Source organism: Carassius gibelio, chromosome B14 (genome assembly GCF_023724105.1).
Source record: "Carassius gibelio isolate Cgi1373 ecotype wild population from Czech Republic chromosome B14, carGib1.2-hapl.c, whole genome shotgun sequence".
NCBI classification, from domain to species: Eukaryota; Metazoa; Chordata; class Actinopteri; order Cypriniformes; family Cyprinidae; genus Carassius; species Carassius gibelio.
In genome coordinates, this window is record NC_068409.1 from 20,249,848 (window position 1) to 20,394,026 (window position 144,179).

The 144,179-nt window shown below is 37.2% G+C and overlaps 8 protein-coding genes and 1 pseudogene across 13 annotated transcripts; 6 read left to right on the forward strand and 3 right to left on the reverse strand.

The window, feature by feature from the left end:
• Positions 1–703: 703 nt before the first annotated feature.
• On the reverse strand, positions 704–5,143 carry LOC127971288 (serine/threonine-protein kinase Nek1-like; annotated as a pseudogene).
• Positions 5,144–6,030: 887 nt separating this feature from the next.
• LOC127971400 (peptidyl-prolyl cis-trans isomerase NIMA-interacting 4-like) lies at positions 6,031–7,868 on the forward strand. Of its 2 annotated transcripts, none has more exons than XM_052574390.1 (4): positions 6,031–6,194; positions 6,590–6,659; positions 6,757–6,876; positions 7,573–7,868. In XM_052574390.1, the coding sequence occupies exons 3-4, from the start codon at positions 6,781–6,783 to the stop codon at positions 7,738–7,740; spliced, it is 264 nt and encodes an 87-aa protein (XP_052430350.1). In that variant the 5' UTR covers positions 6,031–6,194; positions 6,590–6,659; positions 6,757–6,780; the 3' UTR covers positions 7,741–7,868. The 2 variants fall into 2 exon arrangements, with proteins under 2 accessions (XP_052430350.1, XP_052430349.1); XM_052574389.1 differs by having other exon boundaries at positions 6,033–6,194; positions 6,590–6,646.
• A 416-nt stretch (positions 7,869–8,284) lies between these two features.
• On the forward strand, positions 8,285–20,547 carry LOC127971397 (long-chain-fatty-acid--CoA ligase 4). 3 transcript variants are annotated; one of them, XM_052574384.1, is made up of 15 exons: positions 8,285–8,449; positions 11,191–11,687; positions 12,132–12,309; positions 12,491–12,600; positions 13,703–13,841; positions 14,022–14,172; positions 16,100–16,223; positions 16,324–16,395; positions 16,471–16,610; positions 16,704–16,873; positions 17,018–17,092; positions 17,513–17,701; positions 17,810–17,924; positions 18,052–18,209; positions 18,962–20,547. In XM_052574384.1, exons 2-15 carry the CDS (start codon positions 11,349–11,351, stop codon positions 19,117–19,119), a joined length of 2,118 nt encoding a protein of 705 aa, XP_052430344.1. In that variant the 5' UTR covers positions 8,285–8,449; positions 11,191–11,348; the 3' UTR covers positions 19,120–20,547. The 3 variants fall into 3 exon arrangements, with proteins under 3 accessions (XP_052430344.1, XP_052430345.1, XP_052430346.1); XM_052574385.1 differs by having other exon boundaries at positions 8,285–8,431; XM_052574386.1 differs by lacking the exon at positions 8,285–8,449 and adding an exon at positions 9,351–9,619.
• Positions 20,548–20,577: 30 nt separating this feature from the next.
• nxt2 (nuclear transport factor 2-like export factor 2) lies at positions 20,578–21,720 on the reverse strand. Its single transcript, XM_052574388.1, has 5 exons — positions 21,630–21,720; positions 21,325–21,383; positions 21,160–21,246; positions 20,939–21,083; positions 20,578–20,855 (listed from the first exon to the last, which is right to left on the reverse strand). The coding sequence occupies exons 2-5, from the start codon at positions 21,337–21,339 to the stop codon at positions 20,671–20,673; spliced, it is 432 nt and encodes a 143-aa protein (XP_052430348.1). The 5' UTR covers positions 21,340–21,383; positions 21,630–21,720; the 3' UTR covers positions 20,578–20,670.
• A 2,744-nt stretch (positions 21,721–24,464) lies between these two features.
• On the forward strand, positions 24,465–28,382 carry LOC127971398 (26S proteasome non-ATPase regulatory subunit 10). The gene is made up of 5 exons (XM_052574387.1): positions 24,465–24,638; positions 24,765–24,863; positions 25,109–25,255; positions 27,562–27,728; positions 27,840–28,382. The coding sequence occupies exons 1-5, from the start codon at positions 24,525–24,527 to the stop codon at positions 27,991–27,993; spliced, it is 681 nt and encodes a 226-aa protein (XP_052430347.1). The 5' UTR covers positions 24,465–24,524; the 3' UTR covers positions 27,994–28,382.
• Positions 28,383–35,989: 7,607 nt separating this feature from the next.
• Positions 35,990–41,266, forward strand: LOC127971868 (E3 ubiquitin-protein ligase XIAP-like). The gene is made up of 6 exons (XM_052575134.1): positions 35,990–36,155; positions 38,567–39,337; positions 39,518–39,617; positions 39,904–39,988; positions 40,124–40,160; positions 40,461–41,266. Exons 1-6 carry the CDS (start codon positions 36,137–36,139, stop codon positions 40,649–40,651), a joined length of 1,203 nt encoding a protein of 400 aa, XP_052431094.1. The 5' UTR covers positions 35,990–36,136; the 3' UTR covers positions 40,652–41,266.
• An 807-nt stretch (positions 41,267–42,073) lies between these two features.
• On the forward strand, positions 42,074–69,530 carry stag2b (stromal antigen 2b). 2 transcript variants are annotated; one of them, XM_052574355.1, is made up of 34 exons: positions 42,074–42,320; positions 53,843–53,975; positions 54,079–54,157; positions 54,841–54,984; positions 55,153–55,249; positions 56,014–56,090; positions 56,211–56,415; positions 56,498–56,649; positions 58,822–58,895; positions 59,025–59,148; positions 59,273–59,371; positions 59,530–59,609; positions 60,568–60,675; positions 60,864–60,975; positions 61,325–61,442; positions 61,539–61,642; positions 61,749–61,841; positions 61,936–62,025; positions 62,128–62,331; positions 62,668–62,738; positions 62,833–62,920; positions 63,249–63,329; positions 63,422–63,514; positions 63,586–63,760; positions 64,133–64,272; positions 64,364–64,465; positions 64,554–64,702; positions 64,797–64,925; positions 65,030–65,235; positions 65,694–65,922; positions 66,085–66,198; positions 66,308–66,434; positions 67,159–67,236; positions 67,497–69,530. In XM_052574355.1, exons 2-34 carry the CDS (start codon positions 53,932–53,934, stop codon positions 67,518–67,520), a joined length of 3,810 nt encoding a protein of 1,269 aa, XP_052430315.1. In that variant the 5' UTR covers positions 42,074–42,320; positions 53,843–53,931; the 3' UTR covers positions 67,521–69,530. The 2 variants fall into 2 exon arrangements, with proteins under 2 accessions (XP_052430315.1, XP_052430314.1); XM_052574354.1 differs by lacking the exon at positions 67,497–69,530 and having other exon boundaries at positions 42,110–42,320; positions 67,159–67,480.
• A 461-nt stretch (positions 69,531–69,991) lies between these two features.
• On the forward strand, positions 69,992–80,194 carry LOC127971916 (hyaluronan mediated motility receptor). 2 transcript variants are annotated; one of them, XM_052575243.1, is made up of 20 exons: positions 69,992–70,170; positions 70,671–70,769; positions 70,883–70,959; positions 71,401–71,478; positions 71,596–71,784; positions 71,890–71,976; positions 72,056–72,167; positions 73,442–73,507; positions 73,596–73,669; positions 73,804–73,874; positions 73,959–74,305; positions 74,403–74,551; positions 75,450–75,664; positions 75,750–75,866; positions 76,011–76,169; positions 77,150–77,536; positions 77,666–77,738; positions 78,883–79,059; positions 79,142–79,292; positions 79,403–80,194. In XM_052575243.1, the coding sequence occupies exons 1-20, from the start codon at positions 70,125–70,127 to the stop codon at positions 79,420–79,422; spliced, it is 2,694 nt and encodes an 897-aa protein (XP_052431203.1). In that variant the 5' UTR covers positions 69,992–70,124; the 3' UTR covers positions 79,423–80,194. The 2 variants fall into 2 exon arrangements, with proteins under 2 accessions (XP_052431203.1, XP_052431204.1); XM_052575244.1 differs by having other exon boundaries at positions 70,886–70,959.
• Positions 80,195–80,464: 270 nt separating this feature from the next.
• insb (preproinsulin b) lies at positions 80,465–81,427 on the reverse strand. The gene is made up of 3 exons (XM_052575245.1): positions 81,064–81,427; positions 80,707–80,916; positions 80,465–80,624 (listed from the first exon to the last, which is right to left on the reverse strand). The coding sequence occupies exons 2-3, from the start codon at positions 80,885–80,887 to the stop codon at positions 80,482–80,484; spliced, it is 324 nt and encodes a 107-aa protein (XP_052431205.1). The 5' UTR covers positions 80,888–80,916; positions 81,064–81,427; the 3' UTR covers positions 80,465–80,481.
• Positions 81,428–144,179: the final 62,752 nt, after the last annotated feature.

Consider the following 144,179-nt stretch of genomic DNA (forward strand, 5'->3'; position numbering starts at 1 on the left):
CACAAGACAATTTCTCGATCACACTGACTAATCTCCTATTGGAATTATCTGGAAAAGTTTAAGGGAAAACGCCTTAAGTGGAAAACAACTGCAGCTGTGGCCCATAAATTTACATGTTCAGTAAACGTCTTCTGTTGAACATTGCAATAGTGCAGTGAAATCACAGCAGGAAATGTTCACATGATATTCTCCACTACTTTTTACATTTACAAGCTTTGTTTAACGAATATGTTAAGAAACCATTTCTCAGACCTGTGCCGAAGAATGGGTTAAATCACTTGAAAAAGTAGTCTACTGGGCGCCACCGATATAATGTATTTCTCTTTTCACTATATAGTGAATTTAAAATGCAGCAGTTTTATACTTCAGTCCCTGTGATGTGACTAATAGTGTCGAGATGAGAGAATATGCTCATTTTCTGGATTGGTTTTAAAGCAAGACTATACAATTCCTTACTATACATTGCCACCTACTGGTTATACAAGGTGACACTTTCAAAGTAGTAGGAAATTCTTAATGCAAACGTCCCATTTTCTTGATGTCAAATATCTACAAGACCTCACTATTACAAAATATTAATTATAATTCATGTATGATTACATATATTACAAAACACAAGCTAATACCAGCATTTGCTGAGGTTTAGGATTAGAGAATTAGAAAAGGCTGGAAAAGGACATTCTCTTAATTGAATAGACATGATTCAGCATGTGGTCTCTTGGTCAAGGTTGAAAATGAGGTAGCAGGTCTCCAGATGGTCTGTCCCGACCATGTGCTGGAATAGTGGCTGCAGGTCTTCTGGCGTGAGGCCATTTAGAAAGTGCCCACTGATTTCCTCATAGACCGAGGTGCCAACATCTTCTATAAATCCAGAAAGCAGAAAAGCAATTACTTGAGTATGCAGAGACACTACGAGAACCAGATGTGTTGGCAAACAGTACCCAGACTTATTCTAATATCTGCAGATCTACTAGATTTATATGACGCAAGACAAAGTCTATGTGACATAGATAACAGTAATAATTCATTACATGTACCACTGCAATCTTGATGTAATTATAAAAATCTCATTTGACTGTTCATTAAATTATCATAGAAGTGAAATACAATTAAGACACAAGATGGGAAATAAAACTAAACAAAATCAAGAGAATGAAGAAAAGAGAATCTAGTTAAAATGTAAAAAACGTGCATGTTAACCCATGCATTTCTCTTTTAACACTTTCATCGTCACAGAGAAACCGCCTGCTTCTTTGAGCTCCAGTGCCACATCAAACACATCATTCTCTGAAACACAGTTCATGGCATCTCTGGTGTAGCTGACCACCTCAGGCAGGTCATCATCATCATCAGCTTCTTCAAAGTCATCTGGATAGTCAGAGATGTCTTCATCTTCAGACACAACTGTCAAAAGTGAAGAAAAATACATGTAGAGAATTCTCAAAGGTGTTGGAAACGCCAGGGAAAATATGAAATCACTCTTGGATCACCCTCAGCCTACGCCTGTTGCCTTGGAGATATAACTCAAAATAATAATAAAACTATGGAAAATATTAATATGATTACATCACACCCTTACCACTAGATTCCTCAAACGCCTCTTCAGCCACAACGGCGTCTTCCCTCGAAACATCGTCTGAGGAGGCATAGCTATCATGTTTGTCAAAGTCCTCTGAATAATCAGACTCTGCTCCTTCAAGGACCACTTCATCCTCAGCACTGCATGATGTCTCTGCTTGCAGTGTCTTGTCATCTGTTCTGCTTTCCATCGATGCCATTTCTACATTAAAATCTTCTTTTGTTTGAGGTCTGGGTTCAGCATTCACCTTTTTAAGGTTTCCCAGACATTCTTGCATACAGGTCAGACGTATGCTGGTTGCACTCTGTCTATTCTCAGGAACCAAGGACAGCATTTTTTTGATGTTTGAATGTCTTCTGAATATCTCTGGGGGGTCTTGACGTAGTCTCCTTTTATGATCTTGTAAAACAGACTCAGGAGATTTTTAGCTTCAAAAGCTGGTTTGAGGGCACAGGGCTTATACAGCAGACAGCCAACAGCCCACATGTCAGATTTGGTGCTGTATGGGACATCCTGGCAGAGACTGGGAGATCCCACACAGGTGGAGGCCATATCTAGCGTGTGTCATAATCTTTGAAATCCCAATATCTCCCAGCTTTATCCTGTCTTGGTTAACAGCACATTGGAAGGCTTGATATCTCTGGAGGATCTTTTCAGGGTGTATAATATAACTGACAGCCATGATTACTTACACAAACCAGTCCATTATTTTGCATTCTGCAAAGTATTCCCCACTCTTGTGCTCTGTAATGTGGTCATCCAGTGTTCCACCATCACAATAATCCATAATGTAAATATGCTCATTAGTCCTGTCAATCCATGTTATAATCTGAGGATGCTTCAAGCTCCTGAGAATCAGGGGCGGATCTACCGGGGGGGCATAGGCAAAGGCCACCCTGAAAGAAAGCCTTGTTGGCAGCAACGTATTAAAGGTTTTGGCCAATTTGAAAATTTACGAGCGCGATCGTGATTCGTGATCCCGCTCCGAACTCCCGAAATGATTCAAATGATTTGCGATCCCCGAACTGACTCAAATGATTCGCGAACCCGCTACGAACTCCCGAACTGATTCAAATGATTTGCGATCCCGCTCCAAACTCCCGAACTGACTCAAATGATTCGCGAACCCGCTCCGATCTGCCAAACTGACTCAAATGATTCGCGATCCCGCTCCGAACTCCCAAACTAACTCAAATGATTCGCGATCCCCATAACTGACTCAAATGATTCGCGATCCCCCTACGAACTCCCGAACTGATTCAAATGATTCGCGATCCCCAAACTGACTCAAATGATTCGCGAACCCGCTTTGAACTCTCGAACTGACTCAAATGATTCGCGAACCCGCTCCGAACTCCCTAACTGATTCAAATGGTTTGCGATCCCCAAACTGACTCAAATGATTCGCGAACCTGCTTTGTACCCCCGAACTGACTCAAATGATTCGCGATCCCGCTCCGAACTCCCAAACTGACTCAAATGATTCGCGATCCACATAACTGACTCAAATGATTCGCGATCCAGCTACGAACTCCCGAACTGATTCAAATGATTCGCAATCCCCAAACTGACTCAAATGATTCGCAAATCCGCTTTGAAATCCGAACTCTAATAATTTACAAAGTATTAATATACTGTAATATTTTTTGTTGTTGGTGGTGTTGTTGTTGCTATAAAAACATACCTAAGCCATCAATAGCCTTTAAAATGGCTTAAAATGCATTATATAAAAAAATAATGAGGCAATAATGATTGGTTAATAATAACACTGTTAAAATACATAATGTAGGCAAATACAAAATAAACTACAAATGCCATGTGATTGCTGCTGTTACACTTACAGGACAATCAAATCCTTGTTTAGGCTACTAACCAAAAATTTAATTCAAATATTCACTTAATCTTTCACTTTTGGCCAACTTTTTGCTATAGATGACAAAGGCTTTATAATTTCTTCAACAAAAAAACGTGCATATCACAACCCTTACAAAAATAAACCATGGTTTTATTATTGTAAAACTGCTTAGTTTCCTTTTGTATGATTTCTGAATGCTTGAGACTATAAAATAAATTAGAGTCATAATAAAGTTATACCCACGGGTAAATGTCGAGAGCTACAATTGTGATTAGTAAATAATACAATTTAATCATCTTTTTTTAATTTTTTTATTAAAGTTATTTTTTCACCCCTATAGTAGGTGTTTTTTTCATCATCATATTTGAGGAAGGGGGGCACAACAATAAATCCTGCTTATGGGAACCCTTAAGGAGTTGTTATACACATCTCTTGGAATGCTCTACTACTACTACTACACACACACACACTGAAGCACGCGTGGTGTTTTCAGCTCTTTACTATATTGATGCATGATGTAGGCTGTGCACGTCAGCACGCTATGAGAGGATTTCACCATTTAATTTGATAAAACTATCGTCATTCATTCGTATCGTATACACAGACTGACAGAAACGGCAATGTCTTTACGACAACCTGTCAAAATAAAATTTTGGTATAACTTGAAGAAATTTAAACAGAAATATAGTACTATTGCACAGTAGAGTATGCTATACTTCAAGTATTAGCATACTTGATATGCTATACTTCCTATTAGCTAATAATAATAGTTAATTAAAAAACACAGAAACTCTGGTTACAACCCACCAAAATAAAAGTTTGGTCTAACTCAAAGAAATTATGTAAGAAATTGCTTATTAAAATATAATTAAAAAAGATATACTAAAACATTATTTTAAAGGAATATCACGCAAGGTTTCATAGAAGTTTTAATTTAAACTTGCCAAAACAATAACACCATATTTTTCAGAAACAATTTCTAAAAGTACATTTGTATTTGTGCCTATAATGTTTATTTATTTATTATTATTGTCAGCTAATAAAACCTATGCTTCAGAGACCATATTCATAAAACATCTAAGGCTAAATGTAGCTCTTAACTGGTTGAGTTAGATGGTGATAAACACTAAACAGTAAAAAATCAGTTGAGTCTCCCCAGCTGGAAATGTCATTGGCTGTTAAAATCTTGTGTTTCTTATAATAAATTGACATATTGATAACACTAAACCTTTTATAATGCTCTTAATTACATGTTGATGCATACTGTATGCATTAGTGAGTGTGGTGGTGCTTATGGGGTATGGTCACTTATTCCTTATATGTTAATGTTTGTTATAACTGTTTCAAATGCAAGACATTGATTGCATGAAATTAAGTTTGTAAATGATAGCCTGTGTCCTTTTGTAGTGTGTACATATATTTATCATCAATCAATCTGTGATAACTGTGACTAAATTCAGTACATATACGTCTGCCATATGTTGCCACCCCTCAAAATTCCTGCCCCCTTCTCGCCACCCCATCAATATATTTCTAGATCCGCCCCTGCTGAGAATATATGCCTCTTGAAACACAACATCTTTGCTCTTTGCATTTCGGTAACTATCCACGTGTATTCTCTTGACCGCACAACATTTCTTTGTATCAACATGTTTCATTAACATCACAACACCTGCTCCTCCTCTGCCAAGAGTCAGGACTTTTATCATATTTCTACATGGCACTATCAATTCACTAAACATCTTCTTTATTCACCGGCTCGTCGCAAGAACATTTCAATTGTCCGGCTGAGAGCTGGATACCCTTACGAAAGGAAAATATATTTACCAATATATTTCTTAAAATATATTGTGATATATTGTAATATATTATTTTCCCTTTTTATTTTCTAATATATTATATATTTGAATACATTGAATAATATATTGATGATACATATATTATTTAATATATTGCAAAATATACAAATGATTGCCGCTTTCAATATATTGCAATATATTGGAAAAAATAAATATTAAATACAATATATAAGAATATATGCCTAATATATTACATGATATTTTCCAATATACTGCAATATATTTTTGATTCATAAGGATTATGACCACTTATCTACAGGATAAGAAATGTTCTGTCTAAAGAAAACACCAGATAATGTAATGTTAGGCAAAGAGTTATTATATGAGCCTTCAGTAAATCAACTTGGAAAGTGTTTTTTTTTTTTTTTGGAAAACAAACGTCTTTCAAATCCGGATTACCCGAATCATCATGTCTTATGACAAAAAATGAATAGTCTAAGTTTTGTTTAAATTCTGCCTAAAGGCGAATTACGTGATTAATATGAGCGATGCATGTGTAATATAAAATACAAATGGTAAAAAAAAAAATATATATATATATATATATATATATATATATTAACCCATCAATAAAAAACCGTCTGTCACTAGAAAGAAAGTTAAAAAAAAAAAAAAAAAAGTTCCTGTCTCTTCAGCGTACTCAAGCGCGGCCTTTCCACGTTGCGCAAAGTTATTGACCGTTATTAACAGTAATAATATATTTTTTTTGCATTGACTCAAATGTTGCATTTGTATGTGAGGTTTACCACTCGAAACGGACTGAAATAAAGTATACCGTGTAACTGTAGGCTGAAAGAAGCTGCTATGTAATATTTAGTCTAACCACGTGGGAATCTGTGAGGGCTAGCGATGAGATGATAGAAAATGCCACCAAAAGGAAAGGGTGGCAAAGGTGCTAAAGGTAAACAACAAATATATGATGCTCCATGAACAAACTCTAACATATGTCACCATATCGAAATTTACAGCATATAAGTTTACTGTTACATTAATGCTTATGCTGATGTGCTAGCTATAGCTTGCAGCGTTTGTGGCTAACAGATTGTAAACATTGTTACACTGCTGTGTGTCTTCTGTCTCGTTGTTCACAAGACCAACTAGTGTTAATGAAACATTTCCGGATATTGTATCTTAACTAAATGTGTTTGAAATGCGTGAGGAGATATGTGGCCAAATGTGTAATTCGCCTAATATGGTTATTTCAAAATGCTTAATATATCTATACAGATGGATAGGTATTATCTTATTTGCATTGTTGTAGATGTAAGATGTTAAGATACACTTGTGTTTGGACAGGGGCAGCTGCTTCAGGCAGTGGAGACAGTGATAAGAAGGAAAAGGCCCAGAAAGGAGGTACAGCTGTAAAGTAAACATCTGTATACTGTATTTTGTATCTGCATAAGAAATTTTACTTTAAAATATTACAAAAATAATAATAATAACTGAGAACAATTTTCTGTTAGGTTCTGCGTATTCTGTGTAAAAGCATGGTTAGTGTATGGAAGCAATGGAGAAAAAACAAGCCTGGCATGCGCTTCGGTGAGGTGGCAGCACAGTACAGTGAGGACAAAGCCAGACAAGGAGTAAGACATTTGTCATGTATAAAAACAGTGAATCAGTAGCTGTAATGTGAATTGCATGAAGTGGAGTTTAAAAAAATCCTTTAGTTCCTGTGTGTACTATTTAGTTTTTTACCAGCAGATGGCATTCAATGCACTTTCGATGCTAGAAAACTCCTCAGTCTAATTTGCATAGAATACTGAACTCATGTTATTCGATGGATTTTCAGTAACACTTACATTTTCTGTATCATTTCAGTATCAGTCTGAAACAGTCTGTTTAAAATAAGTCATATAAAAGATTATATGTTCAATATATGCTATTGTCATAGTTTATCAGTAGTACTGTATCATAATTTAAATTGTACACCGAGATAGAAATGTACTTCTCCTGGGAAAAAACTGTAGCCTGGTACCTTCAGTGCTTTATATTAAATTAAATTAAATTTATGCATTTAGCAGGTGCTTTTATCCAAAGCGACTTACAATGCATTCAGGCTAACATTTTTTACCAAACATGTGTTCCCTGGGAATCGAACCCACAACCATTAGCGCTGCTAACACAATGCTCTATCACATATACCTTTAATTTGACAGTTTTGATCAAAGTATCTTTTAGTACTACTCATTCAGTAATTTGTTATTCAAAGAATGCTTTTGTAAGTATCAAGATAACCTCAACAACTGCTTGTATAGATTAAAGTTCTGGTTTGCATACAGGGTGACCTTGGCTGGATGAAAAGAGGATCAATGGTAGGACCATTTCAGGACGCAGCATTTGCACTGCCCATCAGCACTAGGGTCAAACCTTTATACACTGATCCTCCCGTGAAAACCAAGTTTGGTTATCACATTATCATGGTTGAAGGCAAAAAACAAATGCTCTGAACAGCTTGATGTCGCGGTAAAATTTCATTTTTCATTTACAGCTCAGTAACATTTTGCAGTCATGAAAGATATGGGTTTTTTTTATATATGTATATCACTATGTAAATAGCAACCAATAAAAACTGATCTTAAGGAGCAAATGGTTTTGATGAATTTGTCTCAGTGCTGGGTGTTTTTTTTTTTCTTTTTTTCCACAAATTTTGTTGTATCATATTATTCCAGTAAGACTTCCATAGCTTACACTACTGATGCTTTCAATAAGCTACATAAGCTTTTTTTATAATTTTTTTATTATTATTATTTTTACTACAGAACGAAAATATTGTTAATATTACATCCTGCATTATAAATACTTCAACCAATCTTTCTCTTCACTGCCTAGAGTCTAGAATATGACTGAGATTTTACAGTTAGCTTTTTACAATTCTTTTCTTATTTACTTATAAGAAATGTGAGTTAATTATCACTAATATTACTAATAATACTAATATTACCAATAGAAAAAGTGTAGCCGTGACCTGAAGTGCACTAGCAGAAACAGGAAGTCTTCCGCTTCCATGTCTAGACCTTATTGGTCGAAAAATATGGAGTCAGATGACGCAATATTTCCGGGTGTAACAGCACACGCCGGAGGTAACTGTCGGTCATTGTGCTTGGCATCGGAAGACTGAAACACAAACCGGTTCTGGAGGTAAGAGACTAAAAGCCGGTAAGATCATTTTCTAGCCACATACTCATGTAGTCGTAACACTTCAGTAATACTTGAGGGGATTGTTTTGTCGGTTTTTTCTTGTTTACTGCGACGATTTTATAGATGGCTAAAAGACATAAAGGAAACGCTAGCTTGCTAACCTTCAAATCTGAATATAACATGTCATTACTGGGTCTGAATGAAGATTAAATAGAGTTTTAATACATGATTGTTTAATATGAGGCTAGGTGATGGAAAAGTATGTCTTGGCATCCCTCACGATGATGATGTGATGATGCTGCGTTTGACGTTTCGACATCCGACAAAGAGCGTCATCATCACCGTCTTCATCACATTCAAAAGATCAGACTTGTCGGAGTTAAACCGCTTTAGCTGGTTCCATTAATCATAAATCAACAGTGTTCCATTTATTTAAACGAGCCGTTTCCACGGTGATTACCGGAACACGTGTGACGTTAGCTGCGTCTCAGGAGCGGCACGGCGTTTTGAACAGCACGTGATCGCGCCAAAAATGGATGCTAATATATTTTATGTATCTTAGAGGTGGAAACACTTTCTTATCGAAAGCTAGTAGATAAAACACCTTTTATTTATGTTTTATGATATTTCTGACGTTATTTGTGTGGTAAATCGTTTCAAACTGACGTTGGATATACAGAAAGTTAGATTTTCAAAAGTATTGTTGACACGACATCATCAATGAAGTATCCTTATATTTGTTTAATAGTTGTAATCACAGCCACTCAACGGCAGTACTGATGTGTACTTTTAAAGTGTACATTCAGGTCAAGTTATCATAAGGTGTCCTTCTTATAAACAAAGGTTGGGTTGTAAAAGATGATAACAGATAATGGGATCAGATCCAGGATCCAATCATTCTGTTCCAGTCCAGTGTGTCCACCTGCTGAAGATCTGCTATGTGAGTGGGGTGAGCCAGAGGGATGGATATCATTGGCTGTCTCTTCTCACTGACTGCTCTTACCAGGCTTTAGGGTTCACATTGAGTCTAACCTTTGTCCAGATTTCAGCTCATCAGGGCAGATTAAAAAATTGCACCAGTCAGCATCCACATTTGTTTCGTCGTAAGTTAATTTGTTATTGGGTAATGTCATTAACTTGGATGAGGAAGGGTGGAGGTTTAATTAATGCAGTATCTCCAATGTGAAGGTATGTGAATGTTTAAGTATTGGATATTTAATTGTAGACTAACTATTTTTCTTCCTGGTTTTACATTTTGATGAACTGTATTGTGAACAATAAATGATGGCAATGGTATTTTTTTTAATAACGCTGTTAAATGTAAATTTTTAGCAAATTAATATCCATATTTATATATATATGTATTTTATAATGGTGATGTCTAAATTCATTTACATAGTATTTAGTTTGAATATCAACAGCTTATTGCTTATTTGCCATAACATGCAAATAAATGTGGCTTATCATTATCTGCCAGATTGTTAATATTGGTGCATCCCTAATATACTATACTATATTGTTATCAGCACTGCCCAGTAAAGTTGGTGGTCTTTCTTAAACTTATAACTTAATAAAAAAAATTAGTTTAATATCAAGCAAATTAATTAGAAATTAATAGACCACATACTTCTACTTGAAACAACATAACTGTGATGTCTACATTCACTTCTAACATAAAAAAATAAAATAAAAAATTGGTTGTTTTTGGTATTTTTATTTAGACAAAAAAAGTTCAGAATTGAAATATCGACCAATATAAGCCACAAAAAAGACATTTATTTTGCCCAAGCTATGAATGGTATATGAGGCTGTGGATTGTGTCAACATCACATGCTATTTCAGCTGGGCTGATCACATCTTGATCTCTGAACCAAAATGTTGTCAGTCTAAACAAACAAGAAAGAGCTTATTAACTGTCATAGTAAGAGAGATTTGGTTGTCTGCTGTTATTGAGTGTCTAGCTGAGTCAGTGGAGTATGTCTTACATTAACCTTTTGCCATTAGCTCAGCCCTGCAGCTGGTCACACTTGTCTTTAGTGTCAATAAGGACTTGTGCTGTGAGGGATCTAATTTCATAGTAAATTCCCAGCTTGGCAGCACTGTAACAGGACAGTAACTTTGTGCACAGGTTGTAACAGTAGTGTTGAGGTGATGTTGTTTCTGTTCTATATATGAGAAACTCATTTCTACTTCCTTAATCTGACTCCGGTCATGTGATCAAGAGATGATTTTATCTTCCTGAGATTAAATTATCTTAAACCAGAGATTAAGTGTTTCTGCTCAACTCAATAAGTTAATTATTTTGGGTTTCATTGAAATCTAACCCATGGCCTTGGCATTTCTGCCATGCTGTACCAGCAACTGGAACACTAGATAAACCGAGTGTATCAGGTTTCATCTGTACAAACATTAATAGATGTCTGGTAACCTTGTGATTTAATATTATACGTCCGTCAGTCCACCCTGTCTTTAAACGAGGACAGGCTCTGCAGGGTTTGTGTGACTTCATATTACCGTAGTCATTAAATGAGAAACAGAGAGACACTTCACTGGGCTGGAATGTGTCTCTTTTGTGGTGTTTGTGACCACTCCTCTAATAAGCCTTGCTTGTCTCATTAAAGCAGCTGAATGAATAAAACTGTTACGCTTGAAGCCCCACACTCTTATTTTCTCATAGAAATGTCTCGTAAGGTTGTGTTTAAGTTGAGTACACTTGAATAAGATACATTTTCTTTATTTCTTACTGTCATTCTCATCAGGTTGCACATTTTGGAGCTACATATCGGACACTTCCCTAATCTTTCTGAACTTTGATCCGGGATCCTCCACAGGACAACAAACTCGCTCTATCTCAGGCTTGGCCTGATCCCTTCATCTTTCAGTCCCCTTCAGCTTCTCAGCAGACGTGCGTCTGAACATGGACCTGAGTACCATTCTCTTGTTCCCAGTACATGTAGTAGTGAGGCTCTACTCACTCTTGAGCTTTCTACCATGGTTCTTCCTGACTGGAGCTCAGAAAAAGAAAGCCCTAGCAAAGAGAGTCAAATCCAGGTCAACCACCGGTCAGGCTGAAGGGCCGTATCGTTCCGTGGATCGCTTCGACTCCCTGGTCACAGAGGACTTCCCTGGAAAAGACACCCTTGATAAGCTGTTTGACTATGCGGTGGAGCGTTTCGGTAAAGCGGACTGCCTGGGAACCAGAGAAGTTTTGAGCGAAGAAAATGAGACTCAGCCGAATGGAAAGGTCTTCAAGAAGGTACGTCCTCCTCTGACATATCCTGAACGGCTGTGATCACAAGTGTCTAATTCTAATTTTCTGCTCTAATCCAGTTTATTTAGTGAGGTTGTTCACATTACCTTTTTAATCATTGTAATTTGCTGCTTAAGAAATCTTTTGGAATAATGTAAAAAATATTGTGAAAGTCTTAAATTTTGAATACATTTTACTGACCCCAAAATGTTTGCAATGTAATGAATTTCCCTTTATACATAAACATCATATTTATAGATATCCATACAATTATAAATGTTAGTATGTCACATTCAGTATTCTTTTTGCCATTCACATTGTCATCTTACAATTGGATCACATTAAAATGCAATGTGAACACAATGTGAATTTGTTGAGAGAGGAAAAACAATTATATAGCCTATTTATATTTTTTGTGTATAAAGGTGTTTTATGGCTTTGTCTTGGCAGTTAATTCTGGGCAATTATAAGTGGTTATCCTATGAGGAGATGGACACTCAGGTCAGTCAGTTTGGGAGCGGACTGGCAGCACTAGGCCAACAGCCAAAAAGCACCATCGCGATTTTCTGTGAGACACGGGCAGAGTGGATGATCACAGCTCAGGCCTGCTTCAGACGCAATTTCCCATGTAAGGAAACAAATTATTTTTACACTCATTTTCTCTTTTTTTTCCCTAAGGAAAAAATGACTTCAAGTGAGTCATAGGTTTTATCCTTCATGCTTTAATGTGATGACGCATAGATGTGATGTGACTGTTTTGGGTTTGTCTTGATCTTCTTCTGTAAATTTGTTTCATGTGGTTTTTGTAGTGGTCACCTTTTATGCAACCCTAGGAGAAGAGGCAGTGGTTTTTGGATTGAATGAGTGTGGAGCTACACAGCTGGTCACCAGTGTGGAATTGCTGGAAACCAAACTGAAGGTAAGCTAAAGACAGCAATGAAACCATTTCAGTGGTTCCTGTACTACAGAGTCATAGCGAAACAATATATTACAAGAGCTAAGGTTACAGTAACAGGGTACAGTGAATCAGTTCCAACTTGGCACCCATTTCAGTTCCGTTCTTTTTGAAAACTGAACTCCTAAAACAAGTGAAGTACATATAACAAACAAACTAATTCCTAGTGCTTTTAAACAGCACTAGGAATTAGCACTAGGAATTTTACTAGGAATCACTGAATGAACTTGAATCAGTTAGAGCAGTTACCAAATTAACATCGACTCGCTGTTAAGACTGAATCACTTGTCTTTATGTTCAGTCATGTTTGTCTCCGTGAATATCTCACCCTGTTCTGTAGTTCAGTTTTTTTCCAGCGGGCCACCAATATCATAAGACATTGATATTTGGTTAAATGCATGCCTTTATGTCAGGTGACCGAAATTCAGTGTCATGACCTGTTCTAATGTCAATGTCAACTTGATATTTTGTTGGTTTTTAGTTGTGGTATTAAGTAACCAAAATTCATGCCAACAAAGTATTGACACCAAACTCAGACATTTAGCCGTGACATTTAGCAATGATGTTAACCAAAAACCAATGCCTGCCAAATAATGTTAACTTCCCCTCAGCTTTAATATATGTCATCATTTGATGTTGGTTTTAAGTCATCGTATTAAGTAACCAATATTAAACGTCCATCCAGTGTTGGGTTTTGATGTCAATCAGATTTTCAAACCAAAGTTTAACTTGACATCTGGTGCCCCCTGGGTTTTCCTGCCCTGCCGCCAGAAATATATATATATTTTTTCATTAAATATTTTGTTTCCATAACAGTTTCCATAACACAGAGCCGTTGTTAACTGAGAAGATGCGCCAAAAAACACTGAAAATGAAGTGGATTTGCACATCTTCTCTATTAACAACGGCTCTGTGTAGTAACAGCTGCTCTATGTGAAATCACGCACCTGATGGAATTAACCGCTGATTAGAGAACCGGCTTTACTGAGGAGATGCGCATAATGGTCGGCCGATCGTGATCGGAGCACCCCTAAATATCTGTTTCCATTTGTTTATTCCCCTACAGAATGTTCTTCCACAAATCCCCAGACTGAGGCAGATCATCTATGTGGACAGGAAGAGCATCAGCACAGTGGGATATCCACAGGGCGTCCAGATCCACAGCATGCACTCTGTGCAAGAGCTGGGAGCCAAGCCAGAAAACTGTAAGAAAGGGCACCAACTTTACGAATGACATTTCATTTATATGCTAATTAATCTTTTCAGTGATTGGCTGTAGTTTACCCACAGTTCACCCATACTATATTGATCCGAATAAAGATTTGCAATGTAATGGATTCATCTTTATCACCAGAGGAGATAACAGTGTGTGCTTTGTGTTGCAGTGAGCAGACCCATAGTGAAGCCCGTCCCATCAGACCTTGCTGTTATTATGTATACCAGCGGCTCCACCGGTAGACCTAAAGGGGTGACGATCATTCACAGTAACCTGATCGGGGGCATGGCAGGCCAGTGCGAGAGGATACCTGGTTTGGGGTGTGTATAAATATCAATAGGGTGCCACAATGGCCACCCATTTATTCAGCAAACTTGGTTCCAAAAGTTTTTTTTATTTTTTACCGTACAGATTTTTAAAAATATCTTAGTGTTATAAGCCAAAACCAAACCAACTAGCTATGAGGTGAAACACAATATTAAAAACTTTTTATACTATAATATGAAGCAAAACTGCATTTCAAAAACAAACAAAAAGACAAAGAGACTTTAATGAAAAGAACTACAATCCCACAAAGTATTGCTTATACAGTCAAAAGCAATTGAGAAATATGAAACCATTAATTTAAAGATGTTAGTTAATTATATATATATATATATAAGTTTTTAGTAGTGAATATTACTAATCAAAAATTTTGTTTTAATATATTTACAGTAGGAAATTTACAAAATATCTTCATGGAACATGATCTTTACTTAATATCCTAATGATTTTTGGCATAAAATCATAATCATAATCAATTTAATTTTAATGTATATTTGGATATTGCTACAAATATACCCTAGTGACTTGCTTATACTAAAGCCTTATATTACTATATATATATATATATATATATATATATATATATATACACATACACAGTGCCTTGAGAAAGTATTTATACGCTTTCATTTTTTTCATGTTTTGCTATGTTGATGCCTTATGTTAAACTGCTTTAAATTGCTTTTTTTCTTTTCTCTTTCACATACACCATAATGGTAAAGCAAAAGAGAGGTTTTTAACATCTTTGCTATTTTATTCAACTAAAAAACGTAAACGATTCTATTGCATAAGTATTCACACTCTTATCTGAATGGGTATGATTTGGAAAGGCACACATGCACGTCTTAAAAGGTCTAACGGCTGATAATGCATATCGGAGCAAAAACCAAGCCAAGAGGTCAAAAGAATTTCCTGTAGAGCTCAGAAAGAGGTTTGTGTGAAGCCACACACAAGGGTGAAGGGTCACAGAAGCATATAGTCTCTGTTACCCTTAATGGAAGAAGTTTAAAATAACCAGGACCATTATAAGAGCTAACCTCCAGGCCAAACTGAGTGATTGATGAAGGGCTTTTATTAGTGTGGTGACCAATCTAAAGAAGGACAAACATCACTGCAACACCACCGATCTGGGCTTTATGGTGGTTTGTCCAAACTCAATCCTCTCTTCAGTGAAGACACATGAAAACACTCTTGGAATTAGCAAAATTAAAGAGAGTCCTCAGACTGTGAGAAACAAGATTATCTGGTCTGATGATGCATCAAGTTTGAAGGAAACCAGGCATTGCTCATCACCTGCAGAGTACCATCCCAAAAGTAAAGTGTGCTTTACTACAGCAGCAGGAACTGAGGGACTCGTCAGAGTAGAAGAAAATGCTCAGTGCACAAAAATATAGAGATGGCCTTAATGGAAACCCAGTCCAGAGCATTCATAACCTCAGACTGGGCAGAAGGTTCGCCTTCCAACAGGACAGTGACCCTAAGCACACAGCAAGGGTGGCTTATAGACAACTCTGTAAAAGTCCTGGAGTGGCCCAGCCAGAGCCTGGGATTGAACCCAGTCAAATGTCTCTGGAGAAACCTGAAAATGTGCATCTAATTGCCAAATATGCTGATGTGCAAAGCTTGACGCATTAACCCAATAAGACTTGAGACTGTAGAGGCAACTAAATGTATGAAGTATAACAGTTTTTCCAATGATTATTAAAAACTAGTTGAAATAATATCTTCAACTAAAGCATATACCAACCTTGTAGCTCGCAGAACATCTGTCTTTAATGGTTTAAAAAATACTGCTTACAATCAGTTCACCAGTGGAAAATATAAATGGATTTTTTGCTTTTGGTTGTTGCTTTCCATTAATGCAATGGTGCCTGGCTGAAATGCATATTAGTTTTGCTTTAATATTCCTTTATGCCTCCACAGACCAAAGGATACCTATATTGCCTATCTTCCTCTTGCTCACGTGCTGGAAATGACAGCTGAGATCTCGTGTGTGACGTACGGCTGCAGGATCGGCTATTCCACACCACAAACACTGTCTGATCAGGTACTGCACCTCTCTTTATTACTGGATCAGATAAATCTAGTCACACACAGGGAAATGATGTTAATCTCAGATGATTGAATGACTTGTTTCTGCTTTGTAGTCAACCAAAATTAAGAAGGGAAGTAAAGGTGACTGCACCGTGCTGAAACCTTCTCTAATGGCCGCCGTACCTGTAAGTCTGACTCCTCCAAACATTTTCATCTTGTTTCCTTCACACCAGTCATGTTAAAATCTCCCACTCTGTCAGGAAATAATGGACCGGATCAATAAGAACGTCATGAGTAAAGTGCAGGAGATGAACTGCGTGCAGAGAACCCTATTCAAACTGGCCTACGACTACAAGCTCGAGCAGATCAAGAAGGGTTATGATGCGCCCCTGTGCAATATGTAAGAGGATATTAAAATAGGCCTTCAGTTAATCACATTTGCTCTTCTTAATGAGTCTGGAGTTTAATCGTCTTTGTTCCCTCATGTATTCAGTTTATTTAAGAAAGTCAGAGCTCTGCTGGGTGGAAATGTGCGGATGATGCTGTCCGGAGGAGCCCCTCTGTCTCCCGCCACTCAGCGCTTCATGAACATCTGCTTCTGCTGTCCTGTTGGTCAGGGTTACGGTCTTACTGAGACCTGTGGAGCAGGAACTATAACTGAGGGTGAGGAGTCCTGCTACATCTGGACATCTTTTCCAGTCTATCTTGCACTGTTTATTATTACTTGTAGAGTCTTGTTTAGAAAAATGGTCAGAGCTTTATCTCAATGTGCAGTAATGATCATATCATCTTATGTTGTGTGTGTAGTTGCTGACTATAGCACAGGACGAGTTGGAGCTCCTCTGATCTGCTGTGAGGTCAAACTCAAAGACTGGGCAGAAGGTTAGTAAATACTACCAGCTTTCCTTGTTGTAGATGCTTGTTCATATCTTAATGAAGTAATCCACCAAACAACTCCAAAAAGAATAAAAAAATAAACACTTAAGACGCATTCTATACCAAGTTTACTTGGGTAATGCGAAAACTTGCTTTGAGGAAGTGTCTTTCTTCACCTTTGCCAGTACTTCTAGTTAGATGTGGCTTAATGCTTAAAGAATCAGACTTGTAAAATATTAAAATCACACACATGAAGTGAAGTGCTGTACAATAATTTTTTTTTTAAATGCTTTTGTCTTCTCTGGGGAAAAAAAAGGTAAGAAACAAGATCAGGTCGAGTAAGAAATGTTGTTTTTGGTGTAACTATTCCTTTAACTTGAAACATTTAAAACCGTTACAGCTGTCGTGATTCTCCTTATACATCAGGTGGTTATACGAAGCATGACAAGCCTCATCCACGTGGTGAGATCCTCATCGGGGGTCCTAATGTGACCATGGGCTACTTCCGGAGTGAAGGCTGTAATAATGACTTCATTGTGGATGAGAACGGCCAGCGGTGGTTCTGCACTGGTGATATAGGAGAGATGCACCCTGACGGCTGTCTTCAGATTGTCGGTATGTTTGGATCCAGCATCATTAATGAAGTCGTCTTTCTTGTTTTAGTTCAAATCACGTATTTGTTATCTATGTGTATTAGTCACATCTATTGTATGTAATACCTAGATCGCAAGAAGGACCTTGTGAAACTTCAAGCAGGGGAGTACGTCTCTTTAGGCAAAGTTGAGTCTGCTCTGAAGAGCTGCTCTCTCATTGACAACATCTGCGCTTATGCAAACAGGTTCGTAATCATATGTTCGGCTTTGTCTGACGCATATGGGCTGTTACTAACCCTAACAAAGAGTCCTCTCTTTAGAACAGCAGACGTGCTGTATACAGACCTCTTTTCTCTCTCTTCTGCCCACCAGTGACCAGAATTACGTTATCAGCTTCATTGTTCCTAATCAGAAGACGCTGACAGCTCTTGCTAATCAGAAGGGCATTGAGGGCACGTGGGAAGAGATTTGCAACCACCCAGTTATGGAAAGGGAAGTTCTGAGAGCAATTAAAGAAGTTGCAACTTCAAGTGAGTATAACCTAACAGTATTTATAGCAGTGAGGTATGTGGTGAAAAAGGGTGGACACTAAATGTGGACACAGTAGTAAGCAATTCACCTTATTATCTTAGTAAGACAAGACCCCTGAACGCCTGTTAACGCAACATTTAAATTTTTTTGCAAGAAAAAGATGCACGGACATGCAAACATTATTATCTTTTCATCTTTTTTCTTTTAATATTATAAAAAAAAAAAAAAAAAAAAAAAAAAAAGGAATTCAGATACCATGATACATACAAAACGTTTTTATTATTTTAGTCCATCAGACGTTGTGCACACTTGGCACTGACTTCACACAACTTCAGCATACACTAGCATATAAAAGTTAAATTCAGATATATTCAGAAATAATTTTTTTATTTTTGAACCCTAAACTAAACAAAAATTTGAATTATTAGCTAAAATAAAATAAATTTTTTATGATAAAAAATATTAAGCATCACCACCGTTTTCAACACTGTTAAAAATAAATGTTTCATTAGGAGTAAATCAGCATATTCGAATGATTATGAAGGATCATTTGACACTGAAGACTGGAGGAATGATGCTGAAAATTCAGCTCTGCATCACAGAATTGTTACATAATATATTCAAATCGTATTTCTGTTTCACTGTAGTTTTGATCAAATACATGCAGTCCTGGTGAGCATAAGTGACTTTGAGATGTATAAAATGTTGTGGACTCAGAGCATGTCTTCTAATGGTCTTTCCATCATTGTAGTTAAACTCCAGCGCTTTGAGATCCCAGTTATGGTCCATCTGAGCCCGGAGCCCTGGACCCCTGAAACAGGCCTGGTGACGGACGCATTCAAACTCAAGAGGATAGAACTGAAGAACCACTATCTCAATGACATTGAAAGAATGTACGGACGCAAGTAGGACCACCATTACAGCCAAAGACGAAATCATCATCAGCTCCTTGCCGTACAACATTACTCAATCATCAATCAATGTTAAACACCTTTTGCCACAACGGTCACCACAGCCCATTGCTTAGTGATGTGCACAAATTTTCAAAGACGAACAATGTTGACAAGCCGTTGGTCTGTGTATTTTTAGTCCTGAGCTTTGTGGGCTTTTCATTCAGAGCTCTGTAGTCTCTCTGCTGTGAAATAGTGTACAATTAGTCATAGTTGATTAGCTTGAGACCTATTGGGTAAAGCTGATGTTTACCTCATCCAGCATAAAGCATCCACTAATTTAATCCTTTCAGCATACAAAAGGAGTGTCTTGCGAAAAGGATTTCATCCATACAATAGCGATATACTGCCATCAACTTGCGCTTTCTTTTTCAAACGTGTGTTTGTAAAAATGTTCAAAATGTAGCTGAGGTTAAGTCTTTGCACTGTGGGACACAAGTAATATATAGTGATGTTTCTGTGCCTTCTGATTGGTCACTATTTTAAACAGTGATTCCCTATTGGCTGCAAGTTAGAATTTAATTCCTGTGCTTCATTTATGAAGTGCATGTGGAGTTAGTCTAAATAATGGTTACAAAGCATGTTTTTTTACATATATATATACTTGAAATGTCTTTTTGTTTTGGTTCTGAAAATGTATGTAATGTTTTGTTTGTTAGACTGAAATTAAATGAAGGGAACACTTTTTAGGAATAGTTTTTCCCTATCAAGTCAGAGGTAAGGTTTGTATTATATCGGTTTCATCTTTCACGTCAGATGTTTTTCAGACCATTCATTTTACTGTAACAGTGTCCGATTGTCACAAGCTCTCTCATCTGTCACAAATGCCACTTCAGCAGGTGTTTAATATATTTGATAATATTTCATTAAAACCAGTTCTCAATACTTAACATATAAAGCTGAAAAGGAACAAGAAGAAAGTGTTTAGAACTTCAAAACCAGGATATGAATTTTGAGGTCAAGGAACCTTGCCAGTCATTTTTATATTGTATTCTGTGTTTAAATTTATTTGGTCAAACCTAGATGTTTCATTTGAATCCTTGTTTATTTTATTTTTTTGAAGAAGTGTGATCTGTATAGGCATTATTTGTTACCAACTGTCTTTCTAGAAAGTGCTTTATTTATTATTTTGTCAGTTGCACTATTCTTTTTTTTGACATGGGTTTTGGTTTTTAACCATTGTTAAATGAATAGCCATTAAGCCAACAAATTCAGCAGTCCCCCCACACCACCCAAGGTTCACGTCACCACAAGCAAGACTATACAGCAGTCAAATGTTTGCATTGATGAATTGTGAATTCACTTGTAGAATGTTCTATGATGACTAATTTATTGTGGTACACTGTATGTGATATTTGCTGAGGACAAGTAAAATCACTTTCTACTCCGTTTGTGTGGTATTCCATTTTAGAAACAGTTTAATGGTCAATGGTTTTTATTTACAGAACATATTAAATTGCAATGAGTTTACAAATATGGGAAGGAAAAAAAAAAGCTTTGAAGCTACAATTCAGTTGGCCCAGTCTTGAAAGCGAAAGCAGTCGCTTGCGATCTTCCACACCGGTTGGTCACTGTTCGGAGAGGCTTGGGCTGTTAACAAGAAATTCTGGTTGAAGAATCTCTGCTTGTTTCCATCAAATTTCACTGATCCAGCTGTAACCACCAACAGAGTCATTTGGCCGTGAGTTGCTTGTTCTGAAAAGAAAGAAGAAAACAGGTAAAACAATAGGAAAATATATAAATGATAATTAAAATAAGATGGGCACGTTGTTGCATACCATGTACAGGCTGACAGTCAAGAGACTGCACTTGAAATTCACTGGAAGGAAGAGACTCGAAGAACTCGCTGAGAGCATCTCGACCCGTGACAGCATTTCCATTCCACACCAGCGTCGCTTTGTCCAGATACAGCCTCGTCAGATTCTGAAAACACCCATTCAGTATCATGAAGTCGATGAATGCATCATGTTAATAAACACACGCTATTAGAAGCGCATACCCTTCTTCTCTTGTCCATACAGTCGTAATAGATATTGACGAATTCATCCGAGTATCTGCACGACTGATCCACCAGAGTCCTGAAGTCCTGCTCAGCACCGAATAGAACCGATGAGGACTGATCACTATTGAGATGTAACGTGAGTTAGCTTCAGTAAACACTCACCACCGATGAAGCCATGAAGATACAGATCTCCCGCAGACTGTGTGTGATGTTTAGTCGTTCTGAGAATTAAGATATCGAAACTACTAACGTTAATAAAACACAAAATAACCAGAGCGATTGAAAAATGTACGTTAGGTAACGTTAAGTTTGGCGCCAGATGAAAGAAAAAAAGCTGCGCGGCGTAAAGTTACAGTGTGTTAGAAAATAACTGGTAATCGTAGTTTATGCGCACGTTGAAAAGGATGACATTGCGTGTAAATCTATTTCAGAATTATTCTCTCTTACGCATAAAAAAACAATCTTACATCGAGACAAACGTGCTCAAATGTGTGTGTGTTCACGATTCTTGTTCCGCCGGAAAACTACACCGTCATTCTAAGTTCCCAAGTAACGTTACATGAAGACATACAATACAAAGATGACAAAATCTTAAGAAAAATACATAAATAATTAAAATACATACTTCAAACGCACACCTATTAGAAATCTTATTGTTGTTGTTTTAATTTCGTCTACTGTTCTTATTTTTTCCTCAGCTTCCCAACAGTTACCTTAATACATTTCTTTTCGTAAGTTTACGTTTACATATGTAAATTTGTAAATTATAATACGATTAATTAATAATAATAACAAAAAAGATGTAGCATTACTTTTTGAAGCCAAAATGGTACTGTTCCTCAAAATAATAATAAAAGACCGTTTGAAAAAAAAAAATGTTTTCATAGCTTTCACGAAATCATTATTTGTATTATAAACCAAAATGTAACACAAAGCCAAAATAAATGTAAAGTAATTTGAGGGGTTTTTATATTAACAAAAATAAATAAATAAATAATGATAAATAAATAAAAGAATTTATAGAAAAAAAAAATCTAAATATAAAGTATGTGCAGCTACACTGTCTTTAATCTACAAATTAGCAATATTAATGGCTCTTTATGAAAATTTTAGATACGTTTGCAGGTTATTGCATAGTATGTTATTGTGTGTTTATTTTAATCAGGCACCATTCTGCGTCATAGACATATAAATACCTAGACGCCTACAAATAACGTCGCCGCCATATTGGAGCGGGCAACTCTCATAACTCTCACCAGGACAGAAGAAAACATACCTGACTCATCGACAGATTGGACACCTACAAACCGTCACACGATAATAAAAACAGACTCCGAAGTGCTGATCTGAATCAACAGAGTCGTGAACAGGCTCCGAAGTCCCGATCTGAATCAACCGAGTCGCGAACAGGCTCCGAAGTCCCGATCTGAATCAACCGAATCGTGAACAGGCTCCGAAGTCCCGATCTGAATCAACAGAGTCGCAAACAGGCTCCGAAGTGCCGATCTGAAACAACAGAGTCGCAAACAGGCTCCGAAGTGCCGATCTGAATCAACCGAGTCGCGAACAGACTCCGAGGTGCCGATCTGAATCAACCGAGTAGCGAACAGGCTCCGAAGTCCCGATCTGAATCAACCGAGTCGCGAACAGACTCCGAGGTGCCGATCTGAATCAACCGAGTAGCGAACAGGCTCCGAAGTCCCGATCTGAATCAACAGTCGCGAACAGACTCCGAAGTGCCGATCTGAATCAACCGAGTCGCGAACAGGCTCCGAAGTCCCGATCTGAATCAACCGAGTCGCGAACAGGCTCCGATGTCCCGATCTGAATCAACCGAGTCGCGAACAGGTTCCGAAGTGCCGATCTGAATCAACAGAGTCGCGAACAGGCTCCGAAGTGCCGATCTGAATCAACCGAGTCGCGAACAGGCTCCGAAGTGCCGATCTGAATCAACCGAGTCGCGAACAGACTCCGAAGAGCCGATCTGAATCAACCGAGTCGCGAACAGGCTCCGAAGTCCCGATCTGAATCAACAGAGTCGCGAACAGGCTCCGAAGTCCCAATCTGAATCAACAGAGTCGCGAACAGGCTCCGAAGTGCCGATCTGAATAAACCGAGTCGCAAACAGGCTCCAAAGTGCCGCCCAACATACATGGAAAAACAAACCACTGTTTCAAAATGTGTGTTTTCTGCATGAGTGTGTTTAATGTGCATTATAGAACAAAATGTCAAGCATCATCAAGTATTTTACATTATTTGACTCATTAATTGAATAAAATAGAAAATCTTAAGGGGAGCGGTGGGGAATTAATGTTTATTAGTCAGGTTTTGTCTTCACAAATAAACCACTCTATTCCCATTCCCAGAGAAAGGCAGAACTGAAAACTTAAATAAAATGTGTTTCTTGAGCTGAGATTGATTCAGAGGATTTTCTATTATATATGTATATATACATACATGTATATGTATATGTATGTGTGTGTGTGTGTGTGTGTGTGTGTGTGTGTGTGTGTGTGTGTGTGAGTACATGTATATATTATACTTAAGGAGCTCATTAATTAAACACAATTTGGAACTCATGTCCACAATATTTTTTTGTGTTGTGTCATTAGTTGTGTCTTAATTTGATTAATAATTAGTATTTTAAAATTACATTTCAATTTTTTTTATTTTACTCTTTATTTTACTATTAATTTATTCTTCATTTTTATCTATTCTGTATTATTCCACCCTTTACATTACATATTCTTCTTGCTATTATTAACCTATTGTTGTTCAGTTATTTATTATGGTATTATTCATATTATACATAGAATTTAATAAATCTATTATATCTCATATGTTATTGTACCGTTGTACTCGCTTTTCATATTATTCACTTTACTTTAAGTTGTACTACATATGCTTTTTAATATAACATATCACTTTTACTATATGAATATGTCACAGTTATACTAAATTAGCAGATTTGTAAACCGAAAAAATCAACGAAGTCATCAGGTGAGACAAATGTGAGCTTTCAATTAATAATTTTCCAAACCTTACTAAACAACTGTTTTTTTTTTAACCTCTGAAATTGGTTGGTAAGTGAGAACGTTATGGTGTTTTTATTCAGTAAAAACCGCAGCTCCCCCGTTTACTTTCATTTGTTTTAAGCAGTCTTGCCCTCACTAACATGGCGGACGTGTTGACGTATCGCGGCAACGGCTCAAAGCGGCCAATGAGGCGTCTAGGTATTTATATGTCTATGTTCTGCGTCACATATGTAAGTTGTTTTATCCAATCAAATTGCAGCTAGTCAATTTGGGGCGGGCCATTTGTGTTGACTTGTCATACTGACTGACGTTCATCAAAAGTCTGAGATGGAGGGAAGAGTATCAAATGTAGAAATCTGTAATCTGGCTTATACTGGGAAGTTTGACGAACTGAAGAAATGCGTGTTGTCTGACAGATCACAAGCGACGAGGACAGATCAGGTGAGTTTCTGTGGGCAGTGTAGGTGCACATACACGGAGTTAGCATGATGCTATACTGACGTCTGACCACCCTTTTCTTATACTGTCTATGCTGACCACTAATTCAGATGTTTCTGTCACTTACAGGACAGCAGGACTGCTCTGCACTGGGCTTGTTCAGCTGGACATGTGGATATCGTGCAGTTTCTGTTGGATCTTGGAGTTGAAGTGGATCTCAAAGATGATGTGAGTCAGCAGTGTGTCCTGCTTCAGTTCCAGAAACTCTCACTGCATCCATAAATGTTATTGTATTTAAAAAGAAACTTTCCTGTCAGTGTTAATACTGATCTCTAATTCATCTAAATGTGCAGTTCATACATGACAACAGGGTTTTTGTGGTTACATGTCCAGACAATTGCACTATTGACACTTTGTCATTCACTGCAGATCCTCTTGGTGGAGTTCTTTACTCTTTTTGTGTGTCCTTCCAGGCGTGTTGGACTCCTCTTCATATAGCAGCATCTGCTGGGAGAGAAGAAATTGTCAGATCCTTAATATCCAAAGGAGCTCAGCTGAACGCTGTGAACCAGAATGGCTGCACCCCACTGCACTACGCAGCATCCAAAAACCGATATGAGGTAGCTTCAGCGTTTGCCAGCATTTTACATTAAGTTTTTAATATATATGTGCAGTTAAATCAAAACTTATTTTTACCACTGACTGAATAAGTCGAAAAATAATAACTCAAGTCAACAATTAAATATATATATATATATATATATATATGTATATGTATGTATATATATGTATATATATGTATGTGTGTGTGTGTGTGTGTGTGTGTTGAATAGTTGTTTGATCTCATATGACCTAAAGTAAGGGCCTGCAATAACACAGTCAGAACACTGTTGACTAACCGTTTCAGCCCTGTATATTAATATAAGAATACATAACAAAAATTAATAAATGTTTCACTATTTTCAGAAAAATGTTCATGTAATAACTTAAATATAAAATAAATATAATATATTATCTTAAGCCAGCATTTTATATGTGTGTATACATTTTATATATTAATATACAGGGCTGAAACGGTTAGTCAACAGTGTTCTGACTCTGTTATTGCAGGCCCTTACTTTAGGTCATATGAGATCAAACAAATATTACACACACACACACACACACACATATATATATATTTATTTATTTATTTAATTGTTGACTTGAATCATTATTTTTCGACTAATTCAGTTAGAGGTAAAATAAGTTGATTTAGCAGTCGGCGTTCCAGTAAAGTCATGTGACTCATGTCATGTTTCTTTATATAACACGTTATGCAATAGATAGCTTTCAAGCAGGCAGCTTTACAGGATTAAACTAGAAAACATGCTTATGAATGTGTGTAGTATATGTATATCTTAATAGTTTAAAGAATTACAAAACCTGAATAATCAAGCAAAGCATACTGATTAATCAGTGAAATAATGATGATTAGTCAATTCTAATAATCTCTGATTAGTTAATTATCAAAATAATCATTTGTTGCTGCCCCATTAATGCAGTGCAGGAGAATAATTATTTGATCCCCTGCTGATTTTGTAAGTTTGCCCATATACAAAGAAATGAAGGTTCTGTTATTTTTATGGTAGGTTCATTTTAACGGATATATACGAAATATCATCCAGAAAAAACACCTTCTAATAAGGTTATTAATTGATTTGCGTGACTTCGTACTGGGAGCAGAAACCCTTGTTGGCAAGCACAGGGGTAAGACGTTTCTTGTAGTTGGTCACCAGGTTTCACACATCTGATTGAGGATTTTGGTTTACTCTATTTCACAGATCCTCTTTAAGGCTGTGTTTCAGTTCATTGTTTCATGCCATTCTCTTGCTAACTTCCCTCCGTCTTGTTCAGTCGGATGTAGGTAAAACATATGGGCTGTTTTAGCCCAGCTGTCTGAAGATCATTAGCAAGCTCAACCGTGTAGTTCTGGGCTGATCCCTCACCTTTCTCATGATCAACCTTACTCCAAGAGGCAAGATCTTGCACAGAGCTCCAGACCAAAGCCGACTGATGGTTGTTTTGTAGTTCTTCCATGTAGTGTGCTTATTGTTTTTATAAAAAAATTTTTTTTTAAATAAACCTACCATAACAAATTATAAACTGATCATTTCTTTGTAAGTGGGCAAACTTACAAAATCAGCAGGGGATCAAATAATTTCCCCCCTCACTGTATATAGCCAGCCTTTTTTTTTTTTTTCATTCAGACTCTCAAATAAGGAACTCGGGTGATTGATCATGAGATTTCCATTCTCATGGTTCCACTTCCACGTGTGACCGCCCCTACGTTTTGATGAAAGTTATCATTATTTGTTTAAGTTTTTCATATTTGTTTCCTAAAAATTGTGAAAGTATTTCTATTAATATTCTTCTATTTGTTTTTTTCTTCTACACTTTTTACAAATGAGTTATATTAAATGATTACATTACATCTTTACATCTTTTTAAAAATCATGAAACTGATTAATGTTTTATTATTTTATATTTTAATATTTTTCTAGATCTATTTAATCAGCTATATTAAAACATAACATTAAATATTTCTGAAAATTTTGAATTTTTTTTTATTTAAATTTTGTTTTGTTTATTTTATTTCTGGTAATATTTTGCCACCTCTTTTTTTTTCAACCAGATATATTAAATGATTGCAGAAAATTAAGAATATTGTGAAACTTTTTTTTATATTCATATTTTCTTATATTCATGTTTTATGAATATATTGGCAACTTTCATAGTTAAAAAAAAATACATTAAATCTTTCTGAAAATGTATTTTATATTAATATTACATTTTTGCAATCATTATATTCAATAAGAAATATTTTTAAATAAACTAATTATAATGCATTGTTTTTCTGTCTTTATTTTATATATTTTTTAAACAGATAGCCCAGATTTTGCTGGAAAACGGTGCAGATCCTAATGCAACAGATAAACTGGAATCCACACCTCTACACAGAGCATCTGCCAAGGGCAACCATCAACTCATTCAGCTTCTTTTGAAGGAGAGCGCTTCAACCAACATTCAGGACTCGGAGGGAAACACTCCACTGTGAGTAGAACCACTGTGTAGCAGTGTTACTGTTCTTTATAGGCTTATAATTCTATATAAATGCTTCCTGCTCCTGTTCGTTCTGCATGAGCTTCTTATTGTATTTGCCAGTCATCTTGCATGTGACGAGGAGCGAACAGAGGCTGCAAAACTCCTTGTGGAACATGGTGCCAGCATCTACATTGAGAACAAGGAAAAGATGACGCCTCTTCAAGTGTCTAAAGGTGGCCTGGGATCTGTGTTGAAACGGATCGTAGAGGGTTGATGGACCCCGAGAAGAGCTGTTGATCACGCTGCTGTTCAAGTATGATTTATACTTGTTTATGAGAGTATTTGAAAGAAACACCATACAGGAACTGCCTTGTGGTGGAAGGTTTTCCAGATGTTTGCTGAGAAGATCATCATTCACTTTTGGCTTCATGATTTATTTGTCATGCATTTTATGGAGTACATTAGTTTTAGATTGACAGGTAACATTCTGATCATTATTGCTTCATCAATGGATGCTTTATTTCTGTTAAACCTAAAACTGATTTTGTTATTGGTTAATCCCTTAAAATGTAATTTCTAGGTTTGCATCTCTGTGCAAAAATCACAACATGTATTCTTGATGCTCATTTTTAAATAATGAAAATAAATTGTAATTGAATACAATTTACTTTTGCAGTCATATCTAAGTGTTGTGTTAAAAGGTAAGTGTAGTCTCAGCTGAATACAGTGTTCATCACATACACTATCATTTAAAAGTTTGTGGTCACAAGTTAGCTCTTTAGAAGAGATTAATCATTTTAATTTCCAAGCATGCATTCAATTGATCAATTGAAATTGAACAGTAACAATAATAAGACATTTCTATTTAAAAAGTGCTGTTCTTTTGAACTTTCTAATCATCAAAGATTCTGGAAATGTTTTGTGGTTTCCTCAAAATTATTAATCAGCACAATTGTTTCTACAGCAGCAAATCAGCATATTAGAATGATTTCTGAAGGTTCATGTGACACAGTCATGATGCTGAAAATTCAGCTTTGAATCACAAGAATAAAAAATGTTTTCTAATATATTAAAATAGAAAACAGTTATTTTAAAATGTAATAATATTTCACAATGTTTCTCTTTGTATTTTTGATCAAATAGCAGCCTTGGTGAGCATAAAGGGCTTTTGTAAAAAATAAAAAATAAAAAAAAATCAGGCAACTAACTTTTGAACTGTAGTTTAAATTATACAATTAAATGGTGTACATTTATTCTTTGTCATTCAGCTAATAGTTTTCACTTTTTAATATTAAATATACTCAAGCTTCTGACCTTTCTTTGTCTTTTCAAGGAAGTATTGTATATGTATTTAAGCAGACTTCCTCTTACAGTACCGTAACTGCTGTTAAATAGTTCTAGGTTAGTAACAAAGGAACCGCTGACAGAACTCATTTTTTTTAAAAAATCCTATGAATGCATTTCATACAATGCTAGTTTCAGCTGCCAGCTTCTCAGCAAAAAGATGCAGCATATAAAATAGAGAAGTGGTGATTAAAACTTCCTCCAAATATAATCCACTGATCACCCAATTCCCCATGACGATATCGATTGGTGAACATAAAAAAACCCATCACACACCGTTCTAACGTATTGGGCAGTGGAACGCCTCCACTGAAATCTAATGGTGATCACAACCATATTCTAGTTCTAAATCCTGTATCAACTAGTCTCGACATTCTCAACCATGTAGATTATATAATTTCTAGTAATATAAAAGACACTCGCAAATAAGGACCAGAAGTGATAAATCGTGAGGATCTAACATTTCTGTTCTCATGGATTCTACCTGCACGAATTCCACTCCTACATAAGACCCTCCATAGTTTCAATGAAAATTAGTTTTTTCTGTTTGTTTCTTAATTTTTTTTTATCTTACTTAGAACTGGTTCAGTCAGTTTGGAAGTTTGAAGCTTATTTACTTTTCTGCTTCGCAATACCGAGATTGATTTACAGCAGAAAGTACATTGAAAGATACAATTGCAAAAAATAAATACATAAATAAAGCATAAAACACAAACATACCCAAGAAATATAAAAAAACTAACTTTTCAAAACATATTCAATGTTAATACTCAAATTATTAAAAAAGATATGCATTTGCACATATACATATACTTCTGTCCATACATAAACAAAATATACATCCATTCACACACTTACATAAAGAAAAAAAGTTTTGAAACAAAAAGGACCCTAGACATCCACTTTACATTCATTGAACAGGGTAATACCAAAACCAATAGTATAACTAGCATAATATTTTGTCCTTGCTTTGAATAATATCAAATTGCTTCTTTCCTAAAAGGCTAACCAATTATTTTTTATTTTTTTCACTCCTGGTTGATGTAAAAAGATCATGTAGCAGATGATTCGGTGCTATTTCTTGTATTAATGTGATGGCGTCTCGCTCTCTCCGACCTTATAAATCATGTAGATGTTTTTATGTGTTAAAAATCTCTCAGTGATTCATTGTGCTCCCTTTTGCATGCTTTGGTTCTTTTATTTGTGATGTTTTTGGCTCACATTTAACAAAAACCCACCAATCTCAACAAATTAGAAAATGGTCACATGCAAATCAGCTTATCAACTCAAAACATCTGCAAAGGTTTCCTGAGCCTTCAGAATGATCTCTCTGTTTGGTTTGGAGCTTCTCCACCCTTCCTCCAGACTCCAGGACCTTGGTCTCCAAATGAAGTACAAAACTTGCTCTCATGTGAAAAGAAGACTTTGGTCCATTGGGCAGCAGTCCACAAGTGGGTGCAAGTTTCTAGTTACATAACTGAAACAGTATATGCATACCTCAAAAGAGAAATGTAAATGGCTATGACAAAAATGTGGTCTTGTGTCATCAGCCTAGATTCATTTCTGATTTTAGTGAATGCAAATAATACCTTATAGAAAGTACATAATACATGCAGAGTTCCTATACATTTTCAAAATCCCATACTTTTTAAGACTTTTCTGTAGATTTTCATATTTGACAGTGAAATACAAAATATTAAGGGTGTAACAATTAATAGTACAATTCACAATATTGAATTCACAATTTCATACTCTTACAATACTAAACTAGTGTTGTCACAGTGCCAATATTCAGTAGTTGGTATCAGTAAAACACCATTTACAATCATTGAAGATGTCTACTGCACAATGAATTTCTTATTTACATTGTGTTAATTTCATTTAAACTTATAAGACATGCATAAAAAAGTTTAAAAAAAAAAGTACTTTTCATTTGCAAAATGATTAATCAAGAATGGAATTAAACTTAAAATCTGCCAAGCAAAGGGCAATGGTGACAGCTGAATAAAAACATAATTCTGCTCCGCTGAAAAGGTATGATTATGTTTGACATGCTTTAAAACTGTCATGAAAAATACTAACATTTCTGTTCTGATGGATTCCACCTGCACGAATTCCACTCCTACATATGACCCTCCCTAGTTTCAATGAAATGTTTTTTTACAGTTTTAATCTTACTTAGAACCGGTTCAGTCCGTTTGGAAGTTTGAAGATTCTTTACTTTTCTGCTTCGCAATACTGAGATTGAATTATAGCAGAAAGTACACTAAAAGATAAAATTGCAAGAAAAAACTAAAAATACTAAAATACCCAAGAAATATAAAAAAACAAACCTTTCAAAACATATTCAATAATACTAATACAAAAAGTAATCCAAAAAAAGATATGCATTTGCACATACAGTACAGCCCAAAAGTTTGGACACACCTTCTCATTCAAAGAGTTCTCTTTATTTTCATGACTATGACAATTGTAGAGTCACACTGATGGCATCAAAACTATGAATTAACACATGTGGAATTATATATGGATTTATATACATAACAAAAAAGTGTGAAACAACTGAAAATATGTCATATTGTAGGTTCTTCAAAGTAGCCACCTTTTGCTTTGATTACTGCTTTACACACTCTTGGCATTCTCTTGATGAGCTTCAAGAGGTAATCACCTGAAATGGTCTTCCAACAGTCTTGAAGGAGTTCCCCGAGAGATGTTTAGCACTTGTTGTCCCTTTTGCCTTCGGTCTGCGGTCCAGCTCACCCCTAAACCATCTCGATTGGGTTCAGGTCCGGTGACTGTGGGGAACAGGTCATCTGGCGCAGCACCCCATCACTCTCCTTCTTGGTCAAATAGCCCTTGATGCCTTCAGTGTGACTCTACAATTTTCATAGTCATGAAAATAAAGAAAACTCTTTGAATGAGAAGGTGTGTCCAAACTTTTGGTCTGTACAGTATATACATATATATCTGTCCATTCATAAACAAAATATACATCCATTTACACATGCACATGAATATAAAAAGTTTTGAAACATCTGCAAAAAGGACCCTAGGCATCCACTTTACATTCATTGAACAGATTAATACCAAAACCAATAGTATAACTAGCATAATGTTTTGTCCTTGCTTTGAACAATGTCAAATTTCTTTGCTTCCTAAAAAACTTTGTTTTTGTTTTTTTGCCCCGGTTGATGTAAAAAGATCATGTAGCAGATGATTCGGTGCTATTTCTTGTATTAATGTGATGGCGACTTGCTCTCTCCGACCTTATAAATCATGTAGATGTTTTGATGTGTTAGAAAGTCTCTCAGTGATTTGTTGTGCTCCCTTTTGCATGCTTTGGTTGTTTTATTCATGATGATTTTGGCTCACATTTAACAAAAACCCAATGTCAACAAATTAAAATATGGTGACATGCCGATCAGTGAAAGTCGTGACATTTGCCAAGTATGGTTACCCATACACTGAATTGGTGCTCTGCATTTAACCCATCCAAGTGCACACACACAGCAGTGAGAAGTGAACACATCGTAAACAGACACCTGGAGCAGTGGGCAGCTATAGATCCAGCGCCCGGGGAGCAACTGTGGGTTCAGTGCCTTGCTCAAGGACACTTCTGCCATTGGTATTGAGGGTGGAAGAGAGCACTGTTCATTCACTCCCTCCACCTACAACTACTGCCAGCACCAAGACTCGAATCGGCAACCTTGTGGTAGCTAGTCCGGCTCTCTAACCATTAGGCCACAGCTACCCCTAAAACTGTCCTGGCAGAGGTGGGATCAGCTAATCAACTCAAAACATCTGCAAAGGTTTCCTGAGCATTCAGAATGGTCTCTCAGTTGCTTTGGAGCTTCTCCACCCTTCCTCCAGACTCCAGGACCTTGGTCTCCAAATGAAATACAAAACTTGCTCTCATCTGAAAAGAGGACTTTGGACCACTTGGCAACAGTCCACCTGTAGGCTAAGTGGGTGCAAGTTTCTAGTTACATAACTGAAACAGTATATGCATACCGCAAAAGAGAAATGTAAATGGCTATGACAAAAATGTGGTCTTGTGTCATCAGCCTACATTCATTTCTGATTTTAGTGAATGCAAATAATACCTTATAGAAAGTACATAATACATACAGAGTTCCTATACATTTTCAAAATCCCATACTTTTTAAGACTTTTCTGTAGATTTTCATATTTGACAGTGAAATACAAAATATTAAGGGTATAACTATTAAAAGTACGATTCACAATATTGAATTCACAATTTCATACTCTTACAATACTAAACTAGTGTTGTCTCAGTGCCAATATTCAGTAGTTGGTATCAGTAAAACACCATTTACAATCATTGAAGATGTCTACTGCACAATGAATTTCTTATTTACATTGTGTTAATTTAATGGATGGATTCAAGAGAACCCTAATGCAAGCTTTTTAATATAAATTGTGGAGTTTGGAGCAGTACAGAAGTTTAATTTGAATGTTTGTTTTCATTTAGTTTAATTTCAACTTATAAGATATGCTAATTGTTTATTTAATTGCAAAAAAGAAAGTACTTTTCATTGCAAAATGATTAATCAGGAATGGAATTAAACTTAAAATCTGCCAAGCAAAGGGCAATGGTGACAGCTGAATAAAAACATAATTCTGCTCCGCTGAAAAGGTATGATTATGTTCGATATGCTTTCAGACTGTCATGAAAAAAAAACAAAAAAACATTTCTGTTCTCATGCATTCCACCTGCACGAATTCCACTCCTATATATGACCCTCCCTAGTTTCAATGAAAGGTTTTTTTTTTTTTTTTTTTTTTTTTTTTACAATTTTTATCCTACTTCTGGTTCAGTCCGTTTGGAAGTTTGAAACTTCTTTACTTTTCTGCTTCGCAATACTGAGATTGAATTATAGCAGAAAGTACGCTGAAAGATAAAATTGCAAGAAAAAACAAAAAATACAAAACTACTGTTCAGGGTTTCAGGTCAGTTTAATCTGTAAAGATGCTTTTTTGTCTTTTTTTTTTTTTTTTTTTTATCAAGCAGCCGCATGTTGTTCATCAGTCATCACTCAAAATATATAAAGGACATCATTATTATCTGTTGTAATGTTACAGAAGTAATTTAGTAATTTAAATGGTTACTATTGTTTAACTGTGGTAACCAAAAATTTAAAATTATTTTACAAATTTATTTATTTAAAAATAAATACGAATCCATTTGCAAAACAAAAAACCATACAAGGTTATTGTACTTTTATATAGGCTAATAAAAGCATGGTAAATTTTTGTAAGGGAAAAACATGACTCGTGTACAGTATTAGGATTTTTCTATAAATATATTGTAGTATTGTAGAGTATTGTATTGTAAAGTACAGTTTTGTTCAATCTTGAGTATTAAGATGGATAACGGGGCAAAATAATGAGACTGAAGAGAAAAATGGAAGTGAAGGTGCCGTTCAGGAGAGAACTTTTAATTATTTGACGTGTCCCCATATTAAAGATTTAAACCTTTTTTATGTCAGGTCCATACAAAAAATAGTATTGTCCATGAATTTGTTTGTATGAGTTTGAATTTTCCATTCTGATTTTTTTTTCCCAGTCTGCCCCTCCTGTAAATTAATGGCAAAGACATGCAGTTTCATTTACTACACATAGGCCTACTGAAGCTCGCAGTGTTTTCAACCTCTGCCGTCTCAATATATGAGTACACGAGCACATACACATAATTTCTAGAACTGCTCTGTCACTTCATGCATTTTAATTATTTTGAGAAAACTATCATCATATCATATATAAAGAGACAGCAGTTTAAAAAAAAAACAAACACCAATGTTTCAGGAGTTTATTATACAGAATATGACACATGCTTATTAGATAACTGTATTTGAGTTGATATATATGCTTTTATTTATTATAATGTTCACAAATTTAGAAAAGTAATCAAAAAGTACTCAAAAGGAATTAGTTACATTACTTTAATAAAGTAATTGAAAAAGTTACACTACTATTACATTTTAAACAGGGTAACTTGTAATCTGTAACCTATTACATTTCCAAAGTAACTTTCCCAACACTGCTTATAGAGAGTATAATACATACAGAGTTCCTATACATTTTCAGAATCCCATACTTTTTAAGACTTTTCTGTAGATTTTCATATTTGACAGTGAAATACAAAATATTAAGGATGTAACAATTAATAGTACGATTCACAATATTGAATTCACAATTTCATACTCTTACAATACTAAACTAGTGTTGTCTCAGTGCCAATATTCAGTAGTTGGTATCAGTAAAACACCATTTACAATCATTGAAGATGTCTACTGCACAATGAATTTCTTATTACATTGTGTTAGTTTAATGGATGGATTCAAGAGAACCCTAATGCAAGCTTTGAATATAAACTGTGGAGTTTGGAGCAGTACAGAAGTTCAATTTGAATGTTTGTTTTCATTTAGTTTCAACTTATAAGACATGCGTATTGTTTCTTTAATTGCAAAATGATTCATTAGGAATGATCTGCCAAGCAATGGTACCAGCTGAATAAAAACATAATTCTGCTCCGCTGAAAATGTATGATTATGTTCGATATGTTTTCAAACTGTCATGAAAAATACTGTTTGTATTTTATTAGGGGATACCCTAAATGCGGTGAGCTTGTAACACGATAGAAAAATCCCTGCAAGCGGTTAGAGAAAGCGAAATCAAATCGCCAAATTTCCGAACCACAGCCCTTTTAATCGTGACGTCTTACTAATGTTACAAAGGTTTAGCTCATGAATATTAATTAGATCATTTTTTACGTTGCTTGGAATTTGTACTATAGAGTCCCACTTTAATTCATATTCATGTGACAGCACCAGCCAATAAGATAACGAACATTACATAACTCTATTCATATTCATGTTTCCGGTATTTTTTTTTTTTTTTTTTATGTTTCCGGTCTTCACTCTTTGTAAATTCCCCTTAGGGGCGTCACTATGCTCGTACTTAAATGGTGTCCCACCCTCGTTGCTTAGTACTCATTTATTTGCTTCGTCCAAGGGCGGAACGGAAAGAGGCTTTTCGTGTTACAGAAGTAGATGTTCTTTCATCACCGAGGTAAGCAGACGATAACTAATCGCTAATGCTAACGATAGTGCGCTGTTTTTAAAGGTTAAGCTCGAAGTGCGACTGTGCTCTCTGATGCGGCCTCCTTTTAAATGCTTTGATCGTGCCGATGTTGATCGCAAATGGAGAAAAGTGAAAGCTTTCCTTCCAATCCAATGTTTAACACACGGACTTGTCAAACCGAAACCACTTAAACCTGCTCGTGTTACCGTTGAGTGCCATGAGGATGCCATGTGTGATCTTTGCTGTTAGTAGTAAACCTTTTACAGCATAAACTTGCGCGTGTGTATATATATATATATATATATATATATATATATATATATATATATATATATATATATATATATATATATATATATTGTATACAGACGAAGACAGTTTTTTTTTCTTCTGAAGAATAATAATATGAATAATAACATGCATACATTATGTTCTGCCATTAGCAGGCAAAACAAATGCACTGTATAGAGACATACACAATAATTATATATATATATATATATATATATATATATATATATATATATCTCTGTATACAATGCATTCATATTATTATTCAGAAAAAGGAAAAAAAATATTAACAGGACCGGTTGAGCATCGTGAAAGCTCCTTATGTTATACATTCGATTTAAAGAAAGTTGTAATGTAGGATGGAAAGTTATTTCAATGCTGCATAACTGTAATTTACTTAGTTCGAATGCTAAGCAATAAAATGACATTAGCAGAAAAAAAAAGTCCTGCACGTTTTGCACCGCAAATGGTTGCCAGGTTTTCAAAACAAACACGCCCAATTGTTACTCAAAACTAGTCCCACCGCTTTTCGAAGGGGGTCCCCCGATAAAAATCGCTTTCCGGGGGTACTTTTTTTTTCTTCCGGACGTGGTTCCCCTCGCATTCCAGGGGATAGCTATCGCGTTATTGGTGTCGTTTCAACCCGCAGACATAAAAACAACCCGCCGCAATAGTCCAGTTGGCAACACTGCAAGGACATCTTTTGCGTAGAAAGGTGTGGTAATGTCACTGATTGTCATGCTCCTGTCAAGAGGTGACGACACAAGGCGCAGTCATTCCACTTTGTTTAAATAAAAGTTATACAAGAGACTTAATTTGTAATGTCCATGATGTACAACCACATGATTAAGTTGGACGAAGCAGTTTCTAAATGTTCTTGAGAAGTGGGAAGCAGGCGGGTGGGGATTATATCAGAATCACCTTCCACATGCGAGACTTGGGTCTCTGCAGAGCAAAAGTGGGGGTTAATCACCTTGTGGGTGTTTTCAAAGTGCTGGGTTTCTTAACCATGCAATCAAAATGTTCCCCTTACCCAACCCCACCCTTAAACCTAAACACCCTGATCTGGTAACTCCCAATACCACATTCCGGAGGCGCTGTTCACATGTGACTGACCATGCCTCTGTCTCTTAAAGCGACAGGAACCCTGAATAACGCTCCCGGATTAAATGTTTGGATTTTTAAAAAAAAAAAAACATTCCTAGCATTGCATTCCTAGTTCAGGACCGTAGAAATCTATTGAACATGTGTCAGTCAGCCGCGGCGCTACCATTGGGCCAGGCCCACCCATTTTATTTTAATTGGCCCATCCAGTTTTCTGGAGGCCCACCTACAATAAAAATTCTGGCGCCTCTACTAATGTCAGTGGTGGATATGAATCATGCACAAGCATTTGTGTAAACCCAACACACACAGGCGGTTTTACGGAAGCTGTGGAATGTTCTGCTCAGCCCATCAGGTTCACAATGTCCTGGTGATAATAGACCATTGTTGTGGGAATGTCACATGACCTCATTTTAAACAGGGTTTCTAAACAAGATAAAGATTTAAGAACTTTGCAATAACTGCACAAAATTGAGTATTATTGCTCAAACTCGTCTGACCTTATTGATCTGAGCAAGCACGTCAGAAAATTAACAGCCAGCCTTAACAATTAAGTGTTTATATTTTGTTGGTGTTCTTTATTTACTGAAAATTGTAAAATTGTGACTTTTTTTTTCAAATATAATTTCTGCCTGTGATCCAAAGCTAAATTTGCATTATCATTACTGTCTTTAGTGTCACATGATCCTTCAGAAATCATTCTAACATGCTGATTTGTTGCTCAAAACATTTCTCATTCTAGTTGAAAACAGTTGTCCTGCTTAATATTAATTGATGGTAACTGAGCAACAAATCAGTATATTAGAATAGTTTCTGAAGGATCATGTGACACTATTATAAGATTTCAAAGTATTTACTGTATTTTTCATCAAATAAATTTAGCATTGGTCAGTGTGAGATACTTATTTCTTAATTATTCCAACATTTTGACTGCTATTGTATACATGTATTTAATTTTTGACACTTTTTTTTTCTTTCTTCTTTTTACAAACATTTGGTTACAGCAACAATGGCATGCTCAAGTCAAGATGGTGAAATAGAAGCTGATAATGCATGGTCATCCATGCCTAATCGCGTGAGTTCCTTCCAGTGCTTCCCTCGATCTGAAGAATTTTCAGCCAAGCGGCTGGCCCGGGCAGGCTTTTATTTCACAGGTCAGGCAGACAGGGTGTGCTGTTTTAGCTGCCATGCGTCAGTGGAGGACTGGAACAAAGGGGACGCCCCACTGAAGAGACATCAGCAAGCATCTCCCAACTGCAGGTTCCTCAGCTGTGCTCATGGTTTGAGAGCCTCCGACTGCACTCAAAGCCCTGTTTATGACGAAGAGGCCGAAGCCATGGAGTTCCAGCTCCGCACCGGAGCAGTGGTGGATCAGACCATTTATCCCGCTGTGGCACACATGAAGAGTGAGGAAGCTCGGCTGAATACTTTCAGTGATTGGCCTGCAGATGCTCCGGTTCAGCCTGAAGACCTGGCAGCAGCAGGGATGTATTACTTAGGAACAAATGACAAAGTGAAATGCTTTTGCTGTGGGCAACAGCTGGAAGGATGGGAGCCAGGAGATGAAGCCTGGGGTGAACATGCAAAGCACTATCCAAACTGCTTCTTCATCTTGGGCCACGATGTGGGCAATGTGCCGCTGACAACACCTAGTCCCAGGGTAAATGGACAGAAAGCCTTTGTGGAGACTTTTGAGGGGCGTCTTGAAAGCTTCAGAGGTAGACAGCATCCCATAGACCCTGAGAGACTGGCCAGAGCTGGTTTCTACAGCACAGGTAACTACAGTTATGTCTCTCCAAGCTTATTCAGTTACTGGATAAACTAATTATATATATATATATATATATATATATATATATATATATATATATATATATATATATATATATATATATATATATACACACACACACATTAAAAATGTGAACAAACTGTTGTGTTGTTTGGTTGTATAGGAAAACAGGACCATGTGCTCTGCTTCAAATGTGGAGGAGGACTGAAGGGGTGGAGTCCTGATGAAGACCCTTGGGAAGAGCATGCAAGGAACTATCCAGGGTAAACTGCTTTTTCGTATACACTGAAGTATATTTGCATGTTCACTGCAAAATTTAATGTGATATTCAGACTGCTCTTTTCTTTTCTAATTCATACTTTAAAATTCATACTTCTTGCCTTTTTTGATTGAAATGTCCTTAATCCTTCCCGATACCTAAATAAAAAAACACTCTTGAATCTATAAAATTTCTCAGTATATATTTTAGATATTGATCATGTAAGGCAAGCATTAACAATAGTGAAAAATGTGGTGCCTAATTGTGAAATTCTTATAATTGACCCTCAGCTGCAGTTTCCTTCTGGCAGAAAAAGGAAGAGAATATGTCAACAGCATGCAGCTGAGATATCCAACAGGAGACCATTCTCATTCAGTGAGTCTATGCTTTACACCATTAAGTGTACTTAATAGAATGTGTTGAATGGATAGAATGAACGTAATCCTTTTATTCTGATAGAAATTGTGTGTGTTATATGTAGTCTTACATGTGTGTAATTTACCTTTACAGAGACCGAGTCAGAATGGTTTTTCAAGTCACGAGAAAGGTACGTTTTTCTGAGTTTTATTTACTTTCAAATCCAATGAAGTCTGATGGCTTTGCTTTGTTTTTCTTGAAATGTAAATTAAGATAATTTTAGGTTTTTATAAAATTACTTAAAAAAAAGTACATCCATGCCTTTAACCTGCAAATGTTGCAACTTTTGGAACCCAAAATTGTTACTTGAATAAATCATACTCTTAAAAATAGCTTGCCAAACCTTGTGGAGCTTGACCGCTTTCAAAACTTCATAAAATAAGACTTGTTGTTTTAATCTTGCATTTTGTTTCTTAAATATTTTCTGTAGAGGACCCCATGACGAAACTTGAGAAACTCCAGATGGAGAAACTCTGTAAAGTCTGCATGGACGGTGACATTAACATCGTCTTGATTCCCTGTGGACACCTGGTCACCTGTCAGAAATGCTCTGAACCCCTGAACAAGTGTCCCATCTGCTGTGCCGCCATCACGCAGAAGATCAAGACCTACAGTGCCTAAAAGACACCGAAGCCAACACTCCAAAGAAGTGCTGATGCTTGTTGAATGTAATTCCTAAAATTGCACAGGTGTATCATATCAAAACTGTGTGCATGTTTATATATATGTAAACATGTAGATGTATTAAACTATGATAGTTATATTGTTTTATTTTTTCATTAAGATTTTAAAATAACAACTTCTACATGGATGTTTGGTTTTGATCAAGGCTGGGTGCACACTACATAATTTAACATGTAATATATTACAGAAGAGATGAAATTTAACATGTAAAATATCACAGAAAAAGACCTCTTGAATGCTTTGTCATACATCCCATTTAAATGCTTCCCTTAATTACAGTTGAGATTCCATGTTAATAAGCATAGTGCCGTATGTGGACTACTTTTTAGGAAGATTTTCAAATTTCGATACAATCATGTTTTACACCTTCTATTTCAATATTCATTTATTTCTTGTAGAATAATTGTTTGAAGACTTTTAATCAAGGTTAATTTAAACTTTGCCAGTCCAAATTAGTTTTTCTTCTATACTTTTCTGTTGTTGTAATTCCTTTTAATAATGTAATATCATTTTTATTCGTTAAAATGACAATAAAGTTGGGAGTTCACAGTGGATCTTTTCTCTTCCGTTTTATCTGTCAAGTTTTTAAATTCATAAACTGGAAAGTGAGGCTATAAGCTGTTATGCTTACAGCAGAACACAATTCTCGCCATCACTTCTGCCTGTTTACCAATTAATGTGTTTCACGTTATAAATTTCATTATATTGTTTTTTTTTTGTTTGTTTGTTTTATTGGTTTATTAGTAAGTGCATATGAAGAGTTCAGATGCAAAAGCCTCTAAATGCCATTTGAAATTTGCATCTAAAATTAGGATTTTTATCAAGCTCCTATGCTTAGGTTGAGTCATTTTACTTTAATGGCAATGTGCAGGTCCTTTGCCAGACTATTAAAGTGAAATAACTGAACATAAATATAGGAGCCTGATAAAAATCCCAATTTTAGATGAAAATTTCAGATGGCATTTAGAGGCTTTTGCATCTAAACTCTTCATATGCAAACACTTGTAATAAGGTAGCTGTCAGAGTAGTTATCTTTTAATCATTAAAAATGCGTTTATGTAAATATGTGTTATAATAGCTTGCACAGTTGTATAGATTTTTTTTTTTTTACAATTAACCGCTCTAATGGTTCGGATTAAAAATAAAAAATATTTTAAAAAATGGAAAAAAAATAAATATATATGAAAGAAAGAGTTTTAGGAAAATGTCCAAACAAATATCAAATCTTGAGGCAAATATTGCCTCTTAATAATTAAATAATTTCTGACGCTAGCGTCTGTTGCACTCATCGACAGTAAAAGAAAGATTGCACTGAGCAATCTGCACTTAAAGGCCTCGACCACTGAACGTCAGTCTCGAGCTCGCCGCTGCAATTCATCCGTTGTCCACCAGGTGGCGGCTCTACACCGACACTTTCTCTCTGAGTGATCGGAACAACAAACCGAACGGAGCAAGCGGGGTAAGAGCGTGTCCAAAACCGCCTCTGACCGCCACTTTCAAACTACATCCATGAAATAGCCGCGAATGCGCACTTTAAAGCCACTGGAGTCCATCTAGCGCTTCAAGAAGTCCTTATAAACAATCCGGAACCGACCCTGACGATCGGGTAAGTGGTAAAATGGCGGAGAGATTTATAGAAATTAGTGGCTTTAGGGTTATTTGGATGATGTGTTAGCCGGGCTAGCCTGATAAGCGAGGGACAGGATACGAAACGAGGCGCAGTGCTTCCGTTGCCGCGTTTAAACGATAAAAACACCTCGCTGTGCTCTTTGGGAACTCAAACAGCGTATTATGTTTTCACGAACGAACGTAGTTTGTGTTTCTTGGCGTTTCATTGGTAAACAGTTAGCTAGCGGGCTAACCTTACCCTGCACAGTCAGGAACACAAATTGAGAGGCAAGATGGAGGACGAGGACGCGATGTTTTCCCCCCTTTTCCGAGATGGAAAAGCTGGTGTCGCACCTATTATGCTAATTTCATCACACTGTGTCAGTTTTAAACACAGTCGCTGGGTATTTTTACGCCTTATATGTAAGCGTGTGGTAGGTGTGCGTGCAAAATGACTAGAAACGAGCGGAGCCAAAATGGAGAATCCCGAAAACAGCTGTGCTGGATCGACTTCAAGATGGAGATTTTGTTCTCCTCTGAATCGTGTTTTAAATCGTTCCGTAGAAATATTGTGCTGTCTCGACAGTAGCCTGCATCTGCGCTATCAAGCTCGACGTTTAACGGTGACAATTGTGCGTTGGAAGTAAAACACCGCGAGTAATGAATATCGTGGTAAGAAGTGCGACGAGGAGTTCGCGAGCGTGTGCCTGATCTCAGCACTCAACTTCACATACATTAGCAGATTCCATTATTTCTCACTTCTCTAAACCAGTGGGTCGTGACCCAAAATGGGTCTCACTTCTGGTTTGATAGGGTGCTAAAACCATGCTTATGTGGGGCAGCAAAATAAATGTGCTAGTCAACTTTTAAAACGGTGGAAAAGACACTTCCCATATCTTTTGTTGTTGACGTCAGAGGCCGTGCATCCAATCAAACTTTACGGCATTTTGGCGCAAATTCCTCTGTCACTCTGTGAAATGGCTAATACTGATCCAATATTTGATACGTTACTATGAAGTTGTCTTAGGATGAATGGGACCAAAAACTAACACGTTATTTGCGTAATGCAATATCTGTGTAGTTCAGTTGGAAACTAAGACAGTAACGTTACCGTATCTGATTTTAAATTAGAATTGTTTACTTCGTTTAACGTTTAGAGTAGTTAATTTAGACCATTGTTTTATGTTAAGAGGAAACTGATGCTCTAGACATAATTTTTTATGTATATAGAAGCTTTATGTGTTTTATATGTATTATATACTCAACTGATCTGTCCACATTGGTAGCGGACAGGAAAGCATAGGATGAAATGGTGCAGTATTAGTTTTAGGCTAAGCTGTCATCATCCGCGCGCGCGGATAGAACCGTCATTTGGCGCCACTTTTCTTTCGAACGCATTGTCAACGATCACACCATTGCTTTTGAATTCCCGCCTTACAGCAGAGCATTCTAAAGAACATTGAGCTTTAGTGCGTCTGTGCACCGCGCATATATTCTGCTTATTGTTACTTGCTGGGTATTACATAACTGTTAACTCCCATTCTCAGAACAAACTTTGCTCTATCTTGTGCAGAGGAACATCGTATTCAAAAATATCTATTTTATTCCGTTACTCATAATGTGATTAATGTAATTTAAAACTTATTTGATTCGCACACATTGAGGTACTGAAAGCCACACCTCTTTATGCACATATAAGGCCGACTTCAAAGTGTTGCGGGTAATATGTCCTTAAAATCCTTGCTCTCCTTGGAATGCTTTTAACAGAGCATTTAATTCAGAATATTAGTAGAATATGCATTAATCACACAAAATGATCCCTTTTAAATAATGAGCAGTGTCTAAATGCGTCATTTTTACAGCGGTGGCCTGCCCGGATCCTTCCTTCTCTCTCTGTTCATGTTTACGTCCACAAATGTTAGCTGGCCTCTGATTGGATGCGGTGTAAAGCAGGCCCGGACGTGTTGCTTCCTTATATGGGCACATAAGAAGACGTGAAGCTCCGGCTCTCGGAGATGTTTCCTAGAAACGGTGAAATCTGGATAGCCAATCAGAAAGGAAGGAACGTGGAATGACGGAGTCGCATAGCCACGCCCACTTGTTTTCATTCTGTACCGCGGGCACATCTTCCTCGCACAGCTCAGAAACAGCCCCTTTCACTTTCATTACGCTGTTATTCTCCAGACCCGTGCTGTTGTTGTACATGTAGTGGTATTTTTCAATATTTCCACAACGTGGAAGCAAATGCATTTATAATAAAGACGCCAAACCTGCTAAATCATTGATGAAAATACTTTTGGTGTCAACACAGCTACAATATGCTCTTTAATGTTCTGTGGCATTGCCTTCATCTCAAAGTGACTTGTAAGAGGAGTAGCCGTATTTTAGTAACAGTCTAATAAAGTACTTTCTCTAAGTTATATTTTTAAATCCAGTGAGGAGTAAACTGATTTATTTATTTAGATCCTCTGTGCAAGGATAAATGAAAAGTAAAACTCATACATCTAATTGTATTTGTGTTGTAGGATACCTGCTACCTGCTAATTACAGTACTTTATTGTGAATATACACATTTAACAAACAGAAAACAAACAAAAATGTTTTTATATTCTGAATATTTAAATGCAACAAATAAACACAAATCAACAGTATAGTATTTATTAGTTTTTCTTGCAGTTTATCCCAATGCATCTGAAACCCTTTACAGTACATACTATTTTCTCTGTCACTGACACAGTTCAACCCACATCTGCCTTTTTGAGGGAAAAACATTTTGTTAGTCATGCCCAATGTTTATTGAAATAATGTATGCAGTGCAATTTTTTGACATCCAAATGCCAAAAATTATGTATAATGATGGATTGAGGTGGATGCACCACTTTACAAGATTTAGCATTTTTCAGAGGAATTCTGTAACATTTATATTACATGTTCATTTTATGCTTTAAATGTTTGATCCCACTTTCTTTTCAGTGGCATTGTTATATTTAAATGACTAATTTGATACATTACACTTATTGTGTACTTATATTTTAAAATACCTGCATATAATTAAATCTGTAATTAATTTCTCTAATTACATTTATAATTACACTGTGTTGACCTATCCCCTACACCTTAACCCACCCTTAAACCTACCCAAACCTGTCCCTAACATTACTTGTGTCCCACCTCAATTGCATCAAAAGTGTTTTGCAGTACAATATGAAAACAAATAGAGCATTGTAATTATTATTATAATTTTTTTTACCAAAGGTTTAGTTGAAAAAGAAAAGATTCCTCCTAACCCAGCTTAAGAGGCAAATCTAAATTAATTGATTGTCTGAAAGTGTGTGAAGTGCTGCGGCTCTGAAACCTCTCAACCAAAGGTGCGAGTTTAGTGTGGGACTGTGTGTTTGTCTGAGCAGTGACTTTAAAGTGAATGTGAGCTCATTCTGCGCTGATGCTGTATTCAGGTTTTTGTTATTGAAATGATTTCTTAAAATATTAATTCCCCTTTTTCTAATACCACCGGTCTTTCACTGGCAATAACAGATCTTGTTTATGACTGGGATGTGAACTTAATGCCGTTGGCTATTTGCAAATATGCTATTTGATATGTGCTGGCTCAACACCCTGTTTCATTGTGAAACAGCCATTTAGTGAGGTCTTCATGGATAATCATGGAAGTCTTTCAGTCAGTGAGTGAGCTTTATATTAAATCGTTAATTACATTGTTTTGTTGTTGTGTATGTGTCATGAACAGGTGGTTGTGACCTCAGGAATATTTTACTGCAGAGCTGTGTTCTTCTCATGGGCTGATGATATCATATTGCTCTAATATCTTCCTCCTCTGCTAAACATGTCAAAGAGTTTTTTATTTTAACTAACTGGTCTAGAAAGCAATTGTAGTTCATAGAAAAATTATCATGGCTGTCCTGTTATTCATAATAAAATTTGAAGTGATACTTGTTATTTTGTCTTCCATAGAAGAAAGTCATACAGTTTTAAATGTCACAAGGGAGATCGAATGATGGCTGATTTTAAAGCTGCTCGATAATGACAAAAATCATAATCACGATTTTTTTGGTAAATATTGTAATCACAATTATGAGTGGGCCATATGACCAAAACTTTAAAGTGCCCCTATTACGGGTTATTATGGGTTATGAAAGCTTCATATTTTGGTTTTGGGAGTCCCCAACAACAGGTTGACATGCAAGCAAGGTCAAAAAACACCATTGTCTTATAATATGCATTTTATTTTACCTTTTTTGCTCAACGACTCCCAAAGGGTTCGCGCACCGATTCTTTTTCCAAACCCCTCGTTTGCGTGACGCTAAACTGGGGTGATTGGTCTGATGATCCAGTCTGTTGTGATTGGTCTGCTGCATGCAGTGCATGTCAACACCCATCACCATTACTTAGCCAAAAAGCCATGGTATTAGCCGTAATGATAAAGCACTACAGTTTGTACACCAAGGTATTGCTCTATTCTTTATCAGAACTCAACAAGTAATAACAACAACAAACATTCATTAGCCATTTCTGGACAATTGTGAGTGAACAGATATTGCTGTTAGCCGGTTAGAGGGATACCTACAAGCTGTCCAGAACAAATACTACTAAATGCGTATTTTGCATGTTCAGATTTAAAAAAAAAACGTATAACTTAGTCCCCCTCATGTCATCCAAGATGATCATGTCTCACTTTCTTCAGTCCCAAATATGGCTGTGCGATATGGGGAAAATATCTAATTGCGATTATTTTGACAGAGCGATTGCGATTTTAAATTTGCAAAGTCAAGCTTCAGCTCAATATTGTCAATAATGTGCAGCACAGTATGAGTATCATTAACCTTGCTTTCCATTAAACCATTACAAAATTCCTTTTTGTTTTTGGCATTATTCCAATAGGAATTACTGTTGTTCTATTCAATACAATTCCCATTATAATCCTTTCAATTTTCAATTGTGTTTTGGGAGGGGTTCATTTATATATATATAAAATATTATTTTATTTATTTTTTCAGAAGGCAAGATTATAATGGTATAACTAATTTTATAGAATTAAATTAGTTACTGAATTTCACTCGAAATACTTACTTTTATGTAAATAAAGAGCTCTATTTCTTTAGTCAATTATTAAAGTATTACATTTTACACTGTATTTGGGAATTTAAGAACAAGTGGAAAATGTGCTGAATGTTTCATTTCATCCGAGTGAAATTAACAAGCAGTTCGACTGAATTTACATTCGTTTTAAACATGTAGCCAGGCGCGAGTCTACACAGGTTGCGCACGTACGTCGAGTCTCATTCATACTGCAAGATGTGCTCGTGGAGAATTGCGGTGCAGGGCAGCACGAGAATATAACCATGCGTTTACGAAACAAGCTGCGTGAGTGCGGCGAGTGTGAACGGCTCGTCCGTAAAGCGGGTTTTGCGCACCGTAGGGAAGAGAGTGGCGAGTATTAGAAGCATTCAGAGACACAGGCAGTGTGCGGTCTCCTGAATTGCTAACATGCAATAAGAGATGCTCTTGATATGCATTGTGACGCAGCTCTTGTAAATCATCTTTTTTGTTAAGCTTAAGTTACATAACGTTTTTTTCTTTAGTTTTAATTTGCCTAACTATTAGGCACCATAGACACCATAATCCCACTCTGTCTCTCTCCTGCTTTTTTTTGTTTTTGTTTTTATGGTGGGTGTTTACACCAGTAGCGTAGCCAGAAAAGAGACTCTGGGTGTGCATATGAAAATCTGGGTTATGGGATAGTATTTTTGTCGCAGTGCTTCCATCCAACCATACTCCTAGTGGTAATTTGCGGGTCGTGTCAACATGTAGTTAATTGTTAAATGCATAAATTTTCTTCCAAATACGATAATTTTGAACTTCTGGTACGAGACTTGGACATTTCCAATCTTGCAACACTGTCTGTTGATGTTGGGCCCGGGGAGGGAGAAACATCCTCATCAGGTGTAACGTTAAGGCCTTGTGTCCAGCTGTCCATCAAGCCAAGGTTTTTTGCTAAAAAAAAAAAATTAAGAAAGGAGCTCTGCGACATATCGCTAGCTAGCATTGTGCAATCAAAAATTATCTGTTTATATAATAGACTGCTGGGGTCACAGTCAGCTGCTGTTTGCTGATTGGTTGGCAGTCCAAATGTCGGCAGATATATTTTAACAAAAATCATTTAAAATGTAAATTACATATATTGGATTCTTGTTTCTGTGCCCCTGAGAGTATGATTTATAATGTTCAGTGGCGTCACAGAACTGCCAGATTCAAACAGATTGCGCGCGTTGGCTGGCACTGAGCCAGAGACGGACACGCTCAGCGCTTGTCATATATCACAAGTAATATGCAGTGTTTTCAACCACATAATGTTTATTATAGGTTTCATACATTTAAATATACATAATCACTAGTAAAAAAAAAATACATTGGTAGTTTGTAAAATACACACTGATGTCTATGGAAGCAGCAAAAACTATCTGATCAAAAGTAATTTGCAGACGTGTTTTATTCATATATCAGACATAGCAGAACAATAAAGTTTACTCTATTCTTCGTCCAATTCAACAGCCACTTACTTTCATGTATTTCGGGAGAAACTGGGGAATTCAAGTGCTGTACGTTAAATCCGGCTGACAGGACTCTGAACTGCAGCACTCATCTCGTTATAGATCAAGACAATTTATAAATGTTTTTAAACGAGGAATCGGAATATCAGATAGTTGACATGGTAAGCAAGTTTGTGTATATATTTTAATAAAAAATGAAAAACTAAAAACGAATATTGATACATCTGTTAGTGGCTGCGGTGTGTCACGTGACAATCATGACGTGTTGCCATGGAAACAAGGGGTCAGTTAAAATATTTGTAATTTACGCGTTAAAGGGTTAATTTAAAAAAAAAAAAAAAAATATATATATATATATATATATTCTAAGTAAACAACAATAGCCCAAGTTTAGTAAACGTTTTTTATTGAGACTAGAAGAAAGAAAGTGAAGTGACATTCAGCCAAGTATGTTGACCCATACTCAGAATTTGTGCTCTGCATTTAACCCATCCGAAATGCACACACACAGAGCAGTGAACACACACACACACGGAGCAGTGGGCAGCCATTTATGCTGCGGCGCCCGGGGAGCAGTTGGGGGTTCGATGCCTTGCTCAAGGGCACCTAAGTCGTGGTATTGAAGGTGGAGAGAGAACTGTACATGCACTCCCCCCACCCACAATTCCGTCCGGCCCGAGACTAGAACCTACAACCCTTCGATTGGGAGTCCAACCCTCTAACCATTAGGCCACGACTTCCCCGACTTCCCCTATTAAAAATAATTCTGCATCTATTTTTAGGTGTGCCAGCTGCCACTCTGGGTGGCACAGGCACACCCTGGCACAGGAAATAGGGTCTTGAGGCCATGTCACCGACATGTCAAACAACCAACCATAGTTCATTTCAACTCTTTAAGTTCATTTATTACGTAACTGATGAGGGTTAACTTGAATAATTACTTAAACGCGGCATTTTGACACAATTTTGCGTATATATTAGGGCTGTGCGATTTCGACAAAAAACAAAACAAAAAACTATCGCGATTTCTTTGATAAATTTTAAATTGGAATGCATTGGAAACAAGTTTCCAAAAGAAAACCAATTAGAGCTTTATCAAAAAGTTGTTACATGTCTCTAGAACAGACAACTCAAAATAATCACTAAGTAAAGCTGTGACAAAATGTCTAAACGTATAGCAAAAACAAATTGATTAAATCCCTTGTCTTTTTTGCCATGCATTGGTCATCGAGCTCAATGTAGCGGTGCCTCAGGTGTAGCGGCAGCGAGAGCGTATTGTAACGCGAAAGCATATTAAAATAATGCACGAGCGTGAATCTCTCTGCTCGCATGCAGATTTCCTTTGGTCACAAAACCAGACGCACATGCTCTCACCCGGCGTTACGTAGGCATATGCCCAGTCTGTTCTGTTCTCGCACTCAATTTTGGCGCGCTGCATTCCGATTGGATTAGATTGCATACTGTGGGAGGTCTGGGCCATGAAGAATCGTGCTATAAACTGATTTAGAAATTGTGCATATTCAAATCGTGATTTTATGACAAATACAATTAATCGCACAGCCCTAGTATATATGTCCGTTTAGGTGCGAGCCTCGAGTAACTTCAGATTATTTTATGTTCGTGGTCTGCTCCGTCTCTGTGCACATCCACATAAATCCTCCTAGCAGTTCATTTCATGTTTTTAAAAACACAAATGCGTCTACTAAAATCAAGCACATCCCATTTTGCAAAAGTCATGTGACATGATTTGCTGATTTGCATTTGAAATTAGTCTTTTAAGGAGGAGTGAAAGCACAACACTGAGAAAGAGAGCGGAATAGACCGCTGTAATAATAATTTTGTCTTTCATAATCGTTGGAGGCAGAAATTTATTAATTGCACAGCCCTAGTCAGTGTTCCTGTGGCTCAGTGGTAGAGCATTGCGTTGCAGTGCAAAAGGTTGTGGGTTCGATTCCCAGGGAACACATGTTAGGCAGGAAAATGTATACCCTGAATGCACTGTAAGTCGCTTTAGATAAAACTGTTTGCTAAATGCATAAATGTATTTATTTTATTTAATTTAGAAAATGGTTTTTGTGTTGGAGAGTAGTGTTAAGTGTAGGGATGGGTATCATTAAGGTTTTAACGGTATTACTACTCTTACTGATACTGCTTAACGTTCCGGTACTTTAACGGTATTCTTATCGGTACTTTGTGTTGTGTTACTTTGTGTTGTGTTAGGCAGTCGAAAACTTGCATTTCACTGTCTGCACATAATGCACTTTTGAAAGATGCTTTGACAGATTGCTTGTGTTTCCGCTCTTACATGCAAAAATTTTGTTGCACTTATGACAACCAGCGTTGTCTGCATCAACTCTAGTGAAGTATAATCACACTTTGGAACAGTTTACTGTCTCTGCCATCGTCACTCTTTGTATTAAGTAGGAGTTTTCGTACTGTAAGGGGCACGCCGCTTTCTGATTTTTTTCCCCCAAAGCCTTCGGGCACTTGCACTCCTGAGGAGTCTGCCGTGGCTAAGCAATCACGACCTGCTCTCTCCATGAAGACGCGGAAATTTCAGCAATGTATAAATAGATTTGCAGCACTAAAAACTGCTTGCAGTAGCACGACTACTAAATTAATAAAAAAAATCCACATACACACGACAGCATCGCTTCCACTATGAACGCGCATACCACACGCCTACATTTGAAATAACGAAATTGAGCACGCAAAAGACGTGATATGTGAACGGCCCCTTATGCGTGTGTGTGCGCCGCGCTCGTTCTTGTTGTGTGTGTGTGTGTGTGTGTGTGTGACTGACAGACAGCCTTCGCGGCGCGCATGAGATCTCGCAGATTTCACAGACAAACGTCTTATTAATATAGCGCAAATTAGAAATGTTTGGTAAGATAAAATGTGCACGATAACCATATAAAGCAAATCTCTTCGCCATCATCACTCTTTATTATTAAGCGGGAGTTTTCATACTGTTATGTCTGTGCGTGCGCCGCGTTTGTTGTTGTGTGAGAGTGTGTGACTGACAGACAGCCTCCGCGGCACGCATGAGAGATCTTACAGATCTCACAGACAAACGTCTTAATATGATCGCACATTAGAAGTGTTTGGTGAGATGAAATGTGCACGATAACATTATTAAGCAAAAATACATAGTACATTAATTTTTTTCCCCTCCAGTATCGAAAGAACCGATACAGTCAGATCTTATTGTTCCTACGGTTTTTCATAATTTAGCCCCGGGGTCATTTTAATACTGGGTTTAGGTACCCATCCCTAGTCAAGTGTGCTTTTAAATATCATTAACTTAAGAAAGGAAGAAATAATTCAGAAGGCAAAAATATTTGCTTTATATACCTACTGTTGTCGTTGTTTTGCTATGGTGCTATTGATAGTTTTCACGTGATGTCTCATCCTTATATGAACGCCTAACGAAGCTTTGCTCCACTGACCAACAGTTAATTTTACATAGGTAACATTAAGTAGTGTAGTAAAATCAGAGCTGCACGATTGTGACAAATCATAATAGTCAAATATTCCCTTGAAATTGTAATTGTTATGGTTAAATATGATTATCACAATTTACATTGATGTTTATACCATTGTTTGATGCAGCTGCATGCCGTATTCTTAGATGGAAAATGAACAAGTTGAATACACTAACTAAACAACTATTAGTGCTTTTCTATAGTATCAAGCCTCAAATATCAAATAAACATCAGATTGGTTTCTTGTTTAAATTATAAAAGAGTACAAATATGAATGGTATTATAATGTAGAAAGAAAAAAAACTAATCTTAAGCATGCAGAGTAACATAAGTGGACTTTGAATGATTATTTGCCGCTGTGAACGATTACGTAATTGTGGCGTACTTAATTGTAATTGCGACAAGAAATTTGATTAATTGTACAGCCTTAATTAAACTGCAGATATATAATTCAGCATAAACCTTATTGATTATGTATATTTTGTACAGGGAAGCAGATGAACCCAGAATATAAACACAATGTGCGAAGTTTCACATTAAATGGTTTCCCATAGAAAACCATTATAAGGAAAACACTGAACTGTTAAGTGGATTCATCCAGCCGGCTTCATCTGCTTGCATATATAAATCATGTATCATTAATATGGTGATTACTGAATTTTATCTTTTAATATTACAGTTTTAAATATGTTAAGGTACTTTCAGTGTTTTTAATGATTGAAATATTCTGACATGATGTGACTGAAAGATATGAGTTACTTGAAATAAAGAGGTTCAGGCTACTTCAGCTTTCACTGGAGTTCCTTCACACTGACTGAAGAGTCTCTCTGTCTGAGTGATCAGCTCAGGAGCGCTGATATGGAGCCATACTGCCTCCCTGTGGTTACAATATATCGGCATTTGCTCTGCTTGACCATAATGATAGACTGATTGAAATTATAGGCATAGTAAAGCAAACAAAATAATTATGTTTTGGAAGCATTTTGATTTTAATAGCCCACATATACTACTGCGCTGAACATTTTTTTATAATCGTGTTAGTTGTATAATTTTTGGAATACACAATAATCCATGGCTTGACCATTGGAATTCTGCAACCGCTATACAAACGTTTTTTTCATTTTATGATTTGGTTGCCACTTAACCTTTGATGAAACCTTGCAAACCATTTTTTTTCATACAGGAGTTTGATTCAACACTGTACACTGTGACATTCAGACTGTATTAAAATGCACCTCTCGTAGCTTGAGAACATGAAAAAACTGAGATGCGATGCGACAGCCAGCTGATGCGTCTGAATATAAGATAGCAATTAAAAAATGAGTTCAAAAACAGCCGAAGTTTATTTATAATACCAAGCAAGAATTCATAGATAACTGATGTCATGTGCTTGCTTTTAATCTCATACATTTTTAATGTGTGATTTTAATGTTAGTTTTTTCTCCCCATTTTGTGTGTGTGTTTTTTAGGTTTATGAGACAGAAGTACCCGCTGTTGCCCTGCGTGTATGAAGACAAAGCCTTTGATAAGTTGAAGTGGACCAGAAGATGTTAAAGAAATGATAGCTGCACCGGAATTACAAACAGAGTTTCATTTTGCTCAGTGAGTGCACAGACACACAGCAGTAATGAATACAGATTGTGTGCATGTATGCGTTCACACGTTTGCCTTCACTCTCATAACATTGATCTGTTTGTGTGAACAGGGACACTGACACCCGATTCTCATCAGACACTGATTTCGATGATCCTGATGGGAGGAATATCATTATCGGGAAGGGGAAGGTATGAGTGGACTCCGACATTTTTGATTATCAGAAATCCTTTACAACATTCCACAGGGTTCATTTAAATGGCCTTTTACCCCTTTTCCATGGAAATAGTTCTGGAGCTAATAATTGGCCTGGGTTCATGAACCTTTAATGGCTTAAGTTATAGTTCACTTAAAAATGAAGATTTGCTGAAAATGTACTCACCCCCAGGCCATCCCAGATGTAGATGTATGTTTCTTCATCTGAAAAGATTCTGAGATATTTAGCTTTACATCACTTGCTCACCAGTGGATCCTCTGCAAACAGCTGATCCATGTGACACTTTGTATTTAATGCATCAAAGATTTTTTTGAGCAAGAAATATCATGCTACATTTCTCCAAATCAGTTCAAGTGAAGAAGCAAATCCATTCATGTATCGAATGGCCCGGGGTGAGTAAATCTTTTGACAAATTTTCACTTATGGATGAAAAAGGTTTATTACAGTGTATTTATAAAACATTTTTAACCTATATTAATTTTATTTATCTTTGTACAAGCTGCTTGCGATCAATATTATTGAAATAAATGCAATTCTTTGTTACTGAATCACACATGATATTTGGCTGTATTACAATCACTGAATGGAGCAGTTTTTCACTTGTGGAGAGCTTGATCCAGTTCGTCAGTGTTGACCTGTGTTGTCACTCTGCTTCAGGCGAAGAAAGGAAAGAAGGGCCCTGGAGAGAAGGGGAAGGGAGTGGGGAAAGGGCCTGGACGCATGAACGGTCACCACCAGGAGAACGGCATGGAAAATGTGATGCTTTTTGAAGTGGTCAGGCTGGGAAAGAGTGCCATGCAGGTCAGTGAGCATATTACCGGCTTTTACACTGCCCTCTGTCTCGCTCTGGCATTCACATCTTAAATTCCCTCGTGTGGGTTTGTGGCAGGAGAATATGCAGACATATGTACCGCTGTGTAGTCCAGCAGATTTTGACCTTTGCGAGATTTCTGCTCTCTTCTTTTGCAGTCGGTCGTTGATGACTGGATTGAGTCCTACAAACATGACAGAGACGTCGCACTTCTCGACTTGATCAATTTCTTCATCCAGTGCTCTGGCTGCAAAGGTTTGAATGTCATTTCTCATGTGATCTGATCTGCACTCGTAGAGAATAAATGCTGTATGACAGACATAATTATGATAGTTACAGGGATAGTTTCAAATTAAAAGACATTTATTGCTTATTCATAACTATATCATTCCAGTCTGCATTTTTATTTTTTTATTTTTTTGGAACAATAAATAAGATGATATGAAGAATGTTTGCACTGCTGCCTTCCATATAATGAAAGTGAATGGGGGTTAAGGTTATCAAGCTCCAAAAAGACTTAAAACACAATAAAATTGGTTCTCATATTATATTCAATCCATATCTTTGTGTGAGGAGCAGACCAAAATTTAAACCCAGGTCATTACTCATTAAAAATCTGGCCTTGAAAAGCTTGCAAAAACTGCAGCGCATTGCTTATACTAAACAATTTGATCATCTTGGATTCTAATATAGTTATTAGATATCACAGTTGTCATAATAGTTGCCGCTCTTGTTGAGACCGGTCCTGAAGTTTCATTATATGAAAAAAAAAAAAAAAGCTTTCTTCTAAATAATTCTATGTTCTATAAACGCAATAAATAATGACAGAATTTGTCATTTAAAGTTTTCTTTTAGCAGTGCATTTTCCTCTTTCAAAAAAACAAAAGCCACAAATAAATGAATTGGCTGGTGCAGCATGTCCTGGGCCAACTATAAACACATCAGTTTTGTTTCTTAATGGTTATATTTTTTCAAAATACCAACGTTTTTAAGTCTCATTTTGAGTGTTATTTTTGCAGGTGTTGTCTCTGGTGAGATGTTCCGCAACATGCAAAACTCTGAGATCATCAGGAAGATGACAGAAGAGTTTGATGAGGTAAATTCGCGCTTCAACCATGAACATGATTCCTAGAGAACATGTTTCATCGTCCACTAGAGTGTTTTTTGAATTATTTTATAATCCCACACTAAGCAGTGAGAGTTGATGTTATTGTAGGACAGCGGTGATTACCCGCTCACCATGGCCGGGCCGCAGTGGAAGAAGTTCAAGTCAAGTTTCTGCGAGTTTATTGGTGTATTGGTGCGGCAGTGTCAGTACAGCATCATCTATGACGAGTACATGATGGACACGGTCATCTCACTGCTCACCGGTCTCTCTGACTCTCAAGTCCGTGCCTTCAGACACACCAGCACACTGGCAGGTCGGTATCTCTCTCTGCTGCTTTGTAAATCTGAACTTTGTTTTGATTAGTCCAATTAAAGTATTATGTTTTTTCCCCATAGCTATGAAACTGATGACGGCCCTCGTGAATGTAGCTCTGAACCTCAGCATTAACATGGACAACACTCAGCGGCAGTACGAAGCAGAGAGGAACAAGATGATTGGCAAGAGGGCCAACGACAGACTAGAACTCCTGCTTCAGAAACGAAAGGAGGTGAGTGTTATCCAAGACCGAGAAGCAGCATAGGTCTGAAGAAATTCTGTGTGTTGGCATTGTCTTAGAGCAACCTTGAAACCTGAAAGAGTAAATAAATGAAGCCTTCAGAGGAACAGGGGATTCATTGCACTCTTCCCTGTGGAGACTCACTTCCCTTTGCGTCATTCTTCCAGGGCACTGCAGTGTTTGCTGCTTTCCTTCCAAACACCTACGCACGTGTTGGCCAACAGCCACAAAAACGCACGACCAACCAAACACTTGGCACGTTTCATCTGTGCTCTTTCCCCCTACTTTAAAGCAGATTTAACATGGATAAAGCAATTTAAAAAAAGATCCTATTCTAATGAGAATTCTGTGTTATTGTGGGCTCTCGGGTCAACCGCAGCGCCCGTGGGGTTAGAGATCGCCTGAATTGCAGTAAGTACCAAAGCTGTGTTTAACTGGTGCTGTAAATTAACTGGGTTATGTAATAACAGGCCCTGCTGTTATGCCATCTGCATGTGTGATGTTTTATTGATGTCTTGATAGTGTTGTGTTAAACCACGTGGACACAAACAGAAGTTGAGTTGTAATATAGTTGGCTCAGAGGAATATGACCACATCTGTGGCATGCTCTTGATTTATCTGTGCAGGAAAACTGTGCAGCAAACATACAGCTTTCACCCCGTAGATCAAAAAATGTTTTTGTTTTTTACAAACTGAGGTATGAATTTGTTTTTATATAGTAGCTGATTGTATCTCCTACAACACTGGTTGTGAACCTGTCTGACTCCAAACATACAATATTCATATACCCCTTCCTTATGTAGTAGGATTGGAGGTTTCCTCAGTATATCAGCTCTAATGAGGGATTTTTTTTTTAATTTATAGCAGTTAGGAGTGTCCCTAGATAACACACCTCTCCAGATAAAAAAAAAAAAAGTGTTCTAAAGTCACATTAATAATCATTGCAGTTCATTCATTTTATTTGAATTCTAATAGAAATTAAAATGATTGTAATTCTGAATTCCAGAAGTTTAACCTGTTAACTGTCACTCACGTTTTTGAAGATAGACTTGAATGTGCATGATACAAACCTAAATTTTTATATTTCATGACTGAAAACATTTTGTAACATGATTTTGATGTGCCATTTACACGGTAATGCAATGTCTGATTTTAAAATGGGTTTTAAAGGATGAATTTTGAGATTTTATGTTTTCAAGTGATATATAACTTCTGATGATTTCTAAAATGTGATAGAGAAAAAGGCAACGAGGAAGTCTTATTTTTAAACAAAGGTCAAAACTCCTTTTGTAATGTAGATTTCTGAGGGTGCACTCTTGTCATAAATTGATCTATTACTTTTCCTACATAATTTTTAACAAAAAATATTGGTATAATATATATATGGGAGTCTTAGACCTTTCCAACGATATATAGTTTGTCAAGATTAGATTAAATTTGATTTGTAATATAGTACAGTCAACGTAGGCGTCCCGTATACGGGACGGGGTGACATTTAACAGGCTAAAGCGCAGAGTTTCTTCAGGAATTCCTCTCTTTATAACTAGTGGATTTACATGGCTTTTGTAGTAATTTGTAATTTGCTGGATTAGGATTTTAACACATTTTTTTTTTATAAATATAGATTAAAATGTATATGTCTTTTAAATGCCATGTACATTTTGGTAACCTATTTTACAGGTCTAAAATAACACTTTCAAAAAGTGTTTTCTGTGGGAATCTTGGTTTTTAACATTTTGTTAATAATTGGATGAATTAAGAAATATATTTAAAACTTTTGTGTTTTGTTTTATATTTCTGCAAGAGGGTTTGAGGTTCTAAACATTCACACCATTTCTTAAAGGATCACACCAAAGATGGCTATCATGTTGCCCTGTGATCAGATTATGGTCACATGTGGCCATACAGTAAGCATAGGAAACACTAAATGAATCGCATATTTGAGAGCCCTTGACCTGGAAAAAGAGAGAGTGCTGTTATTGCAAATTATAGAAACTGCTAATAAATAGAAACTAGAAATTAAATCAAGTGGCAGAAGTGAGCAGAAGCTCAAACATAAGAAATACTTTTTTTTTTTAAACACAAACTCTTGTCTAGTAATGCAGCTTACTTTTATGTGCCACCTACAGCAATGATTATAATGAACTGTTGTTTTCTTTACAGTTGCAAGAAAATCAAGATGAGATTGAAAACATGATGAATGCCATTTTCAAGGGTGTCTTTGTTCACCGATATCGGTATGCACACTCATAAACGTTGATTTTCTACCAGCACAAGCTCTCATCACAAATGACTACTTCAGTGATTACTCAATAATACTCAGAAATGTTCCTGTGGGCTTAAGTGCTTCTGTTATTCCTCCTCAGAGATGCGATAGCAGAGATCCGGGCGATCTGCATCGAGGAGATTGGTGTGTGGATGAAAATGTACAGTGATGCATTTCTAAACGACAGCTATCTGAAGTACGTGGGCTGGACGATGCACGACAAGGTGAGGATTCAATCATTTTTCTTTCACATTTCTTAAATCCCTAAATATAGTGTCAGATGGAGTTAGTCACGACACAATCCTGGAGCTGGAAGGAAATGTAAGTCTCTTCCTCTCTCCCTCTCAGCAAGGTGAGGTGCGTCTGAAGTGTCTCACGGCTCTGCAGGGGCTGTACCATAACCGCGAGCTCAACGCCAGGCTGGAGCTCTTCACCAGCCGCTTCAAGGTGAGAGAACCATCTGGGGAAGCTTCTCATCCAAAAAAGAGCAAACGCTGGAATTAGTCATCAGAATACTGCTCTGTGAAATGAAAGTTTAATTTAATGGTTTAGTTTATTTTTTCAATATTGTAAAATAAAATGGATTGTCTGTTTGTCTTCATCAGGACCGCATTGTGTCCATGACGCTGGACAAGGAGTACGACGTCGCAGTGCAAGCAATAAAACTGCTCACACTGGTGTTACAGTATGTATAAAACAGACACCGAAATACACTCACTGCTACAGCAGTTACTTGCATCATACCAGAATTAATGATATTTTATTTGACTTATATGTTGGTGAATTGAATACTAGTTAGAAGGAACACAGAATATTGATTATGATTTTCTTTTTTTTAAGAAATTAATACTTTTTTTTCCCAGCATGGAAGGACACGTTAAACTGATCAAAATGAGACATTTATAATGTTACTAAACTTTACAAAAAAAAATATTGAACTTTGTTTATTAAAGAATCCTGAAAAAATGTCTGTGTTAAAACAACAGCAAATAAACCGTTGTGCCGGTTAATATTTTTTTAAAAACCGTTTTCAAGCAAATATTAACCAGCACTGTTTATTTGTTGTTTTTTTAACACAGATAATAATAGGAAATGTTTTTTGAGTATAGAAGGATCCTTAATCAATACATTATGGAATTGATATTTTTTTGTATCCATCAATGCATATTACAAGTGTCATGCAAACACTGAAGACTGAAATTTCAGCTTTGCCATCACAGGATTAAATTACATTTTACATACAAAACAGCTATTTTAAATCGTGGTTTTATTTTATTTTTTGTAGTAATATTCCAGATATTTTTTTTTTTCAATCAAATAAGTGAAAACTTTGTGAGCATAAGAGACTTTACAATAAATCACCCAAACCCAAAACTATGGAATGGTAGTGTAGTATAATTCACCATTGTAATGAATCACTTAAAAAGATTAATGAACCAATGAGATATTTAATTCAGTCAGATTGTTTGTTTAATGAACTCACAATAAACTATAATTCTTTACTGTTCACTTCAAATGAAATAAGTGTACCTGTAGTACAAAAAAATAAAAAGATAACTGCAGGAAACGCTGTAGACACAACTAGCTGTAATAATCAGCATGGCAGGATGCTCATATGATGATGGTGTTGTTTGTTATTACAGTAGCAGTGATGAAGTTCTGACTGCAGAAGACTGTGAGAGTGTGTACCATCTAGTGTATTCAGCCCACCGACCTGTCGCAGTGGCAGCAGGAGAGTTCCTCTTTAAGAAGTGAGTTTCACTCATTCATGTCCCATGAAACTTTACATTTCTGCCTTCCTATAAACCCAGTCTCCAACCTACCGAAAGTCATAAAACAAAACTATTCGCTGCATCTAGACTGAGTGGAGACTTGAATGAATAGATAACAAGAGTTTGAGGTAAACTGAATAACTTTACATTTTCATCTTTGTTTGCAGACTGTTCAGTCATCGAGACCCTGAAGATGACAGCATGCCCAAGAGACGAGGCAGACAGAGTGTGAATGCCAACCTCATCAAAACCGCGGTCTTTTTCTTCCTGGAGAGTGAGGTGAGCTAACATCAACAACATCATCGTGAAGCAAGTGTCAGTAAATCAAAGCAGCGCTGTTTGTATGATGCATTGAAGTGGTGCATTTTCTCTGCAACTAATGTCACCAAACAGATAAAAAAAAAAATGCAGACTAATGCATAATAAATACATTGATTTTTATTTAGTTTTCTACTTGAATATATCTTGAAATGTAATTTTTTTTTTCCCATGATGCAAAGCTGATTTTTTTTTTTTAGCAGCCAATACTCCAGACTTCGGTGTCTTTCAGAAATAATTAATATGCATTGAAGGATCATTTTTATTATAGATGCAAGATGTTATAAGGTGTTATTTTTTTGATCCTCAGCTTCACGAGCATGCAGCCTACCTAGTGGACAGCATGTGGGACTGTGCAGCAGAGATCCTGAAGGACTGGGAGTGCATGATCAGCCTACTGCTGGATGAGCCACTGCCTGGAGAGGAAGGTCTGACCCAGTGACGCAGCACCAGAACACACAGGGTTGACTTTTACCTGCTCTAAAGGAAGTGGGAGATTAATTACCTTTGTGTGTGTTTTCCAGCTCTGACGGACAGACAGGAGACTGCTCTGATAGAGATCATGTTGTGCACCATCCGTCAGGCTGCAGAGTGCCATCCTCCTGTGGGCAGAGGCACAGGCAAGAGGGTAAGACCTGATGTCACACGCATCGGCCAGACCTTGAAGACAGATCCCTGCTCTCACATATTGCCTCTTACCTGCTGTTCTCAATTCTCACTTGATCTTGTTTCAGGTTCTGACAGCGAAGGAGAAGAAGACTCAGCTTGATGACCGGACGAGAATGACCGAGATCTTTGCTATATCATTGCCAGCTTTACTTGCAAAGGTTAAAGCCTATTGAAATCAAATGCAACATTAAATGGGTTTTACAGAGCATTGTAACTGATAAATTTCTTTTTTTTTTTTTTTCTTACATGCAGTACTCTGTGGATTCAGAGAAAGTGACGAATCTGCTGCAGCTGCCCCAGTTTTTTGATCTGGAGATCTATACCACAGGGCGTTTGGAAAAGGTCTGAACCGCATATCATTTAAACAGTGCTGAATGAACACTGATTATTCACAATAGGCTGATTGTGCAGCATGTAAATGGAAGCCGGTTTTCTCTCTCATAGCACCTGGATTCATTGTTAAGACAAATCCGAGAGATTGTGGAGAAGCACACGGACACAGATGTGCTCGAGGCTTGCTCTAAAACCTACCATGCCCTGTGCAACGAGGAGTTCACTATCTTTAACCGAGTGGATATCGCCCGTAGCCAGCTCTTGGATGAGCAAGTGGACAAATTTAACCGGCTACTGGAGGACTTCCTGCAGGAGGTGAGGACAGCGAGCACTTTGATGTTGCTCTGTGTTTGCATAGGAACAACAGTTTGGCTTCCACTGTAACACTGTGTCTGTTTCTCTGTATGGATGAATCCGACTAGTCCGCTATCTCTAACTTGATTACTTCATCTAGTAGATATATTTAATTCTTCATTGTTTAGAGCTACCTTAAGGCAGGTCAGTAGAATACTCTCACTAGTCAGTTGTGGAAGTAGTAAATAAAATGCATCCCTAATAGTCAAATCCAACTGTTTCTTTCTGAATGATGCCCCAATGTATCAGAAGCTGGGAAAGTTTCACTTGTCTATATACGACCTGTTTCCTCCACAGGGTGAAGACCCAGATGAAGATGATGCTTATCAAGTTCTTTCCACACTGAAGAGGATCACAGCTTTCCACAAGTAAGGCTTTCCCGGTCTCATCTCTCTGATTATTATGAAGTGTTTCTCTCAAACAGATCATCACTTTAGTTAATTTCTTGATTTTTCTGTTTAGTGCTCATGACCTTTCCAAATGGGACCTTTTCACCAGCAACTACAAGTTACTGAACACTGGTATTGAAAACGGAGACATGCCTGAGCAGGTATTGAAGAATTATTGAGGTAGTGCCTGACAGGCCCACACTTTAAAGACATTTTTTAATGACGTTTTCTCTTAATTAAGACTTTATATCTCACAATTAAGGCTTCACTTTTCACCTTTCACTTGTTATAGTTTCACAGTTCTTGTAATTGTGACCATTTTATATAATTGTGGATGATTTTTGTGATTCACTTGTTTTCTCACAGAACTATATTTCTCAGAATTGCAACTTTTGCAAAACAAATTGTTTCTTACTCTTTACTCTCAAAATCCACTAAAACGTTACTTTTGATTGTTGGGTAATGTTACTGCCTCTCTGGATGTTTCAGATTGTCATTCACGCACTGCAGTGCACACATTACGTCATTCTTTGGAGCTTAGCCAAGGTCTCTGAGGGCACTTCTAAAAAGGTAGCTTCCATTCATATGATTTGTATGCATGCATCCTTTCCCCTTATTTGCTGTGGTTTGTTGGATGTCAACAATGCATTTGGTCTCTGTAGGAGGACATGTTGACTCTGAGGAAGCAGATGAGGGCGTTTTGTCTGATGTGCCAGCGTTACCTAACCAGCGTCAACACGGCCGTCAAAGAGCAGGTCTGTATCAAAGGTCACAATGAGTCATTGTGCTACAAACAGCCTGTACCTGACTGTATGTTCTCCCTCAGGCCTTCACCATCCTCTGTGACCTGCTGCTGATCTTCAGCCATCAGATCGTCTCAGGTGGGAGGGAAGCTCTTGAGCCCTTAGTATACAACCCCGAGGCGTCCCTGCAGTCCGATCTTCTCAATTTCATCCTGGACCACGTCTTCATTGACCAGGATGAAGATAGCAACAGCACAGGTCGATCACTGCTAATGGCATAATGACTTTCAGTTAGAACCAACAGGCTTTGCTGAATGGATTTAGCGCCCCTGGCTGTTTAATGTTGAATGCTAACACTAAGACAACACAAATGAAATTGGCTTTAGAAGTGTTTAATTGATTTCGAGATTAGAGACTCTAGCAACACTTAATCCTGTTGTGCACTGTGCTTTAGCTGAATTACACTGACTAGTTTAAAGGGAGAGTTGTTGGACAAATATCAACTTGCGACTTGAGTGCTTCATTTGTTATCAAGAAGCAGTGCTTAAAAAGTGACCACTAGAGGGAGGCAGTTTTCCTTCTATTGCATGAACAGTATTTAAATGTCTGTTTCCCTTTATTTTTGTACAGATGGACAGCAGGATGATGAAGCCGGAAAAATCGAAGCTTTGCACAAGAGGCGAAACCTGCTGGCTGCATACTGCAAACTCATTATCTACAATGTAGTTGAGATCAACACTGGGGCAGATATTTTTAAGCAATACATGAGGGTGAGTCTGTTCATTCTTTGAAAATGCATTTTCAGATCATTAGTTCTCTTTATCGCTCACTTAAATGCAAGTTTTTCCGTTTCCTGTCCAGTATTACAATGACTATGGTGACATCATCAAGGAAACCATGAGCAAAACGAGACAGATCGACAAAATCCAGTGTGCAAAGACACTCATTCTGAGCTTACAGCAGGTTAGTGACCATACGTTTTCATATCTGCCATCAAAATGAGTTTTACTTGCAGGTTTCTGACTTGTCTTTCTCCCTTTGCTGAGTGCAGCTGTTCAATGAGATGCTGTCAGATCTGGGACCCAGCTTTGACCGCTCATCCTCAGCTTTCTGCGGCATTAAAGAGCTCGCTCGGCGCTTCTCTCTGACATTTGGCCTGGATCAGGTCAAAACCAGAGAGGCCATCGCCATGTTACACAAGTGAGCTCCCATTCAGTTCCTCTTCAAGGAAAAACCAATTGTGTGTGGAGTAAAACCAGTTGTTTACACACCCCATGTTGCTTTCTCTCTAAAGGGACGGTATTGAGTTTGCCTTCAAAGAGCCCAATCCTCAGGGGGAGGGACATCCTCCTCTCAACCTGGCTTTTCTTGACATTCTCAGTGAGTTCTCATCCAAACTCATGCGTCAGGACAAACGGACTGTGTAAGCAGACATTTATTGATCTCAGCATGTGTATTTATATTTGTGTAACGATCATTCATTAGGTTTTGGATCTAATGTTGTTTCTTTCTCTCCTTTTCCCAAAGGCACATGTATTTGGAGCGCTTCATGACATTTCAGATGGCCCTGCAGAGAGAAGACTGCTGGCTGCCGCTCATCTCTTACAGGAACTCACTGCAGGCAGGGGGTGATGATGACACGATGTCTGTGGTCAGTGGCATCAGTAGCCGAGGCTCCTCCGTCAGGAGTAAAAAAGCTAAGCCTGCCACTGGCAAGAGGAAATTACCAGAAGGTAAAACTATTAGAATTCAAGAAACCAGACAAGTATTAAATGTATTAAACTTAAAGACAAATCCTTCTAATTAGATGGTTCACCAAAAGATGAAAATTGTCATTTATTCACCCTGCTTAACACAAAGATATTTTAAATCTTAACTGTTAGTAACCACACAGTTGCTGATTCCAAGTTACTTCAATAGTATGAACAAAAACGCTCCCCAAATCAATAGAGACCAGGAACAGTAATTTCCTGACAGCATTTTCATTTTTGGGTGAACTATCGCTTTAAACTCAATCCCTGCAAATGTAGATCCCACATAAGAAAAATCCAGTCTTCAGCCTATGCACAGAACCTTTTTTCTTTCTCTGTAATCTATTAAATTCAAATGTACATCACAATATGGAAGAAGCGATCAGCCACTGTTTTCATTTTATGGCGACTTCAACGATCGTCCTGCTTTCTGTGTGCAGAGGAGAGCAGCAGCAGCAGTGAAATATGGATGAGTCGTGAGCAGAGCATGCAGACGCCCGTCATGATGCCTTCACCCCACCTCACCTCCACCATCATGAGAGAGCCCAAACGCCTGCGTCCTGAGGAGAGCTACATGGGGGTGTATACAATGACCCCCGATCAGCAACAACAGCACACACACCCTCAGACCCCTCAGCCACAACACCACCAAACACCCTTGGACTACAAGTAAGATTACTGATGCTCAATCTTTAGAAGTTTCTCGTGTTTGTGGCACTTTCAGGTGTTTTAGACGGATCATTTCAGCCATGAAATGTTCATGCATGTGTGCTGCTTAGTGTAGTCTGGGACTGAAGGGATATAGTGAGGTGTGATGTTATTGTTTTACAGCACACAAGTCACTTGGATGTTAGCACAGAGACAGCAGCAAGAGGAAGTGGCCAGACAGCAGCAGGAGAGAGCTATGAACTACGCCAAATTAAGGAGCAACCTTCAGCATGCTATGTAAGGGAACTTTACACTGCACTTCATGTTCGGTGGGTAGATGCAGTTTGAATGCACACAAAAACATGTTTTTTACTATATGGTGCTACCGGTCTTCTGATGCTTGCAGTCGTCGAGGAACAGGCCTTATGGAGGATGATGAGGAGCCAATTGTGGAAGATGTGATGATGTCATCAGAAGGCCGAATTGAGGATCTTAATGAAGGCATGGACTTTGACACCATGGATATTGATCTGGTAATAAGCTTATGCTAATGCCATTTGTCTTCAGGGCTTGGGTCTCTAGGAACAGACTTTTGTGTCAGTGACAGAGTATATTACCATTCAAAAGTTTGGGGCATGTATGTTTTTTTATGTTTATGAAAGAAGTCTGATCTGGTCATCAAAGGCTGCATAGATTTGGTCAAAAATACAGTAAAAGTAATATTATGGAATATTATTGCAAATTAAAATAACAGTTTTCTGCTTTGATATATTTGAAAATGTCATTTATTAGTTTTTACTTCCAGTCATCAGTGTCACAAGATCCTGCAGAAATTTTTTTAATATGCCGATATGCTGCTCAAGAAACATTTAATATAAACACTGAAAATATTTGTCCGGCTAAATATTTTTTCAAACCTTTCAGGATTCTTTCCAGCATATACCATATTTATATATATATATAAAAAAAAGAAGTCTTTTAAACGGAATCTTGAGTGTAACTTGAAATGTTTTTAATGTATGATATAATAATAATAATATTATGAAATAATATTATTATTATATTATAATAATATAATATTATGAATAATGGTTAATAAAGAATTAATTTCTTTCAAAACAAAAATCTTACAGACCCCAGCTTTTGAATTTTCTGTGTATGCCTATTTATTTGTAATGAAATTTAAATGTCATATTTTGTAAATTAATTTCATTTAGCACATCTCATCTTTACCTTCTGCACTTTCGTATCTTGCAGCCCCCATCGAAGAATCGACGAGAGCGATCGGAACTGAAGCCCGACTTTTTCGACCCTGCCTCCATCATGGATGAGTCTGTAAGAAGCACTCATTTCCTGGGTTATGATGCTTTTCAGCGGTAACTCGTTCACTCCAACATTAAGGACATGAAAGAGAGATCACCACTAGATGGCACTAGCAGGAGTGATTTCAGATAGTTTGAATTGCCCTTGTGCAAAAAGACAGAGAGCGGGAGAGCATCTCACTATGATAAATACTAATCAGACCCATCTGGACTGATGATTGAATGTTTGGTAAGTCTAAACACTGAACTGAATTTGACCATTTTCTCTTGTAGGTCCTGGGAGTGCCCATGTTTTAAGATTATAATTGGAGGCGTATGAAGAGAAGAGACATTTTGTGTGAATTCACATTGATTCTCTAAAGAGAATTAAATTCAATGGAGTGATTGGCATCCAAATCAGCTCGTACCATTGACGCTTACTAAAACGCAGAAAGGATAAAGGAGCAATTCAAAGTCTTTGTAATCGTTGTGTGGGCTTTCCCTGATTGTGCAAAACAGTGAGAGTAGATACTGAATGCCATGGAATCTGGGACTGTCCTAGCCATACATGAGTTTATGATAAAAAATATATATATAAATCTATATATATATATATACAAATATTTCACAGTTGAACGTCATCATGTTTGAAGAAACATATGTGAGATCTCTTGGAGTTGTGGTATTTCTTGAAACCGGGGGTGAATGCATCTTTTTTAACTTAAAGACAACTTTGTTATGTATAGCCCTTTTGTAATAGTGAGTAATCTGGTGTAAAGTAGTAATTTATAAACAGGTTTTTGCTCATCATAGTGAGTATTGATATATTTTATTCTTCTTATCTAATATGTGAAATGGATGAAAACCTCCAGGTCTTTATATCTAGTATTTAGTTTCCTTTTATTCCACCCTTAAAAATCATGACATACAACATGAAACTTAAATCAAAACCCACTGAGCACCCCAAATTATTTCTGCCTTTGGTGCATTTTTAATACTTTGGTGCAATTTCAGTGACAGGATCAGTGATAGGTGTATGTGAAATACCTCAACTCTTCAGTGGGCCTGTTGCTGTCTTTGCACCAGCTGAACTGTTTTCATGTGCCAACTGTTCTAGTAAATCAGGCACGTAGAATCCCAGTCGGTCCGTGGAGATGCACAGAAAGGACTGTAATTCTTCCGCTGAGTCACGTGGCTTATCCAAAGATCAGATCTGCTCGTTTGTCCCTCTAAAATCTAAGATCAAGCAAAGAAGAGGAAATCTCTCCAGTAGTGCCATTGTGTTGTCTCTAATAAAACAAAACTTAGTGTAGTATGTCTGGTGGAGATTTTCTTCTCCCTGATTAGAGCGATGTAGACATATACATTTAAATAAAGTTATATATAAATATATAAATTGGTGCTGATTTTCTAATTGTGCTTTAGTTTTTTTTTTTCCTCTTATTTTTAAAACTCCTATTTAGAGTTAAAAGGTTTTGAAATGTATAAGAGCATGACTAAACATGAAAGTGTGTAGCCATGCAGCAAGTAAAGTTTTGAGATTTTATATATATTTTTTCCCCTTCTTATTTCGTGTGTATTATTTGAATCCTTTTTTTTTTCGGTCAGTCTTAAGTTTTTAGGTTTCAGCTTTTTCCTAATTGTAAATTAGTTTGGTTGAAAATCATGGACAGAACTGTTTCATTCAGCTAAGTTTGGTTTTCCAGATATGAAATATTTGAAGTGTAACAATGACATCCTATGAGATCCTTTAATGTTACAGCATTGCATTCGGCAGCTCTATGAAGCTTGATTAATACATTAACTTATATTGCAGACGTGCATTTTGTCTGGCGTATACTTTTTTTAATCATTCCATGCCTTGGCCTTAAAACATCCTTGTTTTAAAAAGGAAAAGAAGGTGGTAGTCAAACATAAATCTTCCATGTTGAAACTTTTATGTAAGGTACATTGAAAACTTTTCACATCAGAAAAGGAACAGTGCATTTCTAAAATGGCATGAGTGTAATTATTTAAAAGAAGGTGTGCAGACAGATTTTAAGTTTATGAAAGTAAATGCCCTTCGGCTTGAACTGTCTTCTGTTCCTCACCACTACATTAATTAAACTGCTGAATAGACTGTGTAAATATACATGCATTTAAACGTAAAGCTTAATTTTCTAGTGCTTTTTTCTGTTAACATTTAAAACATAATATCACTCTTTCCTGTTCAGAGATATAAACTCATACATAACCGTTTCCTTGTCCTCTGTCATCCACTGTTAATGTTTCTGATTTGTATCTGTCTGGAGACAGTAAGTTTTTTTTGAATAAAAGTAAACAAATCTTTCTTGTGTTTGTGTCTGATTTTACATGATTAATTTATGCAGATGATTTTATTCAAAGTCACAAGCAAATATACTGTTCGTAATTTATTCTAAGTGTTTGTATAAAAATAAAAATAAAAAGCTGAGATTAGCTGAAGTGGTTTCTATTATGAAGGAAATGTATTAATTGCGTCTATGTATATTTCAAATAGTTGTTAATGCAATACAAACATTATCTATCATCATCATGAGACACAAATGTAGTAAGTAATGTCAACTTTGTAGGTCAAAGATAATTTGCCTGTTTTCAAATATCTCCCACCGTGACCGCAATGCATGCAGTTTGAATTTTGAGAGAGCACTGCGTAATTAGATGTGACGTATAGGATGATTTCGTTACTGATTGGTTTACATTTCTGCTCGTCACATTTCTTCATTATCATTGGCTAAAGCTATTACGTCCGCTCTATATTGGGCGGGACTGCTACTTCAAAATTTCAGCGGCTGTGCACCTTTTGTTGTTGACGTTCGAGCGCATTGAAGTTTTAGTTTAACTAATTCTACATTTTTATAGGTTTTTCCACGGTATTTGAGGTATCGACCCCTTTTGTCGGTCATGTCTTTCTCAAGAGCTCCATTAAAGAGATTTAACGAGCATGTCGGTAAGTTTCTCGTCTCTTCTCTATTAATTTATGCGACGTAACGTTAGCGTTAAAATGAATCTGAGAGTAACCGTTACGTGCTTTAAACAGTTGAATTATAAAAACAAATTATTAAAGTTATATTAATGTAGTTATCTGCTTACGTTAGTTCTCACTGTCTAAACCAAGCTGAACTTTATAATTTCATACAGCTTTCTATTAAACGGCTGTTTTCTTTCAGCTGCGATTTGTCAGTTCTCTGGCAGAGTTTATCAGATAACTTAAACACAGGCTTTACACAACCGTAATTACAAGTTGTGCAGTTATTTCACAAAATCACAATCAAAAGTCACATAATGACTTGCTGCCGCTCATGTAACGTATTTTACACAGCTGAGAGTGACGTCACACGTTAAGACCACAGACTGTATAAGACATGTCAGATGTCTCCCAGATAATGAGATGTTCATATTCATAGCCTTTATTTGTTGATCCTTGACGTATTATTTTCGTATCTTTAGGTTGTGCTCCTCCACCTGGTACATATGATGTGAAGTCTGCTGATGTGAAAGGAACTGCATCATTTCATAAAGCAGAGCGCTTCAGAACTGCTCCACAAAGTGAGAACAGATGGTGTTTAACTGGCGTTTGAGTTCAAATTTTCATTTGTTGGTTATAAACGAGAAGCTCTACCTTTCAATAACATCATTTTTCTTTTAAAAATGCTGATCAGCAGCGGTACCCTTGCCATCCCCCTCCAAAGAAGTACCCATGTCTCCTGTTCGGAGGACCATGTCTGTTGATGGTTTGGTAAGAGATGTACATGTGATTCAACCATACCTGAATAATTAGTTAATTAAAAGATGTGCAGAAAAATGTAGAAAAGCATAAGAAAACTTATTAAATGCCTCTATTCTAACATTTACTTCATGCAGTGCCAAATCTGTACAAACTAAAATATTTTGAATAATGTTTCTACTCTTTTTTTGTCCTTATAATGAAAGTCTAGACTACATTATCCCTTACCCATTTCAAAACATAATTAGTGTTAGATGTTTTATTTAATAGCCATGTGTTTTAAGACCTTGGAAACCTCTAATAAATGTTAATTTGGGTGAACATGTAGGCTCTTGTCACTTTTTCCGAATTATCAAAGTCTCTAAAAAAACTTATTCATTATTTGTCAGTCTGGTGCAATGATCATTATGCTGTTTTACAATTTGCTTTTCATGTTGTTTTTTCCTTATATAGGCTGATGCATTAAGTTCCAAAAAGGACAAAAATGGTTTCACACTTGAGAGGAAACATCAGCGACTACTAGAGAAAGAGGTAGGTTTCAAAATGTTTTCAACATTTCCTAGATGGGCGTCTGTTGCTTTGAGGCCTGATCAATTTCTATGGTCCCTTCTCCTAACCTTGACTGTCACTGATGATGCTGGAGTATAGATCCGTTCTTTGGTGCAGCAGAGAGGAGAGCAGGACCGCAGGCTGCTGACCCTGGAGGAAGAACTGAAGAAGCTGGAGTCTAAATTGCTTGTAGCTGTCAGAGAGAAGACCGGCCTCGCTGCCAATGTGGCTTCTCTCGAGAGGCAGCTCGCGGAGTTGAAGAAAGCAAATGAATTCCTGAAGACCAAGGTGACTAGTCTTTTGGTAGCAGTGTGTTTTCCAGTCTCCATTTAAGTAAACCGCTCCACGTAAACAACTTTACTGAGGAATGCCTTGGCACTTTGATTTTCTCAGGTCTCTGCTGATATCACCAAGAAGAAGATCAATGCTCTTTCCATTGAGCTCATTGAGGCCAAAAATAAACTCGATGCCAAAGACAAGGTCAGTTATCTCAGTCGTTTTAAGCATAGAGAAGAGTTTGTCTTCAAGTTGCTCAGTGTAATTTTGGATTTGTGAACAGGAACTGAGCTTTCTTCAGATCAGCTCAGAGGGGAAAGTAAAGGTCTTGGAAACAGACCTGGAGACTGCCAGAGCAACTTTTAGAGTTCTTGTGGAAAGGAACAAAGATCTTGGTGAGTTACCTTGAGGAACTACAGTATATGCTTGATATGGTATATTTTTGTATCAGTTCCATGTCATATAATCAATCTGACAAGTTTTCGGTGTCTCTATGCTTAAGTTAGACCATGTTCTCAACACAATATAATACTTGCTGAAAACTGCACCGAATATACTGTAAAAATAAAGTGAAACAGAATTTTACACCGTAAGTGTTTCTAACAGTATTGTCTCATGACCTAATTACGTTCCTTCTTTAAATTTAGTGAGTGGTGTCTAGTTATCTTGGAAATCCCAGTAGTTACAGTATATTGCATTTTCAATCCAATTGTATGGAAAACTCGACTTTTTATAGAGTTAAAACCTAGTTGAATTTGAGTGAATTGTTTAATTGATGCAGCTTAACAAATGATTCAGTATTCCTGGAAGACCCTGTGGAGTTTCAGAGTTCTTTTGCTGATGTTATATCGTATCAGTGGAACAAATGCTAGTTTCTTTCAATGTTCTTTTGAGCTTTCTATGTATAAAAAAAAAAAAACTTAAATGTATCATGCTTTCCTCAAAAATATAAAGCATCACAACTGTATCAACATTATTAAAAATGTTGCAAATCCGCATACTGGAATGATTTCTCAAGCATCACGTGGCACTGAAAACTGGAGTAGCAATGCAAAAATTGAGCTTTGCATAACAGGAATAAATTACATCTTAAAATGTGTTAAGGTATAAAACAATTGTTGTACATTGTAATGTTTCATAATGTAGTTTTTACTCTATTTGTGATCAAATAAATGCATCCTTGGTAGGATTTTGAACCAATCTTATTTTTTTTGGGAAGTCGTGGCCTAATGGTTAGGGGGTTGGACTCCCAATCGAAGGGAGTGCATGAACAGCTCTCTCTCCACCTTCAATACCACGACTTAGGTGCCCTTGAGCAAGGCACTGAACCCCCAACTGCTCCCCGGGCGCCGCAGCATAAATGGCTGCCCACTGCTCCGGGTGTGTGCTCACAGTGTGTGTGTGTGTGTGTGTGTGTGTGTGTGTGTTCACTGCTCTGTGTGTGTGCATTTCGGATGGGTTAAATGCAGAGCACAAATTCTGAGTATGGGTCACCATACTTGGCTGAATGTCACGTCACTTCACTTCACTTAAAATTGTATAGGCTTGTAAAATCAGAGACATTTGACAATTCAGACTTTGAGTGGCATAGTTTAGATATAATTTATGTATTTGTTTAAATTACATGAAGAATTTGCTTTTATATATATTTAACTGTTTTTTATTTTAGAGGACCTTCATCAGGAGACAAGAGTCCAAAATGAGCAGCTGGAGAATGAAATGGATAAATTGCACAGTAAGTTTGCATACTAAGATTTGTGTGTCTTATGGTATCAACCGAGTTGGCTACATCTCACTTTCTTTCCTGTGTTCTTCAAATGAAGACATAATCCAGGAGCTGAGGGAGGAAATCAAAGCCCTGCAGAGTTACTTGGACTCAGCAAATGAAGAGATTCAGGTATTGGTTTTGGTCAACAGAATTTGACTCTCCTGAGCCAGATGACATTTACTCACTGCTTAGGTTGAATCATCAGACTTTGAAGTGCTGCTTGGTTTGAGATAAGCTGTCTGTCTCCCTCTCCAATGTCAAAGGATTTGCGGATTAAGCTTCAGGACAAATCCACCGTGGAGCGCCGGTTCTCTGACACTCAAGAGAACCTCAGGTTAGAACTGTGTGTGTTTTCATATTGCTGTTGTTGTTATTGTCAGTCCTCACATCCTCATCCAGCTCTATACGGCTTGTGCAGTGATGTGGAGAAAAAGTTGGAGAAATGTACCAGTGAGCTGCAGGACTGTCAAGATGTGCTAAAAGTAAAGGAAGAGGAGCTGCAGGTCTCCCAGAAGGCTCTAGAAGAGAAGGAGAGGGAGATGGAGCGGCATGTGCAGGACCTCCAGGCATCGCAGGCCTCACTGAAAGAGCTGGAGGAGCAGATGCAGCAGGGAGCGCAGGATCTCGAGGAGTCCCGGAGCGTGGTACGGCTGCAGGAGCAGGAGCTGGCCCGTGTGAAGGAGGTCTTGAGGAGAACGGAGGAAGAGCTGGATCAGCGTGTGGCACTCATGGGGGAGCGATGCTTGGTGCTGGAGGATGAAAGAGGTGAATACGATGTTGCTGTTAATTGCAGCATGAAGTATTTTTTTAAGATGCACATATTGTGAGTTTTATTTGATTGTCTGTGTGTGATTGTGTGCAGCCAGGACTCAGGAGGAGGGTCTGCGACGGGTGCAAGAGCTGAAGGCAGAGATCAGCTCATTGGAGGGGAGTAGGAAGACCGAGAAAGAAGCATACGAAAAGCTGAAGGAGGAACATGATGCATTGACCAGACAGATGGAAGAGGAAAAGGTGAACTTATTAATTTTCACAGCAAAAAAGTAAATTGAATGGGCCTGTTTCGATCAACATTTTTGTTATTTGTAAACCATTCCAAGTGAAAAATTAATATTTGGCTTACACTATAAGTGTTGAACAAAACAATGAAATTGTTAATCACAATTATATGTGTGATACTTTTGTTCTGGGTAGTAGTCCCATTCAAATAAATAGCAGTTGTTTGATTCGCACAAAGTTTGTAATTTTATTATTTTTATGTACTGTATTTGAAATATGCTCATGGGTACTAAACATTTTTTTTTATAAATTGTTTACCCAAAAATGACAGTTATTTACTCACCTTAATGTTCTTCTAAACCCATGAGATATATATATTAGGGCTCATCCAAAATGTTAAATAGAAACCGAAAAGTAAAAATATAAATCTTTTATTTCATTTTATTGACAGACCTCATAGAAAACTAGCACAGAATACAGCACAGAGGAAACATAAATTTGTTTACACGAGTCATTATATTGGGATATTTTTCCTTTTTTTTTTCTCCATTCATTGCAATACATTTATTGTTCATCCCTTTGCGGTGAAGGGCAGTTAAGCTTCTTTTTTTCCTTGTTTTCCAGTATTTCATTAGCTTGAGTATCTGTATCTTTGGACACAACATAGTAAACTCTTTTCCAACATACCATTTTGTGATTAGTTGTGGTACTTTTAGAGGAAAAATCAATAGTGAATAAAGTTGTGACATGATTTATATCTGCATGAGTGGGACAATTAAGTGAAGAGTGCATCTTAATAGACTTTAAGCAGGTTGTACTCCGTCATCTCTCAGTCAGGAAGTCAAAGTCTCCCTGATCGACTTTGTGGATTAGGCTAATGTCTCTTAAGCTCCTCTAATGTGTGTTGCTGCAGACTCACAGCGACTCCCTGGCTAGCATGCTTGAGCGACTGAGAGATGAGACGGAGGCGGAGAAGAGACAGCTCGGCGAGGAGCTGGAGGATGTGCTCGAGGAGCTGTCACAGCTGGAGAAGCAGGAGCATTGCAGTGAGGAGGCCGTCCAGCACCTCACGCAGAAGAACCAGACACTGGAGCAAGAGCTGAAGAACACTTGTGCAGAGTTAGAGAAGTGAGAACTTACCATTTCTAACTGAGTCGAGATTGATCGCATCGCTTTGGTAAAAACTGACCAGTGTTTGGTTCTCCTTGGGCAGGAAGTGTGCTGAGATGCAGGCTTTAGAAGAGGCTCATGTGATGACGATCAAAAAACTAGAAGAGGATCACAACAGCTGTCTTGCTAAGCTGGGAGATGTGGCTACTGACTTTGAGAGGTGTTACTTTAAATGCTTTTTCGTTTATTAAAATGCTGTCCATGGACATTTCAAATGAGTTTCTTTAACAGTTCTTAATCTTCCCACCTAAGCATCATTAAATTAAGTGTCGGCATCAAATATTTTCTCATTAAATTCCAAAAGCACAAGACTGTTTCTGGGTGAGCAGAAGGAGCAGGCCCAGGCTCAAGCCCATCAGCTGCACGAGGAGATGAACCAACTCAAGCAACAGCTGCAGCAGGACCAGCAGAAACTCATAAGCTTCCAGGAAATGCAGGATAAACAGCGAGAGGAGCATGCTAGGTCAGTATCCCGCCTCAGAGGTTTGCAGTATTTATCTGCTATGTTTCCCATATATAGGCAACTCCTTCAGAGTTAGTAATGTGGTCCAAGGTTACGAAGACTAATGTTCAGTCAGTTATTACCACAAAATAAATAAACAAGGTGATGAGGATATTGTAATTGACTAATCAATATTTGTGTTTATATCTTCAAATGTATTTTACATTTAAATATTGAATAAAATAAGGGTCAATATTTTATTTTTATTTTTTTTTAGATTTATACGTCATCTGAAAGCTGAATAATTAGGATAGGTCAATATTTGGCCAAGATACAACTATTTGAAAATCTGGAATCTGAGGGAGCAAAAACATCAAAATATTGAGAAAATTGCCTTTAAAGTCCTTACATGCGGTAGTTTAGAAAATATCTTCTAAAAATAACGTCTTAATATTCTAATGATTTTTGACCCATGCAATGTATTTTTGAATATTGCTACAAATATATCCGTGCTTAAATTAAAGCGTAAATAAGTTAGTATTGCCCCCCGAATGACGATAAATTGAAAATATTTAATTTATTCTATTTATTTTTCTTTATATGCAGATTTAATAGATAATCCACAATTTTCAACACTTAAAATTTTTTAATATATGATTGCTTGTAATTTTATATTTGATTTTATGATTCCTTTTGATGGCGACTATCTAAATCTTAAAGTCTTCTTTATCCATACTTACTTTATATCCACATTAATGTGAAAGCAGCATAAAAAAAAAGTTTTTATATATATATATAAAATGTATATATATTAAATAACTGCATTTTATTTTTTTGTTAACAGCTTAAATGGCGAATATTAATATGTAACATTTTTGCCATCCCTACTACTCCCATTAAGGCATACTTCAACTGCCGTACTATTCAGAATATACACCGTTTTGAAATGTCTGTCAACATTTAAGTGATTGATAACTGCTGGTGGTTTTGCTGTGCTACAGGATGCTTTTAGAAGTTCAGACTAAGCTGGCTCAGAGAGAGGAAGAGTTGAAGCAAGCAGCAGAGACTCTGAGTGAGGAGCTGAGACGCCTGCAGGCGGAGGTGGAGCGGGAGAGAGGAGAGCGAGAGCAGGCTCAGGCCCAGCTGGAGAGAGAACAGAAGAGGAGGCAGTCAGTAGAGGGCTGTTCTGCAGAAACCAGCAGGCTGCAGGGCCGCGTGGAGGAACTGGAAGAAGAGGTCTCTGAGCTGAACAGGCAGGTGCAGGAGGAGAGAGACGCTGTTCGGCATCACGCTGTTGAGTGGCAGCAGGAGAGACAACAGCTATGCAGACAGATGGAAGAGGAAAGGCAAGACTATCACAAACAACTCGCAGAGACTCAGCTGCAGAGGTGAGAAAGTTACAATGCACTCAACTGGGTCTCTAGTCCATCATAGTGTCCTCATGCACTATGACAGGCAGTGCTCAGTTGAAAGAGTAATCTATTTTTTTTAATGCCATATTGTTCATTCACTCCCAGCACATGTGATGTGGAGACCGAGCGCTGGAGAAACTTGTATGAAGAGCTCTATGCTAAAGTTAAACCATTTCAGGTAGGCAAGGATTACATTGAATGTGCCGAAATTTTTTTTTAGTACATTTATTATTTACTTTTTATTTTCTTCGCATAACTTATGTAAAGATTAAGTTGGCTTTTTATTTCTTCTCTTTTTTTTTTTTTTTTTTTTCCCGAAATTAATCCTCTTTATTTTGTTCCCTTTATACAATTAAACTGGTTTTAAAATTTTCCCCCTTAGAATTTTTTTCCCCCTTTTTACTTTTTTTTTTTTTTTTTTTTTTTTTTTTTTTTTTACATTTTTATAAATGGGTTTTCCATGTCTTTTTTTTGTTGTTGTTCTTTAATATACGTTTTCTCATTTTCTTATTAATAGTTTATTTAATTGTTTGTTTGTTTTTTCTTTTGCAAAATCCAGTAAGTTTGTTTTAATTTTCTGCTGATTTATCTTCTCTTTGGCTTTGATAATTAAAATACACATGAAATAAAAGTTTACAATATTTATTTTGTTAGTTCACATTGTTAGGCTTAGGGCCCTATTTTAACGATCTAAACGCAAAGTGTAAAGCGCAGGTGCACTCAGGCTGTGTCCAAATCTACTTTTGCTATTTTAACGACCGAAAAACGGTCGGTGCGCATGGTCTAAACGGGTTGTCCCTTTTCTCTGAATGAGTAATGGGTGTTTTCTGGGCTTAACGTGCAATAAACCAATCAGAGTCTCATCATCCATTTCCTTTAAGAGTCAGTTGCACTCGTGACATGATAGATTTGCTATTTACACGGTGGAATTTGGCAAGCGCAAAGACAGAACGTGTCAAATGCGAGCAAATAGATAGCCTAATTCTGATACATGCGATAACTAATATATATATATATATATAATATATATAGCCTACACAAAATTCTTTATGCACATGCAATCCTTTAATTTTTAATATTTGGCATGTTTGTGTGCTGCTGTGCGTCCCTGTGTTTAATAAACAGCGTGTACGCACGTTGTGGACACACCTATACTAACACGCTCTTTAAATATTTTTATTACCTTTTTTTCATTTCATTTTTTTTGCTTAAAGAGACCTTTGCTTGTAACAAGCTTCACAATGAAACTTAGTGAATAGTAATAGCAAAGTGCTTTTACTATTTAAATGTGCTAGATGAATCCTGCTTCTTCTGGTCTTCAGGAACAGCTGGACCACTTTGCAGCAGAGAGGAACGCTTTGTTGAATGAGAAAGGAGCCACGCAGGCAGAGTTGAACAAGTTAGCCGATGCCTACGCCAATCTGATGGGTCATCAAAACCAGAAACAGAAGATCAAACACTTGGTCAAAATAAAAGAGGAGAACTTGGAGCTCAAACAAGTAAGGCATTAGTCAGAAGGGAATGGTCATTGTTTGACTGATGTTTGTGCTATGTAGCTGAGCATGTTTGTGTGTTCTGCAGGAAGTGTCCAAGCTAAGGGCACAGGTCTGGAAACAGAAGCAAGAGCTGGATCGGCTCAAATCCAGTCAGATGCCACAAAGATTCAACCCCAGCAAGGCTTTCAAACAAAACCTCAAAGAAAACCAGCAGCCCACCTCAGCTCTTACACAAGGTGAGTAACTCGAGAACAGTCAACTGACTTGCTACACATTTCATATTATCCGTGTATGTCCTTTTTATTATAAGTTTAAACTCTAATTATGTTTTTTCTTTGTTTTCAAGGCAACAAAAATTTGTATTAAACTATCACTCATGGACTACCTTTGTAATGCCCGTAGCCTATGGATGACTTTGCAACAAACACTATGATGGTCAAATGTCCTGACTGTGCCTCTGACAATAATTTGTTTTATTTTGTATATGAATTTCATACTGCGGTGTTACCGTTATTGTCACTCAATATCCATGTGTAATTGACAACCCCCCCCCCTTTTACATGTTGCTCTTGATTTGGCTACAGTGGTGAAAATGTGCTTTTATGGGCTTAGATTCACAGAATGTTCTGTTACCTGGTTCTGTTCAGCAATGGGCAGCTATTGTCTTAAACCCTTTAGTTCAAAGTTAGCCCACTCTCTGTTCAGAAGTCTTCACAGAGCCGTGTGAGGAGCTGTTTTGTTTAACTTGCTCATCTTTTCTATAAAAGTTTAGTTTTTGCAATATTTTTTGTCATTTTAATACTTAGTTTGTTTGTTTGCTTTGTCTGTCACTGGTCTTAAAGAGATAGTCCATCAAAAATACAATGCAAGTCAGTGGGAAAGATTCTTCAAAATATCATATTTTATGTTCCACAGAAGAAAGTAGTACAGGTTTGGACTGACTTGAGGGTGAGTAAACGCATCTTTTTTGGGTGGACTGTCCCTTTAATGTAAAAACTACAGATGCCCATTTAATGAAAAAGTATTTTTTTTATTTTTTTTTAAGATTAAGTTTCTATATAGATTTTTAATGTTTTTATTAAAAGAACAGAACGTGTGAATGGGATCTTTTAATATAAAATACTTGCTTTTCTCTTTATTTGCTTTGTCACTGGAATTTTTATACCACAATTATTACACATTTTCTTACTGTAACATCCATTTCTCATCAGTTTGAGAGCCTAAACTCATGAGAGTCCCAGCAGAGGGTGCTACAACACAAGGGAAACCACAACATGTTTCTATCACCCAGTATTCTTTGGAAGGAACCTTCCTTTATTCTACAAGCCTCCATTAAAATTGACAAGCAAACAATCAAGCAAATACTTCTTGCATGTAATGATCCTTTATTAAAATCATTAACCTTTACACAGCATGTCAGCTTGTTCAGCTGCAGTAGTCTTCCAGCTGGTAGATGGTGCAGGGCCTGTGGCAGCACCGTTCCACAATCCCTCTCTTCATCTTCATCACCTTCTGCTTTAAAGGATCAGCCTCAGCTACTTCGTAATCTGCTAAATTTGAGAGCAAGGCTGGAAGAGGAAGTGAACACTTAACATTAGAAATCTTCCACCATTTAAAAACCGTACATGTGCATTTACAGAATGTCCTCACCCAGCAAAGTCTCCAGGTCCCTCCTGCTTCTGCTGGAGTAAAAGAAGCCTCTAGGCCCACACACAAGGTAAAGCGCGTCCACCAGGTTGGAGCCGCACAGATGCTGAGATGGAGTTGAGAGTGATCCAGGCAGGGAGGCCAGCAGCAGGACTAATGCTGCTGCCTGGAGCAACAGGACCATGCTGGGCAGAAGCTGTGGACATGTACTTCCTGGAATGAATGCATAAATATGTATGAATGAAGAGCACGGTTTTAAGTTAAACTGATGAAAACACTTAATGATTTGGTTCTTTCCACGTTTTTGCAAGCTTTTATCAACTAGAAAAACAACCAAAATATGTTTGGTTTCCCACTTACCTTTCCTGGGTGAGCACAGTCTATCCAGAGTGGTCAGGATTGGGATGAATCGTGCTGCTTATATAGCTTCCCATTGCCAGCCCTCGCTCTTGATGGCATCAGCGGAAAAACAAAAGTTCCCGTGTAATGACATGACTCCGTGTGCATGTCACCTCGCTAAGAAGTATTAGGAACACATCAGATAACTGTAATGGGCTTTATTACGATCAGCTTAAAATGTACAGGTCAGGAGAGTATTTCAGTTAGGTATACTATCATTTTATCTTGCTGAATTGTTTATTGTACTAAACAGCCAATCAGGATGCAGGTCCTTGAGGGCAAGTGCGAGCAGGAAGTAGTTCTCAGATGTGTGAGGATTTATAATGAAAGTGGGCCTATGGAGAAAGGGTGCGGAGGTGTCTAAAGCGGCACAAGGCCTTCTGAAAAACAGACTCCTGGGGAAAATGTGTCAAGTTGCAGTTGAAGAGCATCAGCATCTTCACCTTTTAAGTTTCTTCAAGTGTTAACACTGAGGGACACACGGATGACCCGTCTAATGGGACCCCCTGAGGAAAAACAATGTGCTCTTTCAGTCCTCCCTTCATCTGTATGTTATAAAGCCGTTATCAGGGGGCTGTGAATGGAGCTTCAGTCAGACTTTTAATGAATTACCATATTAACACAAAGCAGACAGGTCACCTTGAAAAACGAGATTCTAGGAATCATTTCACAAATGAAAGCTATATTATAAAACCATATTCTAACATCACATTAATATAATTAAAAAATAATAACAAATAAACCAATATAATATTAATTATAATAATAATAACATATATTATTCTTGTTATCGACAATATTATAAAATATATTCTGCAAATACAAATTACCAACTGTTCAAAATAAACATTTTTTTGATTGTATTATTATTGTTGTACATTTTAATAACGATAACATAAATGGTATATTATATTATGTGTTAAATAGTAGTAGTAGTAATACTAATATCGATACTAATTATGCTACTGCTAATATTTTTATTAAATGGATAATGTAAAATATATTCTGCAAATAAAAGCACTGACTTTTATTTTTATTATTAAAATTACTATTGTTGTTACAACTTATTTAATTTTTAATAATATATAAAAAATAATACAATAGTATATTATAATATTATGTACTAAGGAGTAGTAGTGTTGTTGTTGTTACATTAATATAATTTTGAATAACAATATAATATTATGTACTTTAGTAGTAGTGATACTAATAATTATTATTATTAATTATTATTATCATAATCATAATGCTATTGTTTATAACCACTATAAAGGCTGATATGTAACTTAATACTTTTTTTTTTCTTTTTATATTTAACATGCCTTATCATTAGACCGTTTTAATGAACTGTTCTGAACTTTTCATTCAAACTTGCTGTTGGTTAAATTGTGAGAAACAGTAAGTGCTGATATGATGCCCTTAATCCTGTTCCTGTCTCACAGATGTGAAAATTTAGAGATCTAACAGTCTAAATACGCTCACTACATCTGGTTTCTATAGCAAGAGCAATTTATTTAAAGCCGCCTCGTGTCTTACGCGCTGACAGGAGGAAAGCCAAAGTCCAATAGTGTTTTCTATAAGAGCGTTTGGCCTGACTGCAGCTTGTTCTTCGTCTGGACACCGGCTCTGTCAGCCTGTCCTCTGCGTCTGTGCTCCCTGTCCAAGCAGTGACAGTCTGTAATTCAGCACTAACCCCTGCCGTGACCTTCCCTCTCCCTGCCATTCCACTCCCACTCCAAAACATGCAAGACTGGCGTTTGCCCTTTTTTCAGATTTACACTGGAATACTAAATTTGGTGAAGCAGGTGAGAGATCCACTGTGAAGCTGAAGTCCGCACCAAAGCACTGTCCTGCTGATATCGGGATATGATGAATGTCGCCACAGAATGATGGAGCTGAGTGAGAGCAAGAGTTGACAGCTGAGAAAATGGCTAAATGTCTCAGATATGACAAATCCCCAGAGAATAAAACAACAAGCCCGGGGTACGTCTCTCTTTATCTCTTTGTAAAGAAAGAGGCATTTCTGAAGTGCTTGGTAATTGCCCTTTTAGTCCTCAGCTGCAAGGGAGAAAAATGGAATATGAACTGTTGGAATTGAGTTTTGTCTCATTTTCTTACTGCTGTGTCATCTTCAATGTGATCGATGCCGGTGTTAGTGGGCATATTTTCTCCCTGGAGATTGCTTTCAACATCCTTCCTTTCAAGCTATTCGACTATGAATCTTTTCTGCCATTAAGGAATATTTTCAAGAGCATTCCCTGCCAAACACACCCAGCAGTGAGCTTTATTCTGAGCATGATAACCTATTTGCAGTCTCTTCACCGCTGGCCCTCTATGAGCCCTGCTTGTGCTGTGCGGGTCAGAATGGAGAAGTTGTGCCAGGCCTCTGCAGAATGAAGATGCGCTGAGATACGCTCTTGATCGATCAACCTGCGCTGGAAAGATGGGCTAATTTTCTTGGCTCAGACTGTTGGAGTGGGGCAGAGAGCGGGGTTTTGGTATTATCGCAGTGCAAATGGAGAGCAGAATGAGATAGGGGTGTGTTGCGTTTGGCAGTGCGGTGGAGCAGACTGTAAGATGACCGCAGAGGTTAATCGTCTCCTCCGCATCCACCGCGCGGGTTAATCGATACACGTGGATCGGCCTCCGGGGCTCTGTCGTGCGCTGCTCGTGCTCTCAGAGATTAAACCTGCTCACAGCTGCCCATTAACAGTTTAACAGGCCAGCAAGATACACACATGCAAAACAAACAAAAAAATAACAATAAAATGAATAAATAAAATGGTGTACATTGGCTAAATTGTTCAAGAACATAGTTAATGATGATGCTTTCATTTATCAAGCATCATCTGAACATTAGGCCATATACATGAATGCTTATATTCAGTGCTTTAAGTGGCTCAAAAGAGGTGCCGGTACTCTATTATAACCACAAAAAAATATATTTTCCGTTTTTTTTCTTTTTTTTTCTGATGACTCCCCTCATCCCCTGAGGTAACAACAACTATATTGAAGGGCTTTTATATACAGCAGTCAACAGACGACCTTAATAATAAATCCTTTTATTAGTATGTGGATTTGCTTGAGCTAGAAAGAACTACTGAACATAAATAAAATGTGCAAAAGGATTTTGAAAAAATATCCTTAGAAAGAGCTACTGCATTACTGCATTCAAACTTCCAAACTGACTCAAATGAATCATGCTCCGAACTCCCGAACTGATTCAAATAATTCGCGATCCCCAAGCTGACTCAAATGATTCGCGAACCCGCTACGAACTCCCGAACTGATTCAAATGATTCGCGTTCCCCAAACTGTCTCAAATGATTCGCGAACACGCTTTGAACTCCCGAACTGACTCAAATGATTCGCGAACCCGCTACGAACTCCCGAACTAATTCAAATGATTCGCGTTCCCCAGACTGACTCAAATGATTCGCGAATCCGCTTTGAACTCCCGAACTGACTCAAATGATTCGCGATCCCAATCCGAACTCCCGAACTGATTCAAATGATTTGCGATCCCCAAACTGACTCAAATGATTCGCGAACCCGCTCCGAACTCCCGAACTGACTCAAATGATTCGCGATCCCGCTCCGAACTCCCAACTCAAATGATTCGCGAACCCGCTCCGAACTCTCGAATTGATTCAAATGATCCACGAATCAGCTCCGACCTACCGAACTGACTCAAATGATTCGCGATCCTGCTCCGAACTCCCAAACTGGTTCAAATGATTCATGCACCATACTCCGAACTAGGAAGAGTTAGGAAGCGTGCATGGTGAACGGCGCTCTGAAAAGCGACAGCGAAGGGATTAAAACCTCTATTAAAACAGATGTCCAAATGAACGTACTGGTACGCTAAAAGCAAGTTCTGGGAGCACATGGTTGTACGCCTTAAGAGCTATATTTGGAAGTGGCGGTACTGTGCGTACAGGCCCACTTAAAGCACTGCATGTTATTGTAGGCCTAGTTAATGATTACTTATTCATTTTGGACGAAACCATCATTGAGGTTTTTTTTCAGTTTTAGTATGTCTAGCTGAAGTAAATGAGACATTTTGCCTTCGTCAGTGAGCTGAAATAATATAAGTTTTGTCTTTTTTATATTTTAATTAAACTTATATATATATATAGATAGATATTTTTTTTTCTTTGTGGTTTTATTATAGGTTAACTAAAATTATCCTGTTTTAGAATTAAATGAAGTATTAATTTGGGGGTAAGAACAAGGGTATAAGTCTATGGTTTGTATATGGTATTGGTAAAATATGATGAAATCTTCAGTATCCCCTCAAGAGCCTTCCTTCCCAGTTTCTGCAGGTGTATCCTACTGTTTACTATAGGGTCAGGTGTGCAGCAGAAGCCTACCATTGTGCTCACTACAAATAAAACATAAGGCTCTTGAATCCTTCTGACACCTGTTACCAGTCTCATTAGGAGGCAGAGGCCGTGGCTCGATTTACTTCTCAGTCTTTAAAATAGATATGTGGAGGAATCGATCTGACCAGTGTAGGAACTGAGACTCAATAATGCTAACCTGCCATTCTTATTTTACATTCACAGGCTACAGCGAAAGTATTGACATGGGTGCACAGAGCCAAGACAGCACATGCTTGAAAACATCACACCAGATTGTTCTGTATGGATCAGTCAGAGAAACTCTAAAGTAAGTCAAGTCCTTGCATACTTTTATTTATTTATATATATAGGCCTACGGTCAGGTAGTTTTCCCCCATGTCAACACAACTGTGATAATATTATATTAAAAAGATGGATGTATTATGCACATTGGATGTAATATGCACATTGGAAGTTTGTAATATATTTCCTTATAGGTTTGAGTATTTATTCTACAAATATGTGAATGTAATTGAATGCAGTTATCAGGTTGTCAAGAGTATGTTCCGGTAGGTTATTTATTTTAATAACAAAGTAATTGGATTGTCCTTAAAGGTGAATTATCAAATTTCTCAGCATCTAATGAAACAGCAATAATCATATAGCAATTGTTTCCAAACTATTTGCAGATAAACAAGTAAATAAGTTTCAGCGACAAAAACATGATGGAAATATTATTCTTTGAGGTGTTATAGAATGAAATGGTTGCGTTCCTTTGGATTTGTTGGCAAAAAGGTCTGAAACGCTGCCTAATTGGCAGATTTATTTCAGCGTTTTATGAACTATTGGCTTGAGGCTCTTCGGCATGGTTTCATGTGTTTGGCCGTCTAGCTGGGGCCATTAGCTGGTGATCATTTGTTTGGGTCGGTGTAGAAGCTCAAGCTTACTTCAGTCGAATGTTAATGCAGTGAGGAGACTTTGATATGTTGATGAGCGCCGATCCTTGTGTGAAATAAGATTCTGATTTTTTGCAAAGGCACATGGTGTTGTCCTTCCATTCGAAACCCCTCCACAGGAGGCCAGATAGAACGCTGAACCAAATCCCATTGTAAGCATAGTGCAAGACAGAATTATCCCTTCAAGCTTCTCACACCCTCTTTGTTCACCGTCTATGTATTAAATTGGCAAGGGAGAGATTCAGCCTGTGCTACCTGTGGGGCTCCTGAGTCCTGCTGTTTTGTAATTTCTCAAATTAAATCCTTTTGCAACTCATCTTGCACCTCAGTGAGGGAATGTCAAGGGTAAAGGAGGGCTGGGATGTCTTTTGGTTTTAATGTCATCTGCTTTTTTATGTCAATTATTTTAACAGGCTTAATCTGTCTCCCTCTCATCAGCAGTGACCACATGCCTCAAAGACATTACTAGTCCATGGCAAACTGTGACACCTCGCCAAATCGAGCCCCTGGGGTTAATCATATATATAACATCAAAAAACGGTTTTACTCATTAAGGAGGACTATTTATCATGACCTGAGAGGACGATCAAAGTCAGGATGTCTTTTTTAGATAACTCAACTCTGGGTAACCCAACAGAGTTCCAAAATTGTTCAATATAGAAAAATGAGTGGTATATATATATATATATATATATATATATATATATATATATATATATATATATATATATATATATATATATATATATATATATATATATATATATATATATATATATAATTATTTTGATTAATTTATTCATTTGTCGGTATGATAGTGACTGGAATGCTGGAAGGATTTAAAAATGATTTATTTATTTGCCATTTTTGTCTTTATTTGATAATAATGTCAAATGTTTTTTTGTTAGTTTTTCTGGTACTTTGCATTTATTGATAGGGTGATAAGGAGGCCAGAAACACTTAAAGACTTTATTTTTTATTATTATTAATTTGAGTCTGCCTTTATTGACAGGATAGTGATATGAATTCTGGGAGCATTTAAAAACTATTTCTGAAACATTTATTTAATATCTATTTTGAACATTTGGTTTTTATTAATTTATAAATTTTCTTTAATTGTCTTATTACAATTTATACATTAGTTTTTTTTTTATTAATAGAATATTTATTAATTAACAATTAAATAAATAATGATTTAAATATATTTAATGCAATTAGCTTTTTACATTTATTGATATGATAGTGATAGGAATGACAAAAGCACTTAAATTATTTTCTTTTATTAACATTTAATACATTTTAAATTAATATAACGAATTTCATTAATTGCATTTTTGGGGCATTTTTGCCTTTTTCCAATAGTACAGCAATAGGAATGGTGCAAACACTTTCAAAAACAAAGCTAAATGAATACCATTTTACCTTGTACAGTTTTTATTTTTTTAAAGGTTAATAAATGAGGCAATGCTAAGAATCTTGTTCCATGTCAGTGTCTTTTAGCTAGCTTTTCACCAAGAAAATAAATTCATGGCAAAATTTCATTGTACAGTTTGATTTGGCTTTTAGATGCTCATCCACATCAATCAATAAGGGAAATGCTTTTGTTTTCCTTTTAAGTTAAAGATAAACTCATACCTTTCAATTGTGCACGATTTTATAATATGGTAGCATTTAATCATTTGCATTTGTTTATCCGTGACCTTTCAGAAGAGGTCACAGTGCCACCAGTTGAGGGGCTTGCTCTGATCCACTGTCTCTTAGAGGCTTGCATTAGCAGGTGGGTGGATGACTGAGGTGTGTGGCAGGTGCGCTCTTCCTCTCTCTATCATGGCCAGGTAATGAGATCTCGAGCACTGCTCTTGATCGGCGAAGGGGCTTTGATATTAAAATCAACACCAGCTAACGTGCCTGGAACTGGATGCAATGCATAGCGATTTATTTCCTCTGATCCCCTGTGAAATTTTAAAAGGTACTCACCCCTCTTTGAATATTAGAGTGGGTGGTAGTACAGTTTGAATATTCATGGTATTCTAATTGATTGCTGTATTTGATGTATGGTTAATTTATGAGAGGTCAATTGAGTTGAGTTGATTTTGCAGTATGGAGCATAAAAGCACATTGTAAGGATCTTTTAAAAGATTATTAGTTCTTTAAGAGGCCTTCATCTGAATGTTTTCATGTTGTCATTGCCATATTTGTACGTTTTTTTATATGCCATATATGTTTTTTTAATTATCTCATGAATATATATGTGTGTGTGTGTGTGTGTGTGTGTATGTGTGTATATATATATATATATATATATATATATATATATATATTAGTAAAAAAGCGTTTAATAGCTGGTGGTTACGGGCTTTACCCGTTAAAGCCTTCTACGACGCACGTTTCTATAGAAGCCTAAAACGTATGTACTATGATAATCAAAAACCGCATGATGAATCACACTTTGTCAGTTGTAGTATTTATGTGCTGCTGAAAAAAGGTGGAAGTAGTGAAAGAGGAAGGAATAAGAGCTTGAGGTAAGCAGTTGTTTTAGAGCCATGTCGCGTTGATATGAAATCACATTTTTATTGGCTGGTCGGTATGTTTGTGCTGAATTGCTGACACTGTCAGAAAATTATTGTGAGCTATCTTTGGTTGCATGACCATCACAGTGGCTGTCTTTGAGCCTCTTTCATTGTACGACACAGGACCACCGATTAGGAGCCTCTGCTATCACAGAAAGAGTCACGATTGTTTCACGATGCAGAGTGTGTTTCAGGCTTTAGATTCCTTCCTTGTGCCCATGCACATAGCTGTTTGAGAAGTGTCATTTCTTTTTCACTCAGGCTCTGTTGAAATCTAAATTATTTCACTGAATGAAAGAAGTGCAAGAGAGTGGATGATTTTTATAGTTATACAATATTTTGTCAATAGGATTTGTCTCAACCAATTCAGATTTATGAATGCGTGATGTGTAATGTTAGTTTAATTAATTCTTTGCCCAATGTTTTGGACCCGAGGACAAATTATGACAAGGTGTCAGGCAGGCCCTGATCAAAGGGATTAGTCTTTCCTGTCTGTAGATGATTTCAAAGGCCTTAGATCCAGGGCAGTGACCGCCATTACTCCTGATCTCAGCATTTGCCAGGTTTGAAGACCATAAAGTGTATTTTAGAGCGTGCATATGGCAGGTTTCAGCTCTCGTGCTCTTATTAATCAGATCACATAATTAAGCAGACAGCAAGGCCACAAGGAAATACAGTGATTGGAATGAAGACTTTAGGAAAAGAAAGGAATGGTATTTCACCTATCCAAGTGCACACACACAGCAGTTAGTAGTGAACAAACAAACAAATACACATGCACACACTGTAAACACACACCTGGAGCAGTGGGCCGGGCAGCCATTATTTTTTTCATCAAAAAATTAAAACCGTTGAAGAAATGTACTCACCGTGAGGTCATCCAACATGATCATCCAAGAGTTTGTTTCTTCATGTGAACAGATTTGGAGAAAAATTTAGCATTACATTACTTGCTCATCAGTGGATCTTCTGCAGTGAATGGGTGCCGTCAGAAAAATAGTCCAAACAGCTGATTAAAAAAAATTGCAATAATTCACAAGTAATCCAAACCACTCCAGTCCATCAAATAACGCTGCAAGTTTGTAAATCTGTCAAGACTAAAATGTGAGTCTAAATGTGAGTCCTCTAGCCATAATAATGCTTTCTCCAGTGAAAAAGTCAAGATCAGGCACCACAGGCAAAAGCTGTCTAAAACAGTTCTAAACAAATGTGTTTGGGTTTGAGAAGACAATGGGAGTTGGAGGCATTCAGACACTTCATTATTCCAATTTTCTACATTCTTAGAATATGTATGTTTTGTAAAGAAATTTGTGGTTAGGTTATATATGTGCACAAATAGTTTTTTTATAAAGAGAAATGTCAACTTTTGCAGCAAATGTGTAGTAGCCTATGTGTCCCACAGGACACATTGATGGACAACAGAAAAAAAAAAAAAAAAGCGATGTTTTTATAACAAGCTGAAAAGGCTTCTGTCAATCTTTAAAGCAGTCCTTTCATTTTAAAAATATCTAATATCCTCTGATTTAATTTTCATGTGCAAATGTCCAAAAACCCTCTTAACATTAAATAAATAAGGTAACCAGTAGCCATTATATGCAGCCATTTCCTTGAAAAGTGCTCTCTGATTTATAAGAAGATCCTGTACAATAGGAGCTTTAATGCGTTTTATTAATATGTTTTATTTTATGAAATTGGATGAAAGGGGTCATGGTAGTCATTAAGCAGATTAATGGTGTATGTTGGGTAAAGAAGATGCAATAAAGCTAAAAGTTAATGCTGTCATGGCTGCAGGAAGAGGATGATGACAAGGCAAGCTGCGAAGCAACTAATAGAAATAATTCAGTAAGGTAATGTCTGATAACCTCAGACAAGATGGATATTGCTTGGCAATATTATAGAGTGTGTCGAAGGGTGCAGGCACATTTATGCACATTATTTATATCCGGTAATGAACACCATAATGAAAAGTGGACACAACTATAAATATGAAGCAGGGGTAGATCTCGCCTGATAATCATCGGTGCAATTAATGTGTCTTACCAAATTGTCTTATCCCAGGAGTTTGCTTTTTACCCCACTGCGTAAATATCAAGCGAAAACTTCAGTTTTAATCGTAGATGTGTGTCTTCATGGAAAACGGTCGCTGGAGGCAGGATACAGCCTTTTTATTGCACTCTGTGAGATTGTCTGAAGTACTTAATGCACCGCTAATGAGCGAGGCATGTTGAAAGGTCTTATTTTCAATAGCTGCTCTGTCTGTTACAATTGCATTTCTTTTAATGATAATGTCTGGTCCATACATGTTGTCAAAATGATCTTCTCATATATAGTGCTTAATCAGCAGTTTTGTGAATGGCTCCACTATTAGGCTGTGTCATGACAAATCTTAAACTGATTAGTTTTAAAATACTGCTGCAGTGATGTATTATGGCTTCAATATCAAAACATAAAGATCTGTAGTAATATTATCATTGCCCTACATCTCTCTGTATAAGGCTGTAATATGGTGTGTTGCACAATGCATATTCAGGTGTGAGAGATCTCGGCATGCTATTGTAAGGTTGACTGCCACGTGATGTTTATTTGAGCTGTAGAAACATGACGTTTAATTTAAGGATGTATGCGTGTGTGAGAGAGCTCTGTGGTCGGCCATTCAGCCTCTCGATGAGAGATTTGTCATTATAGGGGATCATGTCAGTCTGAGTTGCTGGATCAGAGCCGGATCATGCCTATGTACCCAGTATTCTCAATTGTGGATGTCTGTTTGCCCAGACTTGTTTTGTCTTTTGTCCTCTCTTTGTGTGTGCTTCTTTAAAGAGCTGGATGGGTTTCAATGGCAGATAACTCAAACAGGGTTTACACTGTATACAAAAGGCATCTCGCTCTTCATAAAGGGGCTCATTTCAAGCATTAGGAGCCAAAGGGACAGACATTTAATGAAAAGTGAATTGCACGTCCTGTCTGATATTTATTTATTTATTTATTTACTTATTTGCAAAAACGGATAGCTTAAAAAAATCGTATTTTTTTATTATGTTTCATTGTGTTTTTTTTTTTTTTTTTTATCTAATCAAGAAATACATTTTTGTTTTTTTGAAAATAGTTGCCTATTGTCTGGTTTGTTTTGGATAATAAAGCAAAAGCAGTTCAATAAATGCTCAGCATGGAGTATTGTTTTTTATTTATTTATTTAATTCTTTTTAAATTAATGAGGAGTAATGGGATCAAGGAAGGTCTGTGAGCCGGGACATGAACTTAGGACGCCCAAAGTGTAACAGTATTTTAGTAGTTCTTATTTTATGAAATCTAGTGTGTGTGTGTGTGTATGCAATTTTTATTTTTATCTGAAGATTTATGCCTAAATACGAAATTATTTGTGCAGACACGTATAAATTGGTATTTTATTTTATTTTATTTTATTTTATTTTATTATTAAATAGACTTGAACATGGAAGCAAAACTGTCAACAAGTGTCCAGCATACATGTATGGCTTTTTAAATTATATTTAGGTAGTTTAAATGATATTTTGGTAGTAGAAAATTAAATTATTTGATGACTTCAGTATCATTCAAAAATATAATTAATGTCAGGTTGGTTATGTCCAAACTTTAGAGTGCGAGTGTACATTGACCTTCCAGTCTGTTCTTTGCTTCTGGTCACGTGGGGTCAGATATTTATTAGTCCGGAGGTTATAACTCCACCGGGAGAGATCCTGGGAGATATCAATCAGACTGTGGCATTTTTAGTGTCAAAACCTCTATAAGAAGAAGACAGCAATTTAGACAGGTCTGCAGATAATATAGCACCATGGCCTTGACATAAAATGATTTTATTTGAAAAACCATCAACATTGTCAATGTCCGGGCTATGAAAGCAATAGAGCAAATGAAACAAACTTGTCACTGGTAATAGAATTTCCTTTTACTGCAGCCAAAATGACTTTGGTGGTCGGGGGATGGCGAGCGCTGAATCGATTTGCTATCCCTGATCCTCCTCAACCCCCGAATTTAGGTGCAAGTCACCAGGCGCACTGCTTTCGGACCGCACCCTGTCATTTCTGTACATGTCACAGGGTGTATATGTGAATATGAATTCCCCATGTCCCGCATTACGCCTCTGAACGCCCATAAACACAGTCTAGCAGCCCACTGTCTGATTCATTATCTATGAGAAAAGAGCAGGACCGACTGTCTCACTGCTCCCAGAGTCAATCTCAGCTCCAAACCACCGCTTTCACCCGACCCGTCAGGAAAAGGCCCAATCACGACAGCGTTCCCCGGCAGGAGAGATGCTGAGAATGGCATATGATGTGCAATTTTAAATTGGTAATAGTCCACCTTCCTTTTATATCCAAAGTGGTAGATGTAAAATGAATGTCTAGAATATCACCACAAATGAATGACGAACTTGAAAATACCAGTAATATTCTTGTGTTGCGCTGCTTTTTGAAGCACTGTTCAGGCTTCTCATTTCTTAAAGGGATAAAAATTTAAATTGTCATTTACTCACCCTCGAGTTCCAAACATGTATGAGTTGGTTTCTCAAAAGGAAGATATTTTGAAGAATACTAGTAGCCTAACAGTTATTGGTCCCCATTAAATGTAGAAGAAATAGCTCCGAAGTCTGGCTTCCAGCAACTGTTGAGTAAATGATGATTTGGTTGAACTATCCCTTTAAGGCCTGGTATTGCATCTAATGAGCAGTTGAGAAAGAAAATACATTAAGATTAGCTTTATTATCCCTGAAAATATCAATATGCGCATTAAATATACAGTTTATGTGATAAAGAGAAGAAGATCCATAATGATCTTCTAAAAGCCTTTTGGATGAAGCCAAAAGATGATCACCCCAACGTATCATTAAACAATTATGTCTAATTGAATGGCTTAACCTCATCGGCACATCCTCCTTTTCATTTAGTATCTAAACACTCTATCATCACTTGGGAGGCAAAGTAACTAAGCTTTGATCTGGAGTGGTGATGATACACACTCAGTGTTTTCAGCAGTAGGTGGCAGTAGGACACTGCAGCAGGAGCTGGTTCCCATGCGCTGGCTTAAACAGAGCCCTGATGTATTTGTTGTTTATATGTTAAATGGACTTTAGTGCATTGGCTGCAGTCTGGCCAGCCCTGCAAACAGTCCCACACAAATAGAAATACGGACCTGTGGCAACTATTCCAATGAGAGATAGCGTGAAGATCAATATTTATACTGCTGCATTGGTCTCTTTGAATTGAGATTGGGATTTCTCTTTCAATATTCGACGAGGCGCCCGTGTACAATGGCTTTAGAGAACAATCTCAGTGCTGTCTTTTTTTGGGGCCATTACCAACTGGCTGGTCGCATTTTGCTGCGCTGTTGCTGGTGTGATGCGATGGATGCTGATTAGATCGGACAGATATACAAATAGATTGATAGACAGATCTGTCAACAAATGCTATGAATCTCTCACCATTTGCCATCTGTCTTTTTCAACCTCTGAGGCCAGCTATAATTATTGAGGACTGTTAAATGGATTGGGTTTTTTTTAAAGAGAAATTATTCTTCACTCAATTAAATGTTGTAAGGTTAGTGAACTCAGCGTTAGGGAGCCAGTCCAGCTTGATAATTGAATAGCTCTTGATTGTCTCTTTCAGAAAGACCCTGTTTATAGGCCAGCAGTAGAATGGAAAATTATTGAACACCTTTGGGGAAAAGATAACAGGCAGTGTCCCATTTTAATGAACCAATTGTGTTGGAGAAAAGAAATTAATTATGCTCCTAAATATTGCATATTGCCACTGCCAGAAATATTAAGGGGCCTAGTCAGGCGGAGACAATAAGTTGTCTCAGTGGTCATTTTAACAGATTTTCAAAAGAAAACCGCATTATTCAAGCGCTGTGACATGAACACAGGTTAATTGGCTGAACTAGTAATAAGAGTTTAAAACTCAAGTTAAGAATAGACATTTGATATCTGCCAGCCCTGCATGCATCAGTAAAGCAGTCTATCTCCTTTGAGTGTCTTCAGATCATTACATTAGTGTTGCCTTTGAGTTATTCACAACTGTTAAACCCTCCTAAGTCCATTATTTTATTATAGTTGTGACTTAAGATGATAGTTGTGGTATTTACTTTTAGTTTTAAAAGAAGTCTCTTATGCTTACCAAGGCTGCAATGCAGTGGATAACTACGGTAAAAATAGTAATATTTTGAAGTGTTTTCTATTGGAGTATATTTTAAAATTGGATTTATTCTTGTAATGCAAAGCTGAATTTTCAGCATCATTACTCCAGTCTTGATTTGCTGCTCAAGAAACATTTCTCATTATTATCAATGTTGAAAATAGTTGTGCCGCTAAATATTTGAAATTAAATGGAAATTTTTATACCTTTTCAGGATTCTTTGACGAGCAATGTTCAAAAGAAGCATTTATTTGAAATTTCAATATTTTGTTGTATTAGAAAGGTCTTTCCTGTCACTTTTGAAAAAAAAAAAACATTCTCCAGGGAAATTATAGTGGCGTTTATCAGTGCACTGTCAAAACTTGGAATGTTTTAAATGTTGTTTAAATAATGTTATCTTGGAATGTTGCGAGTAGGTACAAAGGCAGTGTGTCACAATATTTCTCAATTGCAGTACTGTGTGAATTACATAAGTTTGTAATATTTGATATGTAGATTGGAAAATTGAGTACAGAATGCAAGCAGGCATTTCAAAATAACACGTCAAAAACATGTAACAGAAGTCATAAGACCTCTTCGGATGGGATTAGTTTTACATGGAGAGGTGGGGTAAAAGTTATTATTACCAAAGCTTCTCAATGATTTCAGTCACATCCAAATGCACCATCTCAGTAATCATTACGGACAAAGATTACCATGACTTTTACCTTCTGTAAAAAAGGCCCGGAGAAATTACCTCATCTAATTCTGTCTGTGTAGAACAGCTTTAAATATGTACGTAAACATTCTGCCATTTTCAGTTTAAAAGTAGTTTTCCACTCACCATTCAGATCCAAAAGATATCACAGGTGCGGTCGAATTATTAATAACTTAAATTATTACATTTTAATTAGATATAAAGTTAGGTCCAGTCGAACGAGGATATCAGGAAAAAGCATGACGACAAGCAAAGTCGAGTTACACCTCCCACTTTCTGTTAGTTTTACAGTGATTTCTCATCCCGCGTGAATTGGTCATTTAATATTACAGACGTTCTGAGGTAGAATATTACATTACTCCATCTACCCCTGTAAAACTAATCTGGTCTGAATCGGGCTATAGAAAACAATATCAGAGCGATGTTTTGTAGGAGCACAGATAAATGTCTGTAGAGCAATGTTTTCTTGTTCATTTGCTACTTGCATTATAATACTTTTAGGCTGTAATGAGATATCTGTCAAACCTGGGTTTATGAAGAAAGTAATCCGTTATTTCATTATTGCACTCATGACAAAAGAGTGGAGAGGTGAATTAAGAAGAAAGAAGGCATGCCGAGCTATACAGGGCAGACATTGGGGGAATCTTCTCTGTTTTTCATCTGAAATTCCATCTAACTGTCTCATCAGCAGTTCTTCCTGAACATTTAATGGGAATAGTTCTGCAATCATGTGGAGTGAATTAGTGAGCTTGTCACCAGCGGACCATTGAAGACACATTATACAGTAAAGCTCGTGCTGGGCCTTGGAACGGGACCAAACTCATTAGGGAGAGGAGAGGACAGTCTTAGCTCCAGGATGAAGAGGGGAGCAGTCTCGTCCTCAGAAGCTGTCCTCATGAACCCTTGGCATGTGTCTGGAGCCAGTTTATTAATGTGAGCTGAAGAGGATTTGGATGCATGACAACACACAAAGTTTGCTAGCTGCTATGATTTGATTGGTCACATGATAGACTTTTGTCAGCTTTTGAAAGTAGTCTCTTCCCCCAACCCTGACATGGGTCTCTTCGGTGCTTTGTTTGGAAGAGGAGAGTGGATGGCATCATTTTGTTTGGAGGGTGTGTACTGTCTTACAGCTGTTCTTGGTGTCCAAGGGCACTCAGTTTTTCGATGTCATCACCCCAGCACCCCCACCAGCTGTTTACACTCCGCTTGTCATTCCAAATCATTCCAAATCATTAGGCAGCTCTCAGCCAATCCAGGAGGTCTCTGAGGAAGTCAAATGTGCTGTGCTGTGCTGTGTGCTCCGACCTCCTGTTCACTGAAACATTCCCAGAAGATAAAGAGCGAATTTTTGCTCATATGGCCTGTTATTTTTTTTTAACAGTTAACAATAACTTTCATTAACTATCATTTATTAAGTTACATTCAGATCTGAATATACACTACCATTTGAATGTTTTTTGAAAGTAATGCTTTGATTAAGCAAGTGCTTCTAAAACTGACCAGAAGTGACTTCAAAGAAAATGTAAAAAATCTATTTCAAATAGATTCAAATTGCTTTTCACTCAGTTTTTTTATTTTCAGCAAAGAATTCTAAGAAAAATGTATCACGGGTACACGGGTACTGTTTTGAACACTGATAATAAGAAATGTTTCTTGAGCTGCAAATCAGTATATAAGAATGATTTCTGAAGAATCATGTGACTCTGAAGACTGGAGCAATGATGCTGAAAATTCAGCTTTACCATTAAAGGGAGAAATTATTTAATACTAAAAGTAATGTTTAAAAAGTTTGCATGTTATATCAGTTTGTAATACTGTTTCACAAAATTACAGTTTTTACTGTATTGATCAGTGAGCATAAGAGATATGCTTCAAAAACGTACTGATCCTAAACTTTTAAATGGTAGTGTATGTGAATATCAATTTAAATCACTTTACTTTATTCACACTTTATAGTTCTTTCAATGGGGGTAAGTGGGTATTTGTTGTCAACAGTTCAGAGGACGTGAAATAAAGTGCACGCAACTGTAATAAAACATCCCTCACACGGCTCCGGGGGGTTAATAAAGGCCACCTGTAGTAAAACCTTTTTTTTTTTTTCTCACTTCTGCTGACTGTTGGGAACTGGAAGACATGCAGGCTGATGTAGTTCGTCAGTACTGCATGGTTAGTGAACAAAACTAAACGTTGGTCATGAATTAGATGCAGAAAACGAGGATTTGTAAAGAAAACTGTTGGAGGATTTCAAAATAAGCCAAGAGGAGACTGGTTTTCCTTTGCTAAATTAAAAAGAAATGCACGCGACACATACGTCTTCCATCATCCGCCTTCACGTCTTCCGTTTCCCAATAGTCAGCATAAGTGAGAAAAAAGGGTTTATTATGTTTGAAATCTGGATATTTATCTTGCAAAAATGCTTTGATTCGCTACAGTGGGCCTTTATTCACCCCCCGGAGCTGTGTGAGGGACGTTTTACTACAGATGCGCGCACTTTATTTCATGTCACTTACCCCCATTGAATGGCTTTGAAGAGCAAGGATAATTTTTTATATAACTTTGATTGGATTATTCTGAAAGAGGAAAATCACATACACCTAGGATACTTCGTGGGTGAGTAGAAGAGAGAAAAATATTAATTCTCAGGTGAACTAACCCTTTAAGTTTTAGAACTCAAAACTTTCTCATTAGTTTAAACACAACTTACATTGAAGCCAGTTTGCCACAAATGACAGGTCGTGGAATGTACTGTACCACTCTGTGATGTAACTGTGTGGCTAAACACTGCCTCGAAGAAGGTGATCAACAGCTGCTTTTATAACACTGCCTGTTTAGCCCCGTACACAGATTTGTGCATGTAAACCAAATGATAAAGAGGCTCCGATGGTAAGACAACGCTGTTAATTTCCAAGTTGTAGGCTGTCAAACATACACAAGCGTTAGCCAATCATAGCAGTGGGTGTTTTCGTCCGAGCTGACAATGCTGTGCCTATTCAACACAGAGAGTTCCAAAGAGCGGGGTCAAAACAGGACAGAGAACAGCCTTTTACCTCTAAATTATTACCTCTTATTAGTTTTGATGGAATTTTTTTTTATAACATTTTAAGTGGACCACAGAGAACAGTACAAAATAAAAAACACAAAGGCCGTTCATGACCCCTTTAACTGTTGTTGTTAATGCAGCCTTTTTAAAACTGTATTTAATGGAGCCATTTAATGCTGGTGAATGTAATAAACATTACAGCCATAATGCAAAATAATGTTTAATTTAGACTCCACATTCTGGGACCATTTCGATTTTCCAATAAACATAGGCTCAAAATGCGGCCTGATTACTTGGACAAAAGTTTTATCCACAATTATTGACAGCAAACATGCATTCATATGTAATTTAAAAGCCCACTTCACAATCCAATAACATGGATAAAATCTAATTTTGCACCACTTTTTTACTCTCAATTTCTTGTATGTCACATTAGATGGGTACAATGGTCTGTGAAATTCATGTTAGCTTTAACTAGTGATGTGTTAGGCATGTGCTAATGTAATCACTGAAAGTAATTAAATGTTCTTACTTAAATTTCTCCAAGTAGTTCTCATGACATGTCTTCCCTTTTCATAACAGTGGTAAATTTGTAACAGGATCTTGGTTTGTGAACAGATGCGTTTTCATTGTTGAACGGTTGTTTCGCAAGCAGTAAATGTTACGTCCTCAGAGTAGTGTTGAAGCAGAGCTTGTTTGTAGATTCACGTAGGGAAATGGAGAGCATGCATGTGGCACAAAAGCATTTGACTTTGATGAGAAGAAGGTCAGAGCTGAATCAATGGCAGCAACTCACTCAAGCAGCAGAAAAAAGGGTGTCATGGAAGACCAGCTATATCCGCTTAACATTAATGCGCTTCCTGTATGGAAATGCTTATTGCTATTCTCTTTGAGAGTCTGAAAATGGTGATTAAATTTTTATTGTCCAAATTAGAATTTTAATTTAAAACGTAACATCAAAAGACTCCATTTCTATGTGCCGCCAGCAGAAGTAATCCTTCATGGCCAGGCGCTGTGGCACCAGGGACTTGCCCTTACTTTGAGCTCAATCCAGACGTGACTGTCCTTTTCACGGCTCTTTCTTTGATTCGTCACTTTCTTCTTTTGTTTCTCACACACTTTCTCAGACGGTCTTTCATACACTGCTGCTACATTTGATCTCTTGTGTGACTGTAATTTTAGGTTTAAATCTCAAATGATAGTGATTTCGCTGTCATTGCTCAGATGTTGTGCTCACAGGGCCGCCTGCTGTCCCACCACTGACCTTCGGATGCATAATGCACTCAACGCTGGAAAAACTTTCTCAGTGCAGAGATCTAATCTGATTGGGAGTAAAACGCACAGATTTTATAACTCCTCCCTATTTGTTTTACAAAGTACAGTACCAGTGCTTTCGAGAATGAACTTATCACTGGATGTTCAGATTTTGCAGGTTAGTCTTATCAAATGTTTGAAATATATATTCAAATATAAGAGTTTTGTTTGAATAGATATCCTTGAATAGAAATTAATTAATTTATTTGCTTATTTATAGGTTATTTTTGTTCATATTTTTGTTTATGCATGTATATTCAATTTATATTTATTGATTTCTTAAATATATTTATTTATATTTCATTTAATATTTTCTTTTAAATTTGTTAATTTTATATATTTTAAAAAAAGACCAAATGAGACTCATCAGCTTTAATTGTATTTTTTTTTTTTTTTTTTTTTTTTTTTTTTGACTGTTCTGTAGTCACATTTTTTTTAAATCTCCCCTTAATTCGCATTTTATTAATTTATTGTATTTTATTGTATTGCATATTATTTTATTTCTGATCTATTGTCACATTTTCTTTAAATCTGCCCTTAATAGAATGTACAGCTGCAATGATTTTTGGTTGTTTAAATGCAAGGTTCATGGCCAGAATGTGGACTGTGCCTCATTATTCTGGCAATGCAAGACTAATGTAGCTGGAGATATTGAATTTATTTTGGGACATGTGAGATGGGTCACACTGAAACAGATCTGTAATTAAGCACATTACCTGCCTAATTACCCTCACAGTCTACAAGTCAAGGGACCAGAGAGTTGTAGGCTGAACTTCACACCTAGATAAACACACACTCATCTGCTCATGTATGTTCATAAACTACATTTATATGGGGCAATTTGTTGAACTGTACCCGCACTGAAAAATATGGACTTTAGCTACTCTGTAAAAGAACAATGGAGCAATTTACTGAGTTTATGATATAATCTTGTTTTTGTAGCTGTGCAGCTGTAATTGTGGAATATTTCATCTGGTTAATTAGAGTGTGAGGAACACAAGCGGACTGTGGACGGTGCATTGTAAGGGCCCGTCTGAGCGGGGCTCTGCAGTGCTGGATGTTGGGGATTGTGTGGACGCAGCCTGTGGGAGTAGCAGCTGATTAGTGAAGGAAGTGCAGCCAGCAGCGGCCGGGGTTAATGAGAGGAGATAAATTAACAGACCAGGCGTAAATCAGCTTTATTGAACAAACTCCGGCCATTACAAAGGTTTTGCAATAACTTCCCCAAGACGAGTCAAATGAGCAAGTCTGGGATGTTGCTGATTGAGTCCAAGCAACTGTTGTCGATTCATTGTTAAGATGAGTCAATACCAAATTTTTATCTTTAGTATGATAGAAGCTTCTGGTTCATTGGATTCAGTGAGCAAAATTGATATCTTAGGCAACAAATAAAAAGCATCTATGCCTGGTGAAATCATTTTTTTTTATAATGCAATGTTTGCAGTTTATTTTTAAGGAAAGAAAACTAAATTAATTCGGCACACACTGATTAAATACAACTTTCTCCATGCTTATGCACCTGAACTGTTGTTGTTTGATTGTCATCTCATAAATTACAAGTTATGATATCTCATACTTGTTAGTCTTTGGATGATAATTTAGTTCTCCCATACAGATGACTTGGCCTTTGTTAAACATCCCATCTGGGTTTATATTATAAATGGATTATAGTAACAGGCTTAATGTCATAATAATTATAATATGCATAGCTTCTACGCTTCACACAGCCTTCTGTGCTGAACAGCAGCACATTGTTTTCATTGTTTTAATAGTTGGTTAGGTAGTTGTTAAGGTTAGATATGGGGTTAGGATAAGGGATCTATAATATGGCCATGCAGAATAAGGCATTAATATCGGCTTTAAAAATACTTATAAACAGCAAATATGCTAGTAATGTGTATGGTACAGTGGGGAAATGTTTATTTGATCCACTGCTGATTTTATAAGTTTGCACATTTACAAATAAATATTGCAGTACCCACAAGGTCTCCCTGTTCAAGAATGCACATGTACAGGCCCGTTTAAAGCTTGCCAAAGAACATTTAATGATTTCAAGAAGGTTTGTGAGAAAGTGCTGTGGTCAGATGAGACCAAAATTGAGCTCTTTGGTATTAACTCGACTCGCTGTGTTTGGAGGGAGAAGAAAGCTGACTATGACCCCAAGAACATCATTCCTACAGTCAAGCACGGAGGTGGAAACATTATGTTTTGGTGCTGTTTTTCTGCTAAGGGTACAGGATAACTTCTCTGCATTGAGGGGTAAATGGACGGGGCCATGTACTGTAAAATCTTGCATGAGAACCTCCTTCCCTCAGCCAGAACACTGAAGATGGCTCATGGACGGGACATCCAGCATGACAGTGACCCGAAACATACCGCCAAGGCAACAAAGGAGTGGTTCAAGAAGAAGCAAATTAAGGTCACTGAGTGGCCTAGACATCGATCCTATAGAAAATCTGTGGAGGGAGCTGAAACTTCGAGTTGCCAAATGACAGCCAAGAAACCTGGATCTGTAAAGAGGAGCGAATCAATATCCCTCCTGATGACCAACTACAAGAAATATCTTACCTCTGTACTTGCCAACAAGGGTTTCTGCACAAAATACTAAATCATGTTTTGCTTGGGGATCAAATACTTATTTCACTCACTGGTGTGCAAATAAATTTCCAACCTTTATTTAATGTGTTTTTTTTTTCTGGATTTTTTGTTGGTATTTTGTCTCTATACATTAAAATAAACCTACATAATAATTACAGAACCTTCATTTATTTTGTAAGCGGGCAAACTTTCAAAATTAGCAGGGGATCAAATAAATATTTTCCCCACTGTAGCACCTGGGTAAAAATAATAATAATAAAAAATGACCCAACAGGCTGAACTGAATTAATCAAATATAAGCCAACAATTGTATTATTGTATAATATAAAAAAAAAAAAAAAAAAAAACACTTACGTTAAAGATACATTATTAAACTATTTTATTAAATAAACCATCACTGAAACTTGATGGTTATTCAGAAACAAAGTTCATTCATTATATGATCCATCATACGGTAACGTGTGAGTTTGTAATTCTTTCAGAATGATTCATGAAAAGGACCAGCTGACATGAGTCATTTGTTTTTGAATGGAACTGTGCTGTGTGATTGTGGATTAGGCCTGTTTGAACAGATTTGTATAAAAAGAGAGAATGACATTCAGTGGGACTGAAAGTGTATAAGAGTGGAAGCTATTTGTTCTTGCTTAAAGTGGAACATGAATATTAGAAACCGGAATATGTTCTGATTCTAGTTGCCTCTTCAATAAAATAGTAATATTTGACCTTGTGAGCATTTCACAAACTCTCCCACATCTCCACTTGTCATCCGCACTGACTCAGACAAGGTTCTCACTGTAATATTGATGAATAAATATGTGTGTTATTGAACTAAGGCAGGCACACTGACCGCAAACAGGGCTTTGGTATTCTGAACTGTGTTTTGTGCTGCGTTTGCTAATGCACATACAGACTGTCTAATCAGGAATCAGGCATTCGCTCCATGCAGGGTTATTTGAGTTAATGACATCTGTAAACTGTGCCTCTTGCTTCTTGGAGCATCAGCATCCTCGTCCGACTAAGATTTGTTCCCTCTTTGTGGCAAACACAGCGGCGGGTAGCGCAAAACTAAATGGGCTGTAAATTATGAGCCGTCTGTCAGGTAATGATGGAGCTTTGCGGGGCATGCAACACAATTATAGTTTGATATAAAGGAGTGGAGGGCCATGTCGACTCATTATTGTGGGGCAGATATCTGCAGGTGTTGACACCAACCCATACACACTGTGACCTCAGCATGCCTGGTTGACTGAGTTGGTGTGTAAAAGTTTCAGATAGGTGGTTTCTGGGATCTTTGTGTTGAATCAGGCCCTTGAGTTATTCATTTTGGTGACTATATTTAACAGTTCATAGCCAGATGAATTATTAAATGATGTGATGCTCACATTTAAATGTCAAGAAATGTTATTTTTGTATGAATAATGTTAATTCATATTTGTATGCTCCAGTTTGCTTTATTTTATTAAAGCATAGTATTTTCTGGTAATTAAAAAAAAATGAACTATAAACTTTTTTTTTAAAGAAATTGAAAAAGAAAGAGCAGGTGATATGGGTTTTTGAAAAATATATCTTTTGCAGTTTATAACGTAGCTATCCTTAAAAGAAAACAATCTGCAAAGCTGTTAATCAAAAAAGAGTATGATAAAGATATTGCCTCTCAAAAGAGAGAGTCGCCATATTTTTGAATCTTTTGCTTGTTACTGGTGTACATCACTAGGTAACACATTTGGATAATCCCCGGCGGCCTGCGAAATACAAACAGAGTCTGACCTGCCCACAAACACTTGCGCTAGTAAGTGTGTAACATCATGTTGAGAAGACACTGTGTTCAAGGATACCACAGAAATAAAATTTCGAACCTTTTGTTGGGTGGATTTGTCAATGGTTGGGTGCTTTGTCAATGGTAGCGCTGGATAACTTGCTCAAGGTCTCACAACAGACTTGACCAGCTGACCAATCAGTGCAGAGTAGGCTTATGGAAGGGAAGAGTTTGCTCCGAACTTGCTTGGAACGAATTGTTTCGAAGTCATTGTCAAATTACTTTAATATTAAATGGATATTCTGAGAAAATTACAATGTTTTCTGACCTTAGATGCATTTAAACCTGTTGTAGGTTTTTTTACCGTATTACCTGCTCTTTAAATAACGGCTGTTCTATTGAACATACTATTAATCAACGAGTCACCAATCTTAAGTAACTCAAGTAACATTTTTTCAAAAACATACAAAATCTTATAACATCAGAACCCCAAAATTTTAAACAGTATTGTAGTTAAAGTAATGCCTCTTTTACTTTAGCATTTTTGTGAATGTTCTGAATTTCAGATTAAAGCAAATATAAAACGAAACATTTTACTGAGAGTGAAAGAGATAGTGGGAAGGAGCTGGGATCAGCAATTTTTTCACGCTTCCACTTTTGAACATGAGTGATAACCCCTAGGACATGACTAATTTTTAGGAATGAAGCCCTGGATTTATTGTTCATCTAATTTCAATGAACTGAGGATACAGCAGGAAAAGAGCAGATAATGGAGAAAACTGAGCTGATTGCTGCCTTAAATCATATATGATTATACAATCGATCATGTTCTCTGAAATAACAGCCTGCTGATGAGTGAGAGGGAGCAGAGAAAGTGCCCTCCTCTGTTTAATGTCACAGTAAAGATCATAAATTCTCTTCTCCGTCACACAGCACAGGATATTAACATACCAGATCTGACTCATCGTGTGTTATGATCAGACTTCACAGGCCATCTCACTTCATTCCACTGATATAGATACTGCACTTGAAGTGTTGTACAACCGTGCAGTACTGTGAAATTAAATGTATAATTCACCTGTGAGATGATAATGTTATTATTTTCTTGTTCGTAAGTCATTCAAAGTCCTTTTAAAAAATGATAATAATGAAGAATCTTTACATTGTTTCAGTTCAATGAACATAGGCAATAAAAGATCTAAAGATGAGCAAAATAACACTGAAAGTGGTCCATATGACTTTGTCTTCTGCAGTTGTATTACAGATTTATGTAAGAATCTTTTGTAAGTCTTTTGAATCACCTTTGCTTATATGAATCCTCAGATCTGTTCATTTTCTGTTTCTGTTAGATTTTGTTTGCGGTATGTTCTGTCACAGAGCCCATGCTGCTCTTAAAAAGAGTTCATCACACATTCACTGACAGAAGTGGGACAGAAAAAGACTAGTAAGGTTCCAATTTGAATCACTTTGCTGGTGTAGATAAATAGGTATGTTGCCTTTTGTAATTTTTAAATCATTGCTTCTCACTATGCCTAGCAATTAAAAAAAAAAATGGGTCATATGATTGCACACAACACATTATTTTCCATATACTGTACATTTTTTCTCCTCTGTGCCCCACTTTCTGAAACACGTTGATTTTTACAAAGCTCATCGGTCTGAAAAGTGGGGTGTGCTCTGATTGGCCAGTTATCCAGTGTGTTGTGATTGGCCGAATACCTCAAGCATGTGATGAAAATGTTACACCCCTTAACATACTGTCATGTCTGTGCAACGAGACAAAAACATTAAAACCTATTAAAAACAAGGCTTAGTCTTTGCAACTTTGGGGATCTTATTTATTCACAAACAGCTTGTAACACTCCAATGAGAAAGGAAAAATTGAAATAGCATCAAATGGCCCTTTTAAAAAAATAAAAATAATAATTTTTCATCCTTGAAAGACCGGTCACTTAAATAATTGGATTGTGTGTCCAAGTGCTTGGATTTAAATCAAACAGCACCTGCGGTGTGTTTACCTTTTTTTTGCCAGATTTCCATGCTCAGTAATCAGGAGCAGCACTGATGTCCCTTGTTACGACTCAAGTTTATTTCAGCCCCGACTCTCCCCTCCAGCAAGCATATGCTTGCAAGCTCTGGAAAACAACGGATAAGAAAATATAATTGAATTAACCTTCTCTCTCCATTGGAGAGTCCTGTTTAATGATGGACCACTGTCTTGCATGTGCTTTTGTTTTGAAACGAGGAAACATTTATTGCAAGTCAATATGATGTTATTGCATTTTGAGGTAGCTTGATGTATAAAAGGACAACACCAGTCATCTTTGTTTATGCCTATTTATTAGCAAAGCACTTCATCTGGCAGTCAAAAACTTTGCTGATGTCAGCATCAGTGGCCTGTATGCTTCACAGCGGTGGGGGACCTTTCCTGATCCCAGTGATTTTTTTTTTTTTTTTAAATCAAATGTAAATTCATGTCCCAGTCACTTACTTACATTACTTAAAACTATTATTTTGTTTTTACATTTAACAATGTAATCAGTATTCTATTTATTTATTAGCCAATTTATTATTTTTATTCTAACTGCTACTTTAAATTTCAAAGCTGATAACTTACTAAAAACTCCCACAAATCATTTTTTCTTTGGGTTTTAAGTCTTATTTTGATGTAACAAAGTGGTTATGTCTAAGTGTGTGATTTGTTTACTTGCTTTTTAAATTAGTCCTCCCATTAATGCCATTATATTGTTCATTCAGACAATCAATTTTGTGAATACGAAATTAGCGTAAACAGGAGGTGGGATTTATCAAGTGAACCAATCACAGCCGTACATAACCAGTCATATTCAATCCTATCGCCATGGAGGCATTGCCTATTCTCATGTGACTCATGTGGCTCTCATGTCAGCCAGAAAAATAAACTGTAAAATATTTTACTAGGGCTGCAACTAACGATTATTTTGATAATCGATTAATCTGTCGATTATTTTTACGATTAATCGATTAATCGGTTTATGTACTTATATTTTAGTTTTTTCCATTTTTTCCCCAAGTAAATTATTAATAAAGGGTCTTTATCATTCAGCATAGATTTTTAAGAGATTTTAACCATTTTGCATTGTCATATCCTCATCAAAAATATACCTGGAGTTGTTTTATTATGTTAGTAATCCTTTGTCGAACTCTTCTGCAATCAAAACACTGATCCATACTCTAGCAAAATTCACAAGGAGATTTCAAATATTGTTTTCACCATGGCAGTCCTTAGAGCTCCTAAAGTAGTTTAACATCCCAAACAAAGCTTAAGGAATCTTTGAGAACATATTTTCACGAAGTATAAGGATAAAACAGAATAAAATTGCAGTGCATTGTATTTTATTATTTACTGGGAAAAAGCTTTATAGCTTATGCTGTGAAATTGTAAAAAAAACCTTCGAAAAAAAGTGCCAATGGCATGAAACCTGAATGGAACTCACAATTTAAAGTAAAATCCATCAGAAGGTTGTCCAGAAAAAAAAAAAAGGGACACACACAAAAAACCTGCTGTGTGAAAAAGAGCAGTGAATACTTAGAAAAGAAGTGCATTTTAAATATACTCAAACATTTACCTCTCTCATTCAGTCATAATTAGGCTGCAAGTCTGAATTATGAACTGGTAAACGACAAACTGATCACATAACATGTTTGTAAATCTTTAAATGTTAACTGTTAAAAAGCAATGTTATCAGCTTTTACGACTAAACATTTGCAAACAACCTTGTACTGGAGAATCTGCACAAATAAAATTCTTAGGGGCCGTTCACATATCGCACCTAAAAACGCGTGGAAAACGCTAGTCGCGCCGCTTTCTCCTTCTTTCCAAAGCGCTCGGGCAGAAGCGCCCCTGAGGCGTCTGCCTTTGCTAAGCAACCATGACGTGCTCTCTCCATGACGTACCCTCTCCATGAAGACCCGGAAATTTCAGCAAAGGATAAATGGATGCGGTGTGGACTAGTGATGGGATTTATGGCTCTTTGAGGGGATCCGGATCTTCGCGATCCGTTCCTTTCAAAGAGCCGTTCAAAAGAATGGCTCTTTTGGCTCTTTTTAAATATTTAGTCAGTTTTAAGAAGCCAGCTTGGGGGCATCTCAGTTTATCCTGGAAATAATCACTGGGAGGTATTATGAGGTGAGATTTGTAGTCAAATAATTAAAGCTCAGATATAACACACCAATATCTGAGTTTGAATTATTCTGAAATATTGATTATTACCTCATTTCTCATGTGTGGACTATATTCCATAGGGTTGCACAAATCCCTCTGCTTAGACAGTGACATCATTATTTTGATTTAACTTTAGTACAAAGTGTGTGTGTGTGTGTGTGTGTAAAACTACGTTGACTTATGTTATTCATACAATACCTACTCACAAATAAACATAAAAAACAAAGCCGGCTGCAATGAATTTCTGTGCGAAACAGCTTTTACTACAAACACTTCCACACAAGAACATTGTTATCACACAAGAACATTTTGATAGAAAACTAATTTTTTTTTTAAGTAGATAAAATTAGAATAAATAAAATGGAAATGTCTACATACTACATACTATTACTACTGTAAACTTTGCAAATAGGATATCAGCCCCTTCAAGTCAATGAACAATAACAAAGTGGGCTGCAATGAATGTCTGTGGAAAACAGCTTTTAGTGAAACATTTCTATACAAGTACAGTATCACAAAAGAACATTTTTAATGATTTTAAAATAAGTTTTAAATGAACACAAAATGCAATGTAAATCCATGCACAACTAATAACTAATATCATCACGCTATAAAGGGTTGGCCTGCGCTGGGTGCGCCCCTCCCCCTATAACTGTTCTGTCTCCTGGCGGAGCTCATTTGTATGAACACGCATAGGAAAAAAGAACGATAGAAAGAACGGCTCCTCTCCAGTCGCGACTCGGCTCCCATCGTTCATGTTTATGAGCCGTTCAAAAGAATCGGTTCGTTCGCGAACGTCACAACTCTAGTGTGGACGCGCCTGGAAAAACGGGCGCATCGCACCGCGTGCGTGTCCCGACCGCGTCGCTTCCATTATGAGAGTGCATACTGCGCACCTAAATAGGAAATAACGAACTTGAGCACGCAAAAGACACGATATGTGAACGGCCCCTTAAACAGTTCAGTAGTGCAGAGTTTACAGGTTACTCTTCATTTTGAAGGCTCAAAGTAAAGTACTCCCACTTCCCGCTGAATGCTGCAGAGACGCTGTTCGGGAAGCACGTGACATAAAACGAGGCCAGCTATTGGCTATTCGCTACTTCACCTGCTGTACTGGCTGAGTAAAACCTCCGGTGGCTCATTACTGCCACACTTTGGTCACCGCAGATTTGAAATATGCACGAAATGAGCCGCTTATGGCAAATAAAATTTATTTAGCGACGAATCGATTACTAAATTAGTTGACAACTATTTTAATAATCGATTTTAATCGATTAAATCGATTCGTTGTTTCAGCTCTATATTTTACAGCATTGGTTGAAGAGATTTATATCAAAATAATCAATATTGAATTGAATCGAAAGCTTGTGAATGAGAATCAAATCGAACTGTGAAATTTGTGTCAAAACCTAGCCCTATTTGAAAACCCCTTTTAAGCTACGTATAGCCAGAACTGACTCTGAGCTGAAAGAGTGACACAAATTAGAGAGGCCATGGCAAATGAGCTCCTTGGCTGGACAAAAGGATGATATCACTTTCCTCTCTGGCCCAGAGTCAGTGCATTACTGCTGGAGAGACAGATGTGCTTTCTGCAGGGCAGCTCATCAACATGAAGAAGCACAGTGCAGAGAACTTCCTGTCAGTGACCGCCACAATCCATCGTTCTCAGCCAGCCTCTACCCGGCCTGGTTAAACGAACCATAGATCTGTGCGCAGTGTTACGGAGGAATCCCTCTGATTGCCACCGTACCCCAGAGAGGACTAATTGAGCCCTTGCTGCCGGACATTTAATATGCTTAACAAGCTGAGGTGAGGCTCTCTGATGAATGCATGCGAGGGCTTCTGCTAACGATGCTTGTTCTGAAGTAATGAACAGGGTTAGTTCTGACGTAACCCCTGCGGGTAAGTTAGAGAGATGATTGCCGGATGGGTTTGTGTATGGTGCGTTCGTGTCCATCTGCGAGTGTGTATATGTCTGCCTTGTGGGACACACGCTGACAGATCAAGAGAATGGATCGTCTGGCAGATAAGTGGGGCTCTTTTGGACATGGTGCCGGGAATCGGTATTATCTATCTGAAGTGCATTTGCTTTGTGCAGGCACATCATTTGTACCATCTGGATTAGATCTCACTTTTAAGAGCCTTTAAGAATATAACATGCTGTCTGTTTAGCCTCTTCACAAGAATGGTGTATTATTTTGGATTTTGGAGTTAAAACCGACCTGTTTCTGGAGGCCTTTTATCAATGGGTGTGCTGTATGTATCGGTGCATGATTTCTCAATATGTTTAGGGCCATTAGACCAGTCTAGCTTTTTATCCATTAATGGGATGGTGGAGAGCATCAGCACCCAATTTTAGTACTTCCTTCTTAACTTCCAATGATGCCTCAGTGCCATCATCCAAAATACAAAGCCTAATTGGACACTTCACACACACTTTCTCCTCCTTGATAGTAATTGCCACCCAGCTCAGTTGGGCTTATGGTGGCTGAACATGCACAGATGGGCCCTTCAGTACGGCTCCTGAGCAACTCCCATTTCGGGCATTTGGAAATTACCTATTCACCCGTCCAGCAGAGCCCTGGTTAAATAGGGGTTCTGGAGCCTGTGCTCCATTGGTGTACTAGGCTTTGTTTTCCCACAAGCTGGCCTGAATTCACTGGGCCAGTGCCTAGATTATATCAAAAGGGTATTAGTCCGTGAAAAGAGGCTCGTAATATGACACCACCTCGGACTGAATGATGCTTGATGCTCCTAATTCCCTGAATGCCGCTAGATCCCCGAGAAAGTTGCGCAGCACGTTCAACAGCTGAGATTTATTATGACGTGCCTCTTGCTTGCTATTCAGCCTCGCCGTACTGATTTATTTGGTGAAAAGATGAGCATAAAGGTTCAATCTGATTTCAATCACACTTCTTTGCTGTTATCGAAAGCGAAAGTGATTGTTCTCTCCGCCCTTGTTGAGTTTCATTGAAGGCGCTGTAGTGCTGTAAATTTAATGAATCTCTAATTGTTCAGCTGAACGACTTGGCGTGTCGGCCTTGTCTGTCTAGATGATGCATTCTTACCAATTCTGACAGGTCATCAACATGAAGCTCCAGGCATTGTGAACCTATTATGTAGCGGGTGTATTCATGTCAGGCCAGACGAGAAGGAGAATGAAGGAGAGCATCTGTGTCAGCCGCTGTATTAAATCTAGAAGCGACCCGGCTGTTGAAGCTGTTAAAGTGAACCACACCGCAGCACCCGGTTGGCCTAAATCACGTTCTTTACGATCTATTTATCACCGTCACGACACCAAATTGGATCGCTTTCTTTGTAATTGCTGCAGCTGAGGAAAACATGACGAATTAAGCACTATTCTTGAGCTGTTGCTCAATTTACGATCAATAGGTTTATTTAAACTTGCCATGAGTTTACGACTCCTGTTGTTTCAGACGCTTTTGAATTGCCATTACGTTGTGACAGGGTGACAGTCTCGTCTCGCATTGACCCGTTGATGCTGAAAGTTTATGTTGGGTGTAAAAATATGCCCATAATGGAGCACAGATGGCCTTGTGTGGACCGAAGTTACTTTGTCAGAGCAACGCTAAAGGTGAACGAGATCTTCAGAGTATGGCAATCTAGATTCCCCGCTAAAGATGACAGGTTTGTTGGTGTTTTTTCTCTGCTTATCATTTCTGCTGGCAATGTCGGAGGTGGCATGGATATAGAATGCGAAATGACCCCTGCGCAGTGCGTAAGGTGGAAAGACATCTGTGTGTGATGGAACTCCTGGCGTGAGGGAAATGAAAGTTTGGATAATGTAGTTATCTTCTGACAACATGCTTTGTCAGGCTGCATTCACCACAATGAGCTGCAGAGGTGGTCCGAACGCATGGAGCAGGTGGGCCTGGAGTTATATGACTCAAAGGAATGAGAAACAATGCCATACGTTAAGATTAGGTCCTCACATGTCTGTCAAATCTTTGTTTTTCCTTTCTTTATTTCTGCGGTCACGCGTCAGGAGGTGGGTGGAGAATGATATCTTGTTTGCTTCCTGACAACAGCGTGCTGAAAGAGAAATGAAAAGGATGACAGTAATGTTTGTGTGTAAGATGACCCCCTCCTGTAGACCTGTCCACCTCACGCTGCTCCTTCAGCCATTCAGACCTGCCAATTTAGTGAAGAAAATTGCCAAAAGTGCTTAGAAATGAAGGGGTACCCAAAAAAACAAGAATCCGGTGCATGGGGTGTGATTTGTGGAGGGATGGGTAGATGTAGGTCATTTTTAGCTTCATTTGTGAGGGTAAGCACTCCATGAGGAGCTGATCAAATGCAGTGAGATGCAGGAAGGCGGCTAGAACAATGAAGAGATTACTGGATACCTGAGTGGAACAAATGCTGTCTGTGATATGTGATTGTATAACAGAACAGTGGGAGTCATGTACAGATAAAACTCTCTCCTGAGAATCTGCTTAAAAGTGAACGGACGCAGTGATTGTTGTGTCTGTCTTTGGTATGTCTGTTGTTTTTAAACCCTCTAGTAAGCCCCCTGACATGGCAGCCACAGTGATATGAAACATAAAAAAATGATTTTAAAAGTATTAAAAATAGTAAGATTATCAGCATAGTAATCATGAGTTTCAGAAGTGTCAACTTTTTTGACAATACTTGAATACAAATTTCTGAGCTTTTCTGTATATTTATCTACAATATGTTTGTTTTGAAAACCTGGCAACCCTGATCTGAACGCATATGCGGGAGATGTACTTCTAATCACAGAACGCCTTTACTGATGAGATGCGCATGAAAATCGAGATTGAGGAAGCTGTCCTCAGTAAAATGTGCTACACGTAGTTTTACATGTGGATTATAATTTTCGGGAACCGAGTTAAATATAAATTGTAACCATTGATCTCGAAGTACAGCGTCCCTGGCAAGCCCAAACAAAGATGATTGGACTCCGAGATGAAAATAACAGCGTTTCGACGACATGGCGACAAACACAAACGCAACTCTTCCTCTTCTCTGTTGGAGCGAAACAAGACCACGCCCCCCTATTTTGTGTATTCATGTGGGTGGAGGTTAGTCAAAAAACTGTTTAAGTGACGTCATTACTGCAGGAACTAGAGGGCTGTAGTCCAAACGGGTCGTTCGATGTAGGCGAATTCGGTTAAATAAAATATCTCGCTTGGCATTGAACTTTGAGCTTTATAATTTTACAGATATTATTTATACTCTAACAACAATATTACACACTAAAGTTTGAAACATGGGATCATGAAGAACGTGACCTTTTATATCTATTCTACCAGTGTTTTATTATTTCCAGAATATTCTTTTAATTAAACATGTTTTAATCAAAAAAGTATTAGTTTGCTGGAAAATATAATTTGGTTGTCACTTATTTACAAACTAGAAACTAAAGAAACTATACAATACAGTTGATACATACCTTTTAAATATTACAGATTTGAAAACAAACTGCATAAAATGCCTTTTATGAATGCACGTGCATGTGTATACACTCTATATATGATTATAATGTATATATTAGTTTTTATAATGACACTTGGTAAAAAATGACAACAGATGGTGAATCCAAAGATTATGCTTCATCTTTGTCAGTGTTCATGGTAGTTCTGTGTACTTTAAGATTCTAAATTAATCCTTATTCTGAGTCAAAGTTTGTGCAGTTTTATCTCTGCTAAATTGGCTTTTTAGAGAGCAATATGATTTCTAATGCATTATTCACTTGGCAGCCATCATCATGTAATTAGTTAGACAGTTAAAATAAAAAAGAAATACAAGGTTGGTTTATTATGAGGTTGGATGCATCAGTGCGGCTGTAATTCCATTTAAATAATGTTGTCACATCACAGTGTGACTTGCATTGCTAAATGTCTTGCACTTTGGATCATGAAGTACACTTTAAAGGAATAGTTCGTTTAAAAATGTAAAATTGCCTGAACATTTGCTAACTTTTAGGCTGTCCAAGATGTAGTTGAGTTTGTTTCTTCTTTAGAACAGATTTGGAGGAATGTAGCATTGCATAATTTGCTCACCAATGGTGGATCCTCTGCAGTGAATGGGTGCCGTCAGAACGGGAGTCCAAACAGCTGATAAACTTGATTGCTCAAAGGCACACATACTAAAACAAGCAGAAGAAAAAAATGCATTTGAAAATAATACAACCCAACCAAAATAATTATTGGTTGAAAGTCTCTTTGGGAAGAGAATAAACTTAATTTCGTTAGTTATATCACTCTTGGTTATTTGTGATTTGAAGTTATTTAGTGTGTTTAATTGTTCCCAGTCTTCTCATCTGCTCAAGGAAAAAAAATAACTTTGAAAGATTTTCTTATAAAAACATTGTGCTTTAATTGTAATCTTCATCAGTTTAATCTTTCAGCGCTTGTGGACTTTAGCAACTCTGGTCACATTGGAAAATGTTTGATGTGAAACACTCTCCTCCACATATCCTTTGGTAATTTATCATTGGATTTAGAGCTTGCTAAGTTTAATTGCATCCCTATTAATCAGACAGATGGTGTGAAATCGATCTAAATAAAGCTAATGATGTCATCCTTTCACCATAAACAGGCAGGCGGGCTCACACGTAAAGCTGTCTTATCTTTATGCAACCATGGAGGAAAAATGCCCCCAAATATTTTGGGGGGCAGGAATTAAATACAGTAATAATAAAATAATTTCTCCATTTTTTTTCTTTTTTTTTTACGTTTCCTTTTTTCGAGAGCGTTTCTGCTACATGGTTTCTGTAAAATCAGACAGCAGTCTGAAAATGTCCTCCTTTGCACTGGCGGGACTTGTGCTCAGATTATTAATTTTCCTATTATATCTTTTGTTATACTGTTTGCAATAATGAATGAATGGACATTTATCAGCTCGCTGCTAATGATCTCTAAACCATAATTGCTTTAATTGCTTAACTCATAAATAGAGTCCCCTGTCACTGGAAACTATCATTCAAATATATGGTTTTATGATTGAATCTTGTCAAGAGGCAGTGTTAACTAGAAGAGGGGCTCAGTTTCTACTTTACAATTTTCAAGGTCTTGACCTGAGCCATTCATAGATATTAAAACGAAATGAATTCCTTTTAGTCCCAATAAATCTCGCATTACCGTTTACCACAGCTCCTTTAATTCCCACGTCCCATCTCTCAGCCTAAATTTGCATTGCTTGAGATCATAATAGCGATCTTCTCAGAAATATATCACAACTAGCAGAAATGCACTCAGGAGAACAAATCTGCACACTTAAGATTTTAACAAGAGACTTGTGTCTCTGTTATAAACTGTTATTATGTTTAAACTATTTGCTCCGGTTTTATTGCGTACCTGCTTGTATGGATTTAATGAGCTGGTTCTGTGTACGGTTTTACAATTTTCCACTTTGTGACATTTGTGACGTACATTCAGATAACAAAAGCAGCCTCTAGTCTCCAGCGTGAGCTTCTGGATGGTTATTGCTGTGGAAAGAGGCCTTCAGAGAAATATGTGTGGAATTATTAGGCTAAGAACTTTTAGATGGCAAACCGGCCAAATAAACCAAAGTTAATCTTGGTGCTCAACAATCCCGCAAGACTTTTAAAGAAACCTCCCAACCTATTCAAAGAACTTCGAATGAGATCTCGGGGTATGAATGTCAGCTCTTTAGTCCTCTTCATTTTGAAAGGTGTTATAACAGCAGATAACACTCCTCTAGAGGTAGACTTAAATTACCTATCCATTCCCATAATCCACTGGAATACTTCAAGAATTTAATTTAGGACAGGAACAGTTGCTAGCTTGGCATATTTTGTGCACCAAGGTACATTACAATTAATGCTAATATATATGCCCTGAGTATATTCCTAGACGAAATATGACTTGTAAAAGCAATACGACTTCTCAGAGTTGCACAACAGAGTAGTTCAGCTCTACAGGGTGCACTTAAAAGTGCATGGTGACTTTATTTTCATATTTACGTTGGCATAAGAAAAGTGGGTTTGCACTGTGGGAGCTGTGTTTTATTATGGCAAACAGAGATGGGATGAGACTGTGAGGAGAATTACAATCCAGTCGGTGGGCTGATTTAAAGGCTTTAAAACGGAGCTGGAAGTTTTAAGTGTGTCTGACTGAAAGTTGTGCAGACTCAGTGGACTGCAGCAGTGGTAACACAGGCTTTCTGCTGAGGGAGGCACTTCCAGTAGCTCGAGTACAAGGGTCACAGGCTGACAGATTGTCCTTGACTCCAGACACTGGCCATTTTTCTTATGTGGATGTGTGTATCTTGCACAGGATCCATTACGGTTATACTCTATATTGCATTATATTGGACCTGCACGCTGCCAACAGGCTTGCTGGAATCTTAATTCTTCTCCTTACTTCACAGACACTATGAAATAACTACAGTTTCTGGGTCAAATGCTGTGTTTCTTACAAGTAGTGGTCTCATTGTTGCTGTAATCTAGTGGTTACCTACTTTGTATTTATATTTCTATATTCAAAAAATATGTCTGCTCTTTATCTACCTTTTGTGTTTTAAATTATTTTTATTTGATTATTATAATTTGTGTGTGTGTGTTTGTGTGTGTGTTAGTTTTTTTTTGTCATGTTTTCAACAGCCCTGTTTGCGGTTTTAATTTTTTTTTTTGCAACCCATACTGTATTACCTGAGAATTACACTTCTAAGTTTTATATATTTCATTATGATAATTCTATCTTAAATAGGATTTTTTAAATTTATTTCATGTTTATATATTTATTGTTTTTGTTTTGTATTTATCCTTATTCTATGAAAGGGGTCATATGATGCGATTTCAAGTTTTCCTTTCTCTTTGGAGTGTTACAAGCTGATTGTGCATAGATAAGATCCCTGAAGTTGCAAAGACTAGTCTCAAAACCAAAGAGATATTCTTTATCAAAGTTAAGACTCTGCCACGCCCCCTAAAATGGCTCGTTTAAACACGCCCCCACATGTCTACATCACTATTTGGAAGATTTGCATAATAATGCCCAGATGTTCACACAAAGAAAGGAGGCGTGGTTTCAGTAACCGCAGTTAGTGTTGAAGCAGTCATGTCAGGGAGATGCTGTGTGTATCTAGGCAAAACCTAAAGCATTTTAATTGGCCTTCCAAAAGTAGATGCATTTAGGAATCTTTAATATTACTTGTAACAGAACAGCAATGCAATTTATGGATGACCATTTCATGAACCTTTTAGAGGAGGTAATTCTGACTTTGATATGACCTCTTTAAGCATTATGAATTTTTAGTTGCAGCCCTGTTTTCTCTTAGACTATACTGTATTACTGCAGGATTACATTTCTATAGTTACTTTATATTTAAATTTGTTTTAATCTTTTTTAGACTGATCAGTCTTATGCAGCACTCAAAAATAAGTCATTGTCAGCTAGACATGCTCTATTATGAGCGGTTCTAAGGTCTCAAGTCTTTGTCTCTTGATAGGAAACCTTTCTGTGTATTTCTTTCTTCTACTCTCTTTTTAAGGGTTGACTCTATATGAACAATGTGGTTCAAGATGGATCTCCACAAAAGATCTCTCACAAAAGAGAGAGAGAGAGAAAAAATGCCAGGTGCACTTTTTTACACAAAACGCCAACCCCTGTTACCTTTAGACCAGAGCCATCCCTCAAGATATCATAGCCACTAAAGGTCCAGCGCCCAGCTGACATTTCACCGAGCCCTTGAAATTCAGCTTCCTGTGAAAGAGTACAGCCCCGGTCTGACCCAGAGCTCCACAGCAGAATGGATACGGCCTGATGGACTGTATTCAGCAAACCGTCTGTTTTTCTTTCAATCTCTACTACTTCACGTAAAGAGAAGTGTCGTCTTATGGCTGCTGAAGTCTCTGGAGTAATAGAAAATGCAATGAAATAGAGGAGAATTGCTGCACATTAGCATACCTGTGTGAGCGGTAACACCTGGGTACATCTGAGATTCCTCAGAGATGAGATGGAGGGGGTAATGGCAGGCCGTTCTCACAGTAGGTGTACATATATAAGTGAAGATGTGAGAGGATAGAGGGCTCTGCTCGTGAGGATGAGAGGAACTTAATCTGAACCACTTTCCTTCTTCGGGGGAGGAAGACAGAATGATGGAATCACAGGGAATGAGGAGAGAAAGGGATCAAGAGAGGAAGGGAGACGATACAGGATGTGGCTGCCAATGAGTCTCAGTGGGGGAGCTGTGGAGGCATTACTCCTAACACTATCTCTCTTTCTCACCCAATCTGTGTCTTAAGTAGTGAGTTTTACTCTTCCAATTTTGCCTTCTGTTTCACACAACTCTAAAAACAGATGCCTCTTGTGTTAAAAGGTTTAACCCGAAATGAAAATCTATTTATTTACTCACTCTTATGTTGTGTTGTAGGATTGACTTTTTTTTCAGAAAACACAAGTTTTGTAAGATGTAGATACAACTAAAGTGAATGGTGATTTCTTTTAAGCTCCAACAATCATTTAAAGGTGGTCCTTGCATCTTATGCTGTTTACTTTGTCTTTTGAAACCGTTTGATCCATGTTCATGTTTATGTACTTGGGACAGGCCGAAAAAAGCAAAAAAAAAAATCTCTTTCAGTATTAGGCTGAATAAGCGAAAAGGCTGAATAATATGTACCGAACAATGACTTACGCTATCAAATATAGGCATGTACTAATACAGCAAACATGTCGGCAGTGTGAAAGTATCTAAAACTATCAGAGAAAGATGCAGAAATCATTACAAGCATGAAGCACTGACAGCGAGATGGTTTAATGCTGCATCACATGTCTCCGATGAGAAGAAGAGGTGGCTGATGCTCGTGGTTAGTTTACTGTATGATGATTTAAATCGCAAAATTATCTCAAACGATTAGTAAATAAACTGCAGAATGTTATATTTTCTAATGCACGCACAGATTGCATGTATTCTGATAGGGCTGCATGAGCTCGCGGCGCCAGGGTTCAAAGTCCAAAGTGTGAGGAAAATCTGCGCTGAACGTGTTACTCGTCAGTTGCTCAGTAATGTTTTTGTGAATTTTTAAAAGGCATGTGACAATGTCTTATGCACGACAAACATCTTCCCAAATTCACAATGAGAATCATTAAGAAATCTGCATGCTGTTGTCAACAAATAGAAGATCTGAGATCTTCATGCGGGTATCTGTCAAAATAAAAGCTGAGAAAAAGCAACTCCATCAACATTCATAAATGATAGTGTTGCAATTTTACTGTTGGTCTGTGAAATAAAATAAAAAGTAAGACTATAACAATGAAACTAATAATTACCCTACAACTGCTCTATTAATACATTTATTATAACATTCACACATAGTGTTCAAATTGGGATCTGTGATATATTCTAATGTTTAAAAGAGACTAAACTAACCACAACTAAAATGCTGACAACAAAGGAACAATATGATTGTTGGTTTGGACAGAATCATAGTAATTGTTAGTTATATTTAGTTATAGTTGTTGATGTGATGGTTAACTCACTGTATGCAGTAGTTAATAACCAAATTTTGTTGCATTTTGTGTTTTAGAATTTATTCCTTTTATTATTATTTATTTATAAATTTTCATGAAAAAGGGTGTACTTGCATTATGATATCATATTTTTTATTATATAGTAAGCGGCATAAAATCATCTTAAAATTACGATAATATTGCTTATCACAATTATTTCTGGAACTATAAAAAACAATTCTTGAGCACCAAATCTGCATATTAAAATGATTTCTAAAGGATCATATGACACTCAACACTGAAGCAATGGCTTCTGAAAGTGCATCGCAAATTAAACTTTAAAATATTTGATATATATATATATATATATATATATATATATATATATATATATATATATATATATATATATATATATATATATATATATATATAATATTACTGTTTTTACTGTTTTTTGATCAAATAACTGCAGCATTGGTGAGCATAATAGACTCCTTAAAACATTTGGGTGACATTACCTAAATATTTTACATTGTGACGTACAGATGGGGGGGTGTTTGAACGAGCCGTATTAGGGGGCGGGGCAAAGTCTTAACTTTGATAAAGAATATCTCTTTGGATTGGAGTCTTTAGTCTTTGCAATTTTACAGATGATCTTCATACACCAAGAGCTTGTAACACACCAAAGAGAGAGGAGAAATTGAAATCGCATCATATGACCCCTTTAGTTTTATTTTTGTTGTTTTTTTGGACAGTTGTTCCCCATTCACTTTGACTGTATAGAGTAGAGTAGCACGAGTGTTCTTAAGAATGTGTTATTTTGTGTTCCGTGGAATAACCGAAAGCTTTAGCAAAATCTTAGGGGAAGTGAATTATGAGTATTTATTTTTGAATGAGCTTTGTTCATTAACACTGAAATGAAATCAGCCAACCATATAAACACTCATATTGACTAATCAGCTGAGTGCGGTAGTGAAAGAGTGAGGTAAGGTGAAACTGACTACAGGTTTAGTGATTGTGAAGTGTAGGCGGCACACTTCTAAAGTCAGTTGTCAGTTGTTTTGAGCCGAGCTGTCCCGTGCTGAACAGAACAGAACTGAAGCTTCTTGCGCTGGGCTGGGTTGGGCTAGACTGCCTGGTACGGCACACTCAGAGACAGAGAGAGGCACACACACAGAACAGAACAGAAGAGGCACGTTTCACTCCGCCGAATGTCGCTGAGCTGACAGCACTGAAGCAGAGAAACTTCTGAACCGGTAGGATATTGTTGAGAGTTTGCAATTACTGAGTCATGCCACTAGTGTGCATTTGTGAGCACGGAGAGAGCGAACGTTACCCACTTTCTGTGTTGGCTCATGTGATGCTTTGCAACTTCTGCTTTAACTTTGTTTGCCATTGCAGTGTTTCTGAGTGGGTGTCTATTACCGTCTGGCTGTAGGTTATTTGTCTTCCCATCTTAACACAGGAGTTTAATGAGATGCAAGTGTGAGAAATGAAATGGATGTCTCTGCTAGACTGTAATATGTCGCCTGTGGCCACACTCTTACATCACTCAGTCGGGAGTCCACGGCCACCGCCTGTGGATCCATAATTCTCCTTCATTTGCTCTGTGATAGATTTCTGTTTGAACTTGTGTCCCCCTGCGGTGAGATACTAATCGCTCAGAAGTACATCCCACCCTTGGCAAACGTCTTGTGCTGTTTATGTGTGTGTTTTTGTGCGTGTAGCTGCATGCGGCCATATGTGTGTGGTTTATTAAAGAAAAAGCAGGCGTTTGTTTTCCATAGGACTGTGAAAATAAGTGTTTAGATCATGTTAAATGAACTATGGGGAGTGCAGAATAAGTTTAGAGAGAGATTTATTGAAAATATTGAGTTCGAGGGATCCTGGATATCCTGCGCTTGGCAGTTCTGATTCGTTTTGTGGCTGTTCTTCTCAGAGTTAGTGCCGCTCATTTGCTTTCTCTGCTGGAAGAGGAAGATCAGTCATTGGCAGAATTCTGGGTAACAACAGATCTTGCATAGATATTCAGATGCTGTTTATTCATTCAATGCATGATGCTGTGTTGGGTATAATCATTTATTATGATCCCATACTTGTTTTTCCTCAGTATTTTCTTGCTTTGTTATATTCAAATATTTATTCAGCCTACTAATCTGCATTTTCTTTGATGTAATTTTCCCATTCCTACACCTGCTGTGTTGTGACAGAAAACCAATTTTAGGTATACATATCCAAACTTACCTTGAATTAAAAGACAAATCATAGCTTATTAGTTATATTTTTTGGTTCTCCACAGATGTTTACTTGTGAATTCATTTTCATATGCAGGTGGACTGACAAAATATGTAATTAAATTCCTCTTATTGATTTAGCTCACGGGGAAACACAGGAATTTCTTTCTTAAACTCCAGATAAACTCTAGCCAAAATATATGATAAAAAAAAAGTAAATGATTTCATAAAAACTGTTTGGTGAAAAAAAATTGACACGTGTCACTGGACCATAAAACCATTAATGGATTCATGGTGTGTTAGGATTGGACAATATTTGGCCAAGATACAACTATTTGACCTTTAACCCACTGGAGTCTGGAGTGTATTTTTGGGGCCTGGAGAAGTTTTGTCATGTCCTGACATTTGTGCTTTTTTCAGTAACTTATAAACATCTCATTGCTGAAGTCTAATATCACTATAATCAGCACAAACTGAGCTATAATAATATGTGAGCAGCATGTACATGATTGTGTTTTCGAGAAAAAAAATGGGTCACACTTTATTTTAGGGTCCAATTCTAACTATTTACTAACCATTAACTATGACTTTTGCCTCAATTAACTCCTTATTTGCTGCTTATTAATAGTTTATAAGGAAGTTATACTATACTATCATGCATATCACTGGGATTTACACCTGAGAAGACAAAGACCTGCATAATGAGCTGCATAATGAGCCTCTCAGTCAGCTGTGTCACTGCGAGGAGTTGTCCAAATGAAGTTCTTAGCAATGCATATTACTAATCAAAAATTATGTTTGAATATATTTACAGTAGGAAATGCTCTTTACTTAATATCCTAATGATTTTTGGCATAAAAGAAAAATCTATAATTTTGACCCATCCATGCAATGTGGTCGAGAGCAATCACTAAATTAAGTGGTCTAATTTTATTTATGTTTATATCATCTGTGAAAGGTTTAGGACTGTAAAATGTTCTTCCAATCATATCTCTTTGTCAGAGGGCTGTGATAGACATGATTTGTCATCAGCGCTTTCCATTACACTATTGCAGACCAAGCGAGAATGGAAGGTATAATTACTGTAATATTTTGTACTGCAATGTTTTCTCATTGGTGAATGAGACATGAGGTAATCTGACAGCGTTGTATTTAACCTTCCACCAACACCATCTCTCATCTTGTCGCTGGTTAGCTTCTGGTCTGCCTGTGCACGTTCATGAGTTTTGGAGAAGTCGTGGCTTTTTGGAGAGTGATTTGCAGGGAGGATGGGATCTTATGCTTCAAAGCTAGCCTGCTATTGCTAACCTTTTTTTTTTTAAAGATCTGCTAATGTCTAGGTGTCAGAGACCACAGAACATATCAAAGCTGGTTTGGGAAACATTTAATATTAACATCAAGCTGGTTCTTCAATTGACAGAACAGGTTCTTGTTTTTTTCTTGTACAACTGTGCAAGTTACTTTAATTTAAACATTGTTTTGTGTGTGTATGTGTGTACTGGTTTAACTAAACTTGTGAGGACAAAATGTCCTATATAGTGAACGATCATGACACTAGTGATGGCATTTGACTGGTCCTCACTAATTAAAAAGGCTTATAAATCAGCCCAAAGATGTAGGCTAGATACAGCTGTGTTCTGCACATGTTTCTGTGATGGGTACGTTTAGGGATAGGGGTGAGGTTAGGAGATCCTCCTAAGATAGCAAAACAAATGTGTGTGTGTTTTAAGCGTTTTTGTTTCTTATATTCATACTATTTTTAAAGTTGTTTTTGGTTATTAATTAGCTTTTTTCCATTTCACTTTCTCTTGTTGTTATTCTTCTTCTCTCAAATCCATTCCATTATGATGCAAATTGAATCTACAGCATCAAGCTTGTTCTTTGATTAATGAACAAATGACTCGTGAGATCCCCCCCCCCCCAACTCCAAGTTTAAGAATTTGAATTATCATAACTTTAATTTGTTATTCTAACATTTGGAATTGTTGCTTAATACATAGATTTCATCCCTTGGATAAACCATTGACATAGACGTTTTTCAAGTGATTGATCTGAGAGCATCTTCTGTCCATTTTTGAGATGGTATTATGAGAGGAAAGTAAGATGCATGAAGAAAGATTAAGGGAATATATGTTTTGTGTTGTCTCTTTCGCACATAGCAGTGGGAATTGGCTATATTTCTTTGAGAGATCCTTTGGCAATTTCAAGGAGTTATTGTGATTGAGTGGTGCAGTTACCTCTGAAGACTGCGCTCTGGTCTCAGTTCACATACGGGTCAGTCCACCTGCAGACAGTCTTCTGCTTTAAAGTCTTCATCCACCTGCCTCACATGGTTGCACATGAAAGACTCAAGACAAAGTATCTGCTAGAGGGGGCTTTTTTTATTATTGACGCTACTTTTGACTTTGATGGCCTCAATACATCAACATTAAAACTACAGTACACTTTTTAAATGTACTTGTAAATGCCTCTTGCCCTCTGCTTTATTCCATAGTTTAACATATAGTTAACAGATGACGTCCCTGGTTTGATGTTATGTTTTTGTGTGTGTGTGTGTGTGTGGGGGTGGGGGGGGGGGCATGTTTTTGTGACATATCAGGACACAACTTTGTATAATGACATGGGTATGACACAGGTATTACAAGGAGAGGGTGACTTATGAGGACATAACCCATGTCCCCATTTTTCAAAACACTTATAAATCATACAGAATGAGTTTGTTTTTTTGAGAAAGTAAAAATGCACAAAGTTTCCTGTGAGGGTTAGAGTAAGGTGTAGGGTTGGTGAAGGGCGATAGAATATACAGTTTCTACATTATAAAAACCATTACGCCTATGGGATGTCCCCACTTTTCACAAAAACAAACGTGTGTGTGTGTGTGTGTGTGTGTGAGGTAACTATCCTTTTCATTGGTAAACCATGGTTAGCGATCAGAAGTCTTATGCCATTGGTAATACTGACAAATGAGGTCCGAGAAGCTTCTGTTTTTCTCCCAAAAAAGAAAGAACTTACGATCCCTAGTGTTTTATGATTTAAAAATAACTTGTTTAGGTACATCGCAAATTATACTTTAACTTTAGCTAAGAAACATTTTGAGCACTTACTATTTGCATATGTACACAGAAGTTGGCTGATTGTGTTGTCAGTGTTTTAACTGAACGAGTAAGTTTTGTGCAAAAGTTTTATTCGGAATTAAAATTATTAATTTTGTAGCCAAATTGAAATGCATGTCTTAAGTCAGACTTAATTACTGCACAATCTAAAATAGGTGTAGTAAAGTAATAACATGCTGTTATTTAAAAAAAATATATATATAGGCTGTTAGTGGAGTAGGAGATACTCAAATCCCTGACACCCCCTGATACCTCCTGATCCCCGTCTTTTGTTTACCAAGGCTTCAGTTATTTTGACCAAACATTCTGCTTCCTCATTGCTTCTACTCTGTCTTCACCTTCTTAATTTGACTTGTTCTTCTTTTTCAAAATACAGACTTAAGTATGTAAAACTTTTTTGGCTTTAATTTGCATTAAAAACATGACACTGTGCAACAATGTCCATTTCTGGGATATAAATGATGTCATATTTTGGTCATATCGCCTAACACCTCTAACACGTATAGTTTCTGTATGTGTAGAAGTCTGTCAAGAATGAAAGTCTTTTGTGCCTTAGGAAAATTTTATGTTCTTTATTCGTTCATTCTCAGTAATCATGAAAGCACAAAACCTATTGTGCTCACTCATCTCTCAAGAGAGTTACAGAGCTTTTGACTTTGTAAAGGACAAAGTCATGAAAGATGAGCCGAATTGAATGCACAAGGTTCCTTCAATTCATACTCCCGAGCCAAACGCTGATTTGAATCTAAAAGAGAAATGGTTGTAGTTGAAGTATAAAATGCTCTAGTAATGGAGAGGAGAACTGGGGGATAAATTGTGTGCCGATTGTAGATCAAAGCTGTTTAACTGTAACACCCTAAAGACGAACTATCTGTGCAAATCCTAACACCTGTTTCCACCTCTGATGAAAGCCAACCACACGAGTCCATTACACTAATGTCACTAAAACCGCAGCACAGCAGAATTATAAATACTGTACATACAGGCTGTGTTTTATTGTGTACTTTGCTGATTTATTATGTCTCAGTAAAACAGCTGCCGGTTTTACAATGATGGTTAAGTTTTATAAGCATTTCTGAAAAATAACTTCATATTGCTTTGGCAAAATAGTCAGTTATTGGAATGAGGCTCAAGGCGATGGTGATGAATTCACGTCATACTATAAATAAGACAATACTCATAAATCTTGATTTACCCTGCTGCAGTGCAGGGAGTTTTTATAACTTATTTGCAGTCTATCATAAACCTGGTATACTGCAGCCTTCAATAGTTACATTCATAAAAGTTTTGTGCACCGTTTTCATAGAATTGACATCCATGTGTTACATTTTGTGGTTTGCCTATTAATGGCTCAAATGATGACTCAAAAGGAGAATTTCTTATAACAAGTGTTATTATAACAAAGTTTCTTATAACTTTTTTCTTTCTGTCTGCTTTTAGGAATTTGATGCTGCTGTTAACCAGATATTTATATTCTAATAGTTACTCATGATGTCAGAACTTCAGTTCAACACAACACAAAACTAAACTTAAGAAGAGTTTAGAATTATTTTTTGGGAAAATTATTTTTTTAAAGTACTGCTTTCAAGTATCATGACATGCTATCCACCAGACTTTCATATTGTTGTTAGGTGACTTTATGCCAGCCCTGGTGCAAAAATTCAATCAGCTCTGCTTTGTTTGATGGCTTGTGACCATCCATCTTCCTCTTGATCACATTCCACAGGTTTTTTAGCGGGGTCAGGTCTGGAGATTGTGCTGGCCTTGACAGGGTCCTCCATCTACACCTTGACTGATGTGGCTGTGTGGCATGAAGCATTGTCCTGCAGGATAAACCATTGTTAGAGTGGAAGAAAACAAGTTTTCTTTTAGGACAACTTTGTATGTAGCTTCACTCAGGCGCCTTAAAGACAAATGTGCCTGATTCCAGCGTTGCTGAAGCACCCTTAGATCATCACCGATCCTCCATCAGATATCACAGTGGGTGCAAGACACTGTGGCTCGTAGGCCTTTTCCAGGTCTCAGTCTAACCATTAGATGACCAAGTGTTGGGCAAAGCTGGAAATTGGACTCATCATAGATGACAGACTTAGTCCAGTCCTCTATGGTCCAATCCTTGCAATCCTCAGTCTGCAAGATTCTTATTGATGAAGGGCTTTTTTTCTGTCTTTGTCCTGCCCCTAGGAGACTGTTTTAAGCATTTTTTGCCCCCTGCGTCTCACCCCAGCTGCCGTTTGCCATTCTTTTAGTAGGTGACTTGATGTCATTCTACGGTTGTTGTGACATTTGGTCACATGACATGGCGGTCATCCTGGTCAGTGGTTTTAAACCGTGTTATAAGTCGATTAAAAGTGTTTGTTTTATTTCCATATCTTTGAACACAGCTGAATCATTTTCCTACAGTCCACAAAAATCAATTTTTCAGTTAAGTTGATGTAGACACAATGTGTTTTTGTTGTTGTTAGGCTGTTGTGTCCTATTATTATTTATTTATCATTTTTTAAGAGTGCATTTTAAAAGTAACACTGCATACCTAAATAACACCTTAACGTAACGCATTGCTGCATCTTCACAGAGCAGTTCTGTTTCAGGTCTTTTTTTCCCATTTTGAACAGATAAAAAAAAAATAATAGAAACAAATTGCACACATATAGAATGTGTTTGATTAGGTTTGCTGGGAGTTAATTTGAAAAGGGAGCAGTGCTGTACTTCCAATTTTTCGAACTCATTTGCTGGACGGACATTAGCATTTAGCCCCTCCGCTCTTTCCTCCTTCTGTGCTTACAATGTTTGTGAGCTGTTTAATTAAGCCTATTGAGTTTGCATCGACAGACGTGTATTGTGGACCGGTGGACAAACCCTGCATCATGCGCTCTGGGTAGCATGTTAATTGCTCTCAGTTTAACTGGACATTGCTTTGTAATTGCATCAGTGTCCAGAGCCTTTATTTTGACGGCCCGCATATTTATTACCTCACCCCGCCCAGTGTTCTGAGCCACACAGAATCCATCACGTCCTTATTGACGGTCAAGAACAACATAAGAAACCAGCCCAGGCCAGTGTTTACTCATCAGTGTCTGTTGGGAGGCACGGACACTTGCCAGCATCGTACTCTCTGGTGCGGCTCTGACCTTGTTAAGGGTATTATTGCTCTATTGACTGTCATTAATGGCAGCCGTCTCATGTTTCCTCCCTACGGTGTGGACTTTGGTCCTCAAGTCTCTGTTCTTTTTTCCCCCTCACCCCAGTGATATTGACTTTATTTTCCATTACTTTTAACTTTTGCAGTGCTGTAAAAAACAGAGGGTCTTCTAATCAAATGTATTTGATTGGTGCAGTGCTGAACAGGTTTGCTTTATGGTAGCCTTTAGATCAAGGCACAGGGGAGGAGCAGAAATTATTGGCCTACTTATTTTTAAAAACAACTGAAAATGACATTTCTTTGATCCATCCTTCTGCTTTTTAGTTGAAAGCCAGTCGATTTAATATAAAAATTGTGCAGTCTCTTTGAAGATTTTTTTTTTCTGGTTTGTTTGTGACACATACCACAAAGTACTGGTTGTGTCTGCTTTCATTTGAGAAAAAAAACTATTAGAACTGAGGAAAGCATGACTATTATTTTTCTAATTTGTTTTAGTGGTTTGCTCAAATTCTTAATTATAAAGCTTAAACATGTATCTCTTTTATCCTGATGTTTATGAATCATACCTAAAACTTTAGGTTAGATGTGCTACTTTTCTAAGCAATGATATTATGGGTGGGGATAGCCTATAGCCTATAGTCTTACCCTTATACTGAAGGAAATCTCTTTAAGTTGGTCGCATCATTTGTTCTTAAGGCAGAATGTAGCTAGCAGGTTGCAACCTCTCTGTGCAGCATTTACCTAATGATCCAATAGCAGCCTTAAAGTTTGTGCGCAGTAGTTGTATTGACGTGCTGTAAATGTCAGTTTATCCAGTTATGGTTGACTGTAACTTTTGCCTCATGCAACTCATTTAATTAACTTGTGTAAGTTTCAATTGAAATACATGATATAATGTAACAAGCAATTTTAAATCAAATAACATCCAGAAAATGTATTTAAAATTAATAGCAATAAATAAATACTGATACCAAAAAAAATAAACAAAATAAAATAATAATAATAATAATTGACTGATGCACACACACTGCTTTTATTGGGTCTATGCTGCTAAAAAGTCATTTATTCACAATGTTGTCATGCTTGATGAGTACACAAGTGTAAATGTCAACATGGTATTTGTATAAAGAATCTTAAATTTATGAGGTAAACCATTTATTTATTGGATACATTGATTTATTATCCCTATTAATTAACTATTAACTACAACTTTTACCTTAATAAAAAGTCCTAATTACTGTTTAGTAAGGTAGTTGTTAAGTTTAGGTATTGGGTAGGATTAGGGATGTAGAATATGGTCTTGCAGAATATATGCTATAATAAGTAGTATAATTCAGTTCATTTCAATTCAAGTTTATTTGTATAGCGCTTTTTACAATACAAATCGTTACAAAGCAACTTTACAGAAAATTATGTTTCTACAATATTTAGTAGTAGCTTATGGTGGTGACTGTCAGTTTGTGCACGTTTGACAGGATTTTTAATACAAGACGTAGTCAGCTAGACGATGAACATTATTAATATTATTAATTAATAATTATTATAAGATGCAGTCACACATGTAGCAATAATTGTTAGTTCTGTTTGTTGATTCACGGTTAGCAGCGTCTGAGGTCCTCTGAGGGTCAGCATCATCTCTTCTCAGGTGTTCTGGATCCAGACTGGAGCTTGTGTAAATCCTACATAGAAACAAAATAGAGACATCATTAGCATAGCTGCTGATTCAACAAAGTAAAATTAGTTTAACCCAAGCTAATGAATAAAAATGCACATTTGATCAATGTGATTTACTCTCTATAAGTAGTTATATTATGCTAGTAATATGCATGCTAATAAGCAATTTTTGGACAGTGAGAATTGGTCCCTTTACTAAAGTGTTACCAAAATATTTATTAGTGTATAACTTATTGCCCCTTTATGTTGGAACTTGGCTAAGTTGTAACTTGTGCACTGCTTGCACAACTGGCCCCTTAATATCATTTAATGTCACATATGACTCAAATGAGTTTTGTAGCATGAAATGAAGAAAGATCGTTCAGTCCAATCCAAACCAAATTCTTTGGTGTTTTAAGATTGTTTTGTTTGTTTGTTCATTTTTATAAAAAAATTCTACACTTGTTTCAGGTTTTTCCTAATTTATTGTGTAGAATTTTTTTTTTTTTATCAGGTGGATGAAAAATTCTATGTATGTTTGTTAGCTTTGTTAGAGCCTAATCATATATATACATTAGACAGCAGTGTCTGAATATCTTGCTACTTTTTCCTTGAAACAACTTCACAAGTATTGTAAAGCATTTGGAACAGTTTCTGCTTGCTCAATATTTCCTTCATGATCTGTTTCTCTCTAGCGCTTGCCCGTATTACACAGAGCACAAATAGTAAATCTCTTTTTATTGCAGAGATTCTCACAAATAGAGCTCATTCAGCACCTTGGACAGCTCCGTGGCCACACCATTAACCTTACAGCACACCAGTCATTGTCATACACAGGAGTCACGGCTCACCTAAAGCCCAGGCGCACACATATCGCCTTGTTGGGGTATTTGAAGGAACCCAAGAGGCTGGAAGTGAGTTATAGGCGAGACTGTCACCCTGCGAGGGAAGAGGGCGGGATCGATTCCCAGAAATCAGCAGAATCCGAGTTGGCCTATCGAGCGTGCTCATCTGTCTCATTGACATAATTGTTCCTTTCTTGTTACTTTATGTTCTAATCAATCAGCTATGAGTAAAAATGCCAATTACAACATCCATTGATACAACCAATGGAGAAAGCTAGAATTATTGGATGTAACATTACTGCAAATTGCCATTAGAGTTTCTCTCTTTCTGGGAGGGAAATAATGGGTAATAATCAAGAAATAACATCTGATGGATTGAGTTGTATTTCAAATTTAATTGCAAAACTCTCTCTGTGTGTGAAGGGAGTAGGGCAAACTCATTAATGCATCCTTTCCCATCATGTCTTAAAGTGTTGGACTCATTGCAAAAAACTCCTAGTGGAGTAATGCCCAGCGATTTTGAGTTAGCCATTATATTGGGCGATTCATTATAGTAATTACTGTATAAACATTGGCTGTGGACCGATTATGGGCGTAGTTTTGTAAATGGCCAAATTTGTTCATTAGGCAAAATATCATTTATAACTTTGGCAGTTTTAGGCATAGAGTGATTCCTGGTTTGCACAAAACATGTATAGAATGGCTTAATGAGATCATTGTGTAACTATGTGACATAGCTAATGATTTGACTCCAGTTACTTCAAGGACAAGACCACAATATAAGGGACACATCAAGGATGCGTGAAAGCATCTCCTGACATATCTTCAAACTAATTTTTGCATTGGTCATCACACATAGATTATTTGAAATATGGAGATGTTTTTGAACAAGTGTCAGTCAAGTGTCATTTAATGAAGTTACTTTTGGACTATGTGTGAAAAACCGATGGTGCAGCTTCTAGACATAACCGATGAACAATAGGCTGTATGGTCTACATTAATTAGCGGATCTCAAATGATATTGTTTAGTTTGCCCATATGCTCTCCAGAGGTTTAGTATATTCAGCTGTGCTTCTGGAAGCATACTGTGAACTGCAAGTCTGGTGTCTGCCATCTTGTATTTATGGCCTCAGGGTGAGGGTTAATACTGAGTATACTAGCTGAATTTCTAGAATAATTTAATGAAAATAATATTTTATTTATTGTATTTTTTAAGTAGTGCAGCTGCTTTAAAAAAACTTTATAAAAGGTTAATTATTTTGTAATTTTATAATTGGCTATTTTAACATTATTTTAGCATTATCTGGAAAATAAAGACTAAAATTTAATACAAGCAAAGCTGACCATATGGGCATGTGGGAATTGTATATTTCTGCTCAAATATAAATCTCTGAACTTTTGCCTCTCTCCTTCAGCACAAGTCAAATCTATGTCTTTTGCACATGTTTTGCATGCATAACATTGTCACATTATATTGCAATATTACAAGTTGATGCATGGATCAAATAATAATATTAAAACTGACTTCTATTCTTTTAAATATGGCTTTTCTTTTCTCTTTCAAAATTTTTAAGGTGCATGGTGCTTATGTTGTACCTTTATCTGAGAGGTAGGCCTACATTGAAGACTGGGTGCACGTCAGTAATGGCCCTTTACATGAGCTCACTTGTTGCAAATAATAAAATGACCTCACTGACCAAGCACTGACCAGTTTGACAGATTCATTTTTAATAGTACAAATGTTATGTGTCCTATTCATTTACAAACTGAACAGCACTAATAGTTGAACATTAATTCTAGGTATTGCTCATTCCCTATCCAGTATTCCCCTGAATGCTCTTCTTTCTGCATTCCAGCTACTGTCTCCTGACTCCCCGCAACAGCCACTTCATCAAAATCAACTGCTGGAGAGCGCCAGAGATTAGCCACAGGAAAATACCACTGCGCCTTAAATAGCAATCAGTTTCCTTGACTTTTCTCTGACGCGAGCTGTGATAAGCTCTAGCTTGCACTAACACAAGGATGACACTATGAGAGAGATAGAAAGAGTGGGAAGACAAAGAATGTCTGTCCCTGAAGCATACAAGTATGTGTATCTCCAATTAGTTTTTTATGTTTTAGTTTTTTGCAGTTTAGCACATATAATTTATTTGTGACATTTATTTATTTGTGATATTTTGCTGTAGTTTGATAAAATAATTGCAGCCTTGGTGAGCATAGGAGACTTCTTTCAAAAGCGATAAATCCTACCATCCCCAAACTTTTGAATGGTTGTTGAATGTCATTTTTGGTTCATTTTGAATGTGATCTAAGTAATGAGATTCAATAAGTGTGTCAATTCAAGGATGTTAATTCAGGATGGCTCTGACTGATTCAGTGAGTGATTCCAATGAAGGGTTGATCAGACTGATTCACATTGGTCAGGAAAACAATGATCCGCAGCCATACTTCATCAACTGATACCATGCTAAGTAACCTCTTTATTTTGGTTGCTGTTAGCAGGGTGTTTGCATCTGCAACATGTGTTTCCGTGTGCTTCAGATGAGAGCAGCAGGCAGTGACAGGTGCTGTATGTCTGATTACTGCCATCTCTGCTTGATTGGTGTTTAACCTGTAGGTCAAGCACAGAGGAGCCTTCACTCAAATTAACTTTGCTCATGAGGCCTATGCTTTCACTGAAATTACTTTCTCGTATCCTTGTCTCCCATTTCCATACTGTCATCAGGTTTAGCTGTGTACAGGTGCCATTCATTTATTGATTGATTTATTGCATGAGAAATTAAACAAAGAGTGTTGGGAATTTCAAAGCCAGAGAGTGATGCTATTATGTTGGCGGTGGCTTTCTTCAGTGGTGCCAGCTATGGTTTTATATGGACTGTGGTGTTGTGGGATGGATGATTTGTTGGTTTGGTTCTGGTTGTGAATTCTGATAAGGCGGCAGAGAAGAAGTGGAGGCAGCTTTTTTTAGTGCCTGCTTTGAAACTTTCAAACCAACTTCTGTTGTCTCAAGCTCATCTTCCCTCTCCTCTCTTGGGATTCGTCCTCCCCCTCTTCAAAGACTATAACTTCTTACAAGCATTGTGTTACAAGGTGGAGTTTTTCAATCTCTTTTCCTTTGCTGACTCGACCCCCGTTCCCTTGATATTCAGCGGCCAGAGAGGTAAACTTACTGCCGATTCTCTTTTTTTTCTTTTTTACTTACAAGTATCAGAAGTTGGTGTCAGATCTTCAAAGTGAGTTTACTGCTTAAGTTACCTGATGACACATCAGGATTTATTTATTTGTGGATGCTTTGAGCATTCTAGCCCAGAAGGAACAGACTATCTCTGCCCATCAAAAGCTTTCAACATTTTTCTTCTTCTTGTTATAGGAATAACAATCATCAGTTTTGCCCTGTGAAAATGGTTTGAGCATTTAGTTCCTGTGTGACATTGTTTATAAAATTGGGTTATATTAGTAACGACAGATCTTTTCATTCATAGGGCAGAGAGTTGGTTCTATCCACTGGTTGTCAATTAAATTTTATATGTGGGTATTGCATTTAAAATAAATGCAAGCTCACAGTCAATCGTGGGAAGGGGAGTTTTAAGATAACTTTTCAAGTGATGTTTTATAAACACATTTCAGGAGGAGCACGTGCAGATAATTAATGCGGCCAATTCATCATCCTCAATCACATCCATCTACCCAATCAGCTCAAGAGAGAACCCCTATAAATAATACAATAATAATAATACGCATAACCCTTTACTCAGTTTATTACATGGAAGTGTGAACTCGTGAAATAACTTTTACAATGCTGGTTTTGGATGCTGGTGTTGCTCCCTCCTTTCAGTATCAAACCAGCAAAAAATAACTTGGACCATCTTAATTTACCCTGAAATCTGAATTTAGAGTGAGAAGGATAAACATATATTATTTTTTTTGGACTGGAATGGTAACAAAAAATATGGTAACACTTTATTTTGATAGTCCACTTTAGACATTCTACTAGCAGTAAGTAACTTTGCAACTACATGTCAACTAGCAGTTAGTAGAGTATTAGTAGTCTGTCTGCTTAATATCTTCTAACACTTTCTTTGTCAACTTATTGTCAACTTATACTAAGTCTAAACCTACCCCTAACACTAACCCTAAACTTACCCTAACAGTCTACTCTGAGAGTTAGTAGACATGTAGTTCCAAATTTCTGAGATTTAGTTGACATGTAGTTGCAAAGTTACTTATAGTCAGCAGAATGTCTAAAGTGGACTATCGAAATAAAGGGTAACCAAAAATATGTAATCTAATTTGAGATGCCCCTCCTCCAATAAAAAGTAGTTTAAAAAAATTAAATTAAGCCGTAGTCAAGTTACGATTTCGAATCATGTTCATATTTTTTGTAAATTTTATTTTAACCGACTTCAAACAACTTAACAACTTCAAATCAAAAACCCTGAGAATCTGCACTGATTGGCCTTTTTTTTTATTTGAAAGGAATAACATTGACATTTGGTCCAAGTGAAACAGTGCGTTGGTCATCATTGCTATCTGCCTCCAATCTGCACACAAGATGTCAAAAGAGTGAGTCACAGTAACACTCTCTCTGTGTCTCTTTGTCATAGTAAACAAACACGGGGACAAGACAAATGTAGGCCGAGCTACAGAAATGGAGGTGAGTGAGATAAGGGGAGTGTGAGAGAAGAAGAGTGATCGGAGAGAGGCCTAGAGAAAAGGTCAGTGTGCGTTGTGTCATGCAGGGTGGAGGATGCCTGAGCCGCTGGGTTTTACTCAGATTAATCTGTTGCGTGGTGACAGCGCTGGTTTAAAAAGGTCACTCATGGCAACAGGACGTGGGTGCAGGGTGCTGAAATGTATCGAATCTGACCGCTCACTGGCTGGGCTTCAGGTAGTTAGTGCACCATAAAGGTCAAATTTGCTTCGCATCTCTCCAGAACTGACCGCTCCATGGGTTTGGGGAGATTGTTGGGCTCAGTGCACTGACAGCATCAGACAGAACTTTTATTTTAGCTCTGAAAAGGCCTCCTAAGTGCCTCCTTATTACTATGATAAAAATTTGACAAGTTTGTCAAGACAGTTCAACACAGTAGTAGGTCAGTTAGAGAGACAACAGCTTTATGTAACCTGCCTAAAGGCCCTTCACTTCTTGATACTTGTTTTAAGCACCAGCATTTATTAATATAATGGATGGATGGGTACATTTAAAGATATGTTTTTTTATTTTTTTGATGGATTGATGTGTGTATAGATGAATGGATTAAAAAAGGATATTTATGGCTGGATAAATGGGTGATGGATGGATTAAAGATGTATGGATATTTTCACAAATCTGTTTTTGGTGGAAGGATGTGTGAATAGAAAAGTTAATGTACAAGTATAATTATGAGTAGATGGGTAAATGAATATTTGGACCAATGAGTAGATACTGTATGGGAACAAATGGGTACAGGGAGGGAGGGAGGGAGGGAGGGATGGATGGATGGATGAGTAGATCGGTAGGTAATGAATCATTTTTTTCCTTTGTATTTTGGAATGGATGGTTAAGGTTGATGTGCGTTTGATTAAATAATAGTCATCTTCTGCTTCGCCCCAGAAATTTGTTCTGGCTTCTCTGATAGTCAGTGAGTGATGTGAGATTGCAAAGATAGAAAACAGACACCACATGATAATTATGGTTTGAATTCAATAATGAACAATGTCTTGACACTGTGAAGAGTGTGGCTGTCCTGTGACCTCTGCTCTTCCTCTTGCTTGGCTTTACTTTTGTGACTCCTTCTCTTTTTAGAGCTGAATTCTTCATGGGCCAGGCAGTGATGGTGGCTCATAATTAGAAACAGTCACAGAATACTAACATCAATAGCTGACATCTGTGAACACATTCCAGACTTTTTCATATTTATCATTGAAAACCTTCCACTGGCCAGCCCAGTCCTCCGTGTCTCTTGTTTCATGGAAAAAATGGGCCAAGTGGACCAACATCAGACTCTTTTTCCAAGTCCTCCTCTTCGTTCCAGTCGTTCTGTTGTCACAATATAAAATCCACCTCTGCTGTTTTTCAGTATTCATGAGGCTAAACAAAGGAAGATTGACTACTGGCTTAATTGTCTTTTTTTTCCAAGCACAGAACAGGGTGGAACACCGTAAAAAAAAAAAAAAAATATATATATATATATATATATAAAAAAAAAAAAAATATATATATATATATATATATATATATTGGTTTAATCTAATACAAATGTGAAAAGTTGTCATAATTGAGCAGTTAGTCCTACGAAGATATTTCAAATCATTGCATCATTTAGCAGATTTTTTTAATGATAAATATGTTTATAAATGATATATGGTGCTATGCTTTCTACATCTTAACAATTAATACATTATAGGCTATTATATATATATAAAAAGTTATACTGTCCAAGAAAAAAAAACAAAAAAAACATTAATTTTAAAATCCATTTGTCTTCATAGTTTTCAAGTTATAATGTGGATCCAGAACTCCATTATAGTTGAGAGTTGTATACAGTACACAAAATACTGCTGTAAAACTGACACTTCTATACAGCTGTGTGTTCCAGTCTTCTCAAACAGAGGGATGAGTTGTATTTAGACTCTCTGATGTTGTTCTTGCTGTTTTGCCACTTCAATAAGTTTCTGGTGCTTTGACAGCAGCTTCCTTTCAAGGAAAGTAAACAATGTTGACAAAGTCTGCTGGGTCAATGTGCACACTGTGATAAAGAAAGAAGAAAAAAATGGATAGTGGAACATTTAATTTTCCAGTATTCTACTTGTTTATCTGCTGTGCATGACAGTTTGCCTTTTTGGACTGTGATACAAAGTTCAATAATTGTTAATTTATCTAAGAAAAAAACATTCAAAGGAGGAGTCGGTACGAAATTGCTCTCTTCTATACAATGAAACAGTCAGTGACTGGCATCTCTCTGACATTATAACGTTTCCTTTGTAGTGCCTAAAGGCAGTTAAGGGATATAGATTTTAATGGTCTTATCGAAATTGTGCATATTTGGATTATACAGTGCAAGAAGGAAATAAAGACAGCCAACCTTTTTTTATGTTCTTTCCTTTTCTTTTAAAAGCTTTATTTTTCACGTTGTTCAGTGTGCGATTTCATTCAATTCCCCAGGCTTCATTTAACAAAGTGTACATTTTCCTCAAAGTCAACCCATTGTTGAAGCAAAGCAAAATGTAGTAATTTTCTGGAAGTCAAATGGCTTCTCACGTTTAGCCAGCTGAGTGCCAAACATGGTGCTAAGTGATCAAAGTGTTCCAAAAACCAAAAGAAAATACTATTGAAAGGGGGGAAAAAAGTCCAGCCATCATCCTGTTGTTTAGCTTAAGTGCTTTTTTTCTGCATTTGCTCTCATCTTCCATTATTTGTTGGGGGGAAAAAAGCTCTTGAGTTGGAAAATAAGCAGAGAGGAGCAGCCCAAATGCAGGCTCACATGACTGTGAAGTGGTAGCAGGGGTATGTTTAAGTGTTTAGAGGACCGGCAGAGCTGGAGATGGGCTATTAGGACCATCCATTAGGGCCCACTGTTTAACATGATAGATTGCATACAAGTATAACATCTTTCAGTCATGTTGTGTGTGTGTTTGTTCTACAAACTCCTAAAGCACTTTTGGTTCATTCAAGCAATGTTCTAAAGTTGTTTACAATTTACAGATATCTTCATGTGCATTCTTCTAATGAGTCACAAGATTGTGTGATGATAGTATCTACTACTAAAAAAATACTTTTGATTTATTAACCACATGTTAATAACATGTATAGTATAAGAGCAGGCCTGTTATTCGATCCCACCACAGTGTTGAAGTGTTCCTTATCCTTTAAAAATGTAGAGAGACCAAAACCAAACAATACCTTGCAGGGGAGTGTGACTGGCACAGAAGGGCAGAGGCTTGGGGGTATATGGATATATATGGGCCTTGTTTCTGATAAACACAACACAGAGGAGGCAGCTGTGTTTCAACCTCACCTGCATACTGAAAAGGAGACCGAGAGAACAAGAAAGATTTAGTGAGAAACAAAAAGTAGAAGGATAGAGGCTGAGGTGAAAGCGGCACAGAAGAAGAGACGTTTCTGTTTCTCCTGAGGTGGTCTCTTGAGTCCTTGGACATTGCTGTTGACAGTGCAGCCCATAGGTCGTTCTCTTCTGATATCATCTTAAAAGCGCTGTTTTATCCTTCTTGAAATTATGTTCTGTATCTTATGCATTGTGTGTTTGTTATCTTAAAGGATAAGTTCACTTCCAGAATAATAAAAAAAAACCTTATCATTTACTCAACCTCATGTCAAAATGACTTGTTTTTAGCAGATAAGACCCTTATCCTTATTCCTTGGCTAGGATTGTGTAGAGGCTATTGAAGCCGAATTGAAACACATTGGCTCCCGTTGAAGTCTACTATATGGAGAAAAATACTGGAATGGTTTTCTCAGAAACCTTAATTTCTTTTTCGACTGAAGAAAGAAAGACATGAATATCTTGGGTGATATGGGGTAAGTAAAATATCGGGACATTTTTATTATTGAAGTTAAAAAATCCTTTAATTCTTCAAAAGTATTTCCTGGAAAGCATTTTCTTTTTCTTTATTTGATCTTTTAAATGGCACCTTTTATGCAAAATCCACTTTTACACAACCACCCAACATTTATAAATATCCATCTATTACTTGTGGATTACTTTCCTTTTTCAAGGTTATGCATCTCAAAATCGATCTAAATCCGTGTATCACTCCAGACTCCTTTGCGAATTTCATGCCGTTATTGTGCTTAGCGTTTTTACCGTATTTGTGTGCGTACATTATTTTTTAACTGATCAGCACTGCGCTTGTGCCATGATTGCGCTTAGATTTGCTTTTAGATTGCCGTGCATAGCATGAGATTAATTCAGTAGTGTGGTTGTGCGGCTCAGTCAATTGTTCTGCGCCGATGACAGCGGTGCAAGCTCGCTGTTTCGTTCCACTTTCAGTGCATTTGGCTTCCCATACAGTCTGTATGGCTAAACACCGTTTCCTTCACTCTGTTGTGTTGGTTCTACTGGCTGTATATTGCTGTCAATATGCAGTGCAGAGAGACTGATACGCGAAGATTTTCTGGAGATGGGGTGGGAATATGCAGCTCATTTGCATTTAAAGCGATACACTTAAACAGCTCTTTTTTTTGACACATTCCAAAAATGTAATTTCCCAGCTGTTATAATAAACAATATGTTGTTATTATTATGCAAATCATATTAAAAACATATATTTTACTAAAATATTACTTTTTTTGTTTTGTTTTTCATTTTAAAAAAGGCTAATGAAATTTTCCAAACTAATAACAATGGGTTATAGTGGGTCCCTCCTTATCTAATACATCTTATGGGAACTCCACTTTTAGATGAAGGAATTTTTATCATCTTCAAGTGAGAAAAAGAGTGTGACTCAAAATTGATTCCTCCTCATCTATCCTTCTTTCTTTCAGACAAACTCATCCTCGAGGGGTTCAACACCTGGTCTTTTTCTCCAATCCTCCCTCCCTCTCTCCTCTCTCCCTCTATCTCTTTGCTGAGCAAGACACTTGTGTTATTGACTCATCGCCAAAGCCAGTGAGACTGGATCAATTTGCTGAACTTTATCCTATTATTAGAGCTGGCCTAAGGGTGGGAAGAAGTGGGTGAGAGACTGAGGGACAGCTCAAGAGAGAGAGAGTGAATGAGAAGGAGGGGTAAATGCTGTTTAAAAGGCATTAAGCAAAGAGACATAGTCTCATTATGACAGGCTTCAGTGCCTCCCTCATCACCGAGATAAAGAGGCCCAATAGAGAATTTGCTTTTCCAATTGTGTTATTTAAATGTGAGATGACTGGGCTTTGGCATCGTAAACAGGGCATCTTTAATAAGCCTGGACAGGACGTGCGATAGAGACAATTGCACAAGGTATGAAAACCACTTCATCAATGCCACATTTGGGCAGAATTCAATTTCAGACGCTGTCCGTGCCCCCTCTTATCAGCTTCTCTCAGCAGCCGGCTGCATGTCAGATAGTGATAGCAATAATATTGTAAATAAGAAAGGACGTCCATGGAGGAAAACATGGGAGTTACATAGAGTGAAAAACAGAGGCAAGATAGGCCAAGAGTGCTGTGGGATCTGACATCTGCTCTCGCTGCTGTCATGGGATGATGGATCACATCTCTCTCCAGCACGTGTCGGCTCTCCAGCGCTGTTATCCGCACCTCTTCATATTTATAGTGATGGAACTCGAGAGGATCTGGCTTTAAGCAATGGCCCCTGTGTGGGAGAAAACGGGTCTTTGTGACCTTCCAGTGGTGGGACGTGGTTGTGGCCGTCAGTTCACACTTTAAAGTGAAGTCTGCTGGGTTTAACTCGTTCTGCAAACCGCATGTTTGAGTATGGAGGCCGTATTGATCAGTGTGCATGTGTAAGTGGTCAGTGACTCTTTGGAGAGACTGTTTTGGTTTGTGTAATTGAAAACCCTTTTCATTCAGCTGATTAAGATGGGGAAGTCTGAGCAGATGGCTGTTCTGGTGGATTTAGCACATGAGACTGGGGCAATCAGAAACCATACAATACTGACCTGTACTTGATTGTATTATTGTACTGAGCTTGTCATTTTATATATATATTTATGTCAAGTGATGTTATATTTTTAGTTTTTTTAGTACATTAAGTTAATATGAGACATGGCTTTCTTTCCAACTAGCTAGAATGTTTTCCTTTTTTCTATAATTTATTACAGTTTATTTTATTAAAGTATCTTTGAAAATTGTGGAATATTTAGATCATAAAAATGTTATTTCCAGCAATAAGATGTAATATGTAATAATATGCAATAATATTATTATGTATGTAATATTTTAGGATTTTTTGCAGCTGTTTTGGAACAGACCTGCTGTGAATGAATTTCAAATGTGTAATATTTTTATGCTTGTATAAATTCTTTTGTTCTTACTGCACCTTCCACACGTGTTCCCACTGTGACTCATGTGAGGATAGTTTCACATGCAATTTTCATGCCTCAAGTGCTGTTCACGTGATCACATCCAAAAGAAATAATGCATGAATTTAACATGCTCCTAGATGTGCACATAAGTGTTTCTATGTGAAATTCAGGTTTTTCCTGTAATGTGACATGTTACCTATTAAAAATGAATTTATTAAGCAGAACCGAGGCATTAGAGATCCACTTTTTGTTTGTTAATAGAAAAAAAAGGAAGAGCATCTTTTGTCTGTGATCCCTGTACCTTGAACATGTCTGTGACATTACGTCCTATTCATTCTCATCTATCCCTCACTGCCTCCCCTGCCTCTTTTCTGGGACAAAATGCCTTTAATGCTGATGGAAAAGCGGCTTATTAAGACGCACAAAGCAGCATTCTGCAGCAACAACAGCTGTAATGTTGACCTCATGAATAGAGATTGATTGAGAGGAGTTTGGTGTGTGCGTTTTAGAGTGAGAAAGAGAAAGCTAGTTGCAGCTTGATGTACCTTCTCTGTGTTGCTTTGAATCTGTGCTAGTAATGTTTCAGAATGGCCTGCAGGCTTTATGCCATATTTGTGGAACGTCACTTAAAACAGCAGCTTATGTTGAGTGACAGCTGCATCTAAGAGGCTCACTTATGAAAGCTGCTTCATTGTCAAAAAAGACTGATTTTATCCTTGACTGGCCATCAGTCACCTTGATGAGGTGCTTTTTGAATTCACTAGTCTCTTCTATTCTCCTTAGAGATGAGAGACACACGTTTATTGTTCTCTCTGTTAAATCCTGAGCTGCTCTCATTTTTTTGTACTGTGTGTTTGAAATGACATCAAGAGCTAGAACTCTTTTGACTGAACGCAGTTGAAAAATATTTTTATTTTAGCAAATGTAATATATGCTGCATTTATTGCATGTTATTATGTTATTGCCATGATTTCACGATGACACGTGACATTTTACACCGAGCTGTTTTTTTTTTCTTCTTCTTAGAAATCAGCAACAGAAAGGCCTGTGATTAGAGCCAGTGCAGCCCCGCAGCAACTTTCAATATTTCCTCAGAAGAATGAAACAATTTGTGCTCCTATTCAGCCAAACACAAATGGAACCGATTAATAACGGTCTTTATCATCCTGAAAGATTAGTTTTTCCGTGAAGGCTTTTTGATTTGTTGCTGGGCTACCTGGAAATGCTTCATAATTGGTTCAAACGAGTATTGTACCTGTGCTGACAGATTGCAGACGCTGTGGGTTCAGTTTGGGCAAGAAAAACAAAGTGCAAATGAAACGAGATTAAATGAGTTTATCCCTGCTGTTTTTCCTGCATTCTCTTTGAGAATAATTCTGAAAAACCTATGTATCGGATTCTTTTTCTGTTAAAATCATTTCTGAGAAATGGTTTCTTCACTTGAACTCAGACTGAATATCTAACTCACCCTGTTTCTAACACATCTCTACAGTTTCAGTGCTGGGTACCAGTTGCTTCTGTCAAAATATTTGCGATGAAGCTTGTTTTTACAGTTGTTAAATATTACACAGGTGTTATCACGCCACGTTTACATCCTCTAATGGATTTGAGCATTTTTTCCCCAGGTCTCCTAATTCCAAATTCTTCTCCATTGGGAGATGAAATAAGGCACCTGGGACTTTTAGCACATCTCATTGATTTCCTTCCACGTGTTAGGAGCCGGTTTGCAGTGCTCATTTACAGTAAAGTGACTGATTTTCCTCTACAGCCGGTAAGCTATTATCACTGCTGAGCTGGAGAGAGGCAATCTTTCTAATTTATTCCTTCACGTATTAGAGAGGAGCTAGAGAAAGAAAATGAAAAGGAACAGAAGCGAGAAAAGGGCTGAACTGGAGAGTATATGAGAAAGAGAGGAGAAGATTTGGACATTTTATTTTGAAGAAAAAAGATAAAATTATATATATATATATATATATATATATATATATATATATATATATATATATATATATATATAT

Bases quoted from the DNA above. Each gene is read 5' to 3' on its own strand.
- LOC127971400 (XM_052574390.1), top strand. From the start codon at position 6,781: ATGGTTAGTGTATGGAAGCAATGGAGAAAAAACAAGCCTGGCATGCGC. The intron at 6,877-7,572 runs GTAAGACATTTG...GTTTGCATACAG, and splicing joins AGGACAAAGCCAGACAAGGA to GGTGACCTTGGCTGGATGAA.
- LOC127971397 (XM_052574384.1), top strand. From the start codon at position 11,349: ATGGACCTGAGTACCATTCTCTTGTTCCCAGTACATGTAGTAGTGAGG. The intron at 12,310-12,490 runs GTAAGGAAACAA...TGGTTTTTGTAG, and splicing joins CTTCAGACGCAATTTCCCAT to TGGTCACCTTTTATGCAACC. The intron at 16,611-16,703 runs GTAAGAGGATAT...TCATGTATTCAG, and splicing joins GATGCGCCCCTGTGCAATAT to TTTATTTAAGAAAGTCAGAG.
- nxt2 (XM_052574388.1), bottom strand. The intron at 21,084-21,159 runs GTATGCGCTTCT...GGGTGTTTTCAG, and splicing joins GTATGGACAAGAGAAGAAGG to AATCTGACGAGGCTGTATCT. The intron at 20,856-20,938 runs GTATGCAACAAC...CTTTCTTTTCAG, and splicing joins TGACTGTCAGCCTGTACATG to AACAAGCAACTCACGGCCAA.
- LOC127971398 (XM_052574387.1), top strand. From the start codon at position 24,525: ATGGAGGGAAGAGTATCAAATGTAGAAATCTGTAATCTGGCTTATACT. The intron at 25,256-27,561 runs GTAGCTTCAGCG...TTTTTTAAACAG, and splicing joins CATCCAAAAACCGATATGAG to ATAGCCCAGATTTTGCTGGA. The intron at 27,729-27,839 runs GTGAGTAGAACC...TGTATTTGCCAG, and splicing joins TCGGAGGGAAACACTCCACT to TCATCTTGCATGTGACGAGG.
- LOC127971868 (XM_052575134.1), top strand. The intron at 39,989-40,123 runs GTGAGTCTATGC...TTACCTTTACAG, and splicing joins CAGGAGACCATTCTCATTCA to AGACCGAGTCAGAATGGTTT. The intron at 40,161-40,460 runs GTACGTTTTTCT...TATTTTCTGTAG, and splicing joins TTTTTCAAGTCACGAGAAAG to AGGACCCCATGACGAAACTT.
- stag2b (XM_052574354.1), top strand. From the start codon at position 53,932: ATGATAGCTGCACCGGAATTACAAACAGAGTTTCATTTTGCTCA. The intron at 64,926-65,029 runs GTAAGCAGACAT...CTTTTCCCAAAG, and splicing joins CGTCAGGACAAACGGACTGT to GCACATGTATTTGGAGCGCT. The intron at 66,199-66,307 runs GTAAGGGAACTT...TGATGCTTGCAG, and splicing joins AGCAACCTTCAGCATGCTAT to TCGTCGAGGAACAGGCCTTA.
- LOC127971916 (XM_052575243.1), top strand. From the start codon at position 70,125: ATGTCTTTCTCAAGAGCTCCATTAAAGAGATTTAACGAGCATGTCG. The intron at 70,960-71,400 runs GTAAGAGATGTA...TTCCTTATATAG, and splicing joins CCATGTCTGTTGATGGTTTG to GCTGATGCATTAAGTTCCAA. The intron at 75,867-76,010 runs GTGTTACTTTAA...AAATTCCAAAAG, and splicing joins GTGGCTACTGACTTTGAGAG to CACAAGACTGTTTCTGGGTG.
- insb (XM_052575245.1), bottom strand. From the start codon at position 80,887: ATGGTCCTGTTGCTCCAGGCAGCAGCATTAGTCCTGCTGCTGGCCTCC. The intron at 80,625-80,706 runs GTGAGGACATTC...TTCCTCTTCCAG, and splicing joins GGACCTGGAGACTTTGCTGG to CCTTGCTCTCAAATTTAGCA.